Below are 144,179 nucleotides of genomic sequence, written 5' to 3'. Positions count from 1 at the left end.
TATATCATATAAAACTTTTTTTACTGTGGTGCTATGACATAAAGTCAGTTGTTTTGTTTAATAATTTTCACAATACCATTCTAAGCAGCATTTATGAGTGTTACAATGAGCATAACAGTGCTTACATTATCACTACCTTGAAGCCCTTTACATTCTCTACTTTTATACATTATCACTCACTACCTTGAAGCCTTTTAAAGTCTCTACTTTTATACATTATCACTCACTACCTTGAAGCCTTTTACAGTCTCTACTTTTATACATTATCACTACCTTGAAGGCCTTTACAGTCTCTACTTTTATACATTATCACTCACTACCTTGAAGGCCTTTACAGTCTCTACTTTTATACATTATCACTCACTACCTTGAAGCCTTTTACAGTCTCTACTTTGTTGCTGCAGCAAAGGAACCTTTCAGGTGTTTCAGGTGATAAATTATTTCTTGCTACAACAACACTTCCCCTGTCACTGCTCCCAGAGTTCAGATACTCACCTAATGAATGGACTGCCTCTGACACTGCCAACACCTCGTCAACCCTGTTTGTGAGCAATGCTCTCTCACTCACTCGTGTGTGCATGTGTGTGTGTGTGTATATGTGTGTTCTAGCAACAAAAACAATAGAATGTTTCCAAATGACACAAAGTAGCTGGCATGCTGGTGTACCACACATTTGTGTAATGCTGCAACCTTCTTTATCCGTACGGGCAAGAACCAAATATGCAGAAAGCCGTTCACACTTGCAAAAAGTTCAAATGTAAATGCTGAAAACAGCCAAATACCCAATCAAACGTTCACAGTAGCAAAGTGGCACTGTGACGTTTTGTGGCAGTGAGACCATTTCCACCTGAAATATTTCAGGATGCTCCAAGTATGACTGGCAACCTGTGCCTTTGAGACACAGACACAAGACTACTTATCACAGCCTCTAAGCTCTGAATTGTTACTCACACTCAGTGATGTTACTGCTGCTCCATGACACTCTTTCATTCTCTTTGCCTTCCTCCCTGTTCTGATTAAGATTAACTGAGTTCACCCTCAGCAAAGTGCTCTAGGCTTGTCATAATGCGGGTTCACATAGTGATACATTAAATTAATGTAAATTAATTTGTGTATATTAATGTAAATTAATATTGTATACAGTACATCATACGTTTTTGTATGTGTGAGTGTGAGTGTGTGTGTGTGTGTGTGTGTGTCTGCGTGTGTGAGAGCGAGAAAGTGAGAGACAGACAGAAAAGGAGTGTGTTTTCTTTCAATATCACTGGTGCTTATATGAGAACCTGCTGTGCAGAGGGGCCATATTCAGATCAACGACCTGGTAAAGAAAAGCTGTTGGCTGGTGAAGTAAGTCACTCGACTCCACCCCCTCCGTCACCTGCTGCGTTACCCCACCCCCACACGTCCCACTTCGCCATTGCCATTATTAACCTCCACCTGTGGAGTGGAATCCCCATCCTGCGCCAGTCTAAATAAAAAAAAGAAAAGCAGTGCAACCCAAATGGTCTCCTCTCGAGAGCACCGGGCCTTTTCCTTTACAGTGCGAGCATCGCTCACCGCAGCCCCTGCCTCGCCTCGCCTCGCCGACCAGAAATAAAATGGAGCACATAAAGCGAGATGAATATTTCACAAATGGTTAGACGAAAAGGGGGTGGAGGTGGGGTGTGGGGCTCCATCAGTGGCAGGCTTCCTCAGCAAGAAGACAAATCGCTATTCTCTGCGACCGGTGATGTGACAGCAGTGATTCAAATGGCAGAGCATCACACTGATTGAAAAGGCACAAGGGGGAGGAGGGGGAGAGAGGGGTTTGGGGGAGAGAGGGGTGGGGGGTGGGTTGTTTTGGGGACTTTAGGGCGTTGTTCTGTGGTTGGAAATCCAGAGTTCTCACGAAAGCACAATTTGAATTGTCTCTTCAAGACGCTTTGGCAATGAATAATGATGCACGTTACTTTTACTCCTTGCATCATGAGGAACCAATCACATCGGTGTATCTGATATAGGCAGGCCATGAGGCGAGCTAAACAGATGACGACAGTGCTGCAACGAATCAATCAGTAAACATTGGTCGTAGTGTTATCCAATTGTGTACAGTGACATTTTCAAATGCATGCTTGGTGCCGCCCCTCGAGTTGGGCCATTTTCATTATTTGTGGCCAGACCCTTAATCTTTCTAGATTACCAGGGTCTGGATTTTCCAGACTAGAGGTTTTGTAGGATGTGTATATCACTTCTTCGGAAAGCAAATGTTTTGTTTTCATCATTAATGTTGTAAATGACTGTTGTAGAAAGAAATGGCTGATGTTTAATGCAATATCTACATTGCCCATTTTCAGCAACCATTCAACCATTGTTCCGAAGGCACATTCTGTTTACTAATCTGATATTATCATATCATAACTAAGAAAACATTGGAGAACCCTTTTGCAATTATGAAGCCCATAATGTAATCTAATCTGCCCTGATTTAAAAAACAAAAAAAACAATGCAACTGATCTCAACTGGTATTTGGTCTACAATGGAGTGGAATGGAACATTCTAAGTGACCCCAAACTTTTGAATGGCAGTGTATGACAGAGGAAGCATATTAATTAAATACATATTCCTAATCATATAAATGTATTCAAGCACAATTTTTTTTTTGTAATCAACTAATGATAGTGGATCAGATGTAGAAGGGACCTGTTGAGCATTACAGTCCAGGATGTGGTAGAGAGGGTATGTGGAGTATCAGAAATTAGGGTTAAAACAGAAAGATGGCAAATTTAAATTTAAAAATAATATATCAATAATTATTGCAAACAATCAGCATACGTTTATGTTAATGTGTATGGAATTTAGCAGACACTTTTGTCCAAAGTACTGTAAGTATGCTTCAAAGATGTTTTTTTAAGACATGGAAGATGTTTACATGTCATAGCAACAGTGATAAGGTAATGAATGTAATTTGGTGAGATGCTTGTCAGAGGGCCTTTGTTCACATTGAAAACAAGCTGTAGGAAGTAGTATAAAAAGGTTAATGATGCAGCTGAATAGTCGAGATACTCTCCAACTGTCTTTTGTGTACACCTGGATGAGTATCACGGTTGGCTTGATGAAATAAAAGTCAAAGAAAGAAGTCTTTTGTGTGTGTGTGTGTGTGTGTGTGTGTGTGTGTGTGTGTGTGTGTGTGTCCTGTAATGTGTCCTGTGTGTGTCCGCGGCCAGTTATTACAGCTGCTTTACCGGCGGAGCATCTCGGATCAGATGGCCGTACAGCAAGGGCCACTGCGTATGTAGATTATTGTGAGGAGGGTGTGTGTGTGTATATGTGTGTGTGTGTGTGTGTGTGTGTGCGCATTTGTGTGTCTGTGTGTGTCTCTTACTTTAGAATTAGTTTCTGTGTCAGAATTAGTTAAAATTAGTGAATTGAGAACCAATGAAACCAGCATAGCAATAATCATCACCAGTTCAAGAAGTTTATAAATACTGGATACTGTTTCCTAGTATTGCATGTGGGTATAAATTAGACATTTAAACACATAAAGACATCTGTGCCACTTCTCTCGATACCTGTAACAGTGACAATATAAATGGCATAAATCCTGCCATTAGTCTAAACTAGCCTTCTTCACTTTATTTATAGTGTTTTTCAAAATTCATGTAATAAAACGTGTTAAAAAGGCGGCAAATTTAAAACAGTCATAAAGTTATCAGGTTTTAAGGAAAACCATTAGATAAATGCAGAACATGCAGAACATGCAGAAGGTCAAAACATTTGTTTCAAACAGAATTAAAGACACTTTACACAAACACACACACACACACACATATATATATATATATATATATATATAATATGTGTATAGTGTTTGTGTGTGTTGCTTTTGGTACATGAAAAACAAAAACTGACATTTGATAGGGGCCACGCAAAGGAGATTGACTGTGCCATTTGAAAATGCGTGGATCTTGTGAGATGACCACCACTATCATCACTAAATCAGTGCTTTTAAAGCCCACTCGAAGGTTCCATTACTGCCCTGGCTGGCATTATCACCCCTCCACAGGCCTGCCATGTTTTATAGGTGGGAGACGGCCCCACTGTAACAGGCTCGAGGATTTAAACATCCAGCAGGCCGTGAAGCAGACCCAGCCATTCCACCCATCCAGGCCACAGAACCCAAATCAAAAACAGAACCATTGATCCACAACATATTTGGAATGCAATCCATACATTTTACAGTGTCATTCTGTTGCTGAACACAACATGTTTTTCACAAACAAATCTATTGTTAAACAAGTAAGTGTCTGCAGTGCTACAGTACAGGTTCAGTTGACTTGCACCAGCAGCTGATATACAGGTTTATATACAGAGATATTAATATTTCCTTCATATAATTAATATGTTAATATAGTTAATATTAGTATATCCAACTCATTTGAATGTCACGCAGCAACCCTAGGAGCACTGTTTTTTTCCAGACCTGTATAAATATATATATATATACACACACACACACCACCCTAACTGAACACCTAGCAGTTTATAAAAGGGTAAAAAAAATAGGAATAGCTGGACTGAGACTGATTCAAATGGCGGAGCCTTACTGTGGTTGAAAAGGTGGATGAGCAGGCGGACGGCAGGAGAAAGAATGCAAATAACTTCACCCTGCTCTGGCCGCAGTATGCAAAGCAGGAAATAGACGTGTGGCATTTTCCTCCGAAAGTAACCTGCCTATTTTTGCAACTTCCCTGACACATTTTTTTTCTTTCTCAAAGTTGTTCCTGCCTTCCCCGAGCACAGGTTGCTCCTGTGGCATTAGTTAAAGGGTGTGAAGATCAAAGTCCATGCCACTTAAAATCAGTGGAAAAGCCTTTTTCAGACTCTCCTCCATCTCTTTAAATAGCTCCTGTTGCCCCTGTGAAAAACAAAAAAGGAAGCATGCGCTGAAAATGCTCTGTGCTTTCCAGGCATTAAAGGGGGTAGGCACTGGAGTGGAGCGCTGCAGGGGAGTAGGAGGAAGGAGTGTGTGTGGTAGGAGTGTGTGTGTGTGTGTGTGTGTGTAGGAGGAGGAGGTAGGAGTGTGTGTGTGTGTGTGCGTTGGTGGGGGGGGGGGGGGGGTGTTAAGTTGATCAGCTTACTCATCGTCGCTCGGAGGGGGTTGGCTAAAATAAGTCTTACCCACCCCCCCTTCTTCCCCCTCTTATAGCTGGGGGACAACAGTAATGAGGGACGTTTAAGTTCACGCAGGGTTTCAGGGTGTCACCATCAATCAGACTGCATTTAATCTCTCGGTTACACAGTGTGCTCCCTTCTCCTCACGATAATCCACGTACGCACCCTTGTTGTACGGCCAACAGGGGTTTTCCTGAGCCGTGTGCTGAGATCCGAGATGCTCCGGCGGTAAAGCAGCTGTAATAACAGGCTGAGATGAAAAGATACTCAGATTGTGTGTGTGTGTGTCCCGATGTGGAGATGTAGATACCACGCTGTCACTGTTTATCTCTCCAAGAGGTGTTTCGCTTCCAAATCCCCTGACCTAATCACAAAACTCGGCTGCATCTTCTTAGAAGAGATAAACAGTTTAAAAAAAAAAAAAAAGTAATAAAAAGTAAAAACAAATTTCATTAATTCCTAATTAATGTCACACGCATGGACGGAGATTGCGAAATGGGGTCTCATACCCGCAAACTGGGGCAACGTACCCAGCGAGTGTAATAATGACACGTCGCGTGGCCTCTGGGAATGTGAAAGAGGATCTCGCTAGCTGAGTCGCTAGCCGGGTGTGTTTGCAGGGTTCAGAGGTCGACCACTGAGAGTAGACAGCGAGCGGCGCGGAGTAGGGCTACTGCTCTTCTACGTCGACTATGGCTGAGTGACCTCCTCGGGGAAGGTCAGGCCATCTACCATTTCAATTATACCATTTTCTCTGCAACATCTCTTAAAGTGTCATTATTCATGCAGATGTTGTGCAATCAGCAATCAGACCATGAAAATATGTATTATGAATGGCTGGAAAAACCTATGAAGAGAATTGCAATCAGACACAATCTTTAGTCAACTCTGAACACACTGTAGAATTTATTTTTGTAACAGTCTGGAGTCACATGTGTTTTGGTCACTGTACAGCACCTTCACCACCTCAAAGCACGCATACACACACACACACACACACACACTGTCTCTCTCTTTGTACAACACCTCAATGTGAGAAGTGATGCCAGAGACTTTCTAATGAGGAGACACAGCACTCAAAGAATCCTCCATAGGGTTAGTTTGTAACACCAATATGGCAGTTGTCACATATTCTAATAAAATCTAACCAAGTGTTATTAATCTTATATCAAGATAAAAAAAATCTAGTTGCCTTGCACACATGCAATTCTGCCCAAAATAGCTGCCCGATAACTGCCCACACTGGAAAAAATGAAATCTAATCTAATCAAATGTAACAGAGGTAGTTTTCCCTCTCTCACATTCTCTGCGTTGTGTTGTGTAAAAATGAGGGACACCACAACCGACCTGATCTTTGACTCTTTACTGAAATATAGGACAAAACAAACACATCAGACAGGGAGCGAGCCAGTCGCATCACAGCTCCTCTGCCTCAGGACATTAGCAAAAGAGGCACTTAAGTGTTCACGTAGCCCCCCTCCTCTGCCGTGGGAACCGACCCCTGCCACACCCCCCTACAACCTACTGTACCTCAGAGCCGTGGGAAACTACAAAATATGTCCACAGAACTTGTAGAAACGATGGGGGAATTCAGGGAAGCATAATTAACCCTGCTACACAAACAGTTTTCTGTTTTCTATTTCCAAGATTACTTGGGCATGGAATTTGACAGATATTTTTGGAAGGTTATGTATTGCATTAAGCATTTACCACATAAGTCAAATAAATCAATTATGAATGAGTTTGTTGTTATATTTTATTGTTACAAGCAATCAAAAATACATAGAAGGCAAAGCAATATTAGATATTCAAATGTGTTTTCTATTATGTAGACTCTGTGCCTTATAAAATGTGCTTACATAACATTGACAAGTGAACAGACATATTGGCCATACAACACATTTTTTTTTTTAATACAATAAATAGGCCTATAAAATATCTATTTCAAGATTCCATCTCACAGTGATAGAAAAACTGTTTACTGTATTTTACCTTGCCTTTGTATGAGGAAATTTTAACCTTTCAGATCTGTGTGCAAGAAATCATATATGTGTGTTCTGTATATTTTACTCATGTGCTCTTTTACTTTTGTTTGTGAGAAGTGAACAGAAATTGGGATGATGAGAGATGTTTAGTATTTGTGACTTTCTTTCTCAAGGTGATTGGGCCTAAATGCTGGTTTGTTAAGATAGAGGGGGCCCAGAGATGGAGCTGCCATCTTCACTAAGGAGGTTGGCGCGTTCATGTATGTTAGGTCAAAGTTTGGGGAAATGTCACTGATGTCAGTTGTTAAGGGATACATCCTTGAATACAATGTTGACGAGTTTGTGTGATATGGTCATTGAATATTTGACTTGCCACAAGGGGGGATGTAAGCTTTGACAAGTCCTAGAAGTGTGCCTACATTTTCTCTGTATCTAGACTGTGTTTGTTAGCGACACGACACAACACAGGTCTCCGGTACCATGAATAAAGCTCTCAGATGTCTGACTGACTACTGACTAGGCCTGAAGAACTTTTGAGTGATCCAGAATTTTAGCATGACACCTTGTTCTGACAAGTGCGCGATGTCAGAACTTAATTAGTCTAAGTACATCACCTCTCTCTGTAGAGTCGAATAAAATAAAATTTCAGAGATTTATTAAAGGGGAACTTGGCAACTATTTCAACATAATAAACCTGTTTAGAAATCATTTGGATGGTTAAATGACCTGTTCCGGTGAAAATGGTGACTTTCCCTGCTGCGCCTAGTGTCGCCGGGCGGAAAACCAACCTTGCAACATTGAGACTACCGTCCCGGAAAGAGAAGTGAGAAACAAGAAACTTGTTTTAAATCGTGTTTCTTACCTTGTAACATCCACATAGTTCTACCAAACTTATGCTAACCGTTCGCTAGCTTGTAAACAAATCCATGTGCTTTATCGTTTCCTTTTCCCACAGTTTGAAATAGCATAATGCACAATTTCTCCAGCAGAGGGGGAAATCCTGCCAAGTTTCTCTTTAAAGTTGCATGTCAATTAAAAAACGTAGAGCCCACTGACGCAAATTGTGACCCTTCTCTGTTGAATTGCACACAGATTTTACATATGTGAATGATCCCCCCCATCCGATCTTTAAAAGAGAAGTTAAAAAAAGTAGCCTACCGACTAAATGGTAGATAGGCAGGTAAAGCTAATCTACGGGAAAGTAAAGGTTGGAGAGGAGAAAAAAACCTTCCCTTAAAACCTTGCATACGCTTCTTTACTCCAAAATGAAGATGGAAAGCAGAGAACACACAAAGTGTAGCACTACACAAACTAATAGTCCCAACAGCCCAACAGAGCAACAGAGCAACTGAGCAACTGAGCAACTGAGCACACTTTCCCAGTCATCCTTTGTGTTTGTCTTTAGCGCAACGCACCGTTACAGACTAGTCCATTTTAAGTTGGGGGTGTAGGGGGTGTATGTGTAGGGATAGATCCCTCCCTCAATTCGATTAGTAGACACCCTCCCTATTTTTAAATCTAGACTTAAAACACACTTCTTTAGTGCCTCCATAGTATGGTGCAGTGTGGAACTTCACCCACCTCAGGGTTTTTTGGAATGGACCACCCTGCTGTCCTCATGTGACTGGCACCCCAGTCATGCGTGTGATGGTGGTCACTGACCATACCTTCGCTGGTGATGACTACCCTTCACCATGCCTTAGTTATGCTGCTATAGCTATAGCTCTCATCTCACTTTAAGTCCCATCCCTACGACTCTATGTTCTATTCTCTACATCTGACTAACTTACTGTATGCATTTATCATGTAAACATACCTTACTGTTCTGTACTGACCCTAGGCAGATGGGTCAGGCCCTTGAGTCGTGGATCTGCTCAAGGTTTCTTCCTATATGTATCTCCAATTCTAGGGAGTTTTTCCTCGCCCCTGTTACCCATGGGCCTTCTTTTCTTTTCTCTGATTGTCTAACATTCTGTAAAGCACCATGAGACATGTGTAATGTTTTGGCGGTCTATGAATTGAAATTAAATTGAAATTGAAATAATCATGAACTGGACGTTTTAACTACTACGTCAACGTGTTAACATATTTCTCAAGAATATTAATACAATTTACCATACTTTTGAAGCGTTCATGATAAGGGGCTTTTATTCATTTTTTAGGTTGGTTGGGGCCCCCCTACTAAGACCGCTGGTAGGGGCCCCAAGCAGCCGCCTACCTACTCTATGTTCCTCCTTGTTTGCGATTTAAAACACATTTGCATCTAATATCAAAATAGCGGTAGGGAGTGGGCAGTGGGTCGTTTCAGTTGATGGTATCCATCCTTTCTGGGAAAGTGAAATTTTCACTACAGTGTGGATTGTTTTAAACTCAGCTTCCTTGCTCTGTTGTGGCAGATATTCAGACTCGGGCCAGAAATTAAGTCTAAACATCTTGCCTACAATGTAACAAAAATACACCATTATAAGTGCTGAAGTCAAAAACTTCTGCCAAAAAGAAGGCGCAAAAATCCGGCAGAGTTCCGTGCAAAAATTCCTTCAATGACTACATAGCGCAAAGCCTGAATGGATCACACGATCTCACTCCCGAACAAAGGTAGAACTCTCTTACTTATACCCCTCGAAAATGCTGACACAACACTACCCCGAACAAACTTTTCACCTTAAGTTTACGGAAAGTTCAGGGGTGTACAGTATAGAGTTATCACAGGTCATACATTGTGCATGGGTTAAATATTGTTCGCCCCCCTGCACTCTCCTACTGGTTGTTATGAGTAGAGCTCGCCCTGTGTACGTGTTATCTTGCAGCTTCAAGGCCGACTTTGGTTTCTTCAAAAGGCCCAGGCTAAGGCAGCATGAGACACAGTGCAACAAAATGAGACACAGGGCAGCAAAAAGAGACATAGGGATACAGAGTGCACGTAGGGGGAATTCTGGTAGAATAGCTTCAGTATGTTAATAGTATTAGTTAAACTTCTTATTTAAAATGTTATAAAAGTATTATGGTTAGGAATAACTCCAGTGTATTACTTGATTATGATTAAGGTTATATGAATACATGCTTTACAGTTTCAAACTCGTTCTCTCATCATGATGTCTACAACCCATAGGATAATTTTATACAACAGCTCCAGTTCCTATATCCTGACAGTCCTCCATCAGAACACTCCCAGCCGTCCCATATATTTGCCCGAGTTTCCCCCTTCAGCCAATACAGCTTTGTTCTGCTCTTCATCTTTGATGCTTACCAAGTCAATGTAATTCTCTCTGCAATAATCCTGAGCCTCTTGCCAAGTCTTTTTCTCTTCAATCAGTTTGTACCTAAAGGAATTACTAGATGCTAGAAAGAGAGACCAGAATGTCATCATTAGTTCACATGGTGAAAATATCAGAATGGTGGGTGTAATGTCCCTTTTAAAGATATTTACCATCACTGTAACAGATGAATGCTCTTTCTTCGGTGCATTTCAAAGGATCCTGGTCCCCATTTGATTTCATGGTAACACATTTTTTATCATTTAGATTTTTAGATTTCTTTTGTTAATAACAGGATCACCATTTGACCAATGGGAAGGACTTTTGAGACTAATGAAAGCACCAGACACGCAACTTGTAATAACTGTATATATATATATATATATATATATATATATATATATATATATATATATATATATATATATATATATATATATATATATAATATAACAGTTGTATAACTGTGCTGAAGTCATCCAGAGGTATTTTGTTATCCAAACCTAAGTGGGGAGACATATGTTGGAAAACTACATGGTAAAATGATGGAAGAATTACAATGATATTGTGTGTGTGTGTGTGTGTGTGTGCCAAGGCTATGTCCAGGCACCACTCCTGTTCAACCTTCTTCTCTTAGCCATTGCCCACCTAGAGTACCACTATGACGAAAGCATATTCAACATCAGACGACTCTAAGCCCATTCAAAGACAAAGACCAGCCAAATCTGTGAGCTCCAATATGCAGACTACTGTTGTGTATTGGCACAAAGTCCAAAATCTATGCAGTACTGTATGTCCTAAATACAGTCTCATACAGTACACAGAAATTCCCTGTGTATTAGCCACATTGTGCATAGACCGCAGGACAGTATTTTAAGTTAAAAGAACAAAATAGTATTAATACCAAATTGTGCAGAATTTTGCAAAAAAATGTATAAACCTCGGCTAATAGTTGGGAAATTACGCTACCAATTTTTGGTCTCTAAATCAACATTAAAAAAACTGTCAGGGTGAGGTCACCTTAATCCTCAGCTTCCAAATCAGTGGGCGCCTGCCTACTTGAATTGTTGTACCTGTCTTGGCTCCACATTCTCTTAAAACTTTTCCATAGTGGATTTTCTCTCGGTGCACTGGCAGATTTTTTCACTTGTTAAGGACTGTTTGTTATTTATGACCGCCGCGCAGCGAAGCGGCGGTCATATAGGTTTAGTCAGATTTTTTTTTTTTTTTTTTTTTCGCATGCCCAAATTTCCGTCAATGATTCCCGGGACACTGAAAGACCGGGGTACACGAAACTTGGTGGACATGTAACCCCACATGGATAGCATGGAACCATCGTTTTTCGTTTTGATCTGTAGCCCCCCCGCTGAATTGGACCCCCCGAAAGGAGGGTAGGGCAGACACAGTTTTCTGTGAATATCTCGAAAACCGTAGGGTTTAGGAGGACCATTTTTTTTTTGTATGTTGATCTCAAGGGGCCATGTCAACCCATTACATAACCACTCATTTCATGTATAGCGCCACCTAGTTAAACACAAAAAAGTAAAAATGAGGTGGTGTAATTGAAGATATCTGTGACCTAACATAGTCAAAACTGCACGAAATTGGAAGTGTAGGATCATTATGACACCCTCTGTATGCACGCCAAGTTTTGTGGAATTCCGTTCATGGGGGGCCACACAATAAATTAATTTATGTTACTATACACCAACTGGCCTGTAGGTGGCCAGAGACAGTTTTCTGTGAATATCTCGAGAACCGTAGGGCCTAGGAGGTCCACCTTTTTTTTGTATGTTGGTCTTAAGGGGGCATGTCAACCCATCCCATTACCACTTATTTCATGTATAGCGCCACCTAGTTAAAAATTAAAAAGTAGTCGTTTGTCCACTAGATGGCGCATCGTTGCAGTGAGACGTAATTTTGTTGGAAGTTAAAAGTGGGTTGGAAAAACAATGGACACTTCCTACAAGGACTGTAATTTACCGCAGCGAACATCTAATAAGGATAGGACGATGTTCACATGAAGTGTAATTCCCATTTCTTCTTGAAGCCGAAATAAATCTGAGGATGTTTATCGGACATGCTTGGTTTTTACTGCAGGTACGTTAATCTTGTAATATCAATAAGGACCTAGGTAATGTTACCGTTAGCGTTGGTTGAGTGATGGAGGCATTTGATTTATTGCATTTGTAGAAAACTATAAATGCGGTTATACCAAGCAAATGTATAGCAGCACTGTTTGTATCTTTCGACTGTCATTTATTGCACGTGCTACAAAATCATTCTGTGCAATGGAAGATTTACCAATGTTACACCGGTCTGATACAGTTTTGCCTATACATGCGTGAGACTGAGACGCCTGTTTATTTTGTTTTAAGTGCGTGCAGGTTGTGAGAGGGGAATCGATGTGCTTTGATTACAGCATGGTAGTTGTAGTCTGTGAAATTAAAAAGCACGTGTGTGTGAAGTATCCAAACAATGACACCTTCATTTCATTATGGCTGCTTTAGCAAAACACCTTAAGCTACTGTGTAGTGGGTCCCATTTAGAAGTGGCTACTTCATTCGCGCTTTCCTTGACTCATGGAGCTGCGTGAATGTTATTACAACTTTTCGCCACGATATGACAGTTTAAGTCCGCTTGATACTGTAAGGCGTAAGCCATTGGTTTCCAAAGGAGATTTTATTTGTGTCGCCAGCATAGCCTATTGACAATTTATGTTGTAAATAGGCCTACCTTATAATCCTAGCTAACAGCTTTCTATTAGGATCTAGTTTGTTAGTTACCGTTTTGTCATAACTCCCTGATGCATTTTTGCATTTAGAATAGCCAGAGCGTGTATATCTCAATCGGAAAATTAAACAATATCGGGTGCCTATGGACTAGAAGCCTATCTGCCCGCTATTTATTTTTTGATTTCTTAAAAGATTGAGCTTGGTCTGATGAAAGCCAGACTAGCCATGGACCTCAGTTAAACAATGCAAGGGAACATGAATCAGACTATATTTGCACTAACAATAACGGACAAAAGCTCTTCAACTTTGGCCCGTTAAAATGTGTATGAACAGTCTAGCGAATAAACATCCTCAGATTTAGGCTTGAAGAAGAAATGGGAATTACACTTCATGTGAACATCGTCCTATCCTTATTAGATGTTCGCTGTGGTAAATTACAGTCCTTGTATGAAGCGTCCATTGTTTTTTCCAACCCACTTTTAACTTCCAACAAAATTACGTCTCACTGCAACGATGCGCCATCTAGTGGACAAACGACTACTTCTCGCCAATACTGAAAATGCAGCCATGATGATGATGATGAATATTTATTTTGGCTTTCTTTTAATCCTACTGATTTTCATTTTTTACCGGGGGGGGCAAATCACAAATGAGTGATTATGAGCCAGGTTGATGTGGGCCCTTGAGACCAACATACCATAAAAGATTCACAGAGAACTGTGTCTGCCCTACCCTCCTTTCAGGGGGTCCAGTCCAGCGGGGGGGCTGCAGATGAAAACGAAAAATGACGGTTCCATGCTATCCATGTGGGGGTACATGCCCACCAAGTTTTGTGTACCCCGGTCTTTCAGTGTCCCGGGAATCCTTGTTGGTGTACGTCACTAAATGTACACATAAATTATTTTATTGTAAGGCCCCCCATGAACGAAAGTACACAAAACTTGGCATGCATTCAGAGGGTGTCATAATGATCCTACACTTTTAATTTCGTGCAGTTTTGACCTTGTCACCCAGAGATATTGAGATGAAAACACCTAATTTTTTGCTTTTTAATTTTATCTAGGTGGCGCTATACATGAAATAAGTGGTAATGGGATGGGTTGACATGCCCCCTTAAGACCAACATAAAAAAAAAAGGTGGACCTCCTAGGCCCTACGGTTCTCGAGATATTCACAGAAAACTGTCTCCGGCCACCTACAGGCCAGTTGGTGTATAGTAACATAAATTAATTTATTGTGTGGCCCCCCCATGAACGGAATTCCACAAAACTTGGCGTGCATACAGAGGGTGTCATAATGATCCTACACTTCCAATTTCGTGCAGTTTTGACTATGTTAGGTCACAGATACCTTCAATTACACCACCTCATTTTTACTTTTTTGTGTTTAACTAGGTGGCGCTATACATGAAATGAGTGGTTATGGAATGGGTTGACATGGCCCCTTTAGATCAACATACAAAAAAAAATGGTCCTCCTAAACCCTACGGTTTTCGAGATATTCACAGAAAACTGTGTCTGCCCTACCCTCCTTTCGGGGGGTCCAATTCAGCGGGGGGGCTACAGATCAAAACGAAAAACGATGGTTCCATGCTATCCATGTGGGGTTACATGTCCACCAAGTTTCGTGTACCCCGGTCTTTCAGTGTCCCAGGAATCATTGACGGAAATTTGGGCATGCGAAAAAAAAAAAAAAAAAAAAAAAAAAATCTGACTAAACCTATATGACCGCCGCTTCGCTGCGCGGCGGTCATAATAAGTCAAAGTCTTCTTAAATTAAGTCAAAATGATCTCTTGAGAGAGTGCTAGGTAATTCTCTTCATTCTAAAAACAATACCAAATATTTTTTTTTGATCTTAACTCATTGAATGCCAAGCTGTTTTCAGAAGCTTTGTCCTAGAGTGCCAGCAATCTAGACCATTGTTGATGATTTTTGTACAGCCACAGCATATTCTGTGTTATAGCTATGAACACATACAATGGCTCGTTTGAAAGCTGAGACTTTAAGCTCTCAGTGGGTGCAAACCGTGTATTTCTACGGTGACCGTGATTTGTTCAAGTAAGAGTTGTTCCTGGACCAACATTCTAAAGACGGTCCTGGACCAACAACTCTTTAACCAATCACAGCCTTGTGATGTCATCAATGTGAGTCTTCTGCTTCTCCCATTGCCATTTTGAAATTTCCCTCCAGAAACAACCAGTGGATCACCAACTTGTATCTCAATAAAGGTAGGTCCTTGCATATTTGTGTGTAAAATAGTTGTAAAATAAAGTAATTACGAGTGGAATCTGAATATATGCACCTTAGATTTTTTTTTTTTTTTTTCGTTTTGGTTGACTAGGTTCCATGTTTGTCTAATGTTATCTGCCAGGCTAGGGACCATACATTTGCTGTAATACATTAGCTTCCTAATAGGTAATTCAGTGGCTATGCATCTTTTAAATAACTTATTTCGAATGGATACAGTAGTTGAAGTAGCTTTGAAGCTCATTTAGCAATCTTGGTGCCGCTGTTATTATGTTAGAGGCTAGGCTAGGGAACATAAATTTATGCTACCAAATTAGCTTGCTAATAGGCAGGTGCAGCATGCAACTATGTGAAGTGCCAAGCTGGTGTTATGTTAATTCACTTGCTAAGGAGCACACTTTTGGACTACTAATGTAGCTTGGTAATAGGCTAAAGCAGTAGCTTTTGTGTGTACATGGTCCTGGAGCGACGTTGCCATGTTGGTCTTGGACCGTCTTTACAATGTTGGTCCAGGACCCACATTGTCATGTTTGTCCAGGACAGTCATTACAATGTTGGTCCAGGACCCACATTGTCATGTTTGTCCAGGACCGTCATTAAAATGTTGGTCCAGGACCATCTTTACAATGTTGGTCCAGGACTGTCATTACAATGTTGGTCCAGGACCGTCTTTACAATGTTGGTCCAGGACCCACATTGTCATGTTTGTCCAGGACCGTCATTACAATGTTGGTCCAGGACCCACATTGTCATGTTTGTCCAGGACCGACATTGTCATGTTTGTCCAGGACCGTCATTACAATGTTGGTCCAGGACCGCCTTTAGAATTTTGGTCCAGCACCGTTTTTACAATGTTAATCCTGGACCAACATCGCCCTGTTGATCCTGGACCAACATTGTAAAGACGGTCCTGGACCAAAATGGTGGTCACTCCTGGAAGATGTACAACAAACAAAAATGACTGCTTTAGCCTATTACCAAGAAGAGACCCAATAGTTGATATAGCTTTGAAGCTCATTTAGCAATCTTGTTGCCATGGTAATTAGTGCTAATGTTAGCTGCTAGGCTAGGTAAAATACAAAAAAATAGCTTGCTATTAGGCAATACAGATCTGTCAGTTGTCATTAGACTGATTTTTTTTCTTCCTACATTTCTGAGAAACTTGCCATGTTTAAACCTTAAGCTATTTTTTCTGCTTAGTTTATTCCAGGTCCATCATAGTTTGTCCAGGTCCATCACAGTGAAGCTGGTCCAGGCTAGAGATGCACCGATATGGAATTTTAGGGCCGATAACGATAACCGATATTTATTGGTTTGTTGTGGCCGATACTGATACGATAACCGATAATATTACTCTTGAAAAAAAATTGTGAAAAGTGATTTGGGGAAAGCATTTAATAAGCATAATTTTATTGCAGTAATTTTACCTACCACCAATGGATGGACAGAACTCATAATAGTCCTCAATAGTACTGCAGTCAACAACATAACAGTAGCCTAGCCCTACAGTATGTGTGGCTCCTTTAAGTGAACCTGACGTCAGTGAATTGCGAGTGAGTGGCTAGAGAGTTTGAATCGTTTTCATTTAGGACTAAACGCTCATAAACGGCTCAGCTTGGAATAAGCTACAGTATAGCGACCAAATCAGAGTTTGTGAGGGAAACTTAGGTTTAGTTTCAAGTGCGGGTAACTGAATAAAGCTGCAACTCCTTAGACTATATCTTATGTCCGTCTACTCTGTTGCGCGCAACCTGCTGCAGCAGTAATGAAAGGAGTTAGCGCCGAAGGTTTTAATAACTTATTATTATGACCTGTCTGGAACTGAAGCACAAATGGTAGCATATTTCTAGGTAATAATACAAAACCCAAGCTAAAGTAATGCAAATATAATGCTAAAAACACAACTTAAAACTAGGCCTACTTATGTACTCGTCCCACTAACGAGTTTGTTTATTTGTTTCCCCGACCAGCGCGGTAAAGTGCAAACACACCAGCACAAGACGGCTCTAGATAGGGCTGAGCTCCGCTCTGTTAAGGTTAAATGGCGGATCATTCACGAGAGGATTTTGAGATGCACAGATTCCCAAATGAACGCATATCCACAGCTTTTGTTAGAGTGGTGAAATGCATTCACACCGCTGACATTATATTGAGGAAAAAGTATAGCCAACAAAGCTCAAGTAGCTCAGTGTAGCCAGACGGACCTTACGTAGGCCTAAATTAGGACTTTAAAAAATATCGGCGCAAATTATCGGCCAGAATTCTGTTATCGGACCGATAATAATATTTTCATTTTTTCACTTATCGGCTAATAATATATCGGCCGCTGATATATCGTGCATCACTAGTCCAGGCCTATCACAGTGAAGCTGGTCCAGGTCAATCACAGGGAAGTTGGTCAAGGTCCATCATAAGGAAGTTGACCCAGGTCCATCACAGTGAAGCTGGTCCAGGTCAATCGCAGGGATATTGGTCCAGGCTCATCATAAGAAAGTTGGTCCAGGTCCATCACAGGGAAGCTGGCCCAGGTCCATCATAAGAAATAGCACTCTGCAGTCTGCACACACTCTGCTCTGGTGACCCAAATGAATGGTCAATAGCCTTGTGCAATGGCAGCAACGTCTGCTACACAAGCGATACATCACTGTTTAAATTTAATTTTCTCCTAATTAATCTGTTTATAGTATAATTTAAGGGCGTGGGACATGGAACAGCAGTTTAAGAAAGATAAGATTAGTAGGGGATTGACTTTTGCCATGTTAAGCTATGGAGACTGATGGAGTGTGGGTCGGTAAGAGTACTTATTTAGAAAAATATATTGAATTATATTTTAAGTGTCAAAAATATATATTTTTCTCATATTTGTCAATATATATTTTGTCAATATATTTTTTTTGTATATATTATATTTTATATTATATGTTTAATTTTCTACAAGAGGCCAGACAACATCAGAGACTATGAAAACAGACTGCCCACCTGCACCAACACCGCAATATTTCCAGATGGAAATTATCCATGTGGGCACTGAGCACAGGACAATTTCACACACAAATGTCACTCCTTTAATCACCGTATAACAGGAAAAGAACTATGGGTTAAAGGAAAAATCACATGCAGCACTACTAATTAGGTATATTTGATCAAATGGCCCTGTGGGAAAGCATATGTAGGAAAAACACGCAGGGCTCTGAAGACAAGAATGTGAACACAGAAGCAACATCAGAAACAATCATGATAAGAGTCCCCTGGCGGTTCATTTAAACAAATTTGGAGGTTCATAGGGATAGAACAAGTCAAAAACCATCGAAGAGGAGGGGACATAGACAGTCAGCTTTTAAAAAGAGAGGCTTTTTAGATCTACCACCAGGGAACTTTAGCCCAAAGAGGGCTTAATGAAGGTTTTGTAATCAGACCTTTTTTGTAATATGAACAAAATATAAAAATATTAAAATAATAATAATTATATTAAAAAATATTTTAATGCATACATTATTTGGGGACTTCTGTGAACAGAAAGTCTAATGAATGATTGAACTGTATATTTTTTCAAATCTGCATTTGTATACACTAGAGATCTGTTTTGGTCTTATATAAAGTTCTACTAATGTTTCTTATAATGTTCTTATGCATTTGTTTGGCATTAGTCACGCCACAAGCTTGCCTGCCATACCTGTAAGGGTTAATGAGTCACTGAGCTGGCTCCCCCCCATACTGTAGGCCAGGTGATTTAGACCATGTGCAATGCCTGTGTTTGCAGTGAATCTGAGGAAGAACAATCAAGGTCATAACGTCTTCCCAAACTATGAGAAAATAAAATCAAGAAAAGAAAATACCAAGGAGTGTGGACTTTTTCCTAAACACTTTTGCTTGTTTTTGTCCTGTATCTGGGATTGTGCACAAAGTCCCTTTACAAGTTGTTAGAGAATGGAGACATACACTTTTCTAAGAATCTCTGAATTTACCTGTATAGGTGTCACCAAGCCATATATAATTATTTTACAATCTCAGAGAATCATGTTTATTGGTTGCAAAAGAGTTTGGGGTAGATTGTGGAATGACAGTGGCAACATACTGTAGAATAGCATTCACAATTTATTGTAACATAATGTGTCACAAAAGAACAGTTAACATCGCTATAGAGTCAGGGACATCAGTATAACTTTACCCAATATAGCCTTTAACTTTTTCTTTTTGAGTAATCTTTGAACTATTGTACAGTTAAGTCACATTTCCTGTTTAGAAACAGTGGCTGATCTTGCATACATTATTTGGGGACTTGCTGACAGATTTAGAAACTGATATACTGTGGTTTGTTTATGAGGCACTTTGAAGCTTGCCTAGCAATGTCCATCAATAGGGGGAAGTAAATGGACAGTGTGAGCCACATGGCAGTCCCATGTTTGAGGTGGGCTACACGCTTCACAATGACAGCAAAGAGTTGTTATCAGACATTCACTAAGACTTATTACCCAGCACCAATCTATCTAATAAAAACTTTTGGAAGTGCCATTAATGATATGTTATAAAATATTATAAAATATACCCGACCGAGGACCGAATATTTTAAAATTAAATAAAGGAAAACCGAATATTGATCCTTTAAAATTTAAAATTTCCAGTATTATCGTTATGTGGTATATAGGAAGTGGAACCAAGTCAAGCAGCATGCGTGTCTTGCCGCAGAAAGCTGCGTTGTCTGATGGACAAAGCACATAACAATGACAACTCTTTGCTGTCATTGTGAAGCGTGTAGCCCACCTCACAATGATTCTGCCATTTTTATAGCTGTAACAGTAAGTGTTCACATTAATATAATGTTCCCCATACACAAAAAAATATTTGACAAATATTTTCACAATATATTTTGAAATATATGTACATATTCAAAATTGACAGGAAAAAAAAACAATTTTGACACTTAAAATATATTTCAATATATTTTTCCAAATAAGTGTCCTTAACGACCCACACTCAGTCAGTCTCCATAGCTTAACATGGTAAAAGTCAATCCCCTACTAAACATCTTTCTTAAACTGCTGTCCCACCCCTTTAATTATAGTATAAACAGATTAATGATGAGAAAATGAAATTGAAACAGTGATGTATCGCTTGACCATCCATTTGGGTCCAGACCAAAGCAGAGTGTGTGCAGACTGGTATTTCTTATGATGGACCTGGGCCAGCTTCCCTGTGATGGACCTGGACCACATTTTTTATGATGAGCCTGGACCAACATCCCTGCGATGGACCTGGACCAACTTCCCTGTGATGGACCTGGGTCAACTTCCTTATGATGGACCTGGACCAACTTCCCTGTGATGGACATGAAGCAACTTCTCTGTGATGGGCCTGGACCAGCTTCACTCTGATGGACCTGGACCAACTTCCTTATGATGGACCTTGACCAACTTCCCTGTAATGTACAGGGACAAACTTCTCTATAATGGGCCTGGAATAAACAAAGCAGACAAAAATATTTTGTAGCTTATTGTATAAAGGTTTAAACATGGCAAGTTTCTCAGAAATGTAGCAAAAAAGAAAAACAGTCTAACGACAACTGACAGATTTGTATTGCCTATTAGCAAGCTATAAAGTCGGGTCCTGGACCAACATTGTAACGACGGTCCTGGACAAACATGACAATGTGGGTCCTGGACCAACATTGTAATGACGGTCCTGGACAAACATGACGACAGACCTCTCAAGTCTCACGCATTGAGCGTGAGACACACGCATTTCAATGACTTCACACGCCCACACGCCACACATGGCATTTCTCACTCCGAAAAATTATTAACTTGCCCGCACAGAAGTTTCTAAGGGCTATATTTTACAAACATGTCACACAACGTTGCTGTCTGTGCGCTCATTCAGTTCAGAGAGCTGCTGTTCAGTTAGCTAACCTGCCAATCAGAAAATAGCATTTCTCAACCAGGAAATAGCAATCAGGAAATAGTTTTGTTTTGACGTGGGTCCGCAACGTGGAGACTGCCGTGGAGTCGTGGAGTGAAATTAGGCCCGGTGCTTCGTCTGATAATTTGCTGCGCAGTTGATCAAGGGGACCGACAAAAAAGAAAACAAACGTTTCTGCTATCGATGTCATTAAACATGGACCCATAGCCTACAATAAAGTGGTGGTATAGGCTATGAGCGTTCATTTAATGCAGGCGTCTGCGCGAGAGAAACTGAAACTAATCGATAAAGCTCCGCTTCAATCTGTTGAATGCTATTTAATTGTTTAACGACACTTAATAGAGCAACGTTGATTTTTGGAACTTCCATAGAAACAGAGCAGAGACTGTATAATACACTGTATAGCACTGAGTATTGTATAGTCAATTTTGAATATAACATGGCCTTTCTATCTGTTAAAGATCAACAGATCAGTGATTTAGGCTACACCTATCTGCTCGCCAAAAAAGCTGGTATTGTGTTTTCTGAATCCTTACATTCAGGCATTCAAATTAAACTTCATTAAAAAACATGTATTTTTTTTCTCCATTTCCTACCAATGTATGATGCTTGCATGAGGGAAACATCCCAAAACAATAGCACCCATATAATTCTTGCTGTTTTGAGAAGTATTTCTTTTCTTATGCAAGCATCATGCAATTCCATGCAAAAGCAATGAAACTAATTATATCTTACATTAGTAAAGCAGTCCTCTGATGTGCATGTCACAAAACATGTAAGTGAAAGTGCATGTATAACAATATAGGCATAATAATGATTGTGATAATGATAATGACAATTTGATTTGGAGGGAGTGGGGTTGGGTACGTGTAGATGAGCCCTATGACCCCAAAGTCTGCCATGACTGGGCCTCAGGTCAAATAAGTTTGAGAAAGGCTGGTCTACATAACCTGCATCAGATTGAGGTTTGCAGTGATGCGCCTGAAGGCACGGGTTGAGGACCCAGTAAGTTACGTCACAATATGCACATTTGTTTAAATTCATACCTACGTAATCACCATGACCAAAATTGTACTTTTTTTTTACTTTGAATCTTGAAAAAAAAAATATTGACCTACCTACCGACTTTTTTTGGCTGTTACTGCAAACAAGAATATTTTTAAGGATAGCCTCATGACTGTGAAAATGGCTGACATTGAACCACATGGGAGCCCCCAGTATCAGTCATCAAGGCATCAAAATCTGCCACAAACACTTACAACACACAACATCACTCATAAACACACACACGGACAGAACCACCACTGTTTAAGAGACCATTTTGGGGCTAAATGTGCTTTTTCTCATTTGGTTGTTTTCTGTTTGTTTATAGAGCAGAATGAGCCACTGCTGTTCAAAGGGCCCATTTGGGTGAAATTATTATTATAATTTATGTTATTATTATTTATTATTATTTACTATATGGTTCTAAAATAAATAAAACAGTGTGTTTGAAATAATGGAATTTGTGCTCTCTCATGAAGCTGGGTCTATGGGACATGGGGAGGGTTGGTCTATGTTGATCGGGGAGAGGGGGCGTGGCGCCACGAGTAGTTCAAGCAGACGTAGGACTTTCATGTACTTCGATCAGGGGGGAGGGGGCGTGGCACTGTGCCAATACCACGCCCCCTCCCCCTGAGAAACAAAGTCTCACTCCTTGCAAACTTCAAAACTTGAGAGCCCTGCATGACGATGTGGGTCCTGGACCAACATTGTAAAGACGGTCCAAGACCAACATGGCAACGTCGCTCCAGGACCATGTACACACAAAAGCTACTGCTTTAGCCTATTACCAAGCTACATTAGTAGTCCAAAAGTGTGCTCCTTAGCAAGTGAACTAACATAACTGCAGCTTGGCACTTCACATAGTTGCATGCTGCACCTACCTATTAGCAAGCTAATTTGGTAGCATAAATTTATGTTCCCTAGCCTAGCCTCTAACATAATAACAGCGGCACCAAGATTGCTAAATGAGCTTCAAAGCTACTTCAACTACTGTATCCCTTCGAAATAAGTTATTTAAAAGATGCATAGCCACTGAATTACCTATTAGGAAGCTAATGTATTACAGTAAATGTATGGTTCCTAGCCTGGCAGCTAATATTAGACAAACATGGAACCAAGTCAACTAAAACGAAAATTAAAAAAAATCTAAGGTGCATATATTCAGATTCCACTCAGAATTACTTTATTTTAAAACTATTTTACACACAAATATGCAAGGACCTACCTTTATTATGACCGCCGCGCAGCGAAGCGGCGGTCATATAGGTTTAGTCAGATTTTTTTCTTTTTTTTTTTTTTTTTTTTTTTTTTTCTTTTTCGCATGCCCAAATTTCCGTCAATGATTCCCGGGACACTGAAAGACCGGGGTACACGAAACTTGGTGGACATGTAACCCCACATGGATAGCATGGAACCATCGTTTTTCGTTTTGATCTGTAGCCCCCCCGCTGAATTGGACCCCCCGAAAGGAGGGTAGGGCAGACACAGTTTTCTGTGAATATCTCGAAAACCGTAGGGTTTAGGAGGACCATTTTTTTTTTGTATGTTGATCTCAAGGGGCCATGTCAACCCATTCCATAACCACTCATTTCATGTATAGCACCACCTAGTTAAACACAAAAAAGTAAAAATGAGGTGGTGTAATTGAAGGTATCTGTGACCTAACATAGTCAAAACTGCACGAAATTGGAAGTGTAGGATCATTATGACACCCTCTGTATGCACGCCAAGTTTCGTGGAATTCCGTTCATGGGGGGCCACACAATAAATTAATTTATGTTACTATACACCAACTGGCCTGTAGGTGGCCGGAGACAGTTTTCTGTGAATATCTCGAGAACCGTAGGGCCTAGGAGGTCCACCTTTTTTTTGTATGTTGGTCTTAAGGGGGCATGTCAACCCATCCCATTACCACTTATTTCATGTATAGCGCCACCTAGTTAAAAATTAAAAAGCAAAAAATTAGGTGTTTTCATCTCAATATCTCTGGCTGACAAGGTCAAAACTGCACGAAATTAAACGTGTAGGATCATTATGACACCCTCTGAATGCATGCCAAGTTTTGTGTACTTTCGTTCTTGGGGGGCCTTACAATAAAATAATTTATGTGTACATTTAGTGACGTACACCAACAAGGATTCCCGGGACACTGAAAGACCGGGGTACACAAAACTTGGTGGGCATGTAACCCCACATGGATAGCATGGAACCATCGTTTTTCGTTTTGATCTGCAGCCCCCCCGCTGGACTGGACCCCCCGAAAGGAGGGTAGGGCAGACACAGTTCTCTGTGAATCTTTTATGGTATGTTGGTCTCAAGGGCCCACATCAACCTGGCTCATAATCACTCATTTGTGATTTGCCCCCCCCCCCCCGCCCCGGTCAAAAATGAAAATGCAATATTATTCTGCTTTAATCGCCCCTATCTTCAGTTAAGATGTTCAGAACTGCACCAAATTTTATGTGTATGATTGACCTGGCATTCTCTGGGGGTATGCCAAGTTTCGTAGAATTTCATCCATGGGGGTGGCTAAAAAAATTAGGTTATGTGTACATTTAGTGACTGTACACTCATTGGCCTGTAAATGGCGGTGCACACATATAAACATGCACACACACAGGCACCCACATACTATCGGTATTAGAACGGCCGATACATAATTACAAATTCAATAGGATCAAAAGAAAGCCAAAATATTCATCATCATCATCATGGCTGCATTTTCAGTATTGGCGATAAGTAGTCGTTTGTCCACTAGATGGCGCATCGTTGCAGTGAGACGTAATTTTTTTGGAAGTTAAAAGTGGGTTGAAAAAATAATGGACACTTCCTACAAGGACTGTAATTTACTGCAGCGAACATCTAATAAGGACAGGACGATGTTCACATGAAGTGTAAGTGAGGATGAAGTGAGGATGTTTATCGGACATGCTTGGTTTTTACTGCAGGTACGTTAATCTTGTAATATCAATAAGGACCTAGGTAATGTTACCGTTAGCGTTGGTTGAGTGGAGGCCAATTTGATTGATTGCATTTGTAGAAAACTATAAATGCGGTTATACCAAGCAAATTGATAGCAGCACTGTTTGTATCTTTCGACTGTCATTTATTGCACGTGCTACAAAATCATTCTGTGCAATGGAAGATTTACCAACGTTACACCGGTCTGATACAGTTTTGCCTATACATGCGTGAGACTGAGACGCCTGTTTATTTTGTTTTAAGTGCGTGCAGGGTGTGAGAGGGGAATCGATGTGCTTTGATTCCAGCTTGGTAGTTGTAGTCTGTGAAATTAAAAAGCACGTGTGTGTGAAGTATCCAAACAATGACACCTTCATTTCATTATGGCTGCTTTAGCAACACACCTTAAGCTACTGTGTAGTGGGTCCCATTTAGAAGTGACTACTTCATTCGCGCTTTCCTTGACTCATGGAACTCATGGACTCATGGAACTTTTCGCCAAGATATGGCAGTTTAAGTCCGCTTGATACTGTAAGTCGTAAGCCATTGGTTTCCAAAGGAGATTTTATTTGTGTCGCCAGCATAGCCTATTGACAATTTATGTTGTAAATAGGCCTACCTTATAATCCTACCTGTAGCTTAGGGAAGCTAACCGCTTTCTATTAGGATCTAGTTTGTTAGTTACAGTTTTGTCATAACTCCCTAATGCATTTTTGCATTTAGAATAGTCAGAGCGTGTATATCTCAATCTGAAAATTAAACAATATCGGGTGCCTATGGACTAGGCTGGGTGAACCCAGCCTGATCTGCCCGCTATTTATTTTTTGATTTCTTAAAAGATTGAGCTTGGTCTGATGAAAGCCAGACTAGCCATGGACCTCAGTTACACAATGCAAGGGAACATGAATCAGCCTATATTTGCACGAACAATAACGGACAAAAGCTCTTCAACTTTGGCCCGTTAAAATGTGTATGAACAGTCTAGCGACGCATTTCATCAAGGCCCATTTGGACATGTCAGTTATTTGCACCACTGGTTAGATGTAAAACAGCATTTCGTTTCAGACTACTGTTACTTAATTTGTGCATTAACAATAACGTTTCAGACTACTGTTACTTAATTTGTGCATTGACAATAAAGTATTACATGAACTAAAGATGACTAAAATCTTATGTAGAAGAAGAAATATTCACAAAAAATCCATCCATCCAAAAATGACCTTTGTTTTTGATAGCTGTTGAAAACGGCATGGAACTGACAGAGATGTTTTTGTTTATAAATACATAAAAAATAAATAAATAAATAAATAACATTATGCTGATACCTTTTGCTTTTCCCAAATACAATGTAGCCTACAGGTGTAAGTGACCTTTCATCAATCCAGTTGCAATGGATGAACTGTGATGACCTGCCCTACTTGTGATTGTTTAGAGATTTTAAAGGTTTTATAACAATGCTACATCTTTGGCTATTCTACAATCTATTCACCTTTTCAGCACAAGTAGGCTACTTTCTGTGCAGCCGCACACACACACTCAGGCATGCCAAACAAGCATACACAAAAGTTTCAAGAGTGGGGGATGGAGTAAAAGATGGAGACAAATTGAAGTGTGATTTATTTTCGCGGAATGGATGTACAGGACTGAGCGGCGGTCATGTTTTGTACCGCTATGCGGTACATCTAGTTGAGATACAAGTTGGTGATCCACTGGTTGTTTCTGGAGGGAATTTTCAAAATGGCAATGGGAGAAGCAGAAGACTCACATTGATGACAACACAAGGCTGTGATTGGTTAAAGAGTTGTTGGTCCAGGACCGTCTTTAGAATGTTGGTCCAGGAACAACTCTTACTTGAACAAATCACGGTCACCGTATTTCTACACGCCTCTGTTCCCGAGAAATCCCAAGCTAAACAGTGGATAGTTTTCATCAAAATCCCTGTTTTTTCTCTAGAAATGGAGATATTGCGTCTTTTATGAGTCACAATCACCGACATATTCGGCACTCTGGCAAGGGCGTGCCCTCTTGCAAGCGCGACTCGGCCTACCACCCACTCCGCTAGGCCCGGCTCGTGGTGGAGATGGAACTCCCTCCTCAGCACGGTGTTCAGTCACTCCTTGTAATGTTTTTGACCTGTTGTGGTCAGAGTCATCTTGTCTTAGTAGAAAGGTGGACTCATCCAGCATTGTCTAGCGAAAACGCACTTGCTGCAATATCTTTTTCTTCGACTTTTTCATTTCTCCCTTCAGCACCTGAGAAGTGTTGCCTGCAAAGTTTCTGGGAAGAGATCTAACGAGACCTGCCACCTAGTGATAAACCTACGAAAATAAATGACCTGATTTTGACCTGGCGTGCATGTCAAAATCAGTCAGATAGGCTAATCAGTGATTGATTCGAAACAAAGCGGCAACCATTAAAAGCCGAGTTAAGATCAAACGTCCAGATCTTGCATTTCCATGAGTTTTCGATCATCATATGATACGGCAACTTAATTTCCATTCATCACAGAGTTCCCAAAATCACATATAAGGTGTGTTAGAGTGTCTAGTTTCGTAATTAAAAAAAAAGCTAAAAACGTAATATTACGTTTTTGGCACTCAACACATGGCACTCAATGAGTTAATAAAAGATGATTAACACTTTGTTAGATTTCGGGCTCTATCTTGCACTTTAGCGCAATTGACTGCGCAAATTGCTTTGTGGGCGGATCTTGGGCGCTGTTTCTGTTTTACCAGCGGGATAATGACTGTTGCGCCTGACGCAAATCTAAAATGGGGTGGTCTGTAGTAGCTACATTACTCATGGGTGTGGTTTGGGCGTAACGTGCAATAAACCAATCAGAGAGTCATCTCACATTCCCTTTTAACAACAGGCACGCTTGTTCCATAGTGGATTGCTATTATGATGGCGGATTTGCCAGGCGCAGCCAGGAACGGTTCACAGCGCTATAGTCAGTTGGGAACAGTTTGCTATTGATTTTTCCTCTTGACAAAATGTAATGCAGAAATGTCACTTTCTGATGTTTTGGGATCACTCTCACTGAATCACGAGGTTATGAATGCATGGTGATATTTTTGCAATGTAATCTACCTCACTATAGAGTATAGACAATGCAGATCTGTCAGATAAGCTCTCCTCTCCCGTGCTACTGCTGGGGCATTTGGGTTAAATGGCATTGGCATGCAGTTCAACATCACGTCTCATTAAGTCCTCTAATTTATGTCATCAACACATCCGTGATTCGTGGAAATGTGTACGCTAGATTTATACCTATTTTTTCACACTGGACACCACACTGATTTCCCTCGTGTAGCAATATTTGTCCTTGTAATTATGTATGGTTTGGAGAAATGGGAACTGCGTCCTATAGATGAGAGGAGCAAAGTGCATTGCGCAACACAGGTGCCCAAGCAAGCGCTCCTGCAGGTGTAAGCTACGGCAACTCAACGAGAAACAGTTTCCATGTTGACCTAACTTTCCAACTCTGCACAGTATCCCATTAACTGCATGACAGTAGGCTATTTACAATATTTTATGTAAAGAAGAGTTTGTGAACACATTATCATCAACTTAATGCACGCACAACTTTTGTTTGAGCAGGAGAGAGAATAACAATGAATGGATGCAGCAACTACAGAAATTGCTGCTTCCTTTTACTGTCTATGGTTGCTGGTTAACAGCACATAATTTCAATTTCAATTTATTGTGCTTATATAGCGCCAAAACATTACAAATGTATCATGGCGCTTTACAGAATGTAGGCAATGAGAGAAAAAGAAAAGAGGGAGAAAAGAAAAGGAAGAAAGAAAGAAGGAAGGCCAATGGGTAACAGGGGCGAGGAAAAACTCCCTAGAATTGGAGATACATATAGGAAGAAACCTCGAGCAGATCCACGACTCAAGGGCCTGACCCATCTGCCTAGGGTCAATACGGACAGTCAGGTGTGGAGAATAGGACATGGTGTTTAAAGCACCTGAGGTGAAAGAGGTGGGATGATTACGTATCCGGTATGATAGAGCATTAATCATGATTTAGTGAGAGAAAGTGCAATAGTCCGGCGTCGGAATTGTCCAGGAAAGAAAGTTGTCAGGGGGCAAGTGGTGGGTCAGCAGACAGGCCAGAATCCGGGCAGAGTTGTCATAGGCAGGTGATGGGGCTGTACGGGCCAGGAATCCAGGTAAATAATAAGCTTATTTAAGCAAATTCACAAAGCCATCATGGATATAAAACGTTTTTTGAAAACAACGATAGGATGGAGGGAACATAGCAAAGCTTGGAGTTATTTCAGATGGGCTACAACAAGGTAGGCAAATTTGTGGTGCTTGTCAAAACCTTAATAATGCTTATAGGTTGATGTTAAAGCACACACAATGTTTAAAGCCATACACAAAGGTAAATTGGAACAAAACTAAAGGTAACTTTAGCCTTTATAGGGCTGTATAAAGTTGTCCAAATTAATAGGTCAAAATTAGGCGTTGTTGTTGTAAAGATATTGCATGTAGATGTACTATATAGGCTACTAAATTTTTAGTTGACCAATGCACAAACAAACCCAGGAAATGGAAAATATTATCAAGGCTTTGAATGTTTCCATCTGTGCACAGGGTGTCTGTATTTCGGTGTGCATAGCATTCATTCCTGCAGGCCTGTGGCCATGCATGCGCCCTTAAAATAGCATCTGAATTTTCACCACTGACTTTAGACCAGGAGGTTCCTGGTCTGTGGCGGAATTCTTTTCTGAAACTGCAAAATATCAACCGGGACCATTTGCGCCGGAACACGTCCCCGTTGGCGCACATGTACCTGTGGAGGGAAAATTCCAATATGCGCGGACTGAAAAATAGGAAAGGCAAAAGCGCAAGTACTGCATACAAAGTCAATTGCGCTAGAGTGCAAGATAGAGCCCTTCATGTTTTGCCATGCATGTGTTCTCACCGCTGAAGCAAGATTGGTGTCATGATGCCTTGCACACATGCAATTCTGCCCAAAATAGCTGCCCGATAACTGCCCACACTGCAAAAAATGAAATCTAATCTAATCAAACAGTTTTTGACAGATACTGTCTGGAAGGTTATGTCTTGTATTAAGCATTTATCACATAAGTCAAATAAATAAACTAGATGTACCGCAGAGCGGTACAAAATATGACCGCCGCCCAGTCCAGCACATTTTTTCCACAAAAAGAAATCACGCTGAAAGGCCTATATGATTCTAACTGTCTCACTAAATTGCATTATCCACACTCAATTCTCACTGGTATCTGCTAGACAACAAGTACCAAAACATGATTAGTTCATAGATTACACATGTAAAATTAATTTTATACAACCCCACCTCCATCTTGCCTGTTTATAATTCTGAGAAATTCTTGATTGTTTGTGTTATGTTTATGTTATGTGTGTGTGTGTGTGTGAGTGTGTGTGTGTGTGTGTGTGTGTGTGTGTGTGTGTGTGCGTGCGTGCGTGCTTGTGTTTGTGCCTGCGTATGTGCCTGTGCATGCAAGCGTACATATGTCTACTGTGTGAGTATGTGTCATACGTATGATTACTGTGAATGTATGTGTGTGTGTGTGTATCTGTTTGTGCACATGTGTGCACATGAAATGGGTTAACATGACCCCTGGAGGCAAATATACCGAAAAAAATGGTCATCCTAGGCCCTACAGTTCTCAAGATATTCACAGAGAATTGTGTCTGCCTTACCCTCCTTTCGGGGGGTCCAGTCCAGCGGGGGGGCTACAGATCAAAACGAAAAATGACGGTTCCATGCTATCCATGTGGGGGTACATGCCCACCAAGTTTCGTGTACCCCGGTCTTTCAGTGTCCCGGGAATCCTTGTTGGTGTATGTCACTAAATGTACACATAAATTATTTTATTGTAAGGCCCCCCATGAACGAAAGTACTCAAAACTTGGCATGCATTCGGAGGGTGTCATAATGATCCTACACTTTTAATTTCGTGCAGTTTTGACCTTGTCAGCCAGAGATATTGTGATGAAAACACCAATTTTTTTGCTTTTTAATTTTTAACTAGGTGGCGCTATACATGAAATAAGTGGTAATGGGATGGGTTGACATGCCCCCTTAAGACCAACATACATAAAAAAGATGGACCTCCTAGGCCCTACGGTTCTCGAGATATTCACAGAAAACTGTCTCCGGCCACCTACAGGCCAGTTGGTGTATAGTAACATAAATTAATTTATTGTGTGGCCCCCCATGAACGGAATTCCACAAAACTTGGCGTGCATACAGAGGGTGTCATAATGATCCTACTCTTCCAATTTCGTGCAGTTTTGACTATGTTAGGTCACAGATACCTTCAATTACAACACCTCATTTTTCCTTTTTTGTGTTTAACTAGGTGGCGCTATACATGAAATGAGTGGTTATGGAATGAGTTGACATGGCCCCTTGAGATCAACATACAAAAAAAAATGGTCCTCTTAAACCCCACGGTTTTCGAGATATTCACAGAAAACTGTGTCTGCCCTACCCTCCTTTCGGGGGGTCCAGTCAAGCGGGGAGGTTACAGATCAAAACGAAAAACGATAGTTCCATGCTATCCATGTGGGGTTACATGCCCACCAAGTTTCGTGTACCCCGGTCTTTCAGTGTCCCGGGACTCATTGACGGAAATTTGGGCATGCGAAAAAGAAAAAAGCTGCGCGACGGTCATAATTATGACCGCCGCGCAGCGAAGCGGCGGTCATATAGGTTTAGTCAGATTTTTTTTTTTTTTTCTTTTTCGCATGCCCAAATTTCCGTCAATGAGTCCCGGGACACTGAAAGACCGGGGTACACGAAACTTGGTGGGCATGTAACCCCACATGGATAGCATGGAACCATCGTTTTTCGTTTTGATCTGTAGCCCCCCCGCTGGACTGGACCCCCCGAAAGGAGGGTAGGGCAGACACAGTTTTCTGTGAATATCTCGAAAACCGTAGGGTTTAGGAGGACCATTTTTTTTTTTGTATGTTGATCTCAAGGGGCCATGTCAACCCATTCCATAACCACTCATTTCATGTATAGCGCCACCTAGTTAAACACAAAAAAGTAAAAATGAGGTGTTGTAATTGAAGGTATCTGTGACCTAACTTAGTCAAAACTGCACGAAATTGGAAGTGTAGGATCATTATGACAACCTCTGTATGCACGCCAAGTTTCGTGGAATTCCGTTCATGGGGGGCCACACAATAAATTAATTTATGTTACTATACACCAACTGGCCTGTAGGTGGCCGGAGACAGTTTTCTGTGAATATCTCGAGAACCGTAGGGCCTAGGAGGTCCACCTTTTTTATGTATGTTGGTCTTAAGGGGGCATGTCAACCCATCCCATTACCACTTATTTCATGTATAGCGCCACCTAGTTAAAAATTAAAAAGCAAAAAATTAGGTGTTTTCATCTCAATATCTCTGGCTGACAAGGTCAAAACTGCACGAAATTAAAAGTGTAGGATCATTATGACACCCTCTGAATGCATGCCAAGTTTTGTGTACTTTCGTTCATGGGGGGCCTTACAATAAAATAATTTATGTGTACATTTAGTGACGTACACCAACAAGGATTCCCGGGACACTGAAAGACCGGGGTACACAAAACTTGGTGGGCATGTACCCCCACATGGATAGCATGGAACCGTCATTTTTCGTTTTCATCTGCAGCCCCCCCGCTGGACTGGACCCCCCGAAAGGAGGGTAGGACAGACACAGTTCTCTTTGAATCTTTTATGGTATGTTGGTCTCAAGGGCCCACATCAACCTGGCTCATAATCACTCATTTGTGATTTGCCCCCCCGGTAAAAAATGAAAATCAGTAGGATTAAAAGAAAGCCAAAATAAATATTCATCATCATCATCATGGCTGCATTTTCAGTATTGGCGAGAAGTAGTCGTTTGTCCACTAGATGGCGCATCGTTGCAGTGAGACGTAATTTTGTTGGAAGTTAAAAGTGGGTTGGAAAAAACAATGGACTCTTCATACAAGGACTGTAATTTACTGCAGCGAACATCTAATAAGGATAGGACGATGTTCACATGAAGTGTAATTCCCATTTCTTCTTGAAGCCGAAATAAATCTGAGGATGTTTATCGGACATGCTTGGTTTTTACTGCAGGTACGTTAATCTTGTAATATCAATAAGGACCTAGGTAATGTTACCGTTAGCGTTGGTTGAGTGATAGAGGCATTTGATTTATTGCATTTGTAGAAAACTATACATGCGGTTATACCAAGCAAATGTATAGCAGCACTGTTTGTATCTTTCGACTGTCATTTATTGCACGTGCTACAAAATCATTCTGTGCAATGGAAGATTTACCAACGTTACACCGGTCTGATACAGTTTTGCCTATACATGTGTGAGACTGAGACGCCTGTTTATTTTGTTTTAAGTGCGTGCAGGGTGTGAGAGGGGAATCGATGTGCTTTGATTACAGCTTGGTAGTTGTAGTCTGTGAAATTAAAAAGCACGTGTGTGTGAAGTATCCAAACAATGACACCTTCATTTCATTATGGCTGCTTTAGCAAAACACCTTAAGCTACTGTGTAGTGGGTCCCATTTAGAAGTGGCTACTTCATTCGCGCGTTCCTTGACTCATGGAGCTGCGTGAATGTTATTACAACTTTTCGCCACGATATGACAGTTTAAGTCCGCTTGATACTGTAAGGCGTAAGCCATTGGTTTCCAAAGGAGATTTTATTTGTGTCGCCAGCATAGCCTATTGACAATTTATGTTGTAAATAGGCCTACCTTATAATCCTACCTGTAGCTTAGGGAAGCTTTCTATTAGGATCTAGTTTGTTAGTTACCGTTTTGTCATAACTCCCTGATGCATTTTTGCATTTAGAATAGCCAGAGCGTATCTCAATCGGAAAATTAAACAATATCGGGTGCCTATGGACTAGGCTGGGTGAACCCAGCCTGATCTGCCCGCTATTTATTTTTTGATTTCTTAAAAGATTGAGCTTGGTCTGATGAAAGCCAGACTAGCCATGGACCTCAGTTAAACAATGCAAGGGAACATGAATCAGCCTATATTTGCACTAACAATAACGGACAAAAGCTCTTCAACTTTGGCCCGTTAAAATGTGTATGAACAGTCTAGCGACGCATTTCATCAAGGCCCATTTTGACATGTCAGTTATTTGCACCACTGGTTAGATGTAAAACAGCATTTCGTTTCAGACTAGGCTACTGTTACTTAATTTGTGCATTAACAATAACGTTTCAGACTACTGTTACTTAATTTGTGCATTGACAATAAAGTATTACATGAACTAAAGATGACTAAAATCTTATGTAGAAGAAGAAACATTCACAAAAAATCCATCCATCCAAAAATGACCTTTGTTTTTGATAGCTGTTGAAAACGGCATGGAACTGACAGAGATGTTTTTGTTTAAAAATACATAAAAAATAAATAAATAAATAAATAAATAACATTATGCTGATACCTTTTGCTTTTCCCAAATACAATGTAGCCTACAGGTGTAAGTGACCTTTCATCAATCCAGTTGCAATGGATGAACTGTGATGAACTGCCCTACTTGTGATTGTTTAGAGATTTTAAAGGTTTTATAACAATTCTACATCTTCTTTGGCTATTCTACAATCTATTCACCTTTTCAGCACCAGTAGGGTACTTTCTGTGCAGCCGCACACACACACATTTAGGCATGCCAAACAAGCATACACAAAAGTTTCAAGAGTGGGGGATGGAGTAAAATATGGAGACAAATAGAAGTGTGAATTATTTTCGCGGAACGGATGTACAGGACTGAGCGGCGGTCATATTTTGTACCGCTATGCGGTACATCTAGTTATGAACGAGTTTGTTACTGTATATTTTATAGTTAAAATCAATCAAAAATACATAGAAAGGAAAGCTAGACAATTAATGTAGATATACAATAAATTATGCAAATAAAATAAATATGATATATACATCTTTTTCAAGATTCCATCTCACAGTGATGTCACAAGATCTCACAAGATTCCATCTCACAGTAATGCCTTATAAAGTGTGCGATGTCAGAGCTTAGTAAGTATAACTACATCACCCCTCTCTGTAGAATTCAATAAAATAACAATTAAAAGTTGCATGTCAATTAAAAAACGTAGATCCCAACGGATGCAAATTGTGACCAAATTCACACCCCTCCTTCTTTGTTGTATTGCACACAGATATTACACACGTCACGTGACAGAGCGGATCCTAAGCTTTCCGATATTATTAGTTTTACATATTATAATATATTACACTGTAAAAAATGATTGATGCAAAAAGTTGTACAAATGAGGAAATACATGTTGGCTCAACATAATGGTTGTGTAAACAAAGAAAAATATGTTTGGTCAATGATTGCATGATTTTCATTACTGTACTACAAAATGTTCATCAAGAGAAAATGTATATTTGTGTTCACGGAACTTTTAACGTTGCACAAAAAATATTATGTTGGCCGAGCAAGAGGGACCAGCGACAATCATCCGAGCATGCGCAAAGGAGTTCTACGCTTCTGGAATTTCCCACCAAGAGTCACGACGTTGTTTGTGGTGAGTGCTTCAAAGTTAGCTGCCTATCTTTGTGCTGTGAGGTAATCAGAAAATTTAGGTTAATATCTATTGTCTATCAACGAAGTTGAAATAGCTATATTGTCAGTTACTACAGCGATTAGCAGTGCTGGCAAATCCCATTTTAACTCATAAAGGTTAGCATTCCTTTCCAACTGGCATGTGATTTTAACATTGACCCAAACAGTTAAGTATCACTACATTGCATGGCATGTGACCGTTTCCAACTGGCATGAGGTTTTAACGTTGACCCTAACAGTTAACTATCGCCACATTGCATGGCATTTTACCGTTTAGTACTTTTAATGGTCAATATTTTCAAATTCCATTTTCATTCTGGCTTATGATATATATGATTATTAACTTTGCTACAGCCAGCTAGTCTTGGCAACTAGCGCTTTTGCTATCAGAGTGACTGATCAGATAGGCTAGTTCTAATGGTTAGCTGGCATTCAAAGCACGTGTGCCCTCGTGTTAGCAGCTAGTACTCTGCACAAAGCATCCTTTTGCAAAAGTGAAATAACATTTCAGTCTGATTAAAAAAAATAACCAGTTGTGCTAACACGAAAACGAATAGCTGCTACCGGAGTTGTAAGCTGTTTAACATATTATGTAATCAATTTGCCTCACCAAACGCCCTTTTAGCCTGGTAGTGCTAGCTGCTACCCAGCTATACTTAACCTAGAAGAGGCATGATGGCTAATGCACCATTGTTAGGTTTAAGAATACCCTAAAATACTTAAGCATAGTTTAGTATGGTTGTTCTGTTTATAGAATTATGAGTTATTGATGCATTTGTCTTGTTTGTATTTCAGGTATTTTGTTTCAGTCTTAAAACTAAATGCAGTGCCGCTATTGTAAATTTTCACATCTGCAGCAAGACATCCTGCTTAAGCACTACAGGCTTCATCATTGGCAAGCAGGTAACGGTTCTTTTCCCTGCATTCATCCAGACTGTGTTTGTATTTTTACAACAACAGGGGCCTTAAAAACCCATTTATGGAGAGCACATCCTAAAATAGACAGGCCTAACTCTGCATGCACCGACCATGCCAGTTTTCGGTGTGAATTATGTGAATTCTCAGATATTTGCTCACTTACTCAATTTCTGAATCATTTAGGAAGGCATTTGCAAAACCATGAGCGAGTTCATTGTCCATTCTCCAACTGTGATTTTAGCAGCAGCAACAACACAACCTTCAGAGCTCACAAGTCCAAGAAACACAGAAAACAAACTTTGAATGACCTCTGTACATCTGTTTGTACAGTAGGCAGTACAGACAATGAGTTTGGCACAGTCTCAGTTCCACAAAGTCTATCAGATCAAGCTGATGACATTCAGGCAGATTCTCATATTTCAGATTTGGACCTTGAGGAATGTGAACCAGTACTTGAACACAAACTTGCGGCCTTATTCTTGTGTATGCAGTCACAGTTGCATGTGTCCCAAAGTGCCTCTCAGCAGATTATTGATAATGTAAATGACATCCTGTCAATTGCTAACTCAAATGCACTGTGTGCAATTCAGAATATTCTGCTAAAGCACAACTGCAATGTCAATGAGTCTATTGTTGCTGACATTACTGACACATTACAAAAAACAAACCCGTTTCTGAGTGCCACCACTGACAAAGGTCCCCTTTCAACTAATCATAAGCGAAACATCTACTTTAAAAACAATTTTGGCATAATTGAACCTGTTGAATATGTGTTCAATAGGGTACAAAATCACACATTTGTTTATGTTCCTCTTTTGAAGACTTTGAAGTCTTTGTTGGAGCGACCTGACGTTCTTGAGAAGACGTTTCCCATTAAGGAGGGTACACCAGGATTCTACACCTCACCTTTTGATGGTCAGTATTTCAAAATTAACAAGCTTGTTAATGGTCAAGATTTCAGACTTTCACTTGGGTTTTATATTGATGATTTTGAAATTGCCAATCCATTGGGAACTTCTAGAAAGAAGCATAAAATTACAGCAGTCTATTGGGTCATTTTGAATTGGGAATCACAGTACAGATCGAGTCTCCACTCTATACAATTGGCGCTGCTTGGGAAAAGTTCTGAAGTGAAAGTGTATGGTTATGAACCTTTTTTTGAACCACTTTTACGTGACTTGAGGAGCCTAGAGCAGGAAGGCTTGTATGTTGAACAGATAGGTGAGAATGTCAGGGGAACTGTGCTTAATGTGTCTGCAGACAATCTTGGCGCACATGGACTTGCAGGTTTTCAGGAAAGTTTTCGTGTTGAAAAATTCTGCAGATTTTGCTTAGCATCTTTGAAAGACATTCAGTCCACAGAAGTTAGGCAGGGACTCTTTCCACTCAGAAGTCCTGAGCAACATGATCAATGCATTGCTGAGTTGAAGAGCAATGAGTGTGTAACAAATGTGCATGGTGTGAAAGCAGAATGTGTTCTTCAGAATCATCTATCCTTCTTTCATGTCATTACTGGTTTTCCTCCAGATGTTTTACACGATCTGTTTGAAGGGGTAATACCTAGGGAATTGGCTCTGTGTCTGCAGAAATTGATTGGTGCCAAGTACTTTACCTTTGAGCAGCTCAATAACATTATCCAATCATTTCAATACTCATATTCAGATAAAGTGAATCGCCCTCAAAGAATTCCAAAGACCTTTCACTTAAAAAAAACAGTTGGAGGAAATGCACATGAAAATTGGGCCTTAATTAGACTGCTCCCTCTCATGGTAGGTGGTATGGTGCCTGAGGATGAAAAAGCATGGCAACTTTTAATGGACTTAAAAGACATTGTGGAATTAGTGGTTAGTTCAAAGCTATCAGAAGAATCTCTTTGTTATCTAGAGAGTAAAATTTCTGACCATCGCCAGTTGTTCACTGATGTTTTTCCCAATGAGAGGTTTCTACCTAAACATCATTACCTTGAGCATTATCCAAACTTGATTCGCTGTTTTGGGCCTTTGGCTGATCTGTGGACAATGCGTTATGAGGCGAAGCATAGCTTCTTCAAGAGGGTGGTGCGCGACATCCGCAATTTCAAAAATCCCCTCAAAACGTTGGCAAGTAGGCATCAATCAATGATGGCTTTTGCTTTGGACTCTCAAAGTTTCTTCAAAGCACCATTGCATGTTGAAAATTTGAAAGTGGTCAAAATGTCGGCTGTTGAACCACGGCTCCGGACAGCTGTTGAAAACAAATATCCAAATTTGAGTTCCTTGTCCCTGGCATCAAGTGCAACATTGCATGGGACTTTGTATAGTAAAGGAATGATTCTACCAGTTGGACTTAGTGATGGCTTTCCAGAGTTTGGTCGACTTCACAGTATTCTGGTTGTCGGTACAGAGGCCTCCTTCATAGTGGAACAACTGTCTTCATGGTACTTTGAACATTTTAGAGCATATGAAATTGTTGGCAGTACTTACTGCAATGTAGCCATTGTCAACCCACAAGATCTCATTGATTTCTACCCTCTGGCATCATACAATGTAGGTGGAAAGATTATGGTGTCTGCTAAGAGATTTTTACTTTGCTAAAATTGAATTTCTTCTCAATTTTCTTTCCCAGGAAACAATGTTACTTCGAGTCATTCTCTCACCTGCAGGGCTCCGAACCGGTTCAAGGAACGAAAACGAAAACCGAAAACGAACGGAATTTTACGGAATTTTACGAGGAGCAGAAACGGAAACGAAAACAAAATGATCTTCAACTGTTCCGGAACAGAAACGTTATTCTGAAATCCACAAAACCGGTTAATAACGTTTTTTTTTTGTTCTCTATATATTTTATAAAATTTCACAAAAGCATATCCTATGTCAGGGAGACCATTTCCGGTTGTGCGAAAAACAAGCCCGCATCTACACTGTTAATGTGAGCTAACAAGCCGCTATGTAGCCAACTACTGTAGGCGAACAGCCTAATAATTTGATTTCTGCAGTTTGAAAAAAAAAAAAAAAAGAATAAATGGACCTTTGGTCCAAATGTGTATATTTTGTCTTGCTGTTGTAATGTAACCTATCCGTCTGCCACTTCGGATCTTAGGCCAGCTCGTAGCGTAGGCTACTGAAACTGATTTGGAAATTGTTTGTAGCCTATGCGTAATAGCCTATTTTGCCTGTCCACGCCTTGTTGTTTTTAAAGTCTGGATTTGAAATGTTTGCGCAATTGTAGCCTATTCTATGCAGAAGAGTTAAACGGGAAATATGAGATAGGCCTTGTCAGCAACAGACAGGTTCGTTTATAAACAGGGTTGGAATTATAGCGCAAGCCTTTGAAGATCTCCATATGGATAAAACTTAGGCTACAATCAGGTAAGGAGTTTAGCACGTATCCAGAAATATTTTTGATAAGACATTATTTATAGGCATAGGTTAGGCCTACAGTAAGTCTGGCTATGGGATGGATAGCCCATCTGAATGTTTTTGGATGCTGCCTGTGATTTATTATTTTTGGGCATAGCTACGGTAGGCTAAATCAAGGGGAAATAATGAGTAGGGGAGAGCCGGGACAGTTGAAACACTTTTTAATTAAACGTAATTTACATAGCGATCGTACCACACAGAAAGCTAATATTTGGTCACCTACATCTAACCTAACCTACATCTGTCCTCTGTCAAATACAGATGCATTTTCAGCTTTGAACAAAACCGTTATCATGAATGGTACTCCCAAAAGTTTTTATTTTAGATATATTGTTGCAGGGCTATACGTCTTTGTGCATGTCTGTTAACAACTCATTGCCATCATCATGAAGCGTGTATGCAGCGGTTTTTGAAATATCTAATAGAAGTGGATGATTCTGCCATGTTTATAGCTAGAACGGTAAGCTTTCCCATTTATATCATGTTTATATTGTTGAAAATGTCGTTTCACTAGGTTTTTAGGTGGGTTAGGCCAATGCACATCCAAATAAGTAGGCTTAACGACCCACCGGCCGTCAGTCTCCATAGGATAACATGGGGAAACTCAACCCCCTATCTGGTGGGCCCAAATGTATTTTCATCTTCCTAAAACTGTTTTTCTATGTCCATAAATAATCCTCCATAAATAATTGTTTAAACACACCTATTTGTGCATTTAATTAAAATACATGGAGTTACAGCCTGGTCGGGACGATTGAAACACGTGTTTCAATCGTCCCGACACAGACATATGTCACTACAGCTTGATTTGCTTTCCATGTAAACAAGCATGCGATATGAAAGTCTGGGATTGTGGAGAACACTAAATGGTCTACTGAATAAGCATTACGTCAAACCTTTAAATGAAAAACACTCATTGATAATCGAAAAAATGTAACCACTAATGAAGTTTACTTTTGCGCATCAAAACTCGTTTATCACTCCGTGATAAAATGACATAGCAGGAAGATATTTGGCTGATAGAAGGAGGTTAACATGCTCTATGTTTTGACCGAAGGACGTCTGTCTATCATCATCACACTCGGAGAAAACTGGATTGTTTCATTCGTCCCGTGTTTCAATCGTCCCGGCTCTCCCCTACGTCTCATCTAAGGTAAAGTCCACAAAAATAGACTTGATAGGCCCGCCAAACACTGCCGGAACTTTAAGAACGAACGATATTTTGCGTTCCGAACCGGTTCAGGACCGATATGTTTGTGGCGGAACGCATGCAAGAACGAAAACGTTAAACATAGGCCTACCTGAACCGTTCGGAACGGAACGTTTGAAAAATAATTTCGTTTTCAAGCCCTGCTCACCTGACAATATCAGGAAGTTATCAATTCCCACACCATCATCAATTGAGGAACTCTCTGCAGTTCTCTGTGAAAAACTGCAGATAATGGGAAGTTTTGTTATCCAATATGAAGACCCTGATTTCAACAATGAACTTTGTACTTTACATGACATCACAGAGCTTCCAAAAGACAAGGCTACTTTGAGGATCCACTGGGAAGTAGTTTTAAGCCCAGTGGTGGACGATGCTCACCTTTCAGATTTCACTGTGGATACAGCAAGCATGACTTCCACTCAGTCGTCAGCTTCATCACCCCATCCAGCTTCTCCTCCCTATCCAGCTTCTCCTCCCTCTACATCTAGATTAAAGCAGTGGCCAAGCACATTTCCAGTGCCTTCATTTTCATATGATGTGGAGTTGAGGTTGAAAAAAGCTAATGAGGATCTTCAAGAAAATGGAACAGCCCTGATTGTTCCAAGATACATGAAAATGAATATATTGGACAAATTGGCTGAAACTGTGTACTCTTACAAAGCCTACACAAAGGACTCTGATATAGAGAAGGTTGCATCTGCTTTGGTAGAAAAACACCCATGTCTCAAAGACGCAGGATCTGACACGACAGGATGTGAAGCATGGAAAATGAGCCTTAAGTTTAAAATGGCTAATTATCGTCAGAAACTCCGCAATGCAGGATGCAGTGAGATGGTTGTTAATACTCACTCAAGACAAGGTTCATCTCGTGGATCTCTCAAGAGACCCAAAAGATCTGAACTCAACTTTCTTCCTGACCATCCTGTTGGTTTGGATGAAGAAGAATTGGAGAAGGAAAGGTCATCGATGGAGGAAGAAGTGAAAAAGAGAAATTTGAGCTTGACTGTTTTGAATGCAATGATGGAGACAACATTTTCCTTGAGGAGAAAAGAAATTGTGCAGGATCAGCCGCTGGTGTCAACAATCAAGCAAAGATGGCCAGGACTGTTTTTTGAGGAGGAGGTAAGTCATTTTCCCCTCTGTCAGCATTGGAATTGAATGAAATCTTGAAATCATTTGCTTTGCTTTTACTTGTTTGCTTCTGAATCTCATTACCCACAGGTTTGTGCTGAATTCTTCCGCATCAACCGTATTGACCTGAAGTCAACATTCCTGACATCGCTGGACAATCACACCCAGGGGTTCCTGAAGATGTACAGAGCCAAAGCAAGACAGGGAAGGTGGAACGACTTGGATGAACTTCTGGAGAAACTGGATGCCCAGGTATGTTAATCATTTCATATATAATATAACAGTGTTAAACAGTGTAAAATATAATTTACTGATACCTGTTTAAGAGAAGAAACTGCCAACTGCTTACTGCTCCACAAAAACTTCACTGTAAAACTCAACATTTTAATTGCAAGGTCTCTGTCAATTGAGTTGATACCTTTGTCTTGTGACATTTATCCATTGCTCATTATGTGAGCAATAGAATTACATTGTATGATCAGAATGTGTCAAAAAAGGTTCCATGTATACCTGATGTTGTTGATCTACAATACAGGTAAAAATCCCACAAATACATATAAGTTGTAGAAATGTGAGGGGGAAATGGTGTACAAGAATATCACAAATATAAGGATGCTATAAATGGTGTTTAGAGATGGTGGCTTATTTTTTGTATGTGGGATGTCACATGTATTGTTTACATTATCTTATTTACATGGGGTGCACATGGAACCTCATGGAACCACATCATGTATGCATTACACAGAAAGATTCTGGTGTAGTATTAAGCTGTTTTTCTCCTATCATATAGCTCCATTTGACCAGCACCTACATACACTACTGTGCAAAATTGACTAATTTCACCATTGGTTCATCTTGACCAGCACAGTATGTTTGAGAACTATTTTAGGACTGTTAGAAAACCACTCTCAATATCTAACTTAAGTAGACTCTGGGAATGTTATTCCAATAGTCTGGGATCTGCATACTTAGCACTTGTAAGCTGATTAACTGTCGCAGATTGTAATCTTAATGCATTTCCGGTAACTATTTCATGAAGTTGGTTGTAATGAAGCCCAATGGTGAAAGGAGTAAGTCATCCTAAACTGTTGCATGGTAGAGTAGATGTGTGTAACCTCTGTGAATTAGGTGACTTAATAATGTCTTTCTGATGACCTGTCTTTTTTTTGCAGACCACAGATCTAACTACTTATAGAAGGTCTGCTGTTCTTCGTGGTCTTCCCCTGTACTTGAGAGAGCCAGCTTCAATTTCAAAGACTATTAAGGTAATTAATTTGAAAACTATATGGTATTACTGTTTGAGATGCAGTAATGATTGCATAAGACATTATGCTTTCAGTCTGACACTAAGTGTCATTTATTGTGTTTCACAGGATACTGAGGCACTGGGGCCACACACAAAGGCCATGAAAATGGGGATCCTGGAAGTAACTGACAGTTCTACCAACTCAGGACCATATCCCACAGTGGTCAATGTGGCTGTAGTACTGGAGGAGGAAGTAGTCATGGACAATCTGGGAGACTTCACAAATGCCCTCATGATGCTCTTTGGTCTGCTTTATGCTCTAAATATGGAGTACCCTAAGGACTTAAGGTACACATTCGAGGCAGTCCAGAAGATTCTCTTAAACCTGGGAAAAGAGTGCACAGCAAGGATCCAGTCCTTTAAGAACAAGTTATTACAGGTGTAATGGTCATTACAGTACGTGTTAATTGCCAGTCATTGAGGTATTTTGAGGTATCAAAGGTTTCATGGTTCTCTTAAATGGCAGTGACCTTTTTTTGTTGAATTTTTGTAACTGTTCTGGAACATGTCACAAATCATTTTGAACCAATTTTACACCTTCCTTATGTGTTTGTTGAAAACATGACAATATGTGGAGAGCAGTGCTTACCTTTTTTCCCTTTTCCCTGTTCCCCCACGCTGCAGTTTATTTCCGAGTAATTTGAATTTCAGAGAGAATATCTAATTTTTTTTTTTAACCATATTTGAGTTTATGCTGATATTTGATTTGTAAAGCAGTCATCCCTGAGAAATATCAGAATGTTTCACTTTTAAAGCAGACATGTTTTTCCAATAGAACTGTTTTGATTTAAATAAGTGACCATTGTAACCTGAAAGTAGTGTGCATTAATGTGTTTTTATATGTAATGTTACTTTGCACTTAGTCTTTAAAAGACTAAAATGTTCAGATGTTCACAGGTAAAGCTGTCATGTTTTACCGAGTTTCATTTTGTAACGCAGATATTTGTTTTTCCAGTGCAACTATTGAGTGACATGCCATGCTTTCTTGAACTCTCAGATCTTGTTACTAGGACACTGGTTGAATACTTGTGTAATATTGCACTTGAGCCACAGGCGAGTTCATATGGATTTAAATAAATAAAATGTACTTTATCAGAACATAGTGTGTAATTTATTTGAAATAATGAAAAATAGACTTTTTGGCCAACATGAAATATTTAATTAATGCAACATTTTATTTCAAGTTGAGTCTGCTTGTTGGCCCAACAAGCTATGTTTAGTCAACAGAGAATATTTAATTCACACAACATTCTATTTTAAGTTCAGTCTACATGCAGGAGTAGTCAGCACAACAAAAAAAAGTTGGTTTCCGCAACTTAAATTGAGCTAACTAAAAATTTTAGGTGCAACGGGTCACTAGAAATTTTTATGTTGGAGAGGCATATTTTTTTTTACAGTGTAGAAATGTAATCATATTATTATTTACATTCTGTACACAGCTCTGCACAACCATTACTCATTGACAACCCAGTCGTAACAAAGAGCCCGCTGCTTGGTCATGCAGTTGATGTCAGCCCACTTGAAATCATCCTTCTCGGACGTCAGGGCACCACAGTGATGGGAGAGGGGCAGCCGGGGCACCTGCCCACCCTTCCAGTTGTTCCAGGCCAGTGTCTGTCCAATGGTCCAGACCCAGAACCCGAGGAAGCTGCTCTGCTGCAGACCCAACCACACCGGTTTTGTGATGTTGAGCCTTCTCATCAGCCTCTTGGCGGCCAGTTGCTCTTTTTCTGACAGAATGCAGAAAGAGCCGTTGAATCCCCGACAGTATTCCAGAGACTCCTCCCAGGTCATGCTAACGTCACTGATATGGATGTGGTCTGAAAGAACAACAATAAATAAGCTCTGACATATCAAAGGCAGACTTAATTTTATAATATCTGAATAGCCATTCTTGCCAAATGAGCCAACTTTTTTTCACACTGGTAAGGCAAGGCAAGGTAAGTGCATATTCATACATGGAGGTAATTCAATGTGCTTTACATAAACAAAAGGAAAAAAATACATAACAGCATAAGAGGGCAAGAGTCATTTCAACACATGGCCTTCACAGGGCTGCCTTTTTTCAGTTCAGTTCAGCTTTGAGTGATATCAGTGTGATGAGAACTATAAATAATAATAATAATAAAGCTTTATTTGTATAGCACCTTTCATACACAGAATGCAGCTCAAAGTGCTTTACATTTGAAGCATGTAACACAATAATAGTCAGTCAGTCATTATCAATCACTTTTCTTTGCTGTTTATGTTATACTCAGCAACATATCAAAAATATAGAAAATGACGTCATAAGACTGGCAGCCTTAACCCTCTTACCCCCCACAAGCACGCCATATGGCAACTGTGGCAAGGAAAAACTCCCATATTCCAGGAAGAAACCTTGAGCAGAACCTGACTTAATAGGGGGAGCCCATCTGCTTCTGGCTGGCTGCGCCCTCCAATAGTAGCAGATGTAGAATAATCTGAAAATGTAGTCTACAGGATAAGATGAGTTAACTAAAAGCTTTCCTGTACAGGTATGTTTTCAGATCTTTTTTAAAAATATTTACTGAACTCGCCTGCTTGATGTACAGAGGCAGGGTGTTCCATAGTTTGGGGGCATAATAGATAAACGCAGCTTCTCCACTTTGTTTGTGGAGCACTTTGGGTACGATTAAAAGATTAGAATTGGATGATCTAAGTTTCCTTTGTGGTTGATAAGATATTAAAAGCTCAGAGATATATGAAGGTGCTATGCCATTCAGAGCTTTGTAAGTAATTAACATAACCTTAAAATCAATTCTATAGGAAATAGGGAGCCAGTGCAGTTCAGCCAACACAGGGGTGATGTGTTCTCTCTTCTTAGTCTTAGTTAAAAGTCTAGCCGCAGAGTTCTGTATGAGTGCCAATTTCTTTAGATGTTTTTTGGGAAGACCAGTGAAAAGTGCATTGCAGTAGTCTAACCTGCTAGTGATAAAGGCGTGAATTAGTTTTTCTGCATCTTGTTGAGTTAAAAAGGGCCGCACTTTGGCAATGTTTCTCAAGTGGAAATAGGCTGTCTGAGTAACTTTACTGATATGGGGCTTAAAACTTAACTCTGCATCTAAGATGACACCGAGGCTTGTTACTTTTGGTTTGACCTGGTGTGCCAAGTTCCCCAGATTACTAAGAATAATATCTCGCTTTAGTTTTGGTCCAACCAGAAGTACCTCTGTTTTGTCATCATTTAGTTTCAAAAAGTTTTTGCTCATCCACTGATTAATGGAGGTTAGGCATGCAGTGAGGGAGCAAAGGCCATCTGGGTTAGTTGGCTCCACAGAAAGATACAATTGGGTATCATCTGCGTAGCTGTGGAAGTTTACATTATGCTGACTTATGACGTTTCCCAATGGAAGCATATATAGAGAAAATAGCAGGGGACCAAGGCAGCTCCCCTGGGCCACACCAAAAGGCAAGTCATGTTTTTCAGATACATGATCTCCTAGACTGATATAAAAATCTCTGCCAGTAATGTAGGTTTGAAACCAGTTTAGAGCATTATCAGAGAGACCCACCCACTTCGCAAGGCGGTGAATTAGGATACTATGATCAATGGTGTCAAATGCCGCACTCAAATCCAGAAGAATAAGGATTGAGACTTTGTTTGAGTCAGTAGCTAGTCTGAGATCATTGACTATTTTTACTAGAGCCGTTTCTGTGCTGTGATTTGATCTAAAACCTGATTGGAATTTTTCAAGGATACTGTTTTCGTTGAGGAAGGTATTTAACTGATTACAAACAACTTTTTCAAGTACTTTGCTCAAAAACGATAGATTTGATATAGGCCTGTAGTTGCTCAGATTGGTATGGTCAAGATTTGACTTTTTAAGTAAAGGTTTCACAACAGCGGTTTTAAAAGCAGTTGGAAATATACCTGTTTCTAATGAGGTATTTATTACCTTGAGAAAAAAGGGAGCTAAGCCATCATATACTTTTTTGAGGAATGTAGTAGGGATTGGATCTAAAACACATGTTGAGGAGCCGGTTTGAGTTATAATTTTACCAAGCTCAGATTGAGTAATAGTGCTAAAGGACCTTAATTTTGGGGGGCTGTTTTTGGGTGTACTATCAAACATATTACTTATGTTACCAATAGCCTCCCTTATAGAAATTACTTTGTTTTTGAAGAAGTCTGCAAATTCTTCGCATCTTAGAGAGGATGCCTGACTGAGTGTATCAAAAGGTGTTTGATGCAATAGCCTATCAATGGTAGAGAACAACACCCTAGAGTTTCCACTGTTTTCAGCAATTACCTTAGAGAAGTGGTTCCTCCTCTCATTCCGAATAGCTCTATTATAATTTGCAATTTTTTCTTTTAGAATGGCACGGTGAACCTGTAACTTAGTTTTTCTCCATGTTCTCTCAGCTTTCCTACATGATCTTTTTAGATCATGGATATTTTCGTTCATCCAAGGTGTCAGTTTGCTACAGGGCCTTTTTTTAGTCTTTAAGGGTGCCACTCTGTCAAGCAGAGCGCCTAATTCACGATTAAGAGCCTCTACCATTTGATCAATGGGATGATGTAAAATATCTAAATTTATGGAGTCTATAAGAGCTATGAACTGCTGTTCTGCTCTAATGTCCAAGAGTCGCGATTTGATTGCAATTTCGGGATGAATTTTTGGAGTATGTAGTACAATATTAAAAGATACACAATGATGATCAGACATATTTATATCATTTACTGATAAGTCTGTGACTTCTATCCCTCTGGAAATGACTAGATCGAGGGTGTTGCCAAGGTTATGGGTGGGTCCTGTAACATGCTGCTTTAGCTCTAAACTGTCCAACACATTAAGGAACTTACTGGCTTTAGCATCAGTTGTCTTATTGACATGAATATTGAAGTCGCCATTTACAATTATCCGATCATAGCTAGTGATGATGAGCGACATAAGTTCAGAAAACTGGTCGAGAAAGCCAGTCCATAGTTTAGGAGGGCGGTATAAGGTTAATAGAAGTACAGCTGGATTGAACTGAGAAGAATGGGTGTGAATTTGGAATCAAAACTAAATTAAATTACATAATTACATTTCAAAGTATGCTATTCAGATTGGTCTGTCTACTTGTGCGTTCATTCATTATTCTAATTTGGAAGTGACCTGTAAAAGGAAAAAAAAGCAAGCATAGTCACTTGCTAAATGAACATTATATCGTATTTTGAAATATTTCAGGGATTACAAAGACAATGTTGACTTAATAAATGGATAATGTGAAATCCAAAATGCAATAATATAAAGAAAAATAAATATCATTCTGAGTTATTTGGACAGTAGGTTAGGCTAGGTCTGAACTAGATAGACCTACAAACGAGGCCCGGGGGCGTATATGATATGCCATCTCTTGAGGCATAAAGGCTATAACCTAAAGACATAATCTGTGACCTGTTGACATGCAGACATTTCACCGCGCATTTGCCCACCCTCCCAAAATTGTCTACACAGACTATACTGGCACACTCAAGTTTGTACTGACACAAACATACAGTGGGCATCGCTTTCAAATGACCACTTCATTCGCGCATTACGCGGCGTGAAGCTGCGAGAAGCTTTAGTACCACTTTCAGCCACTGTGCGTCGCTCTGCCACTGTACATCGCTCTGCCTGCCGTCCCTTACATAATTGTTGCCGAGAGTAATCCCAGCCTACGAATTCAATAACAAAATAAATCATGCATAATTAAACATTACCTCGATTTAGGCTACTTGGGTATGGCTTAAGGCTTGACTACACGAAAATCGAAATCGAAATTTGCTGTCTACATTATTGTCAGTGTTGGGGTTAACGCAACTACGCAAATCAAAACAGTGGTGTGATAATTGAGCCAGTAGAGAAATAACTGTTCAGAATTAATCTGTAGCCTTGGGTAGGCTTCTGCAGAAAACAATGTTGTTGCCGATTTAATACTATCTGGCGACGTTTTTAACAGGCTACGCAATAGAGGCTTAGACAACTATGACCCACGTTTTGGTTTCGTAAATTAATTTGCCCTACTTCTTGACTGCAATGTAGTCAATTGACTGCTTGACATGTCATTTTTATTTTTCTGTAAACAATTACATCTGCTTTATGCCGCAGAATTACATTCATATTTGGCTGACTGCAGACGCGCCACTTCCCTCCCCATATTCCAATATTAAGATAGTATAAAGTGCTTTTTGTATAGGCTACTATCATAAAAAAAAAAATAGTTAAAACGAATAGCTATTTGCAATTTGACAAAACACTTGTCCTCATTTTGCGAATGCGAGGACGATATGAGCCTGTTGCATTTAGTTAGATGTCCGAGTCACACATAATGTTTGAAAACCACTGGCTCGTAATCACAATGATTTAACACACGACAGTTGGATAACCTACTTCATCATGTCCCCATGCCTACATTTTTGTGAGTAGCATAGAGATCGTTAAAAACAATAAAGTATGGCTCTCCGTTTGGGACATCGAAAACTTTTTTTAATTTTTAATAGACTACCGTCGAAGATGCTGACTTGCAAAAGCCTCGGGATAACACGTTATCTCCACTATCATCAGTCATGCCCCTTGATCAAAGTGGGGAATGAAATAAAAGTTTGATAACCACTGGCTTAACAAGTTACCTGCAGTCCAGAACACAGAATCTATTGCAATATTCTGATGATCGGCGATGATATCGGCAAATGTTTGTTTTCCAAAGTAAGAATTTCACTTCACCATGCACCTTCGACAATACCTGGCCTACCTGGTATCATTACAAACATTATTCTGTGTCCTAAAACTGGCATATTTTATGGCATTGTGTCATGTAAGTTCGTTGCAAAATCTAGAAAAATGTGTGAGGTGGTCAGCGGGGGACAATTGAGACACACATTGGATTGTGTTATTACTTGAACATTCCACACTATCCACAGCTGTGGTAGGCCTATCAGGGGCAGGAGGATTACTGTCAGCGCAGGCTTTATATAAAATTCTTCAACAGAAGGCCTCGAATGTTGTCTTGTTTGTGTTGCGCTTTGCTTCGCTTCTGTAATTTCGGCTTCATTGAAAATGAGGGCTTCCCTCAATGACCCTCCGAGAATAAATAAAGGTTGAATGAATGAATGAATGCAGGCTTGCCCAAAATATGGCATGTGGTTTGCGCAGCCTACAGTAAATAACAGACCCGCCAGAATGTGCGTTATGATGCTTTTTTACGAGCAAGATGTTTTTGGTACCCTACGCACACTGCATGTTCTTAAATAACAATGATCATCAGTAATATTCGACCATTAATTTGGGTAAATGGGCAAGCGTGACCACCTTGATTGGCTGATTGGCTGATGATTGTAACGCGGGCATGATTCCAAACACCTCCCTTACGATGATGAGTGACAGGTCTCAGAATGCGTGCGCTACACAAGGACGGAAGATGATGAATAACTGGGGCCGTAGGCTATTCACAAAGGCTTTTATCTTACTACTAGGAGTAGGCTACTCCTAAATCGCACTTAAAGATTTTAGATTGGAGTTTTCTCTTAAAAGTTATTCACAAAGCCTTTCAGACAACTCCTAAACTAGGAGTGAGTCTTCGTGGCTATGGATGACGTCATTACTCATGCACGAGCTTGACTGAAGTGACCACCTTGATTGGCTGACGATTGTAACGCGGGAATTCCAAACACCTCTCTTCCGATGATGACTGACAGGTGACAGGTCGGAGAATGCGTGCGCTACACAAGTAGTGTGAAGGACGGAAGATGATTAATAACTGAATAAAAAGGCCTAGCCTAAATGAATAAAGAGTAAGGCAAAACAAATAGCTTAGTAGCCTAATGAAACAGGCCTATGGATTGATGCAGTAGCCTACCTTTGCAACATTTATTAAATTAATCTGTCACCATATCCCTAGGCTACGTTTGCAAAGAGGAGAACATTTTAATTTGATTCACAATGAAACGTTACATTTCATTTCCATGTTAACAATGAGTAGTTTGTGTTGTTGTTGGTGGCGTTATTGCATCCCTTTTATGAATGCAAAATTGTTCCCTCGCAATTGGAAGCTCCTGTTGCAGCATAGGCTATTTCAAAACATCGCAATGTAAAATGCCACAAAAAAGCTGTTTATGAATAGGTCTTAGTGAGTTAGGAGTCCTCTCGACTTAAGCTGTCCCAGACTTAGGTGCTACTTTTAGGTCTAAAATGCTTCGTGAATTACTTTTTGTGAAAAAATTAGGAGTCCTAAAGTTAGGAGTGACACGCCCATTATTTTTAGGAGTTGCTCCTAAATTCGCCAGTTAGGAGCTACTTTTAGCCTTAAAATTCTTTGTGAATATGGCCCCTGAATAAAAAGGCCTAGCCTAAATGAATCAAGGCAAAACAAATAGCCTAGTAGCCCAATGAAACATACGGATTGATGTAGTATCTTGTAACATTATTAAATTATTCTGTTACTATGCCTACGTTTGCAAAAGAGAACATTTTAATTTGATTCATTTACATTTAATTTACAAGTTGACAATGACTAGCCTAGTTTTGGTTGTTGTTGGCGGCGTTATTGCATGTTAGTTATGCCTACAATGCAAAATTGCTTCCTCGCGATTGGAAGCTCCTGTAGCTGCATAGGATTTCAAAACCGCAGGTTTGTGAATAGGTCTGTGAGTAAGGAGTCCTCTTGACTTCTTTTAAGCTGTCAGAGGTGGGAAGGTGTGATTTTTTGGGGGAAGGGCTGGATTAACTGGGCACAATTGTCTGATGGCCCCCCTTCCCCCCAGCCAACGTGAATCGGGTGGTTAGTTAATAGGCCTATCGTGAAGATTTTTCCTGCCATCACCTGTCTCCAACGCACTTCTCCTCTGTGGTTGCCTCCGGTCTACCTCCACTCAACACCTTCTCCTCTCTGGAGGTCAATGAAGCCACTGACTCGCACTGCTCCACACTGACCTCGTGTCTAGACGAGCTGTGCCCTCTTACCACAAGGCCAGCTCGATCTAAACATTCTCATCCATGGCTAAATGATACCCTCCGATCGCAGCGCACCAAACTCAGAGCCGCGGAGAGGAAATGGCACAAATCCAAACTAGCTGACGACCTCAAAAACTACCAGATACTCCTGACCTCCTTCTCAGCCAGCATCACTGCTGCTAAGACTGCTTTCTACAATGACAAAATCAACAGCGCTACAGACACTCGAAAACTTTTCTCAACCTTCAAATCGCTACTCAACCCTCAGCTGCCTCCTCCTCCATCCAGCCTTACTGCAGATACCCTCGCCTCATTTTTTACAAACAAAGTGGCGGCAATCAGCAGTCAATTCTCTACATGCCCACTCAACGCATCTGACTCAGATACCGCACTCCTACAACCTCTAGGGACTGCTGGAACATCTTTTTCAGCATTCACGCCTCTCTCCGAGAGTGAAGTGTCCAGACTCCTGACATGCAGCCGTCCTACCACATGCTCGCTGGACCCTATACCTACGAGCCTACTTCAGTCCATCAGCCCGACCATCGCTCCAGCTATCACACATGTGATCAATGCCTCGCTAACCTCCGGCACATTTCCAACAGCGTTCAAAATGGCCCGGGTAACACCGTTACTTAAGAAAGCTTCTCTCAACCCTGCTCAAGTCGAGAACTACCGCCCTGTCTCACTACTGCCTTTCCTATCCAAAGGCATTGAACGAGCAGTCTCCAAACAGGTCTCTGACTTCCTTTCACAGAACAACCTTCTGGATCCAAATCAGTCTGGGTTCAAAAGCGGCCACTCTACCGAAACGGCTCTGCTGTCTGTAACAGAAGCCTTAAAAGAAGCCAGGGCGACCGCTCGGTCATCAGTACTCATTCTGCTTGACTTATCGGCTGCCTTTGACACGGTTAATCACCGTATCCTTCTCTCTATACTCGCTGACATGGGAATCTCCGGTTCTGCTCTCTCCTGGTTTGAATCCTACCTCACAGGACGCTCGTTTAACGTATCATGGCTTGGTCAGCTATCCGCACCTCACCATCTCACCACAGGGGTCCCCCAGGGCTCAGTGCTGGGCCCCCTCCTCTTTGCTATCTACACCACCTCCTTGGGACAGATTATCCGTTCGCACGGCTTCTCATACCACTGCTATGCAGACGACACACAGCTCTATCTGTCCTTTCCACCTGACGACCCCCTGGTTTCAGCACGGATCTCGGATTGCCTTTCAGACATAGCTACATGGATGAAGGCACACCACCTCCAGCTGAACCTCTCAAAGACTGAACTGCTGGTCATCCCAGCTAAACCTACCATACACCACGACATCAACATCAAATTTGACTCCCTGTCTGTTTCACCGACCAGGACTGCAAGAAATCTAGGAGTTGTTCTTGACAACCAACTAAACTTCTCAGATCATGTTGCCTCAGTCGCCCGGTCATGCCGTTTTGCACTCTACAACATACGGAAAATCAGGACTTACTTGACTCAAGATGCTACCCAACTTCTGGTTCAGGCAATAGTCTTCTCACGACTCGACTACTGCAATGCCCTCCTGACAGGTCTCCCAGCCTGCGCAGTGAAACCACTTCAGATGATCCAGAACGCGGCGGCGCGCCTGGTCTACAACCAACCCAAAAGGGCACATGTTACCCCGCTGCTCATCCAGCTACACTGGCTACCTATGGCGGCCCGCATCAAATTCAAGTCTCTAACGCTTGCCTACAAAGTAGTCTCCGGTTCTGCTCCCACCTACTTGAATGCCCTCATACAGACTTACACTACCTCCAGACCGCTGCGCTCCTCTGACGAACGACGTCTAGCTCTACCACCGGTACGCTCAAGCCAATCCAAACTTTTCTCATCTGTTGTTCCTCGTTGGTGGAACACACTGCCAGTTCCTACAAGGGCAGGGACATCCTTTTCCACTTTCAAAAAACTCCTGAAGACCCAGCTCTTTAGAGAACATCTACTCTCATAGCAACACTTACAACAAGTCTTACTGATCCTAGCACTCACCAGCCGTTTTAAACTGACAAGTAACTGTTAAAAACAGCACTCACCGACGCACTTATTCTTACTGTACTCTAATGTTTTTTTTAAACTGTCCTAAAATTGTGAGAATTGTTCTAAAAACTTACTGTTTACCATGTTGTTAGTCGCTTTGGTTAAAAAGCGTCAGCCAAATGTAATGTAATGTAATGTAATGTAATGTAATCTAAGGCACGAGCGCATCTGAGAGGCCAAGCCTCACCAAGTAGCTCGTTTGTTTACAACTAACATGACAAAGACATCGTAAAACACTGAAAGTTAATATTTTGTCACTAGCAACATTCATCTGTCCTTTGTCAAATGTATTATGTTCCAAGTACCCTATGCGTAATTCTGCTTCATAAAGTTGAACAAATACATTTGCTTATTTCACAGAAAAATATAAATAGCCAGTCTACAGTGCAGAGTTGGTAAGTTATGGTAGGCCAACTTGCAGTGAACATACAAAGAGGGGAAATTATTTCTCTTGCAGCTGAGTAGCCTCAGGTGCGCACGTAGACATAAGTCCTATGTAAGGCCGAACATGCAAGCGCCAATGAATCGTGCTCTCACGGCAATCGCGCCGTTAAACTTAAATAGGTTAACATCACTCTAAGTTCGCCTTCAAGCAAGAAAAACGATGATTTGAAGACATCTGTTTCGTTGGAAGGGCAAGGGGTAGCAACAGGGCAACACAGAGACAGGCCCGATGGCAGGGCTGTCATGAGAGTATTAAAATATAGGATATTCTACGGGAAAACATTAAAACGGCAAGACAGCGGGGAAAGTTAAAATACGTGATAAACACGGAAAAAGTTGGCATGCATTGTTTCAGTCCCCGTGCACAGGGATTATTTGTCATACTATTAATCACATATGATTATTTGTGAAATTGTGCAAACAGGCGCAACACATTTGAAAAGGAAGGACTGGTAGCATGCAAGCTCACGGGAAAGATTGATTTAAGAATGTTATCACAAAGTGTGTGGTTGTGGCGCGGGCGGAAGACAATTGGCAGGGGAGGGTCATGTCTTTTTTGTCGGAGGGTCATTGAACAATTTCTAGCAGGCAAGAGAGGGTCATGCAACTTCCAACTGAAGCACTCAAAATTCCTCCGGTGGCCCCTTCAATAAATAACGATCAGTCCCTAGATTGCTGCTGGGCTATATGTCTTGGTTCTGTTAACAACTTATTGTCAAACGCATAGCCTATCTCGCGGTTGCATCCATTACAAACAAACATGCAATGTGAACGTCTGGGATTGGGGAGAGCACTAAATGCTCTTCTGAATAAGCATGAAGTCAAACCTTTAAATGAAAAACACTCTTTAATAATCCAAAAAAATAAACCGCTAATGAAGTAAACTTGTGACCATCAAAAATCGTTTATCGCTCGTAACTCCGTGATACCAGGACGTAACAGGAAGGCATTTGGCTGAGCAACGGAGGTTAATATGCTCCATGTTTTGTCCAAATGATGACTGTCTATCATCGTTGCACTCGGAGAAAACCGGAATGTTTCATTCGTCCCCGTTTCAATCGTCCCGGTTGTACCTACTCAAAACGCAGATAGAACCTTATTATTCTAAGGTAGCGAAATAGCGTTCAGCATGATTCATGCCCAATTAATTCCCCCTGTTAAAGTGTTCGCCTTTGTAGTTTGGTTTCGTGATAGCCTATGATAAACGGCTTATGGCCAAATATGTGAAAACGTTAAAATACAGTAGGCGATAAACCCGGAAAAAGTTGACAGTGATTTTTTCATAATCACTTTGGAGGGTCATAGAAAAATGTATTGCTGGCGAGGGAGGGTCACGTCTTTTTGGACTAATGCTCCCCAAACTCCTCCGGTAGCCCCTTAAATAAATAACGAACAGTCCCTAATGAAGTAAACTTGTGACCATCAAAAATCGTTTATCGCCTGTAGGCCTAACTCCGTGATAACAGGACGTAACAGGAAGGCATTTGGCTGAGCAACGGAGGTTAATACTCTATATTTTGTCCAAATGATGTCTGTCTATCATCGTTGCACTCGGAGAAAACCAGAATGTTTCATTTGTCCTGCGTCTCTACGGCTGCAAACGGGATTCACTCGCAGTTAACCAAATATTTCTTTATTAGGGCAGGCATATTTCTGGCTATTACATTATTTCTAAACCAGTCTGCTAAAGTCTGTAGTGAAGTCTGTGTAGGGTTTTCCAGGCTCCATTTCTTTTTACGAGACACCCTGCTCACTTGAGCCATCTACCGGTTGTTTGGGTTGTTGCAGCGTCTCACTGGAAAAATACAAATTAAAGTCGCGTGATACCGCGTGATCCCACGCGCGGACCGCGAGTGAAGCTGGCCAATTCGAAGCACTGCCCACTGTACACTGGCACTGCACACTATATTTTACAGACACACGCACTGACATGCACGCTCACACAGTCACACTGGCAATGTTAAAATATGTACCTTTGTAGCAGATGAGTGGTGTGTTGCTGGCGGTTCCTGGCATCCATCTATCGCAAAGTGAAGCTTTATTGCTCCAGTTCTTATATCCTGACTGTCCTCCATTAGACCACTCCAAACCAATCCAAGAATTGTGAGTTGCCTCCCTTTCGGCATATACATGTACAGCGTTGTTCTGCTCTGTGTTTATGATGCTTACCAGGTCAGTGTAATTCTCTCTGCAATATTCCTGAGCCTCACACCAACTCTTGTGTTGATTAATCAATGTGTACCTAGAGGAATTACCAGGTACTAGGCAGAGACCAGAATGCCATCATTAGCTCACATGGTGAAAAGATTAGAATGGTGGGTGTAATCAAAGATTCTAGAGCGCTACGCTCTAGAATCTTTGGGTGTAATGTCACTTTTAAAGATATTTACCGTCGCTGTAACAGATGAATGGTCTCTTTTGGGTGCAGTTCGATACCTCCCAGCCCCCATCTGCCTTCATGGCAACACACATGTTGTCACCATATAAAACAGTTTTTATGTAAATAACAGGATCACCATTTGACCATTTAAGATCATTTGCTGTTAATTGTCTACAATCAGTGTAGTGACTACAGATATTCCTGCTGTCATTCCAATGAATTTCTCCTTTCACTAGTATAAGTGTCCCAAAGTCATCTAGAGGTGATGTTTTGTAATCCAAACCTAAGTGGAGAGACATGACAAATGTATGGTGAAATGATGGAAAACTACATGGAAAAATTATATAAAAATTACATTGATATTCACACAATATTATACACACTCTGTGTGTGTGTCTGTGTGTGTGTGTGTGTCTGTGTCCAGGCACCACTCCTGTTCAGCCTCCTTCTCTTAGTCATTGCCCACCTCTTCCACGTGTCCTGGACACAGAGATGGTGCTCACCTGGAGTACCACTTTGACAAAAGCCTATTCAACATCTGACCGCTTTAGGCCCACACACAGAGACAAAGACCTGCCAAATCTGTGAGCTCCAATATGCAGACCTCTGTATGTCTTGGCAGCATGTCCTAAATACAGTCTCTGGCCTATACCAATCCTTTGGTCTCTAAGTCAACATTGAAAAACTGAACCTCTGAACGTTCAAATCAGTGCGTCCACTCAAACTACAAGAGTTCACCTACTGTATCTTAGCTCCACAGCTCTCTTTAGACTTTTCCCTTGATACTCTAATAAACAACCATTTCAACAAAGCCAACAAGCAAGCTACATAGTACTTGTTTTTAGACTGACCAGACTATATTTCAATATAACAGATTTTCTCTCGGTGCTCTTGTTACATTGCTAGTAATAAGTGGAAAATTCTGCCAGTGCACCAAGAGAAAATCCACTATATTCAGGTCTGGTCAGTCTAAAAACAAGCTCTATATAGCTTGCATGTTGGGTGTAATGAGATATAGTTGACTTGAAAAGAGACAAATACTTGGTAAGATAAGGATTTCCTTAGGATCTCTTTATGTACTCAGCATTGCAAAACGGATAAGGACTAACAAAGGTCTCCTGAAGTACGGTAACATAAACCCAATCTTGAACCTCTGGTAGATCAGTAGATCAACCCGGCAGGTCATCTGTGTCAGGACGACCGAGCAAATACAAAACACCCTTCTTTACAGGCCCTCCCCCCCTCCTTGAAGCAACATATTGACAGCTAATAAGTGTGTGTATGTGTGTGTGTTTGTTTATCTGTGTGTGTGTGTGTTTGTGAGAGAGAGAGAGACTGTAAATGTGTGTGTTTTATATAAACCTGACAGCTAGGTTGTTCGTACCTGCTTCAGAAAAGGCTAGAACAACGAGGATAGGGATTGCCATAGCCATGGTAACAAACGTCATCCTTAGCCACGTGTACATCTGTTTTTGGGGTAGTCTACTTGGATAATTTTCTTCTGGTTGGGATCTCACAACTTTAGGGAAATTATAAAGTTAACAAAAATTATTGGTAATAATAATCTGTTTATTTCAGTGTTTGTATTCACAAATCCTCTCCACAAAATCCTAATTGGCTGATTAGGACAAAGTCTGCAAAAATGGACTAGGTGTTCTTTACATGCTCACTTTTTCTGGTGTCCCAAATTATTCTTATAAAATAATGGGTAACACTTTACTGGACAGTATTGACATAAGAGTGACATGACACTTTCATGACACATGAACCCTAACTCTAATCCAAACCTCTAAGCCTAACTTGTTATGACAAAAACTGAATGTCACTTAATAACAGAAGCGTTATGTCATAAACGTTTATGACTTGTTTATGACACATTCATGACAGTGCCATGTCACTCTTATGTCGATACTGTCAAGTAAAGTGTAACCAAATAATGTTTTGTCCTTGCAATACCGGTACTTATAGAGCTACAGTAGGCCTGGGTGAACCCAAATGAACCTGTTAGCAAATTTGAATTTGCTTTGCAGGTCCATCTGGAAAGGATGCCGTTGAAACACGTTTCTGAGTCACCAAAAACCCAGGATCCAATCACTATCGCATATCTGGCATGGGGAAGGCTTTATACTGTATGATGATAGAGCAGTCCATTCAACACAACTGAGAGTATTGGATTGAGAACTTATGATTTTTGTATTCATAATTAATTTATGTCCTGACATTTCTTTTATGTGTTCTTCCACATATGAGATGACTGTATTTATGTTTTTTGTTGTATGCTGTATGTTGTGTTTATTTAATTATCTTCAAGTACTGTCCCTGTGTATCTGTGTGTAACTATGTGTTTAGAGATAAGAGGGAATATTATGGCTTTGCATTGTTTCGCTGTTCTGTATGGGTGCATCCCCTGCGTGGTCCCCAGTGTGGTCCACCCAAGATGGGATGACCAACGGCATCTAAGCTGTGGTGCTTCTGATTGGTGAGCGTGCCTGGTGCGTGGGAGGCACAGCACTCCTGATTGGCTGTGAAGCTCACCAGTCGGGGGTTTTGTGCTTCTTGCACACTCACCAATCAGAAGTGGCACAGTCCAAGTGTGTTTCAAAGTTTTTACTGTTGACAAACATTGCAAAGTAAACAAAGACTTTTAGAGCATTGTGCGAAGGAATCATGACAAATACAATATACAGTAAAACACACCTTGGTCAGAGCTGTGGACTACTGTAAGCCAGAATTATTACATTACATTACATTTAGCAGACACTTCTTGACCAAAGTGACTTACATATGTCAGCTATATTACAAGGAATACATTATACTGTACATAGCAATTAAATCTTTCCAAAAATCCTGACGTACCTTTCTATCAGCCCACATCATATATGCTGCAAAATAGACTATGGTAACTAGTTATGACTAGTTCAACATTTATGTAAAGCACATTGAATAACTCCTGTACGAAATGCACTATATCAATAAACTTGACTTTACTTGACTTAATTATCATCCGTAAATAGACCCTACCATGTTTTCACTTTTAACCTTCAGATTCTCTATGAATCTGTAGTTTACTGTGTAGTGTGCCTAAGCCAGTTTCAATTTGATGGTTTCCCACAGGTGTGTAGAGTTGACAATATCTACAAAGACTTATGACAGAAAAAAATGAATTGAATTTGTGCTGGCACAAAATTGTTAATGGTAGGCACTGCTTTCCTCTTTAAACTCGTGTCACAGCACACCTTAACATTAAATACTGTATACATTACATTGCGTGTATCAGTCAGCTTTTTGTTAATTGTTATCTTACTGTTAGCACTACTGTCTCTGTTGTATCAGAACAAGTTGTAGCCAATCACAAACCGTTTTCCAACACAGTATTAAAGTATGGTTAAAGTGCCAGTCTTACCTAACTTAGGCTTGGAGAACTGGAATTAGCCTCTGTCGCTCAGTGTGTTGGGATCTCCTCGTCCTTCTGTAGAGAACTGCTGAGTTTGGGAAGCTCTACAGGTGCTTACAGTATATGTCAGATAGGATGGGTTTCAGGCTGTTCTATGTGAATATAGTATCACTAGAACTCCAGGCCATGTGTTTTAATTTGCATACTGGGAATGTGGACATCCAGATATTTCCATACGATTTCCATAAGATCATTTCACAGACACAGTGTCACTGCACAGTCTCAGACAGTCACTGTTTATTAATCCGGCCATGAATTCAAATCCTTGTTTTTTGTCTTGCAATTTAAGACTAGTTGAGTTTAATCTGTTTCTGTGTGTGTGTGTGTGTGTGTGTGTGTGTATTATGATGTGGCACTGGCCCAAGCTCTTCGTTTAGGGTATTTCAAACTAAACTAGAAGCCTTTCACACTTGCAATGTAAAAATTGTCAGCATTCGACAGCACTGTAGGAAATGGTTGACATCATTTCCATAACCTGAGTAATAGAAACTTGCTGCCATGAACATTTACAGCCTTCTTTAGCTTTCCTTTTAAAGCAGCATTGCTACTGTTCAAGACAAGTGAGCTTTATTTGTATAGTACATTTCATATTCAAGGCAACTTAACATGCTTGGACATGCTAAATAACATACTAAAAATCTAGTAAAATCTGACCTTGGGAAAGGGGTCATTTTCAAAATGGCCGCCAAAATGGCTGTCAACAGGTTAGAATGGCTATATCTCAATTACTATTCAGCCTACAGGGGTGAAATTGATATCAAATGATGGTCAAATTAAACAAGAATAGGATTTTAAATGTTAAAATTGAAAATGTTTCAATGATCTACCTTTTTCAGCCATAAATTAAAATCAATGCGTTTTTAATACAGAGCAAATGCAATACAGGATTATTAACCATCTCCATGGCATGGAGGAAGATAAGACATGTCTTAACTGGTGTTATATCTCATCTAGAGGTTATATGCTTTTAGAAAATATATGGTTTGGGGTGTTCAATCTGTTTTGCCTGGACAATATAGGCTAAAATGTATCCCCTTTACACTAGATTCGCCTATACAGAATAGAGGGCAATGCATTTTTCATGGCATGGAGGAAGATGGGACATGTCTTAACTGGTGTTATATCTCATCTGCAGGTTATATGCTTTCAGAAAATATGTAGTTTAGGGTGTTTAATCTGTTTTCCCTGGACAAAAGAGGCCAACATGTATCCGCTTTACACTAGATTCGCCTATACAGAATAGAGGGCAATGTATTGTGCATTCATGGACGAAGATGGGACATGTTTTAAATGGTGTTATGTCTTATCTACTGATTATATGCTTTCAGAAAATATATATTTTAGGGTGTTTAATTTGTTTTCCCTGGACTTAACATGCCAACATATATCCCCTTTACACTAGATTAGCCTATACAGAATAGAGGGCATTGTATTGTGCATTCATGGAGGAAGATGGGACATATTTTAAATGGTGTTAGATCTTATCTACAGATTAAATGCTTTCAGAAAATATATATTTTAGGGTGTTTAATTTGCTTTCCCTGGACTTAACATGCCAACATATATCCCCTTTACACTAGATTCGCCTATACATTATAGAGGGCATTGTATTGTGCATGCATGGAGGAAGATAAGACATGTCTTAACTGGTGTTATATCTCATCTAGAGGTTATATGCTTTTAGAAAATATATGGTTTTGGGTGTTTAATCTGTTTTGCCTGGACAATATAGGCTAAAATGTATCCCCTTTACACTAGATTTGCCTATACAGAATAGAGGGCAATGCATTGTTCATGGCATGGAGGAAGAGGGGACATGTTTTAAATGGTGCTATATCTTATCTACAGATTATATGCTTTCAGAAAATATATATTTTAGGGTGTTTCATTTGTTTTCCCTGGACTGTATATGCCAAAATGTATCGGCTTTACACTATATTTGCCTATACAGAATAGAGTATGTATTATGCTTGGTGTGGAGGAAGATGGAAATGTTATTTTGTTGATTGTTATATTTCATGTACAGGGTATATGCTTTTACAATATGTAGAGTAGAGTTTGCGAGTAAGTGGATGTTTTATGACTTTAATGAACCATGACCCATGTACTGTATAGGCATACATTGTATATTTGTGTAGATCAATAATTGTTGGCATCTATCATTAGGGGGGAGCTAATTAAACTGAATCTTAAACTATATGCATAAGTAGATCAGAAATAATTATTATATCATTATTCATCATCCTCTGACTCCTCTGAAAGGAACTTGTGTGGATTGTCACATTGTTCATTTTGACACGTTCCACAGGCAGCAGTGCAAGGTAATCCATATCTTCTACACGAACAGCGGAGTGTCTTGCAGAAATGCACACAATTAAGAACAGTTGACTGTCTCTGTACTTGGATCTAACATGAAAGAGTATTTGATTGAGGTTGATTCCATTCCATTCGGTAATCAGTATCTGAAAGCTAAACTGAGGGAGCGGTACGGGAATGACATATGTTTCACAGAAAGGAAAGGTTTTGAAGGCATGGTGACACTGAGAGAGAAAACATCATGCATCCTCAGGTCCTACTATAAGAACACTAAAAAAGATGGAGATGAAGAGCCATCAGTGACCTCTTAATCTGATAAAACATGAAAAACACTTTCCTAGGCTGAATAATGCGTCAGATAAAGCCAAAATTGGCCTCTGGTGGCCATCTTGAAAATGACAAGTCTTTGAAAATTATGAACTGATACTTTAGTCTGACATAAGAATCAGTGACCTTTAAATCTGATTAAACACGACAAACACTTTCCTAGGCTGATTAATGCGTCAGATATAGCCAAAATTAGCTTCCGGTGGCCATCTTGGACGCCATCTTGAAAATTCTAAGTCTTTGAAAATGATGATCTGATACTTTAGTGTGACATATATGACTCAGTGACCGCTAAATCTGATTAAACATGAAAAACACTTTCCTAGGCTGAATAATACTTCATAGCCAAAATTAGCTTCTGGTGGCCATCTTGGATGCCATCTTGAAAATGACAAGTCTTTGAAAATGATGAACTGATACTTTAGTCTGACGTATATGAATCAGTGACCTCTAAATCTGATTAAACACGAAAAACACTTTCCTAGGCTGATTAATGCTTCAGATATCCCAAATTAGCTTCTGGTGGCCATCTTGAAAATGACCCCTTTTTTACTAGATTTTTTAAAATGACCCCAGATTTTACTAGATTTTTTAAATGTTATTAAGTACATCTAAAGGTATCATAATCAGTTGAAAAACCTTTTGTATCAATTTTTTTGAGGTTAGGTGTTTTTTTTTTTTTCATATATTGACCCGCCTTATTTAGAAAGTTACCAGTCATATTGGCTGATGATAAAAAAAAGTTCATTGAGAACCCTGTTTACATCATACGAGACCAGAGACACACAGTATGATGAGCAGCATAAAGTAGCAGGGAGTAACAATTTAGAAAAAGGGATATACAAATAAAATAGAAGCTGCAAGCAGCAATGAGGGGGCCAAGCAGTTTGGCTGGAGTTGCCATGGCATCTCAATGCTGTAACATCAGACATATGGCCGGAAGCTGTCAGAACAAGTGTCTAGCAACCAAAGATTGCCTGAGATATATGGTCACTTCCTGTTTGACTGCTTCGCTACTGATTTTGATTGGCTGTTACGGGTGAACAGCTTTAGATATGGCTACAAAAAGTATGACTTTTAAGAATCTTGGCCTGATGATCATTTGTTCATGATTTTTGTGAAGATTGGACAAAATTTGTGACCTGTGAAAATGTTTTCGTGCTTTTGATGGAAACCAATATGGCGGCCAGATTGATTACATTGACTTCACAAGTTGGCATGTTTGAGACTTAAGATCACCCACAGAATTGCAGTAACAGAAATCCCTAGTAAGTTTTAATTCCAAACACATCAACAGCTACAATCCAAAATGCCTTTTTGCTAATTGCAGTGCCCCCAAGAGGTCAAAGCCTTTGACACGGTTAATTACAGCATCCTTCTCTCTATACCAGGGGTGGGCAAAGTTTTGGCTCGAGGGCCACATTGGGTTTTGAAAATTGGAGTGACATTGACAATGTAAACATTCTCTAAGAAGAGTGAAAAGCAGTTTGCAGTAAAGCTAACCAACGTCATCTCTATCGCAGGAAAAAAATAGCGAGCAGCCTGATAACCTAATTAAATGCTTGGTCCCTCAGGGCTCAGTGCTGGGCCCCCTTCCCATTGCTATCTACACCACCTTTTTGGGACAGATTATCGGTTTGTGTGGTTTCTCATACCACTGCTATGCAGACGACACAGATCTATCTGTCCCTTCCACCTGATGACCCCTTGCCCACGGCATGGATCTCGGATTGCCTCTCAGACATATCTACATGGATGAAAGCACATTGCTGCTTTTCCCCTTGATGCCATGAAAGCGAAAGTGTTCGTGTGATTTATCAAATGGGTAAAGGTTCTGTATTCAGCACCACGGGCTGCTGTTCTCACTCATGGTACCGTATCCCCCTTCTTTCATTTAGGACGAGGGACTAGGCAGGGTGACCCTTTATCTCTATAGCCTTTATTGCTTACCTTGTTTGTAGAACCACTGGCAATTGCTATAAGAGATGATTCAAAAATTAAGGGTGTGATGGCAGGAGGTCACATGCATAAGGTGTTTTTGTATGCGGATGACATATTATTGATATTGTCAGATCCAGTGTCTTCTATTCCAGGCGTTATGGATATTATTGAGAATTTTTCCAAACTGTCAGGTTATAAAATCAATTGGCAAAAATCAGAAGTAATGCCTGTCTCTGTTGTTTGTCCACTTGCTGACATTGGGGGATTTCCGTTCACCTGGATACCATCAGGAATGAAGTATCTGGGCATTAGGTTAACCACAGACTTCCAGACGACTGTAGAAATTAACATGAAGCCAGTTCTTCAAAATATCAAGACTAGCTTTGACAAGTGGAAAATGATGCATTTATCTCTATGGGGTAAAATAAATACAGAGCTGTGTAATATTTCCTTTGAATTGGTCAGACTGTGTAAACACTGGTCACAGAGGGATTCAACTTTGAGGTTGTAACAATCAACCTTTTACCTTTGGCTGTGTTAACTAAAACGCACAAGGGGCTCTTTTGAAAGATTAAGCAGTTAACAATAAACACGGTCAGTTTGTTATGAGATGCCTGAAACAATGTACAAATCAGAGTGCATCCGACACGTAATCAAAACTATAGCATAGACCACGGTATCTTCAGTTTACCAGCAGTAAAGGAAAACACGCACCAAACAATAAACCAGAAACGCGCACAGTATAGCGCTTTATATTTTCATACATTAAATGACCCACACCACCCCAAATTAATTAAATGTCCTTTGTTTTAGTCCCGAAAATAAACCTAGAAGTCCAAACTAAGCGAAAGATATCCTGTCCTTTGCCAGGACGCCCGCAAGAGTCTGTATAATCCCAACAAGGAAACGAGAAGGCCGCTGCCTGCGAATTGTCCCGCGACGTGCAAACAAAAAAGGTAATCCACAAAAAAGGGAAAAAATGCGATGATCGGATTGCAGTTATCCCACGCAAAATAGAAAAAGGAGAAAAACAATCGGTCTCACCAACTCCGGTGCATAAATCCAGTCAGCCGACTGCAAAGGCTTCCTTGACGCGTCCTCTTCTTGGTAACGCGCTGGTCCCACACCGTACAAGCGGCGTTTCATTTATATAAAGTCCGTTTCCTCCGTAGGGATACTTTCTCTCTATTTACCCCTTACGAGAAACAGTTTACAACACTTTCAGCTGCAGCACTGAATACTGGCGCCACACATTCAAAAATCTCCCACACACTTGCTACTTTCTTCAGACCGCCCCCATCATTTAGCGCGCTCCCCTATATAAGTTTGGGTGCGCGGTGATAGGCGTATCGGCCGACAGTGTCCCCATACAAATCACCCATATCCATACCATCATACACAGTGGAAATAAAGCATGATAAATACATATAAATAAGTACATATTCATATCACACTGATATTATATGAGACCTACAGACATATATGTAATAAATAATACTTAATTTTAAGTAATGGCACCTAAACTAATGTGGCAGTGTCACAAGGTGGTTGGAAATAGAGAAAGCGCTGACCTTTCCATTTCAATATATAGATGCTTTGTCTCAAAAACTAACAAATGCCCAACTAGTTAACCCTATTCTTTAGCATTCTAGGGACGTTTGGAACAAAATCCACAAATCCACATAAAATACATAGTTAGAGGGATTGTTTGGAGTAAATTTGACTAACAAATAGCTTGAAGTTATGACTTCCCCTTAACCTTGGGAGAGTTTACACGAAGAGTAAATGCAAAACAAGATCAGATATGATTCTTCATTCACCAAGTACCAGGTGGACAAGAAATTTCTTTTAGTGCTGGTGTAACCATAACATGAAAATCCAGTAAAACAGTCCAGTATACAATAAAACAGTATTTAAAAGACATAAACCAGATACAAACATAAAACAGTCTAGACATATAAAAAAGCTGCAAGAAAAAGGAAGAATGGAAGTGTAAAGCAAGAGGCAACAATGAGACCAACCGTCTTGGCCGCTGTGGTGTCCTAATAAGGCCCATGGTTTCACAAGATAGCCTAGTGTTGATCCACGTATGGGATTAGTGTCAGAAGTTATTGGTTTAGACAGAGAACTAGAGAAAGGTGGAAAGCACACAGCACTCAACCCTGAAGTCTTGTAAATTGCATCTAAATCAGTTAATTAATTTACTGATCACAGAGTTATACTTAAACCTTTTGGTTTAGTCTCACATGCAGCTTACATGATTTTGGTAATAAACTTCTTCATCTGCAATTTAAATATCGTCTGGTGCCTTTGCATCTAACATTTGGTTTATAAACTGTTTAGTAATATTGTAGGTCATTTACTAATTCAATGGAGTCAGGTTACTTGTATTTGTTAGCATTTACAACAGTCCTGGTACTTTTGTAGCCATACACTACTCCAGCCAATCAAGAAGCTGCTTTTGGAACATGGAAAAGATAGCAGTTATTTGATTGGCTATCAGCACCAACTGCTTTTTCGGCAGAATTATGGGCCGCACCTTTGACATACCCTTACAACAGTACATATAAGGTTCCTTTATACTGGTACATCAATTTAGTTTAGCCAGGCTAAAGTTGAATCTGACCAATCTCTTCCTGTTTGTCATGCTATTGATGCCATGGAAACAGCCATTGGCATTTTTACATTTTGGTTGCTCATAGAGGGAAGTCACCTCTTTGACATCAAATGAATGATTCAACATCACAGTTGCACTATAACATAACAGTGTAAAGGAGAGTTGCCGAAATGTTCTTGTTCCCAGATCTGTGTCTTGACACAATCCTGTCTCGCAGATCTACGGACAATTCTTTCGACCTCATGGCTTGGTTTTCACTCTGACATACACAATCAACTGTAAGACCTTACATAAACAAATATGTGCCTCTCCTAATAATGTCCAATGAATTCATTTAGGCACAGGTGGATTCCAATCAAGTTGTAGAAGCATCTGAAGGATCACTGATATACTGTAAGTAAGTAGGATGCATCAGAGCTCAATTGCAAGTGTCATAACAAAGGGTCTGAATACTTATGTAAATAGGATATTTCAGTCTTTTATTTTTTTATATAAATTTACAAAACACTCCAAACACCTGCTTTTTTGTGGAGTATTGTGTGTAGATTGAGGAGAAATGAGTCTGAAACATAACATGTGAAAAACTTGAAAGGGTCTAAAAACTTTCTGGTGCAATATATATAGACAGGAGGAATATGAAAGCTGTTTGATGGGTCATCATCTGAGACATGGTTGACATGCTAGACATGGTGCTGGAGTGATGCCCTTCTCCTTTGCCCCCCCCCTCTCCACCCAACCCTGCCCCTCTCATTCAGTCCATGTGATCAAAGTACATGTTTTCTCAGTCTCAGCTCTTTTTCATGAGATGGTCAATACTAGTCTTGCTGACTAGGCGCTTGTGATGTAGCCACTGCTAGTCAGGCCAAGACAGGACCCAGACAAGCACTGGTGTGTGTCGCCATGTCTGGAGCTCATCGCATGAAGTATGATTACAGTATAACACTGGGAAGACACACTGATACTGCAGGTGTGAGGTCTTATGCCGCTAAAGAGACACCCCACCTTTGTCAAAGACTATTAACATCATTGTTCACTGTAAATTACAATAATCTCCATTGTCTTACATAAAGAGTAGATGTTTAGACAGTTTAAACACCTGTTTTCAAGAGTAAGTGGAATTTGACAGATAGCCTTTGTGTAACCTGCGTTGTGTTGAACCTGCGTGATTCAGCCCTGCACACGCCCAGCCTCGAACCCGCGAACAGCAGCACCTCGGATCGGGAGGCGAGCAAGCTACTGGCTCGCATGCCAGCAGCACTCTTGAGGCGTCGGGGAGTGAGGTTTACCGAGCACGTTCCACAAGCACAGCTAAGCTAGCTGGCATTCGTTACACTTGAAAGGTGATGTCCAGTATTTAGTATTTACCAGTTAAGTTAAAGAAATCAACTATGAATGAGTTTGTTATTGTAGCATCTCAAAATATTTTATTGTTATAATCAATCACAAAATACATAGAAAGTATATCTGGATTAGATATTCAAATGTGCTTTCCATTATGTATAGGCTGTGCTTAAAAAGGTGTACAGTACTTAACATATCATTGACAAGTGAATAGACATAAAGCTTAAAATTAATGTAAATATGAAATAAATGTGCATAATATATTTGAAGATTCCATTTCACAGTACTTGAAATGTTGTATTTACAGTGATGCTTATAAGTATGCAAACTCCTTGAACAGTTTGGGGTTTTCTGTTGTTTTATCATGATTTTCTTATTTTATCATCACTAGTTTTTAAATATGAACTGTCAGGTGTATATATTTATCAAATGCATGGACTTCAGTGTTTCCCATACATTTACTTATTTGTGGCGGCCCACCACAATATCTACATTGACCACCACACAATGATTTGTCCAGGTTGTACTAAAACCCAGGGCCACCCAAAAAGTGAAAAATCACACATGCTGTCAACATTTTTTTGGACTTTGGTGACCCACCTCTCACCCAAACAGTAAGGAATGTTGATTCTGCCTCCAGAATTGTGTAGTACAGGTTACAATGGACTACCACACCAGTTTCCAGCCCTCTACCACTATTAGAACAGACATTATGGGCTTCCAAAAATGGCAGAAGATGAAATGTGAATTTCCAATGTGTCAATTAGGGCCGTGGCACCCGAAATTCAAATGGACGCCACAGGCAAACCGTTTGAGATATTGACCTGAAACTTCAAATTCCTTTGTTTGGTAACATAAGGTATATACTGTATTCTCCGGTTTTCAGCAAAATCTGAAAGGTGTCATGTACACGATACCCCAATATTGGCTGTTTTCACATGGAATGACCCAAAAGTAAGTGAACCCCCATCTGCATTGGTAAAGTCAAGTAGGTAATTGATTCATGTAAAATGTATTTGGGTGCTGAAATAATCAATTGAGCATACAAATGAAACAGGAAAGGGTTTGAGCAGCCATGATTAAAAGAGGGAGGAAATCCACCAAACCACTGTAGTGCCAAGGCATACCCACAGGGATCAGCAATGGCAAGGGGAAAAGAGATATCTGAGGACGTAAGGAAGAGAATCGTGACAGTCCATCGGTCTGGGGAAAGCTACAAGACCCTCTCTATAAAGATTCCAGCTCCATTTATCCACTGTAAGACAAATTATTTGCAAATGGGGGCCATTCAACATCACAGCAACATTTCCTAGAAGTGGAAGCCCATCAAAAGTATGAACAAGATGCATTAGAAAGATAATAAATTAGGTAAAAGCCAACCAACATATCACCTCTAGAGAGTTACAGACCTCGATGGCAGCATCTGGAATAATCTCCATGTGTCTAAAATCAGACAAAACTGTAACAGACACAACGTTAATGGGAGGGTTGCTAGAAGGAAGCCTCTGCTCCTAAGAAAGAACAAAACTGCCTGATTCAACTTTCAAAGCACTTCCGGAAGTCCTTTCTGTGGACATGTGAATCCAAAATAGAATTATATGGTCACAATCCAAATCGTCATGTTTGGAGGAAAGCCAATTTCCCCTTGGGGATCAATAAAGTATCTATCTATCTATCTATCTATCTATCTATCTATCCATCCATCCAATATAGCAAGAAAAGACCCCCACTCAACAGTGAAGCATGCTGGTGGAAATGTGGAGGTGCTGGGTTGTTTTTCTGCTTCTGGACAACTCCATATCATCATCACCATGAATTCTCAGGCCTATCAAAAAATTCTTGATCTGAACCTCATGTCATTCAGGGAGATGAAGCTAGGGAGAAAATATATTTTACAACAGGACAATGACCCTATAAGCAATCAAGCAAAATGACCAAGGAATGGCTTAAGATAAAGATAATTCCTGGTTAATGTCCAGACCTTAATTCAATAGAAATGTTTTGGCTAGATCTGAAGTGGGCAGTACATGCCAGTTGACCTTGCAAACTCGCTCAACTGGCTGATTTCTGCAAGGTGGAGTAGGCAAAACTCTGCAGAACCAGATGTGAGACAATGGTTAAAGGGACACCAGGCAACGTTTTCGTGTTAATTACTCCTCTTTGTAAGTCGGTATATGGTTAAATGACTCATCACAGGGTGAATGAAGACTGTCTCGCCCGCCCCTACTGCCAGTAGGAAGAATATCCCGCTTGCAAGTTCAGTGTATCGTACCCGCCGACCGAAGCAGGATCAGTTTACATCCTGCATCCACAGCACAGAGGCAGGCTAACGAAACGCTAGCGATTGTTGCAAACATATGTATAATGGCAGAGCCAGGGAAGAAGCAGCGAAAATCCTTGATGGAAGATGCAAAGAAAAGGAAAACAGCTTCAGACCGAGCGAGGGGGAGTTTCGTAGAGAAAAAGCATCAGGCTTACCTGGTGTCCCTTTAATGGGTACAGAAGGCATTTGGTTGAAGTAGTGGTTGCAAAGGGAGGTGCTACAAGAAATCAACTACATGGGTTCATATACTTTTGCAAATGTCATATTTTGAGTTTGTGCAAACTAAACCACTTTTGTTGAATTTTGTTTTTGTTGTAATTGAATTATATAACTTTCTTTTGGTTCTGTCTATTTTTCGGAAGGTCAGCTTTACAAATTGGGATTTGGATTTGCATTAAATAAGGTTATTTCGATTTTTTACAAAAACAACTGACCATGTCTGAGAGTTTACAAACTTTTAAGCAGCACTGTATATGATACTGTAGAAAAACAGTTTATTTGACCTTACATTATAAAGCGTGCAATGTCAAAGCTAAATCATGCATAGCTCACCCCTTTGTAGAGTCAAATAAAGTTAAAATTTCAGGTACTGGTAATTATTAAAGTAACACTATTGTCAACTAAGGGTGTCACGATTTCGATTTTATATTGAAATCGATCGAAATTACATCTGAATCTCAAACTTAAAAGTAGAATCGACGATGCAGCCACATCCCCAATGTCACGTCCAGCAGGTATGCCAAGAAGCACATAAACACACACACGTGCTGAACTGCAGCGTCAACACTTTTATGCTGCAGCCATTCAAAATATACACATCAACCTACCAATATCAAAGCCACTCTTGCTACATTGAAATCACCGGTGTGGAAGTATTCGTTCATTCACGTCAATTAAAACTAACTTAGCCTACTCAACTTAGCAAGTGAAAAGATTATCTAGTTACAGTCCAAAGTTACTTTAAGGCTTAAAATGCACATAAGTACATATTCCATGAACACTAACCTTGGGTCTTTTCAGAGTGTGCTGAAACAATCAAATGAACATTCTGCTTGTTTCATTTCACTCTGTTCACGTCTCTGTTTTAGCGTAATGTTAGTTCTGTTTACATTACAACCTCAAGGTTGGAACGGATTCATAATAAAAAGCGTTTTCAAAATAAAAGCCCCCCAAAACAGAAAAGGAAAAGGCCAAAAAGAGTAAATAACATATAAGGAATGCTTAATAGTAATATTAGAAAAAGATCGAAAATCGAATTAAATTGTCACTTTAAAATCAAAAATTAAATTTTTTACATCAATTACATCGAGGATTTGGAGGTCAATCATCAATTACATCGCTGATTTGGAGAATCTTGGCACCCCTATTGACAACCCAATCGAAACAAAGAGCCCGCTGCTTGGTCATGCAGTTGATGTCAGCCCACTTGAAATCATCCTTCTCGGACATCAGGGCACCACAGTGATGGGAGAGGGGCAGCCGGGGCACCTGCCCACCCTTCCAGTTGTTCCAGGCCAGTGTCTGTCCAATGGTCCAGACCCAGAACCCGAGGAAGCTGCTCTGCTGCAGACCCAACCACACCGGTTTTGTGATGTTGAGCCTTCTCATCAGCCTCTTGGCGGCCAGTTGCTCTTTTTCTGACAGAATGCAGAAAGAGCCGTTGAATCCCCGACAGTATTCCAGAGACTCCTCCCAGGTCATGCTAACGTCACTGATATGGATGTGGTCTGAAAGAACAACAATAAATAAGCTCTGACATATCAAAGGCAGGCTTTATTTTGTAATATCTGAATAGCCATTCTTGCCAAAAAAGCCATCTTTGTTTCACTCTAATAAGACAAGGCAAGGCAAGTTTATTTAGCAGAGGTAATACACAGGGGTAATTCAATGTGTTTTACATACACAAAGGAAAGAGTTAATAAAAGCATAGGAGAGTAGTTTAAAAATGTTTAGATTTTAGGGTATTACGACTTGCCACTGAAGCTGTTTGATTCTAGCCTAGAAATCTAGACGCGCCCCTAGCGGCAGCAAATTACATTTGCTGCCAGGGCTAGTCTAGCAACTCTCCGTTGGCTTGTGAGCTCCAGAAATCGAAACGTAATCAGGCCATTAAAATCGTGTATAGAGTCGTTTGGTGGGCTTAAAATAATGATTGATGGCAGAGTTGCAACGGTTTGGCTTGAATTCCCTGCTACTTGAAAACAAATATCCTATTGCGTGCAGAGGGAATTTGAAAGACAACTGATTATCCCGCCCCTCGGACTGAGCACTGCGAACGGTGAGTGCCCAGACCCTACATTTTAATGTGGGTCTGGCTCGCCAGGCTAGTTTGATTCCATAAAATTAATAAAATCCACAAAACCTCTGTTTGAGGGAGTCATTTCAATAAATGCCTTTCATAGGTTCAGCTTGGAGTGATATCTGTGTGACGAGAAATGATGGCTTAAGCCAGGGATTCCCAAACTGTGGTACGCGTACCACCGGTGGTACAAAAGCTGCCACTAGGGGGTACACGAGATGAAAAGCGCAATGTCGGAAAGGTGTTAAAAATTATTACTTAATTAATAATCTAATTAATTAATAAATAATACATAATTTCGAATCAGATTATAATGATATGGAAACGTGAAATTCAAGGAAATCATTTGTAAACTCTATAATAGGCTATGTTTTCATTAAAAAATAAGCTACCTAGCTACAATGCACGTGATTTCCTGCGGGCAGCCAGAATATCTAGTGCTGGGAAGTTCTGCTGGGAAGACTCGTAGTGTAGCCTTTCTTACTCCACCCATGCATTCATGGAGCCAATTTTAGCCTTTGTTCCACCTAAAACTTCTTTCTGCTACTCAGTACACCGACTTTGACGTTCCCTCCACCACCCCTCCAGCCAACTGCATCATCTCCCTTCAGCCACCGCCACCGGTTGATCCCCGTCTTGACGTAGCGGGGTAAGCTCCCCGCCCCTGCCTTCTTTCATCGGCAGGAATCGAGATCCGCTCATCGCTGGACGGATCCGAGACAGGGCCTACGCCAAAGACTGTTATCTATTCAGGACACTTTATCATGCTTGTCCAAGCTACAGTGCCTATAAAAAGTCTTAATGTTAAAGCTGACCAAAAAGAGGAATAAAAAAAATCATAATTTTCTTTGTGAATGAATAATGTATCGTAAATAAATAAATGTTCTTCATTAAAATACAGGGTGCATAAGTGATGATGTGGGGTTATTTTAATTCCAAAGACCAAGGGAACTTTATCAGAATGTATAGTATCCTGGATCCATGAAATAACTGGCCTTTAAAAATAAAAATCTGCCTGGGTCTGTGTATCATTCGTTCATTTGATATTCAATTGAGAATCCAAAATAAAAAAACGAAAAAAGGACTTGTTTTTTCATTATTTGTTTATGAATGTGATAAAAACCAACAAATAATGCTTTGTTTTTCAGACTTTTGATTTCATGATTAGATCAAAAGTAGAACGTTTAAAAAACGGCCTCAGGCCCAAAACTGATTTTGATATTTATTTTTTCCGATTTCTGTGACCTGGAAGTCTATCCAAGTCACTTTCTTAGACCTGTCAGTGCTCAGTGTTGCCAATTCAGTGACTTTGTTGCTAGATTTAATTTTGGCCATCCATAGCGACAGAAAATATTGTCTAACAACTATAGCGAGAAATTGGGCGACTTGCGCAACGATGGCAAACTTGGTTTAGTTGAATCGACAGAAAATCATCTCCCTTCTCATGCCTGTTTCGTTTATGAACATCGCGTTCGCCCAAAGCATTATAGAAGTAATGACTGGCCTAGGCTATGTAGTATCAGCCCATGTTAGGGAACGTAGGCCTACAGGTAGATGTTAGATCTATCAGCTCAGATCATCATTTGTCGCCAACGTCATTGGAAGGCAGCCAGCTGCAGTAGCCTTCTGGTGAGATTACACCAAAGACAGTAGCTATGACAGGGAAACTAGGGACACATCGTTCAACAAGCACATTGATCAAAGGAAAGAGGGGCTACAACTTCATTCACAAACAGAGCAAATAATTCAAATCGGGCCTAGGCCCGTCTACTTGTCAGTCCTGCCCGTCCAACTATAGGCCTACGTTCACCATCTGAAAAAGACGCGCAATTAACACAGAAACAGTCAAATCGCGAACAGGCGGCAGCTCTATTTAATTGTCAGATGTGAAATGCGTTCATATTCCACTTTTTATGTCATAGACGTTGCATGCCTATGGAAGGAAAGGCTTTGCAGTAGGATTGTCCAAGCTGTTGCTTCAGTTTGTGTTTTAAGTTATGCGACGCACTGTTGCTGGGTTCATGCCGTTTTGCATAAGTTTAAAATGTTCAGCCGACTGCGTAATTTGCCATTTTTGTTCAATAAGTTCTACTTTTCATGTCATGAATGTAACATGCATATGATAAGGCTTTGCAGTTGTAGGCCTACAATATGGTCAATCTATTGTCTGGTAGGCCTAGTCCGATTTAACACTGCAAAACAGAAGCAGCAGCTGGCAATGGAAGTCAATAAATAATTTCCGGGTCACAGAAATCGAAAAAAATAAATATCAAAATCAGTTTTGGGCCTGAGGCCGTTTTTTAAACGTTCTACTTTTGATCTGATCAAGAAATAAAAAGTCTGAAAATCAAAGCATTATTTGTTGGTTTGTATCACATTCATAAACAAATAATGAAAAAACAAGTCCTTTTTTTGTTTTTTTTTCATTTTGGATTCTCAATTGAATATCAAATGAACGAATGATACACGGACCTGCCTGTCTCTATGGGAATTCAACATAGGTTTAACATAAGGGTATGAATACGTATGCACCCTGTATTTTAATGAAGAACATTTATTTATTTACGCTATATACAACATAAAAACCCGCAAACGCGCCAACCCCTCCACTGGTGAATACCCCACACACGCTGGTTACGTGATTGCAACAGTCATGAAAACAAAGAAAACATACCGCTCTTCCAGGGAACCAGGCATCTTCCCTGTTATGTCGGCCCCGCTGCCCGATACACCTTTATTAGACAACGTGAGAATTAACAAGTTCAGCGACAGTAACAAAACAACGCTCCATCAAACTAAAACCTGGCCTACGTCAAACGCCAGCTCACAGTAAGAGGAGAAACGTTGTGCTTTTCCAACCTGGCGCACCTTGCTTCCGGAACAGGTAGATTAGGACCGAGCGGCCTCTTCCCACTCATCAGGTCAGCCCAAATGAAGCCTCGCCCCCTTTTACAGCGTAGCGGGCGCATTAAGTAACTACTGGTTGTGCAGGGACACACTACCACATAAGGTACAGTATATAAGCCCTGAACCCTCATACACTTAACTGACATCTGTCACAAGTTTGTGAGTGTGTAAGGGTTCAAAACGCTAATAACAGAATTGGTTGCCAGAACGCACATCAAAGTGTGTGAGTGCGTAAGGGGAAACATTGAGATTTAGGCACCAGCTAGCTACCATTACACTCAACACCAACTCATCTACATCCAAGCTGGGTTTGAGGCTGCACACTGCGCAAATGCACAACTAAAAAAAATGACACAATGCTTGGGCTCCCTGGTCCCTGCTTAGAACCGGCCCTGTCCAGTCTGTTTCTGCACTTGACTAATGATGACCATCTAATTGACACATTTTATCAGCATCAGGGGTTGAAAACAAGCTGACAGAACACTCAGAAGAAGTATATACTTAGTATTTCCCAACCACAACGAGGACAAGGCAGCGGATGTAAACAGTGGATAAACTGTAGCATATGGTAAAAAACAGTGGTCTGACCTCATTGAATCGGATAATATTAAATCATATATATGTGTGGCAACTGTAAGAATTTAAAGATTACTCTGTGTGAGAATATTAGATTCAGCATCATCAGAGCTTGGAGAAGCTCTTGGTTCAATCAACACCGTCTGTACCCACGTACTTCATTATTGCTACACACACACACACACACACAGGTACAGTGGCAGTGCATTCAAGTTTGTACAGACACAAACATACATACACTGGCACTTACACACATGTGCACACACTGGCACTGCACACAATTTTTACAGCCACATGCACACTCACACACACACATTCACACAGTCACACTGGCAATGTTAAAATATGTACCTTTGTAGCAGATGATAGGAGTGATGGTCGCGTTAGTTTCTGGGTTCCATCCTTCATAATGGGAGATTCTCACTGCAGTTTTACTTGGTTCAAAAGCTGCACTGCTCCAGTTCCTATATCCTGACAGTCCTCCATCAGACCACTCCCAGCCGTCACATATCAAACCAATCCAGGAATCATTTGGGTTTGTCTGTCTTTCAATAAATACAGCGTTGTTCTGCTGTTCATCTTTGATGCTTACCAAGTCAATGTAATTCTCTCTGCAATAATCCTGAGCCTCTTGCCAAGTCTTTTTCTCTTCAATCAGTGTATACCTAGAAGAATTACTAGGTGCTAGAAAGAGAGACCAAATGGCATCATTAGTTCACATGGTGAAATGTTCAGAATGGTGGGTGTAATGTCACTTTTAAAGATATTTACCATCGCTGTAACAGATGAATGGTCTCTTTTCGGTGCAGTTTAAAGCCTCCCATCCCCCATTTGCCGTCATGGCAACACAGTTGTTGTGATTATTTAAATAATTTTTTTTGTAAATAACAATATCACCATTTGACCATTTGTATGAATTGGAAGAACCCATTAGACCAATTAAAGTACCACAATTACCTTTTTTTGCCAATTGTAACAATTTTAATAATTGCTCTTCGTCTGTCTTGTCATATAGAGAGACAAGATCAGTGTAGTGACTTCTACAGATATTTCTGCCGAAAATCAAATTCATCTCTTCGATCACTAGTATAAGCGTCCTGAAGTCATCCAGAGGTAATGTTTCGTTATCCAAACCTAAGTGGAGAGACATGAAAAATGTATGGTGAAATGATGAAAAACTACATGGAAAAATGACATTGATATCCACACAATAACATACTCAGTACAGTGTGTGTGTGTGTGTGTGTGTGTATGCCAAGGCACCAGTCCTGTTCAGCCTCCTTCTCTTAGCCATGCCCACCTCTTCCATGTGTCCTGAGACACAGAGATGGTGTTCACCTGGAGTGCCACTTCGACGAAAGCCTATTCAACATCAGACAGCTCTAGGCCCACACACAGAGACACAGTCTCTGGCCTATACCGATCCTTTGGACTCTTAAGTCCTACCCGGACACAGTAAGTTGCTATGTTGGTAATTGCCTATAGAAGGCCGCTCAGACAATGGCAGAAGTGGCATTTGTCATGTTATGAGGTTATGTGCCATCAGAATGATTTTGGAAATGTTATGTTAAGGTAAACAATCTGTTTACCTTAATTACAATACATAACAAAATGACAGTGACACTAAAGGGCTTAGAACCAGAGTTATTGTTTCTGTAAGTGACATTTCACCAGTTTTGCAGGAGGGCCAGAACATCACCAACTGGTTCAGTGTGTTCAGTGTTAAGTCCTTTGTTTTTTTTACTAATAACTCTACAATTGCTTCCAAAATTATTTTCTCCTTTTATAAAGAGCTGATCAAGAGATTTCATTTGATGTACAGTATATATCACAATTTCACCAAAAATGTCACTTATGCCCCTCTGGTTCTCACCCCTATATACTGTTGTTGTCCTGTTGTTGTGTATTTTATGTTGATGCCACACATCATCAAGTAGATGACTATCCAAAATACCCTAATCCTGTAGGTAGGATGGCAAGTCCCCAATGGGGCTGGAGACTGATGCGGTTCTGTACTGTTTTGCTGTAAAGTGTTAACATTGTGAATATAAATGTCCTCGTTACAACTAATAGTTGAATTACAACAGACCTTGTATCCATACATATACATCTTATAGGGGTAATTTCCTCTGAATATCAAATCCCTTTCAGGAGGATATACAGACAGATAGCAGTGTTTCCCATACATTTACTTATTTGTGGCGGCCCACCACAATATCAACATTTACCACCACACAATGATGGTTAGACAGATAGGATAGACAGAGAGATACACTCTCACACATACACATACACATAATACTCACAAGTGACATTGATCCACACTTCATTGCTGCACTGTGATTTTTCCCTGTTCTTATCAGAACAATCAACTTCTCTGGAACCTGAAGCAGATCATACTACAGATATCGGTCCTCTGGTTGTGCTCTCTCTCTCTCTCTCTCTCTCGCTCTCTCTGACACACACACACACACACACACATATCTTACTGAGTGTAGAGCTATATATTCAGAATGTTCCCTTTACTATATGGTGAATCGGCTATAAAGCAAACACTATATAGTCAGTCAGTGAATGAGTGAGTGAGTGAATGAACAAACATTTGGAACACAGCTTTAGAAGTCTTACCATGAATTGGTTCTACCTGTGGACAGGTGATATTCACTAATTAGCTGAACTAACTGTCGGAGGAGTTGGAATCAGCTAATTTAATAAATGGTTGGAAGAAATATGTGGTAGGACTTTGAGAAGTCTCTAGTCTGGTGTTTGATCTTTTGGGATTGTGTTTCCTCTCCCCCTGACACCAGTACTGGCCCTTATCAGACCCAGCAGCTCCAGTGATGGTGTAGGTGTGTTCATAACAGGGAAGTCTGGTCTGATTTGTGTCTTTATACCACTTATATGTCCAGTCACTGTGACACTCTATCTCACACGTCAGAGTGACCGTATCTCCAATTAACACATGCCCATCTGGACTGGCAGTCAGCTTAGCTGTAGGTTTACCCTTACCTGTTGGATACATTCAGTAAACACACTGGTATGGGGCTGGTAGTGGCCTAATGGTCAGAGATCTGTCCTTCTACATGAAACATTAACAGCTGTGGCATGAAAATAAAATGTGATTAAGTATTGTTTGTTTATAGTAGGCTACAGGCATGTAGTAATCATGTCCTAAATACAGTATCTGGCTGATAACAATTCTTTGGTCTCTAAGTCAACATTAAGAAACTGAGGTCACAGCCCAATGCACCACTCAACTGACTTCACCTTTCACCTCCCAAATCAATGGGCGCCCACTCAAACTAGTATAACAGTTAATCTATCTTAGCTCCACATTCTCTTTAGAGTTTTGCCTTGATAGTGTAATAATAAACTACCCTGGAAATCCAGAGTTGGTGATGAGTAACAATGCTCATCATTACCTATGCCCTATGCCCTGGAGCCGAGCTGCACCAATCACAACATTGGTCGTAGTGTTATCCAATTGTGTCGAAGTCTGGAAACAGTCAGTAAACATATGGTTGTAGTGTTATCCAATTGTGTGAAGTGATATTTTCAAATGCATGCTTGGTGCCGCACCTCGAGGTGGGCCATTTTCATTACTCATAGCCAGACCCTTAATCTTTCAGATTTGGGTCTGGATTTTCAGGCTAATAATAAACAGCCATTTCAACAAAACCTCATACTTTACACAACTTCACAAAAAGAGTTTTTGACAACAAAAATGTGACAGTCAGCACTTAAGTTGCAGTGCAAAATGCAGTGTGTGTCTCTACTCGGCTCTATGGCAGAGAAACATGGACCCCACACAGACAACACATCACAAGTTTAGATCAAATCCTCTTCCTGTAAATAAGATAGAATCATCATATTGAGATCCTCTCCATGACCAACACACCATCTGTATGATGAGGCTTTGGCAAAAAGGCATCTTGACTAGATGGGCCACGCTATCCGCATGCCTGACCTTCACCTTCCCCACCAGGGTTAGACTGGCCATCTGGCATACCGGGCATTTTTCCGGTTGGCCAATACACCTTGGGGCCAACAGATTTATACATTTTTTAAAACATGGGCAGCAATCTGTAAACCGGTGAAAAAAACTGCATTGCTAGCAGAGCTGAAAGCTGAAACCTCTATCAGGTGCAGATCTGGCCCAGTCAGATACCATATGTCCACTACAGACAGAACAAGATAGATAGATAGATAGATAGATAGATAGATAGATACTTTATTAATCCCCAAGGGGAAATTCAAGATCTAATTATAAAAAAAGATCTAAAGGCTTTCATGCTGCCATGACTGTATGATTGGGCCTGACCGATTGTAGTGGACCATTTTGGCCAAAAAATTCCGGGGCCAATTGTTTGTCTCAGTCCAGCCCTGTTCTATACCAATCTCTTTATGGCCAATTCAGCATTGCAAAATGGGTAATGGCAGTATAAGGACTATGCCAAAGGCCTCCTGAAGTGCTGTAAAATAAACCAGACTCAAGGTGAACTTCTGTGTCATATGTGCCAGGATGACCAAAACCATTACACAACACCTTTCTTTACAGGAGGGCTGAAAGACGTGTCCGACAACACCAGAGGGCAGCCGACATTAAACCAACCTCTTTCTGATGCAACAGATGGACAGCTAATAAGAGTGTGTGTGTGTGTGTGAGTGTGACCACAACTGTAGGTTGTTCTTACCTGTATCAGAACTGGCTAGAACAGCTAGGATAGGGATTACCATAGCCATGGTAACAAACGTCATCCTTAGCCTCATCTGCTTTTTTGGTGTAGTGTACTTGGATGATTTTCTTCTGATTGGGATCTCACAACTTTAGGGAAAAGATAAAGTTAACAAAAATAATTGACAATTAACATTAATAATTAACAAAAAAACTGACAAGTTGATCGCTGTTAGAGAATGTTGCCCACATAATTAGCATCTGTTTTCCAATGCTTAGCGTCATTGTAGCCTAAATTTAGCAACAGTTTATCAGCTTGTGCTCTCTCCCTCACCATCACCAAAAGTCAGTGTGAAGGCTTTAGTAGGCTATTTAAGCTACAAAGAACTGCAGTATTGCCAGGATGACTATAGGACCCTTGCCTGGGAGGGAAGTATCTCAATTTTGACTAAAAATATGCTTCCCTTGTGTTAGAAAGTAGGATGACCAGACATCCTCTTTTGCCTGGACATGTCCTCTTTTTTAAACCTAAAAAGGCGTCCGGGCGGAATTTTAAAATCGTCCGGGATTTTGTTAGCCTAAAACGTGTTGAATTGGAATTCCTCTCTCTTTCATTCACATATGAGTCACGCCCTGCCCCTACAGTTTGCTTTGCATTGAGTGGAAGTGTAGGGCCTGACCTTAGAGCTACCGTCATTTCATTGGTCGATAGTATTCTCTGTAAACATTTAATTGGTCAGTCACCTCAATAGCACAAACTCCTTGTTTACCACTGGCAAAGCGCATGGCTACCCGGCATCTTCAGCCATGCCGAAACGCAAGTGTAAGACCCCGTTTACACGAGCATGTGTATTTTTATAAACAAAGACATTTCCCTACGTTTGAGCCTTTCATTTAGACGCAAACGGAGAATTCGCCTCGTTATCCAAAAAAACTCCGGCCAAAGTGATTTTTTTGGAAAACTTTGTTTATGCATTTGGTTGTAAACTGTGGTAAACGGAGTTTTGGGCAGCCAACATCACAGTATGCGACAGAAGTACACCAAATGTGCGACCAATGTTTACATTTACACGTTCTCACGTGCGACTTCACATTTTGGGGCTGAGGTGATCATGGATGCGCTCAGAATAGCCATCGCGTTTATGTTGGTGCAGACCCTTTTTGTCTGTTTGAATTTGCAAATTCAGCTCCTCTTTTATGTGGAGGAGCATAGAAGAATGAGTGCTCGGAGGTCAGCAATGTTGCAACAACTTCTCCTCCCTCCAACACGAAAAACCAGTTGGTTGGATTCTGATTGGTTAATGTGAGCTTGAGCTTATCGTTAGACTGCCACTGTGGTTTGGCGTGCTCATGACAGCATGTATGTACACGGGTTCGTGTAAACACATTTAAAAAAAAAAAACGGTCTCGTGTAAATGCAGTTTTATTTGCAAACGTAGATGGCCAGATATTCGTTTAGGAAAATACCCTGCTTCGTGTAAACGTAGTGTAAGTTCACTGACGAATTAAAACATAAATTTCCATGTTTTCGTCTCGGTCGAGATTAACATGAAGCTGAGTGCCTGACCTGCAAAGCAGGCACTTACGTGTCGGTCGCTACTATCTGCTACTATACCGCTGCGTCGACGTTACTTCCGTGATTTGAGAAAAGCCTGTAAAAGTCCTGGCAGGAAGCATGCATAAGGATGTAGATCCAGGAATGCACTAATAATTTGTTTGTAGTGCCAGTTTGCAACAATTATTTGTTAACATTAAGTTGTAAACACTTAAAAAATATTAAAAACTGGATATACCAAAAAACGTTGATGTAATCGCTTCCTGCCAGGACTTTTATGGGCTTTTCCCAAATCACGGAAGTAACGTCGATGCAGTGGTAGTAGCAGATAGTAGCATCCATCAGGCGCATCCAAGTGTTATTTAAATAAACTCCTGGTGTATTTACAAACTTTTCAATGCCTTGATTTATGAGTAAAGAATATAGTTGTACTACTGTAGAAGTTTCGTACCATTCAGGGCATTATTGGTGGGGTAATTTACGAGATACAAGTTGGTACCATTACGACTGCAGAAACTCATTAGTTTCTGACAGCGCTACTCGACCAGGGTGCGACCAAGGGAAAACAGGTTCTGGGAGGGTGTTTGGCTCGGGGTCAGAGTGCGCTTTAACAGGGTGCGCTTTAACAAATTAACAAGTTAAGAACTAGATGTACCGCATAGCGGTACAAAATATGACCGCCGCTCAGTCCTGTACATCCGTTCCGCGAAAATAAATCACACTTCAATTTGTCTCCATATTTTACTCCATCCCCCACTCTTGAAACTTTTGTGTATGCTTGTTTGGCATGCCTGAGTGTGTGTGTGCGGCTGCACAGAAAGTAGCCTACTGGTGCTGAAAAGGTGAATAGATTGTAGAATAGCCAAAGAAGATGTAGCATTGTTATAAAACCTTTAAAATCTCTAAACAATCACAAGTAGGGCAGTTCATCACAGTTCATCCATTGCAACTGGATTGATGAAAGGTCACTTACACCTGTAGGCTACATTGTATTTGGGAAAAGCAAAAGGTATCAGCATAATGTTATTCATTTATTTATTTATTTTTTATGTATTTATAAACAAAAACATCTCTCAGTTCCATGCCGTTTTCAACAGCTATCAAAAACAAAGGTCATTTTTGGATGGATGGATTTTTTGCAGTGGTGGAGGAAGTACTGAAACTCAGTACTTAAGTAAAAGTACAAATACACAGAGAAATATTTACTTTAGTAAAAGTAAAAGTACCACAATGACAACCCTACTTAAGTAAAAGTAAAAAGTACCTGCTTTTAAATGTACTTTAAGTATTAAAAGTAAAAGTATTTGCATAATGATTTATTCTCTTAATATCTATATTCTAAAAGGAAAAATCAGTATGGGCTGTGGCATTTTAATCTAGTTAGTTTCTAAGCTAGTTTTAGGTTATACTCGACTAGATAGTTTTAAGTTAATGCAATTGTGCTTACCATGTGTGGCCCATTACATTCTGGCCTACAATTCTAGAGACTGTAATTCTGGTTATCTACTAGGATGATCTACTGAGTAATATCATTCAGCAAAACACGAGAGCCTGAAGTTTAACGGGGTAGACAGGGGAAACGTCGGGTGGATCGTAATGCCAATTATGCTGATTGAACAGAAAAGTTGCTGAGAAAGGTGTCTTTATGATTAAATTCAGTTTCACTTGCGCAGACGCATAGACATTGAATGAGCGCTGACGTTACGCCACAATTGTAGGCTATGCATCTTTATTTAATCACACACAATTAAGGAATATTTCCTAATCTGGAAAATGTTACGTCTTTTCCGGCCACCGGTTCATTAATAGTCTACCATTCATTTGTGCCGCAAATGATCAGACGTGTGACAGAAACATGGGCATAGCCTGTAACTTCGCTGATCCGCGGGTAGCAATCTCACCGGAGAGGAGGCCCTAACGCTGCAGATAACAGACAGAGAAAGGCACAGAACACAGTTGCATGTACAGTGTAGCCATGGGTCTGGTGAATATAGCCTACCGAATGCAGATGGCTACAAGCTCACGCTTTGCCTGGTCTAGACTAGAAGCTTATGTTTCTAAGAATGCACGTAGCGCTCCAGAATCTTTGGTAGCAACCCCCCCGGTAAAACAAACATGTTTGTCAGAGAGGAAAAAAAAAACTGATCATAAAATGTATCGTAAAAAGTAACGATGGTGTTGTAGAAATGTAGCGGAGTAAAAGTACAGCTAATTGCTGTAAAATGTAACGAAGCAAAAGTCAAAAGTATGCACTATAAATTTTACTTAAGTGAAGTACAAATACGTGGAAAATTTACTTAAGTACAGTAACGAAGTATTTGTACTTCGTTACATTCCACCACTGATTTTTTGTGAATGTTTCTTCTTCTACATAAGATTTTAGTCATCTTTAGTTCATGTAATACTTTATTGTCAATGCACAAATTAAGTAACAGTAGTCTGAAACGTTATTGTTAATGCACAAATTAAGTAACAGTAGCCTAGTCTGAAACGAAATGCTGTTTTACATCTAACCAGTGGTGCAAATAACTGACATGTCCAAATGGGCCTTGATGAAATGCGTCGCTAGACTGTTCATACACATTTTAACGGGCCAAAGTTGAAGAGCTTTTGTCCGTTATTGTTCGTGCAAATATAGGCTGATTCATGTTCCCTTGCATTGTGTAACTGAGGTCCATGGCTAGTCTGGCTTTCATCAGACCAAGCTCAATCTTTTAAGAAATCAAAAAATAAATAGCGGGCAGATCAGGCTGGGTTCACCCAGCCTAGTCCATAGGCACCCGATATTGTTTAATTTTCCGATTGAGATATACACGCTCTGGCTATTCTAAATGCAAAAATGCATCAGGGAGTTATGACAAAACGGTAACTAACAAACTAGATCCTAATAGAAAGTTGTTAGCTTCCCTAAGCTACAGGTAGGATTATAAGGTAGGCCTATTTACAACATAAATTGTCAATAGGCTATGCTGGCGACACAAATAAAATCTCCTTTGGAAACCAATGGCTTACGCCTTACAGTATCAAGCGGACTTAAACTGTCATATCGTGGCGAAAAGTTGTAATAACATTCACGCAGCTCCATGAGTCAAGGAAAGCGCGAATGAAGTAGCCACTTCTAAATGGGACCCACTACACAGTAGCTTAAGGTGTGTTGCTAAAGCAGCCATAATGAAATGAAGGTGTCATTGTTTGGATACTTCACACACACATGCTTTTTAATTTCACAGACTACAACTACCAAGCTGTAATCAAAGCACATCGATTCCCCTCTCACACCCTGCACGCACTTAAAACAAAATAAACAGTCTCATGCATGTATAGGCAAAACTGTATCAGACCGGTGTAACGTTGGTAAATCTTCCATTGCACAGAATGATTTTGTAGCACGTGCAATAAATGACAGTCGAAAGATACAAACAGTGCTGCTATCAATTTGCTTGGTATAACCGCATTTATAGTTTTCTACAAATGCAATCAATCAAATGCCTCCATCACTCAACCAACGCTAACGGTAACATTACCTAGGTCCTTATTGATATTACAAGATTAACGTACCTGCAGTAAAAACCAAGCATGTCCGATAAACATCCTCAGATTTATTTCGGCTTCAAGAAGAAATGGGAATTACACTTCATGTGAACATCGTCCTATCCTTATTAGATGTTCGCTGCGGTAAATTACAGTCCTTGTAGGAAGCGTCCATTGTTTTTTCCAAACCCACTTTTAACTTCCAACAAAATTACGTCTCACTGCAACGATGCGCCATCTAGTGGACAAACGACTACTTATCGCCAATACTGAAAATGCAGCCATGATGATGATGATGAATATTTATTTTGGCTTTCTTTTAATCCTACTGAATTTGTAATTATGTATCGGCCGTTCTAATACCGCTAGTATGTGGGTGCCTGTGTGTGTGCATGTGTATATGTGTGCACCGCCATTTACAGGCCAATGAGTGTACAGTCACTAAATGTACACATAACCTAATTTTTTTAGACCCCCCCATGGATGAAATTCTACGAAACTTGGCATACCCCCAGAGAATGCCAGGTCAATCATACACATAAAATTTGGTGCAGTTCTGAACATCTTAACTGAAGATAGGGGCGATTAAAGCAGAATAATATTGCATTTTCATTTTTTACCGGGGGGTGGGGGTGCAAATCACAAATGAGTGATTATGAGCCAGGTTGATGTGGGCCCTTGAGACCAACATACCATAAAAGATTCTTCATCTTCAGTGCCACGGTTCAGGTAGTTATTTAGGAAAAAGTGTTTTTTTTTTTGCGGTTCGGGGGGCCCAGCACGGGGGTGGTGGTGGTCCCCGGGGACGAAATGAAATTTTTCCGTAAAAGTCTAGTGGGGCTACATACCCACCAAATTTCATGTACCCCGGTGGTTCGGTGTCCCGGGTATCAATGACCAAAAATTCAGGGAGTAGATGACGGGAAAAATTCTTGAATTGTGTGCATGTGTGCGTGTACAAATTTATGTTTATGTGTGTGGGTGTGTGTGTGTGTGTGTATGTGCGTGCTTGTGTGTTTGCCTGCGTATGTGTGTTTGTGCATGTGCATGCATGCGTACATATGTCTACTGTGTGAGTATGTGTCATACGTATGATTACTGTAAATGTATGTGTGTGCGTGTGTATCTGTTTATGCACATGTGTGCACATGGAATGGGTTAACATGACCCCTGGAGGCAAACATACGGAAAAATTGGTCATCCTAGGCCCTACAGTTCTCAAGATATTCACAGAGAACTGTGTCTGCCCTACCCATTTTTAACTAGGTGGCGCTATACATGAAATAAGTGGTAATGGGATGGGTTGACATGCCCCCTTAAGACCAACATACATAAAAAAGGTGGACCTCCTAGGCCCTACGGTTCTCGAGATATTCACAGAAAACTGTCTCCGGCCACCTACAGGCCAGTTGGTGTATAGTAACATAAATTAATTTATTGTGTGGCCCCCCATGAACGGAATTCCACAAAACTTGGCGTGCATACAGAGGGTGTCATAATGATCCTACACTTCCAATTTCGTGCAGTTTTGACTATGTTAGGTCACAGATACCTTCAATTACAACACCTCATTTTTACTTTTTTGTGTTTAACTAGGTGGCGCTATACATGAAATGAGTGGTTATGGAATGGGTTGACATGGCCCCTTGAGATCAACATACAAAAAAAAAATGGTCCTCCTAAACCCTACGGTTTTCGAGATATTCACAGAAAACTGTGTCTGCCCTACCCTCCTTTCGGGGGGTCCAGTCCAGCGGGGGGGCTACAGATCAAAAACGATGGTTCCATGCTATTCATGTGGGGTTACATGCCCACCAAGTTTTGTGTACCCCGGTCTTTCAGTGTCCTGGGAATCATTGACGGAAATTTGGGCATGCGAAAAAGAAAAAAAAAGAAAAAAAAAATAATAATCTGACTAAACCTATATGACCGCCGCTTCGCTGCGCGGCGGTCATAATAACAGATACACCAGATGAAACAGTATACCAAATAAGATTACAAACCCAAATATTAAAGGATAGAAAGAGAGGGATAGAGAGAGTAAGACAAAGGGAGACAGGGAGAGGGGGAAAGAGGGAGGGAGCAGACCAGGCAGAGCCTAGCCAGTCCAAGAAAAAGGCAGAAGACCCAGAAGAAAAGAGAGCAAGCTTGACAAGATTCCCCTGTTTTTATCATTCATTTGGGCCACCCCCGACTCATCAGGACCAGTGCTCGAATTACGTGTGAGCCAGAGGGAGCCGAGCTCCCTTAGAGTGAGGACTGGCTCCCATGAAAACAACAAAGTCAAAAATCTGAGGGGGTCTCTCATATCTTAAGGTGTCTAGCATTGTAATTTAATCTTAAACGCTCATTATCCATCCCTGTGTGATCTCTTACCATTAAAGTGTTACCTTTCATTTGAGACCAGGATTATGCTTCTACACAAAGGGGTTCATGTGCAGTAAGCATTTGATTGTCAGTATGCATTTTGGATAACCAAATATGCTATATCCTATGGGGAGTTTCCATAGGGTATTTTACAAAACGCATGAGCATACCTTGGCAAATAATGGTCTAAAGTAAGTAGTTTTCATTCTATATTGATCTACTTTTGCACACAGCTTCACAAGACCTGATGCTAGGGCTTAGTTGTGTTTCTAAGTCATCTCAAGTGACCTAGAGGGCTGAAATGTGGTCAGTTCAGAGATACTTATTATCCGGCAGAATGAAAAAATAGTATTCTAGCCTCTGTAACTCTGTGTCAATACATCACATTTCTGATTGTTATCCAAGAAACTACAGTGTATAAGCTTTCCAAAGAGTTCAGGCATTTGATTATAGGCCAAAGTATGTAGGAGCAATGATCTCCTAAGTAGATGATGTACAATGTCGGGCAAAATACTCAGAATGGGGCGCATGCATAAGAATTTAAATTAAAATATAGGCTACTACTGGACGTAGACCCACCCTACGCTCTTGAACGCAGCATGACTGCACTTCACCACCACACCACTAGACTATATGAGCAAACCACATGTGATCGATTTGACAGCACTCGGAAGTCCGAAGAAGTCACCCTGCTTTGTCTATTTAGGCGTTCATTGGGCTAGCCTATGGTTTGACGTGCCATAATACAGCCTACTTCAATGATTGTGTGAATTGATCTGTAGCTATCCTCTGCCATTCAGAGCTCCAGAAAGTTCCCAGATATTTTGAAACACCTGTTAGCAATCTCTGATGGCGGAATATTCAATGGCTACCCAACATCTCAGTGCAAATTCCAAAATTATTTGTCTATTTATTTCCACGGTTCAACACACGAGATGACTGAACACCCAGGTGTTAATATTACTATGCGTATGTTAACCTATAATACTAGAACATAGTTTGGTTGCAATGGCTTTATTAATTCCTGCCAGTTAGTGCATTTTCCCTGTGTATAAGTTAAAGACTACATGCATTATTGTGACACTGAGGATAGCCTATCTGAGACGGTGGTGTGGTTGAAATGATTTACGTTGTGAAATTGAGAATGGCACTCCGACTAAATCGTTTAGTCTATTTCTTTGTATTGTTAAATTGAAATGAAATATGGACAATTCCAATCAATAATATGTTGAAATGAATTAGAAGGAAACAATTTCTATGAAAAATCTGTCTGTTGTGTGCGTGTGTCAAGTTATAGCCAAGGCCTACCGTGTGTACTGTAGTCCTTTTTTTTTTAATATATGTCCTATATTTCTATTTTGATACATACATGTTCTATATTTCAGTCTTGCACTTTAATTTAATGTTTATTGTCTATGGCTATGTCCATAGTATGTCTATGTCTGTATTTAAAGCATGTCTATGTCTGCATGGGAAAGTAAGAAACGAAATTTCAATTCTTTGTATGACCAGTGCATGTAAAGGAATTGACAATAAAAGCCGACTTGACTTGACTTGACTTGAAAAGCGAAACTCGCGGCTAGGCTATTTAATTGTATCGCCTTTAGGCTATGTGCGGGATGTGCCAACTTTTGAGAGAGACCCCCTTAAAGACAAAAAGATAATTCGAACCCTTATAAGGACCTTTGTTATCTGAGGGGGATGGGTGTGGCCCAGGTGGATATGATACCTTTCGACTATAGTGTAGTTCTTAGTCTATAACTATGCACAGATACATTAGATTGTAATGAAACAATGATCAGACTGTTGCCCACATTACAAGTATCAATTCAAGACCAAACATGAATGTATTATTCACAACATACATTTATAGATTTTTAGAAATGACTTCCACTTTCCAAGTTTCCACTGGTGGATTTGAGTTTTGTTGTATGCTAATTACTTTAGCTTAGCCTCCTGGGTAGGAATGTCCTTTGTTTGTAATGGGGGTAGCCATGTGTCAGACCTTTTCAGCTTTGTACTGAAATATTGGCCTTGCAACTGCAAAAGGCATTTTTTAGAAATGTAAAAATAGTCGGCCAAAACGACGGTGCTTACTCTAGTCACAAACAAGTTTAGTGGAATCCCTGTTACATACGGTCTCGCTCGCAAGCAGATTCCTTCAAATGTGCTATTAGACTATTAGCCTAGAATCTAGACGCACCCTAGCGGCAGCGGGCTAGTCTAGCAACTCTCCGTTGGCTTGTGAGCTCGAAAAATTTAACTTCTATCAGGCCAATCAAATCGTGTATAGAGTCGTTAGGCGGGCTTAACATAATGATTGATGGCAGAGTTGCAACGGTTTGGCTTGAATTCCCTGCTACTTGAAAACAAATAAGATGGATGTTGCTGTTAGCGAACAGTGTGAAACGAGTTAAGCCTTTATTAAGTTGGCAAAAGTTTGAACTAGCCAACTAGCTCTGCTGGTGGGAAACGCATGGGACTCAGCGCTGTCCTATTACGTGCAGAGGGAATTTGAAAGACAACCAATTATCCCGCCCCTCGGACTAAGCACTGTGAACAGTGAGTGCCCAGACCCTACATTTTAATGTGGGTCTGGCTCATCAGGCTAACTGACTATCAAAATACCGATGCACTGTTTGAAGTTGCGCTTTTTGCTGTTAAAGGGAATGACAGATGTCATTTTAGGATGTTACGCCCAAAACACTACCTTGTTCTAGTCGGTGACTGGCGTGTATGTGTGTAGTGCAGTAAAGCAATTTGTTACATCGCAAGGCTGCAAGACTTTCTGTCTCCGAGTCCAGCGGACCGCAGGCCCAAAGTTGCCACCCTTTGCCCCAGAAAAAAATTAAAATAACCATTCCAATGACTCAAAAGCTGTGAAGTTAAGGTAAATTAAATTACATTTTCGGTTACTGTGGTAATACCTCCCCAAGCACTACAGAAAGAATACAAACAACCCCATAGCCGTATTACCGTACCTCACAGCACATCCAGTACAAGTCAATGGAGTTGGACAAAAACATAGTTCCCTTTTAAAAAACATAAAAACAACCCTTTTGCGCCCGTTGCGCCGTTGCGTTTCATCTCAACATTACGCCATTAAATTGTGGACTGATCACGCCTTTACTGTCTATAAACTTTGCGCCTCTGACCATTCATTTCTGATCTCCAAAATAGGGCCCACACTATCTCTCCTTTGATGCAACCAATGGCTGCACTGATAGCAACACGATTAAACAGATATGGATGTGTATTTTCTTTGGAATTGAGTTAACAACTAATTTTAAAAACTTGTTTACAAGACAAATGTGTTTGTTGCACATCTGAAATGATTTGGTAAGAGTTTAATGCACCAGTTTCAGTTAAATTTAACTGCTGGTTACACCCTGGAAGTCATAAAACAGGAAGTTTAGAAACGGGCATCAGTGGGATCTTCAGTCTGTAAGTATTTTCTAATGAAAAATGTGCAAGACAGTAGTATTTTCTGTGTGGCATAGCTATTTCAAAACTACAAAATTGCACATTATTGTGTTTGTAGGGGGCTGATTATCAGACATTGTGATAGTAGACTTACGGTACATGTCCATTATTGCGGCGCGTAGACGCTATCTGACACCTAGCCCTCTCTCCCGTCGCTGCTTGTGGGCGTGTATAGGCTAAAGTGTATGGTGTAACGTTTTATTTTATCTAATTACACAATGCCATCTAACATAGGCTACTAAAGTGGAGGTAGCCTACTACTGTTAACATATTTTATTGAAACACTCACAAATATCACTGATGAAACCAACACTATTATCAGGCGTAACAAATATTTCTGGCAGGCTATTGTTCCGGACTGGAAGACTAGAGCAAAGGACAGAACTTGTTTACCGAAGATGTACTTTCATTGGCTAACCGCCTCGCGTTAACCGCTCTCATTTGCATAAAGTTCAGCATAGTCCAACTTCTTGACGCGCCGCCTCTTTTCGAATGGCCGCGCGCCTTCCCAAGGTGCATTGCGGAAGCGTAAACCACGCCTTGACGCTCTCCATAGGAAATCGATGGGCTATGTGCGGCGCGGTGGGCTTTGCCGCGATAATGGACACGTACCAAAAAGCTTACAGCAATGTGCAAAGGAAAAATGAAAAAAATACAGTAAAATACTCTTTGACCCTCAGAGCTGTGCATGACAGTAAGCTAGATTTACTGTGCAAGTCAATCTTTCTAAACATTCTGACATTCCTGTCTGTCAGGTCACATGTATATGCTAAACAGACTATGACAACTATATAGTTATGACAGCTAGTTCACCACTTTTGCATAATGACTCAAGCGATGAAATAAGGCCTATTTGTTTTTTGGGTAGGACGATTCAGCATTGAACCAGTACAGTGAATTTTGACCAACATGACTTTAACAATTGAAAAGGTAAAAAAACAGCAGATTGCACCATCAAGTGCATTGTTGTACTAAAGCATTTACTGTTTGTTCGAAGCAGTAAGAATGGCTTATATGATGTGCACAAGTGAGAAAATGACTCGTGTATGAAATGTGCTATATAAATAAACCTGGCTTTACTTGTGTTTATTATCATCAATGAATAGACCCTATTCCAATCTTCAGATTCTGTATGAATACATGTCCAGGTTTAGTGTGCCTACGCCAGTTCCCACAGGTGTGTAGAGTATTTGATAATATCGGTAACACTTTACTTGACGGGTGAGTTCATAACACATCCATAGCAGCTGTCATAAGCTGCACATAAAGCATTCATGACTGTTTCATGAGACATTACTCAACATTCCATTGACTGAGATGTGATGTGTTCAGGTAAGAGGTTTGGAACAAAAATGGCAATGCTGCTTTGTGATTGTTGGACTGTTGGACAAGTTGTCGTCGTTCTGTCTTCCACATTCATGAAAGGTTTGGTATGAAGAATGTTGAGTCTGTATCTATATTTTTATAGACGGATGAGACAGCCGTGGCCTACTGGTTAGCACTTCGGACCTGTAACCGGAGGGTTACCGGTTCGAACCCCGACCACTGCTCCCTGAGCGCCGCTGTTGATGCAGGCAGCTCACTGGATTAGTGTGTGCCTCACCTAACACACTGTACACTGTGTGTTTTACTAATTCACAGATTGGGATAAATGCAGAGACCAAATTTCCCTCACGGGATGAAAAGAGTAAATATACTTATACTTGAAACAAAAATGAATGTGTACTCGCACAAAGTTGTTAATGGTAGCCACTGCTTTCACTGCTTTTAACTTTGTAGTTTTGAAATAGCTATGCCACACAGAGAAAATTGTGATGATTTGCACCATTGTTCATTAGAAAATACATGCAGAGTAACAAGACAAAACAGTTTGACTATCCTGACATAAACAATGGCGTAAGGACTTGCCATTTTGATTGCACTGACAATTTCATTGGTATAAATACTTGCTTTTAAGATAATCAAAGCATTTTGAGCAAGATATGTGCTTTTGCAGGTAATCCACTATGGAATGCAGTTTGCAGTCATTTTTATTTTTGCAGTAGTGCTTTGAGAAATGCACTGACTGTTGTGCAAATTGTGATTCTTTTGTGAACTTTTACAGTAGCCAATCACAAACTGTTTTCCAACACAGTATTATAATATGGTTGAAGTACCAATCTTACCTTAATACTTGTATGTGCTTGCCTTCTTTCCAAGAAGATTTCACTAGTAAATTTGTCAAAAGTCAGAAGGGTTGATGATGGATGAGGGTTGGAGAACTGGAATCAGTCTCTGTGGCTTAGTGTGTTGGGATCTCCTCGTCCTTCTGTAGAGAACTACTGAGTTTGAGAAGCTTATATGTCAGATAGGAGGAGTTGCCATTTCCATCTTTGTCTCATTATGCAAATGACTGCTGTTTATGGTTTGTACTCAGAAGTGATAGTAGCTAATGTATAAGGGATTTCCACAAAACTTATTTTTTTACTTTTGGTCATAGTTGTGTTTTGCTTTATCAATAGGGACTTGCAACATACAGAATACTTACATGTAATCATTATAAAGGTAAGTCAGAATCTCTGGTAGAAATATCATAATTTAGTGAAGATAGGCAAGTGTTTTTGTTACTAAAGAATTCAGTGATGGAGTCAAAAACATTAGTGACTGTTGTTGCATTCAAATCCTAATGATTATTGCTCATTTGGGGGCAGCCGTGGCCTACTGGTTAGCGCTTCGGACCCCGGAGGGTTGCCGGTTCGAACCCCGACCAGTAGGAACGGCTGAAGTGCAAGGCACCTAACCCCTCACTGCTCCCCGAGCGCCACTGTAGCAGGCAGATCACTGTGTCGGGATTAGTGTGTGCTTCACCTCACTGTGTGCTGAGTGTTTCACTAATTCACGGATTGGGATAAATGCAGATCAAATTTCCCTCACAGGATCAAAAGAGTATATAGCTGGTGTGGGGACAGGGGCTCTGCTGCTATGTTTGATGCTTTTAGGTTGAAGTTTATTACCCTTAGTGCTCGACCTAGTGGCACTCAGCTGGCGGTATGGACCGGTCACAAGCGGATTCTGAACCTCAGTGCCTGACATGGACCGATCACAGTACAGACACAGGAGCACCCCCTAATCCCCCCCCCCCCCTCCCCTGTTTTCTAACAAGGCTTTTTCCTTGATCAAAAATGAGGTTGAGGGTCTGCAGTCACCGTAACTGTTCTTGTTTGTAATGACCGGTACTACCTTTCCAGATGGGATGTCCGCCATTAGAGAACTTCTGCTCTAGTTTTTCCCTGTTTGTGTTTGACCGATTTGACTTTGGCTTTGCCCTTTTGCCCTGAATCAACCTTACAATACACCTTTCATTTTGAATGAAATATAGAGTGGTTAAAAATGATCTCAGACATTAAATAAGTTCCAAACACGTCCTTGATGACACCGGTTGTTACATGCCATCAACGTTGCATGTTGCAGACTCATACCATATTGACCATAACATATTTTTGTTGATTATTCAAACCAGCAGCCAGAGTTGTTGTTACTGTAGTATACATCCAGAGACACAGAACTTCACAAGCTGACCAGTCCCCTGTGGGCCAGAGAGGGGGATGGGCTGTCCTGGGATCTGCAAACTGAGCCAAGCATTGAGAATGATGCAAGGAAGGGCGAACTGATGCAAACTCTAGCTGTGTACAGGGCATGCAGATATTCTGAGGCCACACCACCTCTCTGTCCTTTCGGCAGCTGTACACTATCTCTGTATAAACTATTTACTGTATGTTCTGCATAATTGCTTTTAAGATCAATGTGTGAGACAAACCAACCCTTTGAAAATTGAGGGATAGTATTGCTTTGATGAAATTGCCAATTCTGCATTGCAGTATTTTTCATTTTGTCTTTATGTCTCAAGACACACATATTCAACGGCAATCTTTTTCAACAGAGCTTATTCACAAATATCTATCTATCTGTCTATCCATCCATCCATCCATCTATCTAACCATCTATCCATCCATCCATCCATAGCGTGCCAAGTAGTACGTATCTTTGGACAAACCGGTTGGATAAACTGTGGCAGTACCTGAGTGTACACCAACCTGACTTCCCAGCAGGCCAATGGGTCTAAGCGTTCTGTGCGGAGAGCAGAGGGCGAGACAGTCAGACTCCAAAGGCTGAGTTGGGGGATACGAGGAGGAGGGGGGCGCCCTGCGATCAATAGGACACATCCCCTGTAAAAGGTGCTGAAATCAAATATTGAATTAGAGTGGCCAAGGAGACTCCGGTGCCTCTCCAGTGCCTCTGCTCTTGGACGATATATGGAGTATGTTGATGTGGCTAGTTAAGGGTGGAGGATTTTGCCATGGAAAGTTCGGACTAATGAACGTGTGAGAGAGAGAGAGGGGGGGGGTAATGGTTCAAACATACATCATCAATACACCTGAAGACCAAACTGGAAGGTCATCTGGTTTGAAAAGAGTACACAGGCAAAAAGAATATTGATCGTTTGTGCTGTAGGCCTGTACTCAGAGCACTAACTTCAATACATAATAGTCACCACCCCAAAGAGTTCAAATGTTGAAGCAAAAGCACATCAAGGTGTCAGGCTGTGTGTTAAACTGTGTGTGTTTTTCTGTTACTGTGGCCAATGAGCTGAGATCCAAAGTATGTAAATGTATTCTCACGATTATGAGTGTTTGTTTATCTCCCAAATAGCCAGTTGACAAACGAAATATGATGCACTGAACGCTTGCTCAACTGAAGCACTTTCCATATGGTCAGTGGCTCACAGGATTTTTCAAATGAAAGTCACAGGACTTACAGTACCACAGGACTTACAGTACCATAGGACTTGGCGTGTTGCATATCGACCATATACAACAAGCAGCCAAGCAGCTACAGCGCTACACTCTGGTGGTATGAGCATGGGGGCTCACAAACATACCCTCAAAGTGTCCAAGCAGCTACAGCGCTACACTCTGGTGGTATGAGCATACTGTACATACCACCAAACATACCCTCAAAGTGTCCAAGCAGCTACAGTGCTACACTCTGGTGGTATGAACATGGGGGCTCACAAACATACCCTCAAAGTGTAGTGCTGTAGCGGCCTGGAAGCTTTAGCTGCTAGCTGCAGCCAGAGCTGTATGTAGATATAGATCTGTATACGCCTCTGGCTGCAGCAACTCAAGCTAGGTCAATCTGATTGTTTTCATTTGTTCCGTACCGACAGTGACCTCGAGAAATAGAGATCTATGTGAAAACTCCAGATTTCTCCTTTAACAGCCTCATGACTACGGGAGGTAGGCTAGATGATCACTAAATGCGTGTCATATGCATAACTTGGTCTTCTGCTTGGTGAGTGAAAGATGACAAATTATCAGTGACAATAAAGAGGAGGTGGTGCTCACCTCTGACCACAACTTTTCCAGAAAGTTCTTCTTTTTTTCGCCCAGTGCTGTTTGTTTCCAGCACTGCCCCCTCCGGCACACCGTAAAGAGCTCTCAGAAACACCTTCCATCTGCGGATGTGCTGGTTAAGTGACCGAAGTTTATGAGGCAGTGAGCGTTGCCATGGCGGCGGCACACATGCTCTTGACTTAAAGGTCCAGTATGTAGGAAATAATGGAAAATAAACTGTAACCATTCCAAAAATGATCACCATATGTTGTCAGAGAGTAAGGAAACACGATGAATTGAAGTAATGGCTTATTTGACAACATTAACATAACTCTAACCCGTAAAACCCATGGAAAAAAATGAGTTACGGGGCGGAATGTCTTGGAATTTTCGTTTATGTTTTGAACGATTCATTCTAGAATAGCGTATTAATAATGGGCTAGCACGTCCTCCTATTTGGGTTGCCAAATTAGCAAAGGTCAACTGTCAACAGCTGTCAGTTGTAGTCATGAACCTACGAGAGGCAGGCAAATTTCCAAAATGTAAACAAGAAACAAATTAAGTGGACATCGGAGGAGCTTCCTGAGATGGTGACGTCTTTGTCAAACGAAGAATATCAAGTCTGACGCAGAGCTGGCCATATTTCTCCACAACAGGTAGCCTAGGCTAAACTTTATCTGCATCGCTAACTTGAGCTAAATATTTTACGTTGGTTAGAGAGGTATTTTTTGTTTTCACTGTTTCCGTAATGTGTAGTTAGGTCATGGTTGGAGAAACGTTAAAGCAGCTGCAGGTCAACTAACGTTAGCTAAGTCTTAATTACATCTGGCAACCCAGAAGAGGCTCGCGTCTGGTAGTCTTGAGAACGTTCACCAGTGTTTTGATTTTGGTCTGCAGAACGTTCGGTAACAATCCTACAAATCGCACCTTTAAGGAAAACAGTCGAGAGAAAATGTGCTGCTTTTGACAACACCCTGTCTGTGCAGTAAGGGTCATCTGCATTCCCTCTCTTTAAAGAGTTAATTAATTCCAGTTTCCAAAACCAGCATTTCCCCAGCTAAACGATGCCTTTTGCTCCTGTAAGCGGGGCCTCGTTCTTGAAAGGGCATCGCCATTTGTAGTCAAGTCCAGTGCCGTGTTGCCACACTAAATCAAAAAGACCAGATCATGTTGAAATCAATTTTTCTTCCTGCCTCAGGAGAATAATGCATACATTATCTATTCAACGGAGGGCTCAGAAATCAAAGGAGGCAAATATAAAAGGATTAGCCTACTGTAAGGGAAACGGCTTGGTTAATGTTGCTTATGATTGTACTGGGAAACAGCCATCAGATGTTGTTTACAAGATGCTTCCCGATTCTTGACCCCTTATGTGAAGGATGAGCAGTTGCTTTAAAGGCGAGTTGAAAAGATCTCTGTTAAATAATAATAATAATCATAATAAATCATTCAAGACACCCAACGTCGCTTAATTAAATACCAATGCAGGGATACTGGAGTGTTAAGAGTATTTATTCACAGTCATGAGAGGACACGCACCAGCATGTTTACATGTTTGCATTTGTTTACAAACATACTAACAAATGAATGTGTGTCACTCATGTATGTGATTTTCAGCGTGGTTCACAGGTTAACATGTTGGCAGTTATGATTCATAACTTACTGTATGTAATATTCCAAATTAATTGATATGGTCACACTGCGGAATGCATTAATGGTAGGCTATATTGCCAAAAGTATTGGGTCACCTGCCTTGACTCGCATATGAACTTAAGTGACATCCCATTCTTAATCCATAGGGTTTAATATGACATTGGTCCACCCTTTGCAGCTATAGCAGCTTCAACTCTTCTGGGAAGGCTTTCCACAAGGTTTAGGAGTGTTTATGGGAATTTTGGGGGCATCTGTGGCGTACTGGTTAGGGAATCGTAGTTGTGACCAAAGGGTGGCCGGTTCGATCCCTGACTGGTAGGAAAAATGTGGGTAGGGGGGAGTGATTGAACAGCGCTCTCCCACATCCACGGATGAGGTGCCTTTGAGCAAGGCACCTAACCCCCAACTGCTCCCCGGGCGCCAGGATTAAGGCTGCTCACTGCTCCGTGTGCTCCTATTGTGCTCACTGGTCTCTGAGGGTGTGTGTGTTTGAATGGGTGGACACTGTGTGTGTGTGTGTTGTACATTACCCCCGGATGGGTAAATTGCAGAGCACAAATTCCTCCGTACTGTATATGCAAGTATACGTGGCCAATCAATAATCAGATTTACTACATTTTACATTTTTGACCATTCTTTCAGAAGTGCATTTGTGAGGTCACACACTGATGTTGGGCGAGAAGGCCTGGCTCTCAGTCTCATCCCAATGATGTTCTATAGGGTTGAGGTCAGGATTCTGAACAGGACAGTCAAGTTCATCCACATCAAACTGCCTAGAACACTTTTGGGATGAATATGGAGACTGAGAGCCAGGCCTTCTCGTCCAACATCAGTGACCTCAAAAATGAGCTTCTGGAAGAATCCCATAAACACACTTCTAAACCTTGTGGAAAGCCTTCCCAGAAGAGTTGAAGCTGCTATAGCTGCAAAGGGTGGACCAACGTCATATTAAACCCTATGGATTAAGAATGGGAGGTCACTGAAGTTCATATGCGAGTCAAGGCAGGTGACCCAATACTTTTGGCAATATAGTGTAGCTTGCATACCATTCCCTCACTCACTCTCATGCTGTGAATTCATATTCAATTATGGATGCATAACCCAAGGGAAGCAAAAAAATACAAATTAAATGGACTTTGATTTTTGTCTTTTAATTGTTTTGCTAGGCAGATACTGTCAGCTATCTCCCGCGGTGCTCTGTATTGAACAAGCCGTCTCAGGGTGTCTCTCTGATCGAAGCTGCTAGAATTATTGAAAGTGTCTGCTGCTAACTTAATGCAGCCTGCCCTGCCTGCCAGGTCCCCAGAGTGGATCAGCGCAGGCTCCAGTTAAAAAGCTGCAGAGCGCAAAGGAAGTAAGAACATCCAACTGTTGCATGTGTGAATAGTCTGCCATTTCCAGTAGAGCTGGCTAACTGTATGTATGTATTTATTTATGTATTTATTTATTTGAAGTGTTGGCTGATGAGAGGTTGGCAGGTGGGTAGCAGCTCTGTATGCCACTCTGTGGTTCGAGTTGCCACAGGTCCTCTGTGTTGTACTACCCATCTCAGTGATCCAGAGTGCAAAGCTTCTCCTTCTGAGGAATCCTAAGCAGATTTTGTATTATTATTTTTTTTTCCTTTTCTTCTGTTTATGTTTATGTGTTTACTGCTTTGTCTGTATCTTTGAATACTGTCAGGCTGTCATGAGACAGGCCAGTGGTGTAGTCTAGTTAGCTGTAGTGGGTATACTGTGATGTAGTAGCTAGCTGTAGTGGGTATACTGTTGATCAACCCCAAATGTTAAAACCTATCCTTGTCTATTTTAAGTGGGTATACTGAGATGGTGATGCTTTTTAAGTTGGTACAGTATACAGTTCCCTGTAGCCCTGCGTTATCACGTAGACTACACCACTGAGACAGGCAAGGACCACATCAACTTGACCTTGACTTCACCTTCTCACTTCACAGAGTAAGAGAGAGCACCTCCGCCCCCCTAAAACCCCACCAAAAACAGAGCTGATGTCACTCCAGGCAGTCAGTGCCTCTCAGCGCCCTCCTCTGGCCATCAGAGTCATGGCAGCCACCTCCTGAGAGCAGCTCAGGGCAGATGGACGCTGTCTGTGAGTCAGTGACTTCCTCTTTCCTGGAACAGCTCTGCTGTGTTCATTTGAATTCCTCAGCAATCATTGACAGAGTTTGTTGGTTTTGTCCACGAGGGCTGAACGCATGTGTACATATTCAAAAGAACATGCAAAACGATATGACGTCCACGAAGCTTGCAGAGCACAGATGATAAACTAATAAACGATGTGACGTCCAAAGCAGCAGAGCAGAGATGATAAACTAATAAAATGGCAGCTTAAAAACAATCCTGAAAGAAGCCTTTTGGTCAGGTTGCTAAAGTGAACAACAAATTATTATTATTTTTTTCCAAATGAACCTCACATTATTCAACAATAGAGAAAACAAACTGACCTGAAACTGCATTTCATAAATAAAAAATAAAAAAAATCAAACAAAGAAACAGTTTGACATACATAGAAAAGATTATAATATGACAATTTCTGTACTGAGGCGACTCGCTCACACACCCAATGCCTGGATCTTGATTCAGATTATAATTGAATCCTACAGAGATATGAGACAAATCTCCAGAGGTGTACCTCCTCCACCCGTGATCAGCCTTTGCGCTATTGATATGTTATCATCCGTTCATTTAGGTCGAGGGGGCTGCATTTACATAACACAGCCTGCTGCAGTATTGCGAAGCGCCTTGTGATGATGAGTCATGCATGGAGTTGGTGCCTAAGGCAAGATTCCTTTCAACTGGCTTTTATCTGGTAAATGCTCACCGGGATCAAATTCCATGTGGGTCCTTGTAAATGGCATCGCTTGGGATGCGATGGATTTAACCTTGGGATACACATTACTCTGTGTGATGTTTTTCTTTTCCACTGATAATGTGCATGACACATGTACATGAATCACTACAGAGCTTAGTTATTGCTTTAGTGATCTGCATCTCGCTCTCTAAAATCCACTCTTGTTCCTCACAGGTGAAATATGCGATTAGAACGCCAAACATGTCTGTTGTCAAGCCTGTGTCTTCTCTGCCATAGCCCAGGGCTATTGAGTTTGAATTTGCCATCCCTCTAAATGTCACCGTCACAGACGTTCTTTAAAAATTGAAAAAGCCCATTACCAGTGACATTTCCTTGCACATGTGCATTTTATTCGGAGAGAGTGGGAAATTCAGAAATAATAATGAGAGTTAAAGTCATAGAGCGCGATTCTAGAGGACATTAGTAGCAGCTTAGAAAACACCAAAACATTGATCCCTCAGACCTCTGTCTAAATCGTCTACTTTCTCATTCATATACACACATGTCTAGCAGCTAAATGACTGATTGAAACGTAGGTGAGTCCTCACTCTTGGCTCGCTGATTGGCTGGGCCAGCCTGTCGAGATGGGGCTGTTCTCATGGACGTGGCTGCTGTAATTGTAATCACAGAGGCTACCTTTTTCATCAGACAAACTGCCTTCCTCTCTTTAGCCATTAGAATGTAAAGAAGGCTAAACCAAAGTTAAACACTCATTTCAACTTTGAATTATTTGATTCCATTTACTGTTTTTCTCCACCATGTAGACTGCCGGCATCCCCAACAGGCAACCATCTCCCAACACACACACTCACACACTTACACGCTATGGACACGGATTACTACTCTTGTGCTCTTGGCCATTTATTACGGTGATTCATGAATATAAATGCCAGGGCTCATGAGTGCAAGCGGGGTTAGCGTTGTAAGCGCATTCATCTTTTCCCCCCACATATTCATTTTCATGTGAAAAATTTACGAGGACCGCCAAGCGACTGGGGACACCCCGCTTAAATCTAAAAGATGATTCATTAGCGATGGGGAGTTGGGGGTGGTGGTGGTGGATGGGGTAAGCAAGGGGTCGGGAGCTGAAAATATCTTCATGGTCTTTGCTTCCCTATTTGTGTTTTATGCCCTCGCTGTGGCTGTCTGGTCCTTTAGGGGGTGATTGTAAATCGGGTGAAGAAGTGTGATGAGGGGTGTGTGTGTGTGTGTGTGTGTGTGTGTGCGTGTGTGTGTGTGTGCTGTCATCTTGGGTCATCTGTTGGGCTGGAAGGTCCTCTTCTGGGGCTACACAGCAATTCATGGCCAGAGCACTGTCCTGCTCTGCAACCTGTGGCTTCATTCACTTGGCTAAATTAACTCAGATGGTAAAATGGACTTTTTCTTCTTCGTTCCGTGGTTCTGTCGGAGGCATCTTTCCTGCCAGTCAGCACAGCTGGCAGAGGTGTGGCCCATTCATCGAAATAAACACCCGTGTTGTACAATGGTACAGGATGCATGCCTTCATTCTTGGAAAGGCTGCCTGATTCATTTTGGTCCGCACTGCAGTGAAAACACTTTCCAGTCTGCAGTATTTGATGTCAGCAGCAACATTCCCAGCATTCCCTTTCTTTGCAGCATCCACTCAAGTTTCTCTGATGATTAGCCAACCGCGTCCGTCTGCGGCGGTTACAAAAGCCCCACCGCTGTTCTCTGATCAGCGCTCACTCTTGACACCAGACAGATTGTATTGCTTCTCCTCCCCTTCGTTGCCGCACTTCTGTCCCCCTCGAGTGATTACCCAATTTCTGCGATTACTACATCTGTCCCTTCCCTCACCAAACACCCCCCCCCCCCCCCCCCCCAACACATACACACACACAGACACAAATCTACTTTGTTTTGCAGCCTAGTTGTTTGGATCCTTATTGTAATTCAGTTTTGTCTATCCGTAAATCTATCCGGCAGACTTGCTGTCTATCTTTTCATATAACAAACACTATGTTTGCTGATGGAATTCATTTTAATCAGGTGAAGGTGTGGCCAGGGAAAAGTGAAATGACAAAAGAAGAGGTAGCAGGGTGCACTAACTTAAAACTACATCAGGCCCAAACCTAATCAGCGCCAATTAAAATGAAAATTGCTACGGTAAAAAGGAGGGAAAATGGCAACAAATCTGTGCCAGGTTGGTAGATTGCCAATTACCGGGGAGTTGCGTGCCTACTCCGCAATCAGGGCTAACCAGCCAGTTTTTGCTGCTACTGTTTAATGCGCCCCTGCCTGTTTGACCTCTGGGAGTATGATTTTTTCATTTGCGAGTTTCCAGTGTTGCTACCTCCCACACCCCCATACACCCTCCCCCACTCACATGCATACAGACTCATAAACACACACACACACACACTACGTAAACACTCTCCTAATCCATTCACCTCTGCTGACCTCTCCACTCCCCGCATTCTCAAGTCTTCCTCCGTCAGCTGTCGGAGGTTTCTCTGGACATGACAAACATCATTAGCCTTGCTCACGAGTGACAAGGCCTTCTCCTGCCCAGGCTTATCTCCCTCAGTCGGCTCAGAACCCGCTCCCTTTGTCATGGAAATGAGCAGATGTGATTTACATGTAATTAATAAAATCCAGTGGACATGCTGGAGACATCCGACACTAAGGCTGCCAGATATGTCATTTGCCTAATATTATCACCGTTGTCATGTCAGGCGGCAACTCACTGTTTGTGTCGCACCCCCCCCCCCCCCCCCTTCCCTTGACTCATGATAATGTTAATCGGTTTATACACATATTTGCCTCTTGGTTTAATGCATGCGTTTGATCAATCTGTTGAATTAACTCGCGCTCCTGTTTCGGTACAGAACTGAGCTTCGGGGAAACTCATGGGAAAAGACACCAACAGGGATGACAAGCTTTTCAACTTAATGGTGGAGCTCGCTGTTTGAAATGGTAATAAAAAAAACAACCTCGGTGGAAATAATGTGTTTTCCCCAATAAACGTTCGTTAGAGAATTTGCAGCTGTTAATTTTAATTTCAAAAGAACACTGATCTTTCTCACTAGGTCGTGACTGTGATGAAGTTTCATATTTTGCTTTACGCTTCCTGTTCCTGTTCCTACAGAGTAGTAAGCAAGGTATAAAACGGTAAATATAGTAGTATACAGTAGCATGATAATTAAAACATTTTTAACATCCCACTAAAAGGTTCCATTCTCCTAGACTCATGTGTTTTACTTACATAACTTGTATAACTACAACTTTCACAACAGTAGATGAGTGACTAAAAAAGTAACTATATAAAAACTCGTATAGATTGCAGCTCACCAAGACCTATCCTGCAATGGTAACGAAAGTGACAAATAAGTCCTATGATTCAGATATGCACCAAAATTAGGTGGGCTCTACCTTGGTCCACACTACACCCCTCCACAAGATTCATGAAAATCAAGTAGGTAGTTTTTCTGATCCTGGTGATAAACAGACAAACAAAACAAACATGTACATATCACAGTACCCCTTTTTAGAAGTGCAGATCCCTTAGGGGTGTAATGTGAAGAGAACAATACACAACACCTCTTTGTATCTTGATAAATTGTGGTCTATAGGGGTTTGGAGTAATGATGGTGCAGTTAAATCTCACTCAAACTCAGCTTCAATTCTCTGGTAAAATTCCCACTGGAACCTCCATGATCAGATGTACTGTAGGCCCCAAACGGCTGTCCTTTGAACTCTTTCTCGGCCCGTCTTTTGAACCGCAGATCAATGCTCACTAGAAGTGGTGGACAGAAAGAACAAACTCTGCCAATTTGCATTTGTGTTACCACCACTCTGCCGCCAAAAACAAAGCCAGAAAAGTCACACTACAATCCCGGACGGGCATGTGTGCTTTACGTACTTCAGTCTTTATTTGCTCGTCTTGAGCCGAGGGAGAGCTCTGACGTGACTTGTGGAGTCTCGGGGATGAGTGGGACATGGGGAGCGGCTAGCATTTTAGCACCATATCAAAACTGTTCTTTTCCATTAGAGGCCAATGGCCTGATGGGATAGACCAGACGCCGTCGGCTGCGCCACAGGTCCCCTGGATGTTTACTTCACCTCCTTATTCCGCCTCCTTCCCTCGCTCCCTCCCTCCCTCGCTTGCTCACTCACTCGCTTGCTCAGTCGGTCGGTCGATGGAGAGTGAGGACGGTGCGTTGGTACGCACAGAGAAGATAACTGGCTCGCGTCTCTTTCCTGTGGTTATTCTGCAGCAGTGTCACATGCCATTTCAAGGGGACAAATGAAATCCCATCGCTTCCTGACAGAGTATAAATCGCCATTTCCCAGACCTCTTCCGGGGAGGAAAAAGGGATGAATAAATCTCATTTCAGAGCCCTGTGGTGGCTGCTCATTCACAGCCACACACACCTGTGCCTATGCAATGCATGCCTTGGAAGTGTTCAGCATTCTCCCCTGTCTGTGCAGAATCTTCTGGCGAAATAAATAGATTCATTAACATGACAATGTTCAGCCCTAGTCTGCACTTCCATTGTACATATTAGTGATGTGTATCATTTCCTATGTTGGGGCAATCAGTATGGAACTGTCAATGAATTCCTCACATATAAAAAAACTGTGACATCATTGATCGTATGACATACTGCGTTCCTTCTTGGATGTTTTCATGCTAGAATGTTCTCTTGTGTCTCTCAGTAATCTTTGGGAATGGAGATCCACTGACCCTGGTAAAATGAACTGGACAAACTTGTTAGGGTACTATATCGCCATAATGTTTGAATTTGAGGTTGTACTTAATTCTCTAACTGATATTAAAACATTGGTGCTGCTCTTGTATGGTACACAAGTATAAACCATGGCACTTTACAGTGACATACTGAGTAGCTAATGTGGACTAACTGTGCGCGCTGGACTGCACAGTTAAAACAATAGACTCCATAATGAGCTGTCACACAATTTAAACACATATAGAAAATATGGACATAGTCCCAGCTCGGCCTCATTAGTTTTATGCTGCCACTTGTATCCCACATCCTGTGATCTTCGATTCACTCCTCCAGCACTGTTGTCTCTCACCCATCACAGCACAGCACAGCACAGGCTCTCCAGGGTAATGCATGTGCTGAGGAATTATTTTGTGCCAAAGAGCTCATCATCTTCCCTCGATAATAAATTCATGTAGCACCGCAAACATTCACTGTGTGGCAAGTATGGAGGGAGGAAGAGAAAGAGACTAAGAAAGAAAAGGGAGGAGAGAAGAGGAAGGAGGAGAGGGATGGTGGTGGTTGTGGAAGTATATTTCCTCTGCTCCTTGTCTGTGACGTCTCTGAAGATGGTGTACGTGAGTCGGAGAGGGCCACAGGGCGTATGGAGGAATGGGAGGCAGGCGGGTGACAGCACACCGAGATCAATATGGAGTGCGGCTCCATGCTGAGGACTTATTTCCTCTTGCGCAACGCCTCTCTCTCTCTCTCTCTCACCTTGCTGCTAGGTGAATTGCAAATGAGCGCGTTTGTTTTCTGCGCAGGCCCCGGTGACTCCCCGACCTTTCGCAGCGGCGTGAGGAATGAGTCTCTTCCGTCAAAAAGCCCTTAGCCGTCTGAAGTGCTAAATTCCACAGGGGAATTCATTTTAACCTGCAAGGGAAGTCCACAGTAAATGTAAATGCCGGGCTGACTAGAGTTGAGAGGAAGGCATGGATCAGGGCAGTTGTACATTTCTGCACGCTGTCAAGAGAGTCGAGATGGAAGGTATGTGTTTAATGCCTAATTTAACTTTAGCCAAATGAAAAACTTACATTTCTTCTTTTAATGGTTTTTAATTACTGTATTGGGTTCAGGAACGGGGGAAGGCTACTGAAGCATCAAGGCTGTATGTGTGGGTGAGTATGACAGAGTGTGTGTGTGTGTGTGTAAGAGAGAAAGAAAGAGAGTGTGTGTATATATGCGTGTTTGCCCACATCAGCTAGCTAAACCATGTCCAACGCACAGGGGATTCACTCCAGGGCTGAGCAATTGGCTGTCTCTCTCTAGGTCAGACGGATGTCAATGTCTCTTTGTGATAAAAGCATTCCCCCGTTTCAGCCAGAGAGGTCGGCCATAGGTCATCATCAGTGATTAGCAGTCCTACAGCATATTGCTGTGAAAGATGCTAAAAGCAGTGCTTATGCCAGTTGTAGTTTTCTTAGCATCGCTGTCAAGTCTGAGTTCAAGCAAGCAATTTTCCCTCTACTTGACATCAGTCAATGGGAGCCGCTGAAGATCTTTACCTTTACACACACACACACATCGGCACCTGAACCAACACGTTCAGCTAAATACACATTCAGTTCCTTAAAGGTATAGTTTGCCACGCTAACCCCATTGACTTTTTGTCAAATTCAGCTACTTTCCTCCTGGTCCACTAGTAGTCCATTCAGTGTTTGACTCAAGTCAAAAACTCAAGCGGTCATAAACTGTCTTGCTATAGATTGCCATTAATAATTCTAGCCAATCGATATGGGGCTGAGGAGCCCAGAAGGGGGCTGGGGTGTAATCTGATTGACTGTTGACCACAACAACCTTTTTTGAAACAAAAATCTAATCACGGATCCTTTGTTAACCTTCAAAACAGTTGGCTTCTTTGGAGATTACAATAACATGATTTACTTATTTAATATTTCTATTCACTGAATTTTGACTCTGCAACATGTGGTTTAATACCCTAAACAGACCAATCCAATAATAAAAAGAGAAGGAATGTTGTTATGGAATAATCAAATACTATTTAATATCTATGATGATGGACAAAAAGGGATTCCGATAAAACAAGTTATACCAGTCCAGTACTATTTTCCTTATCACATAAATAAATAATGTAGAGGTTTGTCACTGGTTTATTCATTGAGAGTAAATGGACTGTTGACCTCAAGCTCACAGGTGATTTTGTTTTCCTCCATCCTTGCAAAACGCAAAGGGTAATTGAGTCCATATTTTCCTTTGTGGTAATACAGCAGACACATTGGCTCTCGCTGGAGGCGGAGGAGAGAGTGTTGATGTGCGTGTTGGTGCAGCCGAAAAGAGGGGTCTGCCTCCTCCTGCTGCAGCGGCCAGGCCCTGAGGTGTCCCTTGGGGATACAACCACCTCTGTGCCATCACATACACACACACACACACGGACACACACACAACCCCCAAAGCCTCTGCTCTGAGTGATTGCTCTGGCTTTCTGTTCTGACACAAAAGGCACCCCCCCAAACACACACGTCGCCCATCTCCACCAACCCTTTGGGCGTTTTCCAGAACCATCTAGAATACCAATACCCGTCCCAGAACTTTCCATCTCTGAGATGTTGTCTGTCTCCCTGGAATCATCCCCCCATCGCCCTCGCCTGCCACAGTGCATGCCCACCCCATCATCTCTGATGCATTTGCAGCCAGAGAGAAAATGGAACAACACACACACACACACACACACATAAAACTAACAGTCTGTGTCTTTCATGAGCATAAAACATGGGCATACATTCCCTCGCAAACGCCTCTCTTTTCACCCTTCGGTTGGGACGCCCAGTTCTCCACGGTCTCAGTGGAGCCGTCGTAATGTATAACATTTACAAATACCCCTGCCCCCCCTATTCCCCCAACCCGCCTGAACAGAAACATGGCCACGTGAGCTGCATCCTTAATGATGGCACATAAATAATCTTCGGCAGCCAGCTGCTAAGTGTTATTCTTCCACCACGCGTGGATGAATTATGTATCTCGCCGACATTGATCTGTTGTCGCTCAGATTGTCCTTTTTTTTTATGGTGCGTTGTGGCAGCGCCCGCAAAATGAACAAAGCTGTTTCCCCTCACCGAGACGAGAGCACAGTTGTGTAATGACTAATGTAAATCAGAGTTAAGACATCTGATCCGCTGAGCGGAGTGTGCGTCAGGGAACAACTGGAGACCGGTTAAGACAGACTGTGTTAATAACGACAAGGAGAGTTGGCTGCATATATATCAGGCCACAGGAATCCTCGCTTTTCTTCTACATAACCTCCCTTTTTTTGCTGCAGATGAGTTACGACTAGGGATGTCCCGATCCAGCTTTTTGCACTTCCGATCCGATACCGATATTGTAGCTTTTAGCATCGGCCGATACCGGCCGATCCAAGCATGTATTAAAGATTAAAGATATTTACTTTATATTTTGTTGTTATACTCATGTTGAAAAGGGTTTTACTCTTAAGAACAACTAGCCAACTTAATTAGGTTAGTTTGAATAATCCACAGTGGTTGGTAATGAGAAGCTGACCTGTTTATTCTTAACAGGGTTAAATAAACACAAAATAATAAATAGTCAATTAACCACACAAACTGAATTGGCATCAGTGCTCTGCTCAAGAGTGTAAACAAAGGCTTAAAAAAGCCATCAGTGTAAACAATATTGTAAACAATCTAAAATTATATATAAAAGCAACACACACAAAACCTGAGTAGAAAATAGTCAAATTACCCCACACACACTGAATTGGCTATAACAACCCAAATAACTGTCATGCCTTAGCCTGGCTAGCGCCACCACTTCTCAATGAGACGTGGTCTGGGAACCAAACGTTAATTTTTTCGTATTTGAAAAAAATGCCCAGATCCGTTTATTGGGTGCCACGGATGTCTATCAAATGCGTCTGTGCATAGCTCATCATCGTCTTGCTTTCCCCCTTGTTCTGTGATTGGTCCCCTATCTCAGGCGAAAATTTGCTCCATGGTCTCCAGGCTGCCTTAGCAGCGTGAATCAAATCGCGCGCAAGGCAGCATGGGAACACCCAGGCTAGTCATGCCTTCTACAGTATTGCTATCTCCTCCACACTTTACTTCTCCATCTCCATACTCCCTTCAATTTCTACTGTTTGCCCTGGCTGCAGTCTGAGCATGATGGAGAGATTCTCCTTCTATTCACAAAGCTGATCATTTCAACATGCTCAGGTGTCAGCCTGCTCCTGTGCTGAAGTAACCTAGGCTACAGGCTGCATTTATTAGGCTACAGAAAATCAAGCAACATAGCACGTAGGCCTATCTACACTATTTAGAGACAGGAGCTTAAGTTTACCGCGACAACAGCTGTCACTAATTCACATCGTCGTAGGCTGCGCCGATGAACAGACTAAACGGTAAAAAAAAAGTTATGATCGCCTACTGGAAGCTTCTACCCTTTTGGATGTGTAGAGTTGTAGGCCTAGGTGCACTTAGTTGTTAGCGATTGACCAGGTTGGTTTTTGAAATTAAATGCGTTTGTTAGGCTAGCCGATTGTAAAAATAGGGAAATTAAAGTGTGTGCTGTGCCTATACATTACACAAACAATCTTAAATCGCGGAGATAACATTCGTTAGACAGGCAAAGCTGTCAGCAGCAACATGCATAAGAGCCTTAATAGTAAGAGGGTCTCGCAGACACTCGCGGTCGCGGTTAACATTAGGCTATATTAATTCAACTGTGACATGAAATGTTTGCTGATAACTTTAAATTCTTAGTGGGACATGCACAGACAAGTGGGATGCTGGACAGGTCGCTAGGTGTGCTGAAAAACGCGGACCGGATTTGGGGGAAAAAGCTGAAAAAAACTGGAATGGATTACCTACATCGGTGCGCTGGAAAACACGGACCGGAGCTTTGAAAACAAACTGGATCGGGAGTCCGGATCGGGATTATCCCGTGCAGGCCGATCCCACATTTTTTGCTAATATCGGCGGCCGATCCGATCCAAATATCGGATCGGGACATCCCTAGTTACGACTTTCGTATCATTTCGGCTGAATTCACACTCTTAAAAGGATTGTGTTGTTTTCAACACATATGTAACGGGAGCAGGAATTATGCTACTGACCCTTGAGGTACAACAACAGACACACTGGATATATATATATAAAACTCTTTTAAAAAATAATTACAATATTAAAAAAGGCATATAAAAACACAAACTCATATATATATATATATATATATATATATATATATATATATATATATATATATATATATATATATATATATAAGCAACTAGGCACAGATGCTTCAAACCAGTGTGGAAGATCTAGAGATAGTAGCTAGTTAACCTTAAGAGTGCCTTTTCCTTCCCATGCGTTGAGTGCCAAAAACGTAATATTACGTTGGGAACTCTGTGATGAATGGAAATGAAATATATGACGATCAAAAACTCATGAAAACGCACAATCTGGACATTTTATCTGGACATTTTATCATAACTCGGTTGCCGCTTTGGGTCGAATCAGTGACCCATGCACGTCATCTCAAAACCAGGCCATTTCCGTGGGTCTATCACTAGGTGGCAGTCTCATCAGGTCTCGCTGATCACTTCCCGGAAAGTTTACAGGGTACACTTAATATTTCATGAAAGACGTTATATCTCCATTTCTAGAAAAAAAACAGCGATTTTGATTAAAACTAGCCACTGTTTAGCTTGGGATTTCCCAGGAACAGAGGCGTGTAGAAATACACGGTTTGCACCCACTGAGAGCTTAAAGTCTCACCTTTTAAACAAGCCATTGTATGTGTTCATAGCTATAACACAGAATATGCTGTGGCTGTACAAAAATCATCAACAATGGTCTAGATTGCTGGCACTCTAGGACAAAACTTCCGAAAACAGCTTGGCATTGAATGAGTTAACTGCTTCAAACCAGTGTGGGAGATCTAGGGATAGCAGCTAGTTAAGTGCAAGCAGCTACACAATACTGCTTTAAACCAGTGTTGAAGATCTAGGGCTGGTAGCCAGCTGACTACTTCAAACCAGTATGAAAGATCTCGGGATAGATAGCTAGCTAAGTGCAAGTGGCTAAACGCGACTGCTTCAAACCAGTGTGGAAAATCTAGGGATAGCAGCTAGTTAAGTGCAAGCAGCTACACAATACTGCTTTAAACCAGTGTGGAGGATCTAGGGATAGTAGCCAGTTAACTACTTCAAACCAGTATGAAAGATTTAAGGATAGCAGCTAGTTAAGTGCAAGTGGCTAAACGCTACTGCTTCAAACCAGTGTGGAAGATCTAAGAATAGTAGCTATAGCTAAGAGCCGGCCCTTAAGCACTACTGCTTCAATCCAGTGTGAGAGCTCTATAGATAATGAGTGGGGATGACTAAATGCCCAACACCACTTTAACCCAGTGTGGAAGGTCTGGCGCCCTCTAGAGGGGAGAGAAGTCCTATAGTCACAGTTACTCTAACGCAGGTAGGCCTATTACTAGTGATTCACACTCGTGCACAAATCACATCACCCGCACACACAAAAGATCACACTATTGTGAAAACAAGGGCGGAATAGCCACAAATGTAAATAGTGGAAGTATCTAATCGAACTAGCACAACACGATAATCCAAAGGGTGACACGCACAGTTAATTGCTACTACGTTAAAGTCCTGTTTACACAATGGATTCCCACACCCTGCACACACTTCTAAAGAAACTGTAGCGAGCAGCCCGACATTCTATCTTAACTATAGCCTGCCTAATAACACACAATTGTTTGTACGGAGGATGAATGAATAGTCCAGCGACCACTCACGACCCAGCCCACAGTTCGTAATCCACAACACAGAACCAGGAAGTCGCCGCCGTCTCGGCCTCTTTGCCTCTCGCACTGAAGCAGGGTAGCTCGCACCTCTCGTCGCCAATGCTCCTTCTTGAATGTCAACAGTCGGCACTCCACCCGGAACTGAGGAGGGGGAAGTGAATCAGCAGAGTATCCACAACAAATCGTGGGGTAAAACCCACTCACAAGACAAGGGCACAATTACTTTTCTTCATGTGAAGAATTGGGTGCGTTGGATAATCCTTTTGCGGCCCTCACTGTATCCGAGCGGATGTTTGGCCAATCGCCGTTGTAGCTGGGAAGTCAGAGGCGGTAATCCCGACGTCTCGGCTCTCGTGGGTTGCGGTGCGTGAAATATCCGGGAGCCTGTTGCAGACAAAGGGAACGCCCGATGAGAGGGCCCAGTCGGCTTTTATCCCCTCCAGCCACCAATCACGGGTCCTGCCAATTGTCTCCATTATCGGCAGCACCCGTGGAGGAACGTCCCACAAACATGCACACACACACACACATATGCACAAACCCCGCCCCCAGACAGTTCATTCAACATTTTGACTGTAGAGCCCCGCTACACATACACTGTAACAAATACAACACAAACTGTGTTGTCCCTATCTGGCAAAGAAATGTGTTAAAAACAACGCAAGTTGTATTGTTTTCAACACATTTGTTTGCATTCGAGTGCACCTGTCAGGTGGTGTTTATTTTCGAGTCCTTGTGTACTGATTTTTGTGTATTGCTGCCCCTCATAATACAGTACAACCCCCCCACAGTGGATGTCTGACGGACCAAACAAACATCACTTGTGTCCCCGCAAGAAAGTTTTGATGGAGGTGCAGTGCATAGATAAGGAAGTTTGCGTTTCTGTTTCAGAGAAACATCCAGAGGAGGTTTTGCCTTGAAATGCTATCCCACATCCCAGTTCAGAAATCTTGCCTTGCATCCAGTCCCTGGATAGAAATCTAGCACAAATAAGGATGCATTTCAAAGTATAGTTTTGGGGGGTTTTGCCCTTCTGTTTGATAGGACAGTGAGAGACTGACAAGACATGACTGGGAGAGGGAGACAGGGTGGGAACAGGAAATGACCCGGGTCTGACTTGAACCCGGGTCCCCATGGACTCTTGGACCCGTATATGGTATGGACACTGTAGCCAGTTCCACCCCCCCCCCCCCCCCACACACACACACACACCACCACCACCCCTCCACCACAATAAAGAAGCATTTTAAATGAACAACTAATCAAAGGCACTGTTGTTTTGCTGTGATAATGTTTTCTCATCAAAATAAAATCACAGAACGCGGTCTTAGGCGCAAGATTATCTCTAGCCAGTAAACCATATACAGTATAGAGTAAAGCCTTCACCTTTCACCTTCAGTGTTTTGGTCTTAACCTTTCACCTACAGTGTTTTGTACGACGAGTATTAGGGCCACACATGAAGAAAAAAATATTTTTACCATGACGAGATTAAACTCGACATGTCGACTTTAAAGTCGCCATGTCGACATTAAACTCGACATTTCGAGAATAAAGTTGAAATATCATGTTGACTTTAATCTCGACGTGTCGACAAAAGTTTGATATCAATATCATAACATCATATTCTGATATCATGTCAAGGCCCTATAAACTACCACTCCTCTCCTCTCCTCCCTTTGTCCCTCTCCTCCTTCCTCTCCTCTCTCTCCTCCTTCCTCCCCCACTCCCTCAGTTTTTCTCTCTCTTTCATTCACAGATCAAGCCCAGGCAACATAGCCTGGGTGTGAGGCATCCCGAAACAAAATGTATAGGCTCATTATAATTCTCGGGGACGACCCAAACACCTCTCAACCCCCCCCCCCCCCCCCCCCCCCACCACTCCTCTCCAGTCTCCTCCAAACACATTATCTCTCTCCTGTGAGCGCTGAGGTGAAGTGGGGAAGGGAAGGGGAGGGCTGGGGGACACACTCTGAGAGGAGGGGGGACAGAAAGATAGGGGCAAAGAAAGAGAAGGAGATAGATAGAGAGAGAAGGAGAGATAGAGAGAGAGATTTGAAAAGGCGATGCCAGTTTGCAGATTTCTCCATTACATTTACAGAGGGGAAGGATGTAGGCTTCTGATAAGGTGGGGTGTAGAGTTGATTAAAGTCTCAGAAGAAGAAAGGGAGCTTATTTAACATTCGCACCGCATTGTGGAGGCTTATTTTCATGCTCCAGTTTATTAAAATGGGAGACGCTGGAGGGGGGGCTCAGAAAAACGGAGAGTCCTGACGTGTGTGATTAGCGCCGGATCCGCTGTCATATTATCGGGCCACCGAGATCCGATTATGCAGATGGTTCCAGACCAGAGGGGACAAGGGCCACAATATTTAGCATTGTTCCATTGCGCCAACGCTGACAACTTCATCCTTGGAAAAAATAAAAAAATAACAACAACGCGCCCCTTCACGCAAGACGGCATCAAGTGCACGTAAGGGCTCCTGCTGTGGCATGCCAAGTCAGATAACCTTGGTGAGTTGGTACTCTGGAATGTTCCACCGAAATGGGTGGCGTTTAAGAACCAAACTGTCAGAAATCACCCGAACAGTCAGTGTGAAAGACAGGGTGAGGGTGCGTGGAGCGGTGTGTGTGGGGGGGGGGGGGGGTCAAGGGAGCGCGCCATCCATCCCCAGAGGTGGCATGGCAACGAGGCGTGCGGCAATTGGCAGCAAAACAGAGCGGGAAACGGGGAGCGATATGAATGCACAGTTCTGCTTGACTACGTGCATTAAGGACACAACTGTCACACTCTCCGCGAGTTCGGCTCGCCTCGCCTCTCCGCACATCGCACTCTCGAATGCTAATTATTCCGAATGCCTCGCAGGCCCGTGGGTTTATTATTAATACCTTTCCCCTTCAAGTCCGGAGAGGGGGGAAAAAAGCCACAACAACAAAACTGTGCTGCTGCTCTATCCTCCATGAATTGGGATGAAATATTTATGAAAACAGAGGAAGATGGGGCAAGAGAGAGGGGTGGGGTGGGGTGGATGTGGGGGCGTTTGAGCACATGGGAGAAATATAAGGGTAGAAGAACTTAACTCTTTGATACCTTGATGACGCGGCGGGCGAGCGTAAAGCTAATGAATGGGAAGTGGAGGAACAGTGAACCCACAGCGCATCCGCAGTCCCCGAGGTGCCCCCGACGATGTGCGCGCCAGCCAGCACTTCTAATGGGCTGCGCCGCTTGTTGCCATGGCAACGTGGGGGGAGCCAGTATGCCAGCCAGCCTGCCCACCCAGTTCACATGCACGCGTCAAAAGGAGCGCCAGGACTCTCTACTGCCTCTCTGAAGAGCTGATGCCGGCCAGGCGGTGGTGACAGTTCATGAGGAGGTGTCAGACAAACTCAGCCCCACTAATAGCCTGCACTTTGTGCTGTTTGCCCACTGAATACCACCCCCCCCTCCATCCCACTCCACCCCCTCCCTCGTGTATAAGCAACAGCAGTGATGGAGGTGGTCACCGAATATGTGGTGTGGTGGCAGTCACTTGCCATGGGTCTGATGAAGTGCTCAGTGAGCTCACAGCTTTTGGCCGAGGGGAGAGGAGCGGCAGAGATGGAGCAGACGAGTGTGGTGGTCCAAGTCAGGGAGTCCCGTTAGCACATGGGTGTTGAGTGAGGGTAATTTACTGCTTTTGCAGTAGCATTTTGTTGTGGGCACGGTAGCTCGTTTTCAAATGGACAGACACTAAAAGACACTAATTGAAAGACATTAAAGGGGACAAAGGGACACTAAGTGGTGATTAATAAGATCAATTGCTTGGTGCTTAGTGAAATATCACATCGTAAGATGGGGGGTCATGGACATGTTCCAAATATCTACTGCATTCAGGGTTTCCCCAACTTACATGGGAGGGCCTTAGAGCACAACACAACTCACACACACACACACACACACACACACAATCTCTCTCTCTCTCTCACACACACACACACACACTCATGGATCTCATGCTGCAGCCTCTTCACATGGCCCTGGGTTTTGAAATGGGCTAATTGGTATGTTAGCTGTGCACTCCAATAGCTAGTGTGTAAATGCCAAGGCAAAGCAACACAGGAAGAAAAAAAAAACTACTGCTTGGGTGTCTCACACACTTTTGGTCTGATTACAGTGCATAATTTGATTTGCCAAAAGGTTAGGGTGCCTCTCTCTTTTGCTCCGCATCGATGCATCATCCATCATAAATGAGGTCACACAAACCTTGAACGACAAACTTTTGGTCTGTAAACATTACATTAAACCATAAAATTGCTTACAAATATCATTTGTGCAAATATCAATAGAGTGACGTGAGGAGGGAATGGCAAATCGATACAAACTGCATTTCAAAGAAAGGCCACATTTTGTTTTTTTTATTTCCTAACCTGTCTGAATGTTAGCGTTTCATTTCCCAAAGCTAATTCCACGGGTGCCTTTTCAGAGGCATTTGGATTTCGTGTTTTCTGGCTGGTCGGTTGTGTTGTTTTGTTACAACACTTGTTTTCTAACAGGCTGTCTAGTCTGTCTCTGGAACCCCCTGTGTCCTGTTATGTTGAGGTGGAGCCAGGCTAATTTCAGACCCAGCTCATGTCACCCTCGGTCCTGTCACCAGGGAAACTTTTTTCACGAGTCTTAGTGCTCTTGAGTGTTTTTTTGTTGAAGACACAAAAGGTGCATTCACGCATGTGCGCACACACACACAACCACACACACAACCGCACACACACAACCACACACACACGCACACACATACACACAACCACACACACACACACATACAGTACACACAACCACACACACACACACACACACACAACCTCACACACACGCACACACATACACACAACCACACACACACACACACATACTGTAGAATAATACACTCAAAGAGATCCGCACTCCCTCCCTCCCTGTCACTCTTCTCTGTGCTCTCATGTGTATGTAACTAGGCCTGTGGTCCTTTGTCTAGATGGATGACATTTAATGGATGTCTCTCATAAGAATGTTAAGAGAGCCCTGCAGCCTGCCAGAGCCCAGCCTCTCACAGTAAGGCAGTACTGGGAACGGAGTGAGGGATGGAGGGAGGGGGGGAATAAATGAATGTGCCCTGGGTTCGCAGAGTGTTCCTGCAAAGCGCACTGGGACCAAGAGGGAGACTCGTTTATTTTCGCTGACATATTTTTTACCCGCAGTGACACTTAGCTCAACTTCTCTGCGCAAACTTTAGCTGGGGGTAGAGACCACGCCTTTCGAAGAGAAAAGGTCCAGGCTAGTTTACTGATGGGGCGGTCAGCAGAAGGGGCCTGTCTGGGGCTGCAGACGGCCGTCTTGGCTCAGTGGCTTCAGTGTTGACATCGGGCGACCTTGAGTTTTGATGTTGCTTTTCAGACCTTAAGAGAGAAACAGATGAGGGAGGAGACGGGTAGAGAGGCTCAAAAATAAAACAACACTATACAAGATGGATGGAGAAGGTGCATTAATTCTGGAGAGGTTACAGCAATGTTGATTGGAGTTTCAGATGCAGTTTCTTTCCTGAATCATGGCAAATCCATACAATGTATGACATTTCCAGTACAAATTGTTATATCTATGTCTCCCACACCAATTGTTTAATGGGAGATAAATTGACTCATGTAAGACCATTTTGCTTCATTACAAACTGACATATTTAAACAAACTGGTGGGAGAAGAGGAGTATTAGTTGTCATAGTGCACTGGGTCAACATGATGCCTGGCCATCTAGGATCACCTCTATTTAATTCTGATGTAGCCTTTTGGTGGACAAATACTCCCGGTAGACAAATGCTGTGTAAGCGCAAGCTGTTTCCTTATTTGTTTTATATGGCGGATCATTCTGGAAATACTGCAGTGAATGACTCTCTGGGGCTCTATGCTTCAGAGTCTGGCATTCTCTCCAGTCTCTCCCCGAACACTCCCGTTCTCTGTCTCCTTCCAGAGTCTGCTTATGTCACTGACGGAGGAATTAAAAGCGCTCCGAGTCGGCTTCGACGCGCAGCGCAAACCCCCGCCGGTCCGGGAGAACAAAGGCCGCGAGTGCATTATGCCACACAACTGCTGAGTCATGCTTTCTGCCGGGGAGGCTAAGGGGGTTTGGAGGGAGCGGGGCGTTCTCAAAAAAGTTGGTGCCATCGACGGCTCAGCCCTCTGCTGTTTTATTGACTCCGTCATCTCTGCACTGTATTTATGTATCGGGCGATAAATCCCCCGGCGGAGTGATGAGGACTCTTTTCTTTGTTGGCCAACTTCGGCTCTTTCGCGGTGAATATTGATTGCCCTAGACGTGGAACGATTCTCTTATTCTTAGTACCCCCTGGCTCGTCTGGACCGACCAAGGCAGGTGCCTGCGGCGCAGTGGACTCCTCATTTGGCATGCTGCTTCAGTAGCCAGCCGTTTGAATGCGACGCGGAGGCCCCAAAATGACACTGCGGCGTGGCAGATTTGACAGTGCTATCTCTCGGCAAAGGCACAAGCCAATTACTATTAGCCCCTGAGTTACATTCATGTCAAACACAAATGCTATCAAAGCAGGTCACACTCGCTCATTTTTAATGTCAGTTGTTACACTCAGAGGCAGTGGACACAGCATTACCCTTTTGAAAGAGAACAGATAATGACAGATTAAGACCAAGGGTAAGAAGGCGGAACAGGCTGTGTTCTTAAGTCCAAAGCCCATAACACTTAAAACAGCTAGACTCCTTAAATCCTCCACCAAGCTCGACATGGAGACTAAACTCCCAGCTTGCTTGCGCTTTGTTTCATTCTCAACCGAGGCAATCTGTTCACTTCCGCCTCCCAGAAACGGAAACCTTTGATTCTTATTTAAGGGCTGGGGGTGGGGTAAAAATATAGATAAATAAATAAATTAATTAAATAAAAAAAAACGGTCTACTCATCTTCTTCATGCTTAACAATCACTGCAACGAGACTCAGAGAGGAGGAAATAAACTGCAGAACAATCTGATCATCTCCCTGTCACACCACCATGGCATTTGGACACAGATGCTTCCTCAAAGCGAGGACCGCAAATTCTTCTTTTGCTATGGAAACGCAGTGTGAGATCCGATCCGCTTTTCAAGCTCCTCTCTGATCGGTAGGCATGGGGACGTCTCATTCTGCATACTGAGGACCAGAAGATCTGCATGATGACAATGAATGCCACTGGCAGGGGCGATATTAAGGGGTGGACAGGGGGGTCGTGTCACCCTCAACTTTCAAAACGGTGGTGTTTGGTATGAAAAAATATATTTATTATTAATTTATCTGAGGTGGAGGAACTACGTTCTTCCCCATTCCCCCCACTTGGGGCAGCCACGGCCTACTGGTTAGCGCTTTGGACTTGTAACCGGAGGGTTAATGGTTCGAACCCCGGCCAGTAGGCCATGGCTGAAGTGCCCTTGAGCAAGGCACCTAACCCCTCACTGCTCCCCGAGCGCCGCTGTTGTTGCAGGCATCTCACTCCACCGGGATCAGGGATGGATTACTGCACGGGCCTACCGGGCCCAGGCCCAGGGGCCCAAGGGGTCATGGGGCCCTGAAGCCCAAGCCTTTGCATGAAATCATTGCCTCAATATCAACAAATCAGGATGTAGGCTATGAATCTGATTGAATTTAGTATTGGCCATCCCCAAAATGCACCAGAATACAGGAAATCACATCAAACAAATTGACCCCCAAACCCCCCCTCCCACATATACGACAATTAGTGGGGGGCCCTTAATACATCCGGGCCCAGGGGCCCGAAAGTTCATAATCCGCCCATGGCCGGGATTAGTGTGTGCTTCACCTCACTGTGTCTTCACTGTGTGCTGAGTGTGTTTCACTAATTCACGGATTGGGATAAATGCAGAGACCAAATTTCCCTCACGGGATCAAAAGAGTATACTTTACTTACTTTAACCCCTGCCCACAGCCCTATGTTCTCAGACCCTAACCCTAACCTAGAAATGTGGGAACATAAGGATGTGGCACCATTGGGCTATGGGAACATAGGGCTGACCCCATGGATATGATTAACATTCTGAAAATGAAGGGAACTGCAGTCACACAGTGCAGTTACAGCAAAGGAAAATATTCAAACAGCAATATCATGCGCTTTTTAGCTCAGAGTAATCAGCCCGGCCTCAAAACACCACCGGCCCACTGGGAATTTGTGAATTCTCCTGACTCTCCCGATTATCACTCAGCTATTGATCAAGGAAATGAGGAGCAGGATAGTAGTGGAGGACTCTCCTGTTGCTGTATCAGCAGATGAGAAGGGCCTCAGCGTGCCAGTGATGTGACTGGCTAGGTTCATAGGTTGTTGAAGGAGAATGCTTAATCGTAGCCAGCTAGTTGAGCAGTGATTCTATGATTTTGTGAGAAAGCGCGCCATTTCAGGAGGCAAACAATTTCCCTGGCAGACCTTTTACAAAATATGACCGCTGTGTAAATCATCATATATAATACTAACACCAAACACACCTGGCTCTCACTCAAGCACACCAGTGTTTGCGATCATGACAGTTGTAGAAGCACTGTCTCCACACACTAAGCTAATGCACTAAGCTGGAAATCTGGTCGAATAGGCCTAAATCTCAGTTTTTTGATGTCCACAAAAAATGTAATTTCTGTTGATAAAAACATAGCTACAGTACGTGTTTTGAGTAACCTATGGCATGCAGATGTCTATATAATAGGTGAGGTAAAAGATCATGTGTGTTTTAGGCATAGTATACTGTAGGCCCTATTCCCTGACGGAGAAATGTGTAGAAATTGCACATTTACTTAACAGTATTTACAAAATTGCCCTGGGGGGGACAGTAACGTGTGAAGACACAGTAACGCCCCTGGCCACAGGATCACAAGACAAAACCAAAAAAGTGAACACCACATCAAGGTTTTTTTTTCAGACTGTACTGTATATCAACTAACGGTGAATATGAACTTATGAATGTTTTTAAAATCTACACTTAGTATTCACTAGGCTGAGGTTGGCTGCCTCTGTGGTACCAGAGTGGTACTTATTTTAAATATACATGTATAATTCAAAATGTTTAAACTGGAGATTTGGCCTATGAGCATGTGCAACAGCACTCGGGAATATTGACTGACTTATTTTTTTTTATCAACTGCAGTCTGACTACTTTAGCATCTGGCATTTAACGGAAGTGGAGCATCATAAAATCTGTGTGATTTAATGTAAACTGTTTACGATCAATGTAAATTGAAAACACACTTGGCTCAGTGAGTGTAAACCAAAGACAGCACTAATGGATTGCACTACAGTGTTGCAATGTGGTTTCAGTCAACAATGTACAAAATCCACATCATAATCATAAGACAAATTTTATATTTCAACCTTTTAGCCACAGGGAGTACCAAATATGATAATTATCTAGGATAATTATAGAGGGAAAAACTGCCAGCATCCAAATAGCTCAGCAATAAACTACATCCAAACTTTACTAATTTCTGTCACTACTTATTATTAAGTCTATTGTTTTTTTGTTCTTGTCACTGAGCACATGGTCAGTTGGCACACCTTTAGCATCATTTAAGAGAGTGTGCATGTGTGGGCTGCGGTATGTGTGTGTGTGTGTGTGGGGTGGGGGGGGGGGGGGGGTTGGGAGGTTAGAAAAAAATAAAGGGAAAAGAAGATCTGCCACACCATGAAACTAAGCAGCGCAGTGGTATAAATTATATTTTCACCATTACACTTTTATATCTAATTAGTTGCCTCAAAACCCCTCATTAGCATTTTATTTTATTAATATGGAACTGGGCCAGCTGCATCACTCACGAAGCAAATGTCACGTTTGCTTGTTTTCAGCCCCTTCCACTGCTATTAGTGTCTGGTTTTGCACATTCGAATGCACACAAATTCACAAAAAAGGCTCAGAAGCCAGACTCTCTGAACCAAAAGCATAATAAGGGTAGCAAATGAGCCCATAGGATAAATGTGTTGCTAATGTGAACAGGGGTGTAGTGGTAAAATAAGAGGTGGGTAAACCATGAATACTGTGATTACGGTAAGGTAGACTGCGCCATGCGGTATCGCATTTTTAAAAAAGGCATTCAGAACATGTTTAATGATGGTGGAGGTTATTGTCCGATGTTTATAACAATACCAGTGGTATTAAATGGTTCCGAGAGTGTTGATGAGTGTATTGTGAATGTGGATAATACAGTGTGATTTTGTAATGTTAAAAGTTGCAATTAGTGAATAAACTCTTTTGAGAGGTGGATAAACTCTATTTCCGAAATTTCAAAGGAGGATAAACTGTGTTTACTTGCGTTTAGTCTCCACTACATCCCTGAATGTGAATACTGGATCACTGACCAGGTCTTAGGGTGATCTTGATATCAAAGTGAATGCTCAAATTGTGTGCTGCAACAAATTGTTACACATTATTTTGTCTCATTTAAGGAGAAGCCTTAAAATGTTTTTGAAACAGACAATTAGAAGAGGTTTGGTACCAGCATGACTCAAAACTATCAATGAGCAAACATCATTATGCAACTTGAAATATTTATGATGTATTTGTTTTCCTTACCCATGGCGCAGTTAAAAACCATTTATATTCTGTTTGAGTTGCAGGACTCTCTTTTGCTCGAATTCAGAAGAACTCCCTCTGTTGTGCCCGAGAACAAATCAGAAAGGTTTTGGCTGACAGTCGGTTTGTTTGACAGTTAGCGTAACAACCGACGCGTTAACTGACATTTCATTTCTAATGAGGTTACATGTGCATATCTGCTCATGTACAGGTTCAGTAATCAGGTGCTGAAAGGTCATATGAATGAATCACTCGTCGCTCTGAGACCACAGCCTCAGAGAGACGGTCATGTCCCTCACAGTAAAAATAAATAATCATGGATCCATGGTAGCTGTGCCAACAATCAGGTGAATATTAACTATTTTGATACAGACTGGCTCAATATTTGAGGCCGTTTTTTTTTTTGTTCTCTGTGGATGTGAATCTGTGAAGGCTCAAAGCCACAGCAAACAGATGGACAACTATACTGCAGCAAAAATCACTGTCATATTTACTGAAATGTATTTATTCATGAGTACCCAGATCTCCCTTCTCTCTTTGCTGCCAGTGATGTACATAAACAATAATAGCTCACACATACTAACAACAGAGACATAGCCCAAGGGTTTCTTTAGAGCTGTAACTTAAAGCTCTCCACTGAACGCCGTGCTGCATGTCAAACACACACACACACACTTTCACTAACACACACACACACACAAACACACACTTTCACTAACACACACACACACACACACACTTGTAAGGAAGGGAAAAAAACACTGACGGAGAGCCTGGAAACACTGACACGAGTTTGTGTGAGTGCCAAGTGAGAAGGTCAACTCCAGATCCCAGCAGCTCGCTCCATGTGCGCCGTGCCGGTCTGCCGCCGAGCGTCCTGGCTGCTGCCGGAGGGGAGGAGAAGGGGCCGGCGCTGCCCAGTGGGACTCGCCACGGTTGGCTTGGCATCAGCCTGCGCCCTGCCGCTGGGAGGGACCCAGGCCAGGGAGGGGAGCCGGTGATTGACAGCGGCAGGCTGGTGCACGGTGCCGGTGCGGTGGCAGGGGAGCCGCCGTCTCGGGAGAGAGGGGCTGCGGACGCGGGTCGGTCCGGTTCCGCCCCGTTATGCCAGTCAGCGCTACCAGGAGCCTCGCCACTGACAAATCTGGCAGCTCCCTCTCAGGCACAACTGGAGGAGGCCCACACAGGCTTGCATATGTCTCGGAAATGAATTTGTGTGTATGTGTGTGTCTGAGTGTCTGTGTGATTTTGCACTTGTTTTTGTCTCCCCACTTTTGCTTTCTTATCTCCATCCCTTGGATTCTTTGCATCCTATCAGCCTTTTCGAGGGGAAAAAAAACAAAAAACAGCAGCAGGGTTAGTGCGGGGCTCTCACTATCGCTATTCTCACTGCCTCCAACCTGAGGTGCCGTTGCCATGGCGATGACAAAAGGCCCTCCCGAGGGCCTCCTTTTAAGACTCCCCGTGTTTCCTGACGTGCTGCCTGTGGCTGGCCGTGCCACTGCGCTCTCCCGATAAGACTGCAGCCCGGGACGGTGGAGGGGTGGGGGGAGTCCGACAGTGGTATGTGTCAACCACTGGGTGAATTATCAACAAAAGCCGACAAAACAAGATGCTGCACCACAAAACCCCCCTACATTGCTCGGAATCACACACACACACACACACAAAATGAGGATTTGGCCACGATGTGGACCATGAGCTAATGAAGTATTAGTTAGGAAGTTGACTGCGTAGCTGCCCCCACACTGGGTTTTGACGAGTCTCTCAATTAATTTTCAGAGTGCTGAATAAGTTTAGCCTCTAATTATACCCAGTTAGAGTTCAGTACATGCTTATGCAAAGCCCAAATAGCCCCGGCAGCAACCCCCCCCCCCCCCCCCCCCCCCAAAAATATTTTTGTTGTGGAGAGGATTTCAGTAATTGCATGTTGCAGTTATTATTCATTATTGCATTTCAACATCACTCTTCAGCCAGGCAATTAAAACATAATATTTGCTCAAAGTCCATTATTAGCAATCAACATCTCTGCATGGGCCACGGCAGGATTTGCATATTATCTCCCTTATTAGTTCTATAAATTAATTAGCAATTACTTTGTTTATGATGTCTGTCACTAAACCTCTTCTGGAATTCCATTCGTGTGGTTTGTTATTGTTTTTTTTTTGTTGTTGTTACTTTTTTTTTCTCTGGCTGCGTTCGAGTCAGCGTTAGACTGGTTGCTGAGTACGCGGAGGGTTCCGTGGTGTGTTATGTGTGTGTGTCTTCGGGGGTGTATAAAAGAAATCTATTACAGCTCTCACTGCTGTCTCTCACTGCTGGCCCGTGTTGCAGCACCGAGCCTGAGGCAAGGCCGCCCTCGAACAGGGAGGCATATTGGCCGAATTAATAGCGTGGCGCTATCAGAGAAAAGGCTGGCGTGGCATGGCGTGGTGCACAGAGCTCATTAGTGGTGCCTTGGCAGGATGCCCGGCGTATGAGCCTCAACTCACCTCTGTGTGTGCCCACTATGCTCCGTGGCACCCGTGTCTACATTTAATTGTACTGGGCTGCTTCCGTGTGTGTGTGTGGTGTGGTGTGTGTGTGTAGCTTTGTGCCTATGTATTTGTCACTGTGTGCATTGTGCGTATGTTAAACACTCCAATCTATATCATTGTCTGCAGAAGGGATTAAAAAGCCTCCGAGGCAACTTTGGCCATATGCTGTTTGTGGCACGAGCACTTATTTACCAACGCTGGGTCCAGGGCCCTTTGCCAGTTAGCTAAATCAAGTGCATTTGGGCATGACAGAAATGTATGCCTTTAGGGAAGGCAACGGATATTCCTTATCTGATGTCTGGACAGACCATCCAGTGCTTCAAAGCCCTGTTGATCATGTGTGCCGGCAGAAAAAGAGGCAATGAGAGAGAGGGAGAGAGAGCAAGAGGGAGAGAGAGAGAGAGGGAGAGAGAGAGAGAGAGGGAGAGAGAGAGAGAGCTGTCCATAGCTTACACAGTATGCATTTGGTCCATGACCAGGGTCCCAGGAGCTTGAGGGAGGCGAGTGAGCATCAAACCTCAGTAACCCTGCCATGTTAGGTGTCAAAAGCAGCGGGTGAGCTACAGACAGTGACACAAGGACATCCCAAACATCCAAAGTTGAGCTGCCTTATTTGTCAGCTTCAGGAAATGCCACTCTTTTCCCAGTAGGGAGAGAAAAGGCAAAATGAAGAGCACAAAAAAAACATGGCTGTGGCCTACCAGCACCAGTCAGCAATGGGACATGAAACCAGGGACTGGGTGTATATAACCTCAGCTGCTGTACTCCGTTTAACTCGGTCTAAGGAATATGTCTGAGAATAGGGCTTTATTTATATGGAAGGACACTTTCCTCCACTGATACAGGCTGTATCTCAACACTGTGCCTTAAGATCAAAGCTAATTGTTATTAAGACTACAGTAAGCCCGAAGAGTGCTGAAAGATTACAACGGTATTATGGACAAAGTGCACATTTACTTTAACTTTTAAAAGTGTGTAATACTACTATAAAGCACTGCCGTCATGCCTTTTGACTCAGTGTGGGCCTGTGCCCACAAGATGTGACTAATATATGAATAAAATATTCAAACAAAATTTCCAAACAGCACTATAAAATGTTCCACCATTATTAGCAATGGAAAACAATAACCTATCATATCTGCATAGGGTACATCTTGATCCCTCAGACACACTGCAATCCAGAAGTTTATAACTCTCCATTGCACTAAGCGTGCCATTTATGACTTCTGCATTTACATAGGCAGCTGTCTGTGACTTTCCCCATGCAAAGTGCATGTTAAAAAAACAGATAAGATAAACAGCTAAGGTGCAGACAGCTAACAATTTAGAGCTCTGCTTTTGTGATGTGACAGTTTGACCGAAATAATGCAAATCAAGTTTATGGATAAGCTGGCTAAATAACTGAACAGCCAATAGCTAACCACAATTAATCATCTGTTGTGTTTAGTAGTATCTTAGCAACATTGCATTTTGGCTCACAAAATAGGCTACCGGTAGTCTGTATTGGGAATAGCACTCAAAATATATCACATATATGGTGGTTAGTTTAACAGTGTGTGTGTGTGTGAGTGTGAAAAAATCGGTAAAAATTACACAACACCAGTCCCCAAAACAGTTCCACAATTGAAAACTTCTGGAAGTATTTCTGAAGACACTTGCAGCTCAGCATCCACAGGGTGAAAGAGAAGACATTGTATTAATGACAGTGTGTAGAATGAGTTGAAGTTCAGCTGAGCAGAACACAGTCCCTCCCAGGAGAAATGCTTTCTCTTTTCAGAAAGTTGTGTATTGATCAAATAGATTAATCAATGGCAGCTTCTTAGGTAACACACCCAGTTCCTCAACAAACTGCTGCTTTTCCTTCGGCTTTCCAACCCTGGGCTAGAATTCTTCTTATCATTATAATCTCTGTGATTGAAGTCTACCGGGTTCGATACTCAGGCAACGCTGAGATCCAAAGCGTTGATATATTTCTGCAGTCGTTAGAAAGGTGTGTCGAAGGTTTCTTTCTAAGACTCTTTTCCAGAAGGTGCATGCAGATTGGACAGATCTGCTAATGGATTAGTGATGACTATCGTTTCCCACCGACTAGCAAAAAGAGTGGAAAAAGGTACCATTTTCGCAGCTGTACAAGTTCATGGAGAAAAATGCATAGAAGGTTAAGGTTGCTATTGATATAGAAATTCCCTCTGGGGGGGGGGGGCATGGAGAAGGTTAAGGTTGCTATTGATAGAAATTCCCAATCGATTGAGGTGGACATTTATATTCAGCTGGGAGATGGGTAGTGCTGCCAGACAATCAACAGGCACTTCTGCGTTCCTCGCCTGGCCCTCTCCACCATGAGAGGTTGGGGATGCGCAGAAACCAAGCAGATAGTGAGAGATGCCACACGTCACCAGTCAATAGCCGCAGCCCTCGTTCGCCCCGCTTCAACCTCCTCAAGTGGTCTCAGCAAAATGATACTGAAATTGGGTACTTAAATGAATGAATAGAGTCATTTCGGTTTTAATTTCTCTGCTCAGCAATGCGATTAGGCCTATGCGGAAAAGCATTTAAGAAGCCTGAATGATAGAACTACGCTGGCTCTTCACTGTCGCTTATTTAATTATATCCCGCCCGGTTTCTCCTCTAAAAAACTTGTCCCAAATATATGTATCGTCCTCATAGATGAGTCAAAGGTATCGTTAAATCCACCTTTCTCGCTAATGTCTTCTTCTGCAAATTGCATCCAGATTGTTGGAAACTATTCAGTTTGGACGCCGCCTGCGTAGTCATCGTTTCAGATGAACGATGAAAGTGGCAAAGCATTACAGAGCTATGTCTACCCGCTGTAATCACATTGTAATATGATGTCTGACTCTAATTGTATTATTAACCATACTGCAGTCTCCATTACAGCAATACATCCTCATTCTGGACTTCACACACACAATACTATACTTAAATTAATACTCGAATTAAATTGAATTTAAATAAACAAATAACTAGTGAAAAGTTCTGAGACATGCTTATTTAGTCGAATTTTCTGCAATTATTGGGTGCTTGAACTATTCCCCCTTCTTTGACAGCCCGATGGTATGGAGTTCCACATTTTCAGTGTTCATGCCAGAAACGGACTATTTACCCGCAAGCCACCCTTTGACAACATTCTATTTGAGGTTTCTTTTCTTTATGAACAGTCAGAGCTTTAACTGCTAAGCATTTTCTTTCGCACTCCCCTGCTTGCGTCTAAACACTTTGTGGAGTGCAAAGCTGTGACTAAATGTGAGATCTATTGTTGGGGGTGATACAAGACCCTATTACCGTAATGTCCTTTGCATCTGAAGTGGATCACAATTCTCTTTTCTCGGTTTCTCTCACTATTGTGCCTCATCAACATCCTCCCTATCAATTTTGTTTATTTAGGCCTTTTTAGAGGGAAAATCCTGCACACAATGGCCCAAGCTCAAACTTAAGTCACGCTTTTAAAGTGGAATGGCAAGTAAATAAGGCCAGAGAGTGTCGAAGTGAGACAGTTACTGAGAAATTACCCAGACCTTTCACTTCCTGTCCAATGAGAATAGTCTACGGTTATATTTTAGCATTTAAAAGGGAAAGTGTCAGCGATGTTCAAAGGCTCAGCGGGCTCCGGTAAATTCACCCTCTAATCCTTTTATTCCAGCCTCCCCGTACACAAAATGTGGGGTGAAGTAAACCTCTTGATTTGAGCTGTGTATGCTGGCATATGTCTTTAATTTGAATCCTGCCCAGAGGTGTTGCCAACTCAGGTTAGTTGAAAACATCCACTCCAGGCCCTCCAGCCCACACACACACACACACTCTCTCACACACACACACACACACACACTCTCTCTCTCTCTCACACACACACTCCTATATCCTCTCCCGCTGACGCCTCAGTAATTGCCCAAACTGGCAAGCCAATAAATTCGGGCAAATTTTCTCCGTCACCCCCCCCCCCCCCCCCCCCACAGTCTGCTGACATCCTCCAACCACCACAACAAATTCCAGGCTTCGAAGCCAATTACCAATTTCCAGAAAAGCTCGGAAACATCTCTTCTCCCCCACCTCCGCGACGTCGTCATCAGCGGCGCTGCGTCGGGTCCGTCTAAAGTGGGATCCCGGTGGCGCTTTCAGGCAGCGCGCCGTAATCGCTCGAAAAAACCCCAAAATAAAACAGGTGCCAGCATCCTTTTCACAGGTGAGAACTGGCTGCTTTTTTAGCGCTCCCCTCCTTTTCTGGGGCTCTGGGTGGCAGAAACCCATATCCATCATAATTAAACGCACTGCCTAAGCTATGGAAATGACTCGAGGGGCTCCTTCTGCGGGGTGCAGATTAGCACCGAGTACCTCAGCTTGTGGGTAAAGCCTGTCACTGACTTGAAGGAGGGGCTTTCAGAATAGGCAAACTTTAAATCGAGGCCAAGTTGAAAGATCTGTGGGCAACTTCATGGGGCTCTGTTGTTAAGCTAAGGGGAGGGAGGAAGGGGGGGCTTCATCGGGGGGGGGGGGGGGGGTGATGGAAGCAAGCGTTGCTCGACCAGACGGTGCTCCGAGCCAGTTGTCATGCGGATGGGGGAGAAACCCACTGTTTTCCAATTATCTCTCCTCTTTCATCAACCACAGTCTCCGCAGAGGCTTCAACTTGAAAAAACTGCCATGCTTGGTGACACACACAAACGCACAAACACTTGTTGACAATTCCACAGACCACAAAGATTTTTCCTCTCACCTCATCTCTCGATGCCATTTAAAGTGTTACCGTAATTCGCATCAAAGTCTAGAAACTTTTGAAAAAGATGTGAAAAACATTTTTGAGGCGCCTCGTTTATTCTGTCAGGATGACATTGCATGCATCGCTATCCCCTCACCCAACCAGAGGGGAGCAGGAGACCCCTAATTGGTGCTGGCAGGAATGTGGGGATGACAAGAGTGGCGTCTCTTGAGGAGGCACATCCCCTCAAAATGAACCAACCTCAGGCTTCCTCCTTGAAAGCACTTCAGAGGTGTTTCATGAGGTGAAGAAAGGGAGGAGGGGGGGGGGGGATCCCTTGTATTTTTTCCCACACCAAGCTTATACCCCCTCCCTACACACAAACACACACACACAAACAAACTCTCACACTGAACTGCATTCTCATGCATGCAAAACACACACACACACCTTGCTTGGGCATTTGGAAATCTGCTGGGCTGAAGGCTTTACTTATATATACCCCTTTCCACCGTTGGATCAATTGAATCAGCGCTGCCCTCCCTTCATCCTACCCCTTTCCCAGCAGACCGGGCAGGAAGGCTCGTTAGAATCGGGCAGGCGGCAGATGCCCGTGTGAACGTCGGCAACGCAGCGCTAAACGGCTGCGGGATTTGTCGGAGGCAGAAATCAATTCCTCTTGGTCAGAACGTGTCAGATCTCATTGCTATTCTGGCTCAGCCTTTCTCACTTTGGATTTTTTTGCGGTGCATGGTAAATGAGGCCAAATAAAGAGACGGGGGATATTCTCACTTCATTTGTCATTACAGTTACATGTATATAGTATGCACATACAGTATGAAGCAGGCCTGCATATGCCATGGATATGTCTGTAATTTAATGTGTCTCCTTGAGATTCTCATGCATGTATGCATCATTTTCATGCATTTATGCATGCATGTATTGCATACATTCACACACACATTTTACAATGCACTTTTTAAGATACAATCTTATTGCACTGCTCTTTACATGCATAAGGGAGCTAAATCCAGGCATGGCTTTGTTTTGTAATTGCAGCCGATAAGTGAAAATTAAATTATGCCATTACAGGAGCATAGTTCTGCAAGTATGACCTCCAACAAGCTAACTAAAAACCTCTGAGGGTGAGAGTGAGCTTCACCTTTTCTGGAGATCACGTTCAATGTTTATTAACTTTTCTGCACCTTACACTTTGCATAATTTAGAACTCTTTGTCATTGGCGCCGCTCGTTCTCTGAACAGTTCTCTTTCTCTCGTCGCCGCCACAGCCGCCGCCGTCTCTTTGAAGCGATGACTTATTGTCACACCTTCAAAGAGACCCATAGTCATTATGAGGGCGATTGCCTCCTCATGCTGAGAATATGTTATCGCACGTCAGCCAACGCCAGATGGATGGCGGCGCCAGCTGCAAAACAAAAACCAACTCGGTGCATCTCTCCTTCCATCTGCGAGACTGTGGTCGGCGCTGCGGCGGTGGCGGCTTCGCGCGCGGAACTTTGTCAGACATGCTAATGTCTCTTGGCTTCGGGAGACATCTGCCGCACCTTCACACAAAGAGTCAAGTGCCGTGGGATCTAAAAACACCATCCACCATTTTCAGCCAGGGTTTTCTGACAGATAGTCAGCGACTTCCTGCTCAAAGAAGTTGGCCTTTTATTTAGTAGCTTGGAAGTTGTCTTGTAGTAGCGGATGTCAAAGGCTGCCAACACATACAGTAGCACTTTGTGTGGTTAGGGTGAAATACAATGTTAACAAGTTTTCAACAAAAGACATTTTGAGCAGAATACAAACACAGAGATACACACACACACACACACATAAAGGAAAAAGGACAACTTGTCTCTGTTTATGATAATTAACAAAATAATAAATATTTTATAACACAACACCCTGAAACACACCAAAAGATTTCACTGTTCCATTCCATTTGATTCCATGTCATAGATAGAACAGCTTGATATAATACAAGGCTTTTATGGCACATAGTTACAGGCACACAGACACCTTGGCAAAGAGACAAACACACAAACAAACAAACAAAAAACCCAATAATAAGACGACTGTAAAGAGCAGTACTGCCTGCCACCTCCTGAATGCAGTGGAAATTCTATTACGGAGCCAATTCAATTTTGGAGCAGCCAAGGACAGATTGACAATGTTTCCTCGTTAGCTGTTATCATGAACATGCACGGAAAAAAAAGGCTCTCTGTCACGTTGATCAGAGAGAATACCCATCCCTGCATACTGAAGCTGAATAAACTTAGACAGCAGTGTCATTCACCGCCGACAGAATCATTTGAAGGGTAATAAAAAGAACGGAAAGCTCCCGTTGAGCTCTTTAGGCGCGTGAGTCTCGACGCCTCAAACTCCAGCCACCAATTTCACCTCATGCTTTGAACTCTGTCTAGCAGCAGTTCTGAAAGACAGGGCATGTGCCCAACTGCAAGCTGTATGCACAAAAGGCCTTGTTCCAAGATACCCAACACAGCCATGGAAATCCAGGGAAAGTCACATCTCATTTTTCAAGCCTGGACCCTTCCTTGGTTTCCTTGTGTGAATACCTGCAGTGTGATACAGTTTCCTCGTCAATAACATAAAGCTTAACTAGCTCATTAGAAAATGAATGGGAAATGATGTTTCACAGTGCTGAACAGGCCATCTGGCATACCGGGCATTTTTCAGAAAGAGACCTATTGCTGTGATCACAGTCAATAACAAATAGCGCAGCATAAGTTACACTATTTAGTATTGTTTTTGTTGCTAGCATTGTTCCTTAATATGGACACAATGCCGGCTGATCCTTCCCAGTTTTCTTTTTGTCAGCCTAGCTTTGGCTTTGGTTAAGGTTATTGTATTTAGCTGACAAAGCTTTGTCTTATTTGCAGCCTATAAGTGAAAATTAAATTATGCCATTATGGGAGCACAGCTATACCCACCATTCCTACCCCAGAGACAAGTAATACAATTTACTGATTGGCTGGTAGGGGGGCTATTAATTCTGTATATCGGAAACCTATCTAAGAAGATCTGGTGAAAAAAGTTTAACCACCATTTCATATTTAATGCTGTTTTGAATGGTATCTATTATAACCACAGGAAATGACAGTTGAACTAGAAAGCAGGCTTTGCTACAGTGGAATCAACGGTAACCAAAATACCCACCTTTATTACTGTACTGTAGTAAACAAAGAAAGTAGAGAACAACTCACACCCCTGGGGGCAGCCACAGCCTACTGGTTAGCGCTTCGGACTTGTAACCAGAGGGTTGCTGGTTCGAACCCCGACCAGTAGGCCATGGCTAAAGTGCCCTTGAGCAAGGCACCTAACCTCACTGCTCCCCGAGCACCGCTGTTGTTGCAGGCAGCTCACTGCACCGGGATTAGTGTGTGCTTCTGTTCACTGTGTGCAGTGTGTTTCACTAATTCACGGATTGGGATAAATGCAGAGACCAAATTTCCCTCACAGGATCAAAAGAGTATATATAATTATACTTACTTAACAAATAGAGTGAACGAGGGAGTACGCTTACCTACTTGCATATTTAAGTCTACTGCCAGGATTGTGTACTGTATTAGTGGGAGTGCCTGACCGATTGGTATTGGCCACTTGGGCCAAATATGCCTGGGCCAATTTGTATCCCAGTCCAGCCTTGTTGTTTAATGTTGTAGGATGTAAACGATCATGGGAGTTTCATTAAGGGTTCTTGAAATATCATGGAAAAGTTTTGAAATGTTGTCAATGAAGATAGCAGGGTATACCATGTTGTTTATCTCATTGAAAATGCATTGTCATGTGGGAGAAATGAGAAATGCAATAAATCTCTTCAACACTTAAAAGCCTTCGCCCATACCTCTGGGACAAAACAGCATGACAGAACACATGCATCACATTTAGGCTAACACGCTAGCTGTTTGAGAAGCGGGTTTGGTATGTGGAGAGGGTCTTGCTTATACGGTCCACCTATCAATCACCAGCATCAACTCGGACAAGCATGGGGGCAAAGTGGAAGGATCTCTGTAGGAGGCCAAAGATGGTGATGATGACCTCAAACGTGCCAGCGTTCTGCCAATCTCTGTGTCTCTCAAGTCTGGCTCTACGCAGATGGATGGTCCAAACTCAGCCTTGGGGCTGAATCTCTCTGAGCCAGAGATAGAATTGAGGAGAGAGAGAGAGGGAGAGTGATGAATGGGTGCTGGAATGAGGGCCGACGTTCAAGATTGCCACAGTCTGTTCGCTCCAGCGCCACTGCCAAAGAAATGCCAGTGTCTTCATTGAGCATCATGTGCTAATTCATCCCCTTCTTTCGCGTTTATTTTCTGAACAGGTGGTTTATTTCTTTCTGCGTATGCTGCAAGACCTGAAAATTGATACTCTATTAATGAAGGTGATCCATAAACAATGACAAAGATATTATGATTTATGCTCAAAAATCAAAGAACAATACAGTGCACCATCTTGGCAATGTGTTCTCTATTCTTGTTTAGCCCATTTCAGATTTAGATTCCCCTGTATCAAGAGAGAATATTGGCAGATACAAGGTCTTGCCCTTGATCCAAGCCAATTCAAGTACAAATATATCCTTCATCTATGGGGTAGATACCAAAGAAGTGAATATGCAAAGTCAAGAGTAAAAGTGCTAAAGAACATTTCCATCTCTGCTAGTACTGGTAAGAGGTTGCTTATATGGTAAACAGACCTTCAACTCATGCTTTAGTTTGAAAAACGCATCAAAGGAAATGTACACAGAAAGAAAATGATCTGTGATTGTGTCCTCTGGTAAAACTGAGGTACTGTAAAGTGTTGTGATATTTTGCAAAATTATAGCATTTGCATATTGGATGGTATAACAAATTAAGATCCTCCTGCAGGACTCCACAACACTATTATGTAGACTTTCTTTGTTTGTCTTGTTTATACTGTGAGTGACATGCTTTAGATCTTTTTTCTTAGAAGATATGGACACTAGCAATCAATTACAGCGCACAATTACCAACAGTACAAAAGCTCTCCAACATGCTATTTAAGATGCCGGTAGCCAATTAATTTCTCTTTGAACTCCAATCCCTCTATCATTTCAATGAAATCTTTCTCATCTGTGCAGAGCCTTTGTGTCTTAAAAGTCAATAAAACACAGTTTTGTCTGATTATTAATCCCTGTTGCCTGCACAGAAAATACCGTTCACCTAAGCCTTGAAGGCCCGATAGAGCCAGCTCTCTGAAATCTCATTTTCTGTTAGCTCTCCGATATTTTTTAACCACCATCAAAAGAAGCAGTTTAAGGTCAGCCTTTACAAATTAAAAACAGCATTAAATCAACTCCCCTCTTCCCCTCCCTACCCACCAAGACCACCCAATAAAGGAGTCAGTCTCGTATATCAGGAAATAGGCATATAATAACACATTTGCCTCACAGTGCCCTCTCCATTTTGCTTTATGACACCAAGGGTTGATGTGAAGAGAGAGTGAGAGAGAGAGCTGCTCATCAGCTTGCCCTTGCTCGTCTTCCATGAACAATGGGAACCCCCATCATTTGAGGGCTTTTGGAAGAACAAAGGCAAAGTTCATCGCCACTGTTATCTGTCGAACTCTTTGCACTGAGGTTGTGCGGTCCCGTTCCCTCACAAGCCCCCTCTTTATTCATTCACTTCAGGGCTGGAGTGACTGCAGACAAAATGCATAAGTCATTTCTGTTCTCACCCAGTCCAATTATCACAAGGACTCATAAATGTGGAGCTCTTTCTGTTGTTGTATGAAAAGGATTAGTACTCAAAGCCTCCAACCATATGCTTTTAACAGAACGGGCCTACAACAACTGATAGAAACAGCAGCTACTGAAAGCTTGTGGTAAAGTTTGTTGTGTAATCTACAAAAAATACAACTTGGGCTACCTCTGTAGGATGCTTCTGTGCATAGCACACATTTTTTGGCTGGAGGTAGGAGGTATGTTGGAGATAATGTATTCTAACTGACATACTGAATACTAATTTTTAAAACTCTTGTATTGCATCCTCACACATAACCAAACTTTCAGAGACTGTATTTCTTTCAAACAACAAAAACAATGGCCAGTCCACTGGTACCATCTCTCTCTCTCTCTCTCTCTCTCTCTCTCTCTCTCTCTCTCTCTCTCTACCATTCGTCACCATGCCTTATACTTCCTGTGCTTCATCTCTCTCCACACAACACAAAAACAATCTCTGACAGCGAAGGTGCAGGGATATGTTGTGCCTTCACAGTATGAAATCCGCCAGAGGCTGAGGAAAATTCAAGCCGTGCCTCCCAAGAGGAGAACGTGCTCCGCTCAAAGGGACGGGAAGGAGGCTGCGGCTCTACCCAGTTTGTCCAGCTCCCGGGAAATAAATAGGCCCTTCTGAGTCACGACCAAAAAAAACAACAACAAAAAACGGTGCCAGGCGAAGTGCACAAGCGTGCGCCATCTCCAGTGAAAACTTCTCTCCCTGATGAGTCTAATAGACTGCTGACTCCAACAAAGCCGTGATTTAAATGGAGCCAGGGCCTCTGGAGTCATTTAATGACAACAAACCTGTCAAGGTAACAAATGGCAGAGGCCTCAGAACAATGGGGAAGTGTGCTGGATACCTGAGGGTCTGTTAAACCAACAGCTCCTGCACAGAAATACACACGCTTAGTTGCAAATTGACTTGTCTTGCCCTTTTTTCCCATCCATCCTCCACATTCCCCTTTTAGATCAGCTGGACACTGGGAATGAATGAATGATTGAATGGCCATTCATTCAGAGGTTCCATTAAAAAAGGCTCCTTTATAATGCAGAAAGCCCAGCACGAAGAGTGCTGCTGCTGCCGCTGCTAGGACCACTATGTTATGTGGCTCTCTCCCAGCGTTGATGAATAACGAACAGGTAAGAGAGCAGCTTCATTAGTCATTGATTTCAGACGCGAGTCTGGCCGTCTGTCAATTGGATGCGCTCAGTTTATTTGTTCCTTTCCATTCACGGACATTTTCAGGCAATGCTAATGCTGTGTGCCTCCTGACTACACTGCGCGACTGTCCCCCGACTACACACACTCATACAAACACACAGAGTGCTAAGGAGGGTGGGAGGGGTGGAACACAACACACAGGTGTGCTTTTATCTTTTTGTATGTGGATTTGTGTGTGTTTTTTCTCCACAATCAGAGCGACCATCACAAAGGACCACTGAATGAGATAGATACACAATACTGCTCTTTGCTGCCTAGAAGGGTATTGTTTTCCACAAATTACAATGAACAAAAAAGAAATCCCTTATACCACTTCATTAGCATGCTATAATGAATTCGTTACAGATAGCTCATGGTAGATAAAGAGGTCCAGCAGTTAAATTAGGCTCCCTGTCTTTCTTTTTTCCATTTTAAATTAATTAGATGGAAACGCATACAACAACACACGACTGTGTGAATGCCTACCGGACTGAGCTAATAAGACCTCTTCTCGTATTTGTTTCATGGAAGAATGACAAATTACAAAGACTGTGTAGCATTATATTACCCAGTAATTTCTATGGTATGTGCCCTTCATGGCACCAGTAGGACTCTGAGGTAATAAGCTGCGTAATAAAGCAATATGCGGCAATCTTCACATTAAATGATAATCAAAACATATTTTCCACTTTGAATTAACTGTCTTGTTTAATTTCTTATGGTAGGCTAAGGATATTCCCAAGCGTGACTGCAGTGTTGTTAGCCTGAAAGCTAGCTGCTAGCCTAAAAAGTAATTTCCTTCACATAGGGTGTATTTACGAATGCACCCTTAGAGAAGAAAATAGTTAGCGTTAGCCTACCTCATTCAGTTGTGAGAAAAAGGGAGGTCCACCTCATACACACCAACGGTGTGCGTGCCATTGAGTAGCGGATGGGTCACACATTCTGTATTGCCAGTGGCAGGCGAATTTTCGCAAAGTGCAATATCTGGATTTTATGATGAAAGGCAGACATAGCCTAGTCTAGCCCCGTCCACCTAGATCTTCTTTCAGGGAGATCTAGTCTCTGGAGCACCATAGTTCATAACCGTTTAGCCTACCTCAGACAAGAAAATGTCAGGCCAATCAGCGACGAGAGGGGAAGACAAAACCGAAACTTATTGTGACAAAAAATGCAGTTGAAAACTACATATATTGTTTCCTAATACTGTTTATTGTCAGTTAGTAAAGTTTAGGCAAAGTAGGAAATAACGTTAGGAATCTCTGATCAATGTGATTGTTAGGGCTAGACCAATGATTTCAAAGTTAGTGCCCATTGCAATGCAAGTGTTGCAAACATTTCCCAATTCAGAGTGACCAGACTCTATTCACTTAATGAATGAGTTTGAATTGTTCCAGGCTAGATGTAGCCACATTGCTCAGGAAGAACTGGTGGTTCTTTTTCTACTTTCTTGTTGAAGCATGCTACTTGGTCATCAACTGTTAGCATGACTAACTATCTGGCCCATGAGATATATTTACTGTAAATAACATCAGTTGGACATTTCTGTACACTCTTTCAGACTTTCACAATGTAGATTTCAATTCATCAGTTTCTGTATTCAGCTGATAAGACAGTTGATAATAAATTCTCAATGTCTCCTGCGTGACCTTTCACCTCTCCTTGTGATTGGCTGATAGATTACTAATTATAAAGACTCACAAATGTGTAGGCTAACAAACATTTTTCACATCAAACTAAAACATAATTTACCATTCACACATTTATCTATCCCCTGTTAACATCACATAGTTCATAAAATGTATAAATTATGAACATGTCTGTGGACCGTCAACAGCAGAAAACTGGAATAGAATATTCTGAAAGTACACACAGAAAGTGTCACACACATGCCCAGAAGTGTACGTCTTTTTGTAATGGCTGCAAACCCTGCTCAGGGAACAATAAGAGTGTGTGGGCGGGCAGTAAAGGAGGGTAATCACTAGCCTTCGGGGAACAGATGACCCTTCCGCCACTCGCCTGTGTTGCCATACTCTAATGACAGCCTTCCTGCCCACGCCTCTCCAAACAGAGAAGAAGGACTGATTAATTAAAGAAATAAATGCCACTTCTAAAGGACTATAGCAGTTAAACAAGTGCTGCTTTGTCTCTTTTCTGTTTTGTTAGATGTTCTTTCTTCCTTTATTTCTCCCTTCCTCTGCCCTCCCCCTCTCTCTTTCTCTCTCTCTCTCTCACTCGCACCTTTTCACGCTTTCTCGTCTTTTCTCTTTTGCTGTATAATTGCGCTCCCCATGATATGCACATCTGTCTGTCTGAAGAACAATCACAGACATCGTGTACCAGGTTGACAATTGAGAGACCACGATGTGAGTGCTGTCAGAAGCAATTCCGGACAAGAAGATCTGTCTCTCACCACGCTTCAAAGACCTGGAACTGTCAGAAAAGGAATCGGAGCAGAGAGATAAAAGAGTGGACAAGACAGTTAATGAACATGTGCGGAGGTTCAAATGAAGAGGCCACAATCATAGATCCTACGTCAGTGTCCACTCTCATATAATGTTCTACTGTAAATTATGCCTATTACTGCATTGACGTTGTTATTATATGGCGGCTAGAGGTTATATTATTACTGGTCATTACTGGTCATCATTATTTTTCTCTGCAGATGGCTTATTATTATCCATAAAAATTCATGGGTAGAAATGAATTTGACACTGAATATAGTGAGTCTTTTATGCAGGGTAAGGGAGTTAGAATGGATTTACTGTGATGGTCACTGCCAATGAATATTTCATCTTTTCACATATGTGAACGATTCTGATAGCGTATATACTGTTCCGCTGGGGTATTTTCTTGACAGCGTCGTACAATATTGGACAGCGTGCTGAAGATTCCCTAGCCTGCGAATAAGGGAGGCAAAATGACTATGACAAGTTGGTTTGCTGAGCACCGAGATTTTTTGTTTCTTTTAACACAGACCTTCCAGTCTGCAGTGTCAAGTTTTTTTTCTTCTCCCTATGAGACCTGGCCCTCTTCAGTAACTAATTTAAAAAAAAAAAAAACGGCCCTGAAAACTCAATTTCTCTGTGCAGTATGTCGGACAAAATCTGATAACGAACAGAATCTCTGGGAAACCTAATGCATATAGAGTGAAAGGGCCATACACACCATCTCCTTCATGTCAAAGTCTCCATGTGATATTTGCAAATGGATGGCAAGCATCTAGCTGACTGTGTGCCGCAGATATTTGCCAATGTTTGCTGTGGTGGCAAATTAAGAAGTGAGCTCGATCCACATGCCCATTGGTTATAATGAAGTTTACTTTTAGTACTCCGCTTATATACTCAGCAACCAAACAAATAAACAACAGAAAAAGAAAAACAATCAACACTTAGGGCAAACTAGAGCTCAGAGCAGGTTTTCTTTGGTCTTGCATTTTAAGTAGCTGTTCCTCTGCGATACATTTCACATTTGTCACATTCCTCTTGCGGTTTCCAACCACTCACAAATGTCACCTTTTTCTCACGTTATTGTGTGCGCTCTCTGCTCCGAGGCACTGTCACGGGAACGATAGTGTAATTCGGCAGTCCTTCCGTTTTGTGTACAGATTTGGAATTTAGAGATGGCTATAGTAGATGCAGACGTCATGACAAGGAGAGGAGACGATCCTCCAGGGACCGAACCCAATTAAGAACGAGAGTGGATGGAAAATGAAAGGCTTGTGCTGTGTTGTTGGTGCAGCCGGCCGTGAAATCCATACAACCCACCACACTTGCTGGGGTAGTAGCAATCTCTCCCTTTCTCTCTATCTCTCTCTCTTTCTGTGTCGGGGAGTGTGCTGGCAAAATTTAGTTGTTTCAGCACTCTGGATCACAGAGGGGAGTTCACGGTTCCAGTTTCCTTGTAGACAGATCTTTTTGTTGGTGGGAACTGTCTCTGGCAGCAGAGATGTTCATTATGGGCTTTTCCAGTAGGGCTTGTGGTATGTGCCAGCCTGAGAGATGGTCTTGTTTACCCCACTGGAAGCTAGGGGAGTTGTGTAGTTATATCCCAATGTTGGCCCGAATCACCTTCATCATGACAAAAAAAAGAAGCCGGTTGTAAACGAAATCAACCAGCAGCTCTTCAACCTCTCTGGATGATGCTATCGGCAGAGACAAGGAAGAGTTGTGTGTGTGTGTGTTGTGTACAATTTTACAGCTGCAACCAGTTTTCTTCCCCCCACTCTTTTATTTTGTTCTTTTTTAATGAGGAGGGAAGGCTTCCATAGCTGCTAAAATATCTCTATGGACAGACTGCAGAGAGGTTTTCCAATCCTCCGCCACAAGAAATCAGGAAAACAGCCAGGGACAGGGTGACCGGAGCATGCTCAGTAATGCTGTCTGCCTCGGGACTATTAATGCGCAAGAACAAAAAAAAACACACATTGGGTTTTTCTCAAAGGAGAGGCAGAACAGAGGCCCCAAATATGGATGGAACTCCCTCATCCTCCAAAGAAAGAACAGATTAGCTTTTTTATTTTTTGCTTTTCATATTTCTTTGAGTTAACTTCATAACCTCTCATT

General features: G+C 41.8%; 3 protein-coding genes across 7 annotated transcripts; 1 reads left to right on the top strand and 2 right to left on the bottom strand.

Annotated features, from left to right (window-relative positions):
• The first annotated feature begins 35,585 nt into the window (after positions 1-35,585).
• On the top strand, positions 35,586-44,452 carry LOC121697482. 3 transcript variants are annotated; one of them, XM_042079016.1, is made up of 4 exons: positions 35,586-35,854; positions 36,688-36,795; positions 43,722-43,814; positions 43,923-44,452. In XM_042079016.1, exons 1-4 carry the CDS (start codon positions 35,690-35,692, stop codon positions 44,238-44,240), a joined length of 684 nt encoding a protein of 227 aa, XP_041934950.1. In that variant the 5' UTR covers positions 35,586-35,689; the 3' UTR covers positions 44,241-44,452. The 3 variants fall into 3 exon arrangements, with proteins under 3 accessions (XP_041934950.1, XP_041934949.1, XP_041934951.1); XM_042079015.1 differs by lacking the exons at positions 35,586-35,854; positions 36,688-36,795 and adding exons at positions 41,581-42,540; positions 42,640-42,801; XM_042079017.1 differs by lacking the exons at positions 35,586-35,854; positions 36,688-36,795 and adding an exon at positions 42,580-42,801.
• Positions 44,453-45,301: 849 nt separating this feature from the next.
• LOC121697874 (C-type lectin lectoxin-Lio2-like) lies at positions 45,302-57,787 on the bottom strand. Its single transcript, XM_042079662.1, has 3 exons — positions 57,699-57,787; positions 57,282-57,569; positions 45,302-45,675 (listed from the first exon to the last, which is right to left on the bottom strand). Exons 1-3 carry the CDS (start codon positions 57,778-57,780, stop codon positions 45,308-45,310), a joined length of 738 nt encoding a protein of 245 aa, XP_041935596.1. The 5' UTR covers positions 57,781-57,787; the 3' UTR covers positions 45,302-45,307.
• A 14,307-nt stretch (positions 57,788-72,094) lies between these two features.
• Positions 72,095-99,037, bottom strand: LOC121697484 (macrophage mannose receptor 1-like). Of its 3 annotated transcripts, XM_042079018.1 has the most exons (8): positions 98,785-99,037; positions 97,802-97,838; positions 97,458-97,617; positions 95,566-95,708; positions 82,484-82,614; positions 78,561-78,923; positions 78,141-78,473; positions 72,095-73,734 (listed from the first exon to the last, which is right to left on the bottom strand). In XM_042079018.1, exons 5-8 carry the CDS (start codon positions 82,557-82,559, stop codon positions 73,328-73,330), a joined length of 1,179 nt encoding a protein of 392 aa, XP_041934952.1. In that variant the 5' UTR covers positions 82,560-82,614; positions 95,566-95,708; positions 97,458-97,617; positions 97,802-97,838; positions 98,785-99,037; the 3' UTR covers positions 72,095-73,327. The 3 variants fall into 3 exon arrangements, with proteins under 3 accessions (XP_041934952.1, XP_041934953.1, XP_041934954.1); XM_042079019.1 differs by lacking the exons at positions 97,458-97,617; positions 97,802-97,838; positions 98,785-99,037 and having other exon boundaries at positions 95,566-96,145; XM_042079020.1 differs by lacking the exons at positions 82,484-82,614; positions 95,566-95,708; positions 97,458-97,617; positions 97,802-97,838; positions 98,785-99,037 and adding an exon at positions 79,090-79,807.
• Positions 99,038-144,179: the final 45,142 nt, after the last annotated feature.

This window comes from Alosa sapidissima, chromosome 22 (assembly GCF_018492685.1).
Source record: "Alosa sapidissima isolate fAloSap1 chromosome 22, fAloSap1.pri, whole genome shotgun sequence".
In the NCBI taxonomy this organism is placed as follows: Eukaryota; Metazoa; Chordata; class Actinopteri; order Clupeiformes; family Clupeidae; genus Alosa; species Alosa sapidissima.
Note: the sequence above shows the minus strand (reverse complement) of the source record. Positions and strands in the feature narration are given on the sequence as shown.

Bases quoted from the DNA above. Each gene is read 5' to 3' on its own strand.
- LOC121697482 (XM_042079015.1), top strand. From the start codon at position 41,650: ATGGGAAGTTTTGTTATCCAATATGAAGACCCTGATTTCAACAATGAA. The intron at 42,541-42,639 runs GTAAGTCATTTT...CATTACCCACAG, and splicing joins GACTGTTTTTTGAGGAGGAG to GTTTGTGCTGAATTCTTCCG. The intron at 42,802-43,721 runs GTATGTTAATCA...TTTTTTTTGCAG, and splicing joins TGGAGAAACTGGATGCCCAG to ACCACAGATCTAACTACTTA.
- LOC121697874 (XM_042079662.1), bottom strand. From the start codon at position 57,780: ATGTGTGTTGCCATGAAGGCAGATGGGGGCTGGGAGGTATCGAACTGC. The intron at 57,570-57,698 runs GTAAATATCTTT...GTCTCTGCCTAG, and splicing joins ATTCATCTGTTACAGCGACG to TACCTGGTAATTCCTCTAGG. The intron at 45,676-57,281 runs GTACATATTTTA...TTGTTCTTTCAG, and splicing joins ACCACTCATCTGCTACAAAG to ACCACATCCATATCAGTGAC.
- LOC121697484 (XM_042079018.1), bottom strand. From the start codon at position 82,559: ATGAGGCTAAGGATGACGTTTGTTACCATGGCTATGGTAATCCCTATC. The intron at 78,474-78,560 runs GTAAATATCTTT...CTCTCTTTCTAG, and splicing joins ATTCATCTGTTACAGCGATG to CACCTAGTAATTCTTCTAGG. The intron at 73,735-78,140 runs GTACATATTTTA...TTGTTCTTTCAG, and splicing joins TCCTATCATCTGCTACAAAG to ACCACATCCATATCAGTGAC.